This window comes from Papio anubis, chromosome 6 (assembly GCF_008728515.1).
Source record: "Papio anubis isolate 15944 chromosome 6, Panubis1.0, whole genome shotgun sequence".
Classification (NCBI taxonomy): Eukaryota; Metazoa; Chordata; class Mammalia; order Primates; family Cercopithecidae; genus Papio; species Papio anubis.
In genome coordinates, this window is record NC_044981.1 from 132,355,724 (window position 1) to 132,499,902 (window position 144,179).

General features: G+C 38.7%; 1 protein-coding gene across 2 annotated transcripts; it reads right to left on the reverse strand.

Moving 5' to 3' along the window:
- Positions 1-5,973: 5,973 nt before the first annotated feature.
- TMEM200A (transmembrane protein 200A) lies at positions 5,974-84,006 on the reverse strand. 2 transcript variants are annotated; one of them, XM_003898192.4, is made up of 2 exons: positions 83,404-84,006; positions 5,974-8,975 (listed from the first exon to the last, which is right to left on the reverse strand). In XM_003898192.4, the coding sequence occupies exon 2, from the start codon at positions 8,957-8,959 to the stop codon at positions 7,484-7,486; it is 1,476 nt and encodes a 491-aa protein (XP_003898241.1). In that variant the 5' UTR covers positions 8,960-8,975; positions 83,404-84,006; the 3' UTR covers positions 5,974-7,483. The 2 variants fall into 2 exon arrangements, with proteins under 2 accessions (XP_003898241.1, XP_003898242.1); XM_003898193.5 differs by lacking the exon at positions 83,404-84,006 and adding an exon at positions 28,319-30,160.
- Between the last annotated feature and the right edge of the window lie 60,173 nt (positions 84,007-144,179).

A 144,179-nucleotide genomic window follows, 5' to 3' on the forward strand; every position in this document is an offset into this window, starting at 1 on the left:
TGAAATTGAAATATTATGTATACCTGAGTAATTGTTTCATTGATAAAATGGAGATAGTTCCTTTATTTCAAATAGGGGTTGGGCCTTAAGGTTAAATTGCAAATATATGGGACAAAAAGATAATACAAAGTTAATGTGTCAAAAAGGCCTTTGGCCAGTTTTACAAGTATTGAATTCCTTTCGCATTTCAGAATTAGCTTTTATATTTTCTACAAATTTGAAAAGATATACCCATCCACTGAAATTACTTTCCTTATTCATTCTAGGTTCAAATGAACCAGAGTACTATTGTATTCATGCCTCCTCTAACTCCCTGCAATTGGTTTATAACACAGTCACCGCCTTCTATCACCGTAAAACATAAAATTTTATAACCAGTCACATATGTTTTCTGTTTCCTGACATAGAGTCTTTGGCAAACTGACCCCTAAGTATAGGACAATGAAACTGATTATTCCTTGTATTTTCCATAGTGAACTAAAAAGTAAATTAGTTCCACAAACATTCATTGGGAACCCAATATGTAGCAGCACTGTGTAAGCCCCTGATATGTTAAAATTAATTTCAGAATTTTCTGGACTTTTTGATATACAAATAATTCAGGGACATATCTGGATTGACAGTAATCTTTGACCAATGAGCCAACTCTTGATTGACTATGGCAATAGAAGTGGGTGACTGAAAACAGCACCTATAAAAGATATACTTAGTTCTACTTCCTCAGCCCATTGGCTTTTCACATTTTCTCTCTTTTCTTCCATTGTAAGCCCATGGCCGGTGTCACCATTACCTTGTAAAATGGTCAACACTCAATTTTACCTCTCTTTTAACCTATCAACCAGAGAACACAGCCATAAAATTGAGTTAACAAAAGTAAGTAAATAAATAAAAAGTTGAAAGAGAAGGGCCTGAATGAATCACAGATTAAATACTAAGTATTTAAATATTTGAGAGCAGGCCATATTTTTAGAACTAGACCCTTTCGGTGGAATTTCATAAACATCCAATAATTGTGTGTCAGAATTTCTTAGTATATATCATTGCCAGAAGAAACCTGGGTAAGAAAAGACTGGCTTAATATTAAATGTACTTTGTAAGTTGCTGAACACCTTGGTAACCAATATAAAACAGAATGTGGTATTCACATGCCAAAGAGAATATATTTCACTTACATTACTTCAGAAGAGAAATTTTCCTATCACTTAAAGTATAGTAAGCATGTTACAGAGTAAGGAATAATTATATCCTATATTCAGTTCGATCCAGATTCTAAATGTGCTTCATATTTTTTGCTCATATGTATTTTATTTGAACCTCTTCAGGTCTTGAAACAGTAATAGGCATTAATAACAAACTCATAAAATGCAAGAGTCTTTGAAAGATAATTCCTTAACTGTTCAACTAACTGGCTAGAAAGTTAATTTGACTTTTCAGGTTATTAACATTGTAAACGATAACACAAGGTAACACACTTGGAATTTGGAAATGCTTTAGGGAAAAATACATACCTAATGAACACAGAAAATATCTGAGTACAGAAAAAAGTGATTTTATTTTTTAAAATAATAATTTCTTAACAGCTTGGAGCTATTCATGACTCATTAGCTGATGACTTCAAATGAATGATTAATTCACTAACCCTTAGGGTGACTGACTCAAATGAGCTAGATAATAAGCACTGTTAATGCCTACTAAAATGTATTTTAAAATCAACTAAGAATATTTTCTCACTGCCTCAGTGATTAAAAATTATAAGCTTGGTTTTATTCCAAAATTTAGTGTAAATGGAATGGCTTTCCTATGCATGTGTTTTTAATAAGTAGGAAAACATATGGCATTCTCTCCTCCTCTCTTATCTCCCAAATACCACACTCCTTCCTTCCTTCCCCCTTGTCTTTTTGCCTTCCTTCTTGTACATGTGGTTTATTGAATATGGATGCAAACATCTTATTTTAGTTCCGTGTATCTTGCTGAAAGACAATATAATGATTTGGAAGGGCTTAATGGCATAATTTTCATAGCAGTGTTAGATAGTTAATACTTTAAAACGTGGAAAATCAAAGTTAAATACTAAAAGTTCCCATTCTAAGCTTGGTGCTGTCTGCAATATAGGTCCCAAGTATACCACCTTACCCCCAATCCAACAAGATGTGTTGGACATTTCAACACTATGCTTTCCTCCAGAAGTTATAGATGCTTCTCTCTTTACCAGCCGTGAGAAACCCAAAATCTAATCACCAGATTCTGCACATATGTGTTTTAAAAAACTTGATTTGATTCTAATTGATGCAAATACTAGGAATCAACAGTCCCGAATTCCGGTCTTGACTCTGCTAGCTTCGGTGTTGCCCTGGGTGTCGGCTCTCACGTCCTGTTTCTTCAAAATTCAAGGTGTTTATGTTTCTGTTAGCAAATTATTCCATCTTTTGTACTATAAATACTGTGGCCTTGTCTACATTACAAACAACTGAAATGTACATATATCTCTACACTTAATTTGTAGCATACACCTGCTCCTGGAGGACAGACTATATATTATTTGGTAATGAGAAAGAACTAAACAATTATTGTAAGTCTCAAACTTTTAAACTGTGAATTAATAAGGGAGAAGACCGAAATGAAAGTAATTTTTCTCTGTTATTTTTGTAATAAAGTAACCAACGAATCAACAAAGGATAAAGGATGGCAATAAGAAGGAAATAGCCCAAGCTGAAGATTCTGCCCAGTTTGCTGAAAACCACCTTGAATGTGAGAATAACAAGATACTGTGTGTAGAGGTTTCTTTCTTTCTTTCTTTCCTTTTTCTTTCTTTCTTTCTTTTTTTTTCTTTCTCTTTCTTTCTTTCTTTTCTTTCTTTCCTTCCTTCCTTCCTTCCTTCCTTCCTTCCTTCCTTCCTTCCTTCCTTCCTTCCTTCCTTCCTTCTTTCTTTCTTTCTTTCTCTTTCTTTCTTTCTTTTTTTTTTTGAGACAGAGTCTCACTCTGTCACCCAGGCTGGAGTGTAGCGACATGATCTTGGCTCACTGCAACCTCCACCCCCTGAGTTCAAGCAAGCATGTCCGGCTAGTTTTTGTATTTTTAGTGTAGACGGGGTTTCACTATGTTGGCCAGGCTGGTCTTGAACTCCTGTCCTCAAGTGATCCTCCCGCCTTGGGTCCCAAAGTGCTGGGATTACAGGTGTGAGCCACTGTGCCTGTCTGAGGTTTCTTATATCCTCTTTGTTACTTCCTTTGTCTTATCATACACTGACAGTAAGAGAGGAAATATAAACATAAATTAGTTTATGTAAAATGTACCTCAAGAAGAGGAATTGATCTGCTGATATATGAGGACAGATTTACTTCATTTTGTCACTTTAATGAGCCCTGTTCTTGGGCAGGTGTTATTTTAAAATTATTATCTGTTATGAACTGAAGTGTTCCCCCATCTCCAATTGCTATGTTGAACTAACCCCCAGTACTTAAGAATGTGACTGTATTCGGAGATAGGGCCTTTAATGAGGATATTAAGTTAAAATAAGGCTGTCATGATGGGCCCTAATGCAATCTTACTGGTATCCTAATACGAACAGGAAATTTGGATACACAGACACCAGAGATGCACAAAACCATGTGAGAACACATTGGCAAGCCAAGGAGAGGAGCCTCAAGAGAAATCAAACCAACCAGCACCTTATGCCTAGACTTGCAGTCTCCAGAACTACGAGAAATTTTATTGCTTAAGCCACCCAGTTTGTGATATTTTATTATACCAGCCATAGAAAACTAACCTGTTATCTTAAGACAGCATCCACTATTAAGTAAAAGGCACTTCAATGAAGTGGGCCTTTTTTCTCTTATGCCATCATCCTGGGAAAAACAGTATATACAGAGAAATCAATGAATTACTTCCATGTGAAAACACCTCACAAAGGACTTTAATCATCAAATGGGACATTAAAGACAAAGTCCTTCAATAATCCAACATCAAGGTTATACACATTAAAACCTTGATATAAGGTCTAAAACGGGATTACATATAGGATCAGGGAAGGGTGACAGAGTAATTTGCTGAAAGTAAGAGACAGGATAACCAAAGTACCACTTTCACAGTTCCTACTTAGAGAATAAGTGATTAAGATCTCTGAACAACCTGAACACCACAGTAGGTGGATCTATGTCAGTGGTAGGCCACCACTGTAATATTTAAAATGTTATAGGAAAATTATTGATAAACTGATGGGTCTTTTTCTTTTTTATGCTATATTTTACTTCTTTTAGTTATCTGTGGTGAATTTAAGAGCTAAATGTGGGGCTGGGCGCAGTGACTCATGCCTGCCTATAATCCCAGCACTTTGGGAGGCCAAGGCAGGTGGATCACCTGAGCTCAGGAGTTCGAGACCAGCCTGGTCAACACGGTGAAAGCACATCTCTACTAAAAATACAAAAAATTAGCTTGGCATGGTGGTGGGCTCCTGTAATCCCAGCTACGTGGGAGGCTGAGGCAGGAGAATTGTTTGAACCTGGGAAGAGGAGGTTGCAGTGAGCTCAGATTGCACCATTGTACTCCAGCCTGGGAGACAAGAGCAAAAATCTGTCTCAAAAATGAATGAATAAATAAATAAATGCTAAATTTGAACTGCTAAACAAGTAACTCAAAATTTGTCTTTAGTAAATTGTCTAAAGAGTAGTAAGAGCTACTATAGTAGCTCTTGATACAAACTGGTGCTAAATAACGTTTTTCTTTTTACTTATATTGCCATTGTTTCTTTGAAGATTATACAGATAGAAACATGTATTTTTAAGCCTGAAAGCTTCATAAACTGATAGATGCCGGGTCTTCTGGTTCCAACATCCATGCCTCCCACCGCTCTGCTCTTCTGCAAGTCCTACCCTCATCCTTTGAGAAGTAATCTGCTACAAAGAGACAGGGACAGGCAGTGGGTCTTCATCGGAGGGCATCAAGAACCCTGGACCTTTAGAGTTAGAAAGAACTTGATAGTTTCTTTTCTTACTCATCTCACTTCACAGGTGAGGAATTCAAAGCCTTGACATTAAGAAAGTAATTGATATTGAGGGGTTAAGTGATTGACTCAAGGCTACATAGCCAGGGTGGCAATGTCATTAAGGGCATATTGCACATTCTCACCTACTTTAGACTAAGAACCCTTACTCACCGCTCCACACCCCATGTTACAGGCTGAATTGTGTCCCCCTGAAATTCATATGCTGAAGTCCCAAACCCCTGCCCCTCAGAATAACCATATTTGGAGATTTAAAGAGGCAATTAAGGTGATTAAGATTAAACAAAGCATCTAGAGTACAGTTCTAATCTAATATGGCAGGTGTATTTTAAAAATAATTTTCAATATTCTTAAAAGCCTAAAGGAAATACACAAAATATGGTCTAACTAGAATTCCAGGTTTCATTGCTTTTAGGTAGAATTGTATCAATGTGGTGACACCAGCTATCTCATATGAATCTGAAACCTTAATTAGTAATCTATGTCTCTGATTAACTGAAAATGAGAAAAATATTTATAATTTATCAAAGTTGATTTGCTTGATAAGTAAAAAACTCAGGCTTTTTGATGAAGAGAAGATTGAGCAGGAACCACTACTTTAAGCCCCCAATTCCTTTATTTGGATCAACTAAGACCCATGCTGTTTAATCCTCTTCAAATTTCCAGAGCTCTTTCAGGGATGAACTGAACAAATTATATGGCTTCAGTCATCTGTCACATCAGGGGTGTTGAGAGCCACTGTTTTCAAATCTGAGTGCCGCTGACATTTGCTAGATGCTGTATTTGGTTATTTTCCTGAGAGTCAATGAAACTTTAAGTGAAAACAATCCCAAGATAACAAAACTTAAAAACAGTCTAATTATATACGTGGATAGACCTAGCTCTTTAACCGAATAGAAGCAAAATTTAAAAGCCGAGATACTCAGTACATGTACTAGGGTATCAAGTGTCCTCAGTAGTGTGAAAAATAGTACTTTAAGCAGAAATGTACATTTTATTTAAAAAGCAATAGCAAAGGTGTGAAGAACACAAACTTCTATTAATAACAGAAGTTTATTAAATGCTTTATAGTAAAATATTGAGCCCACTCTATTACAATACACAGGCTTAATGTTCTAACAAATAAAACTGCCTCAATTGAGGGACGTTTGTGATGCAAATGCAAGGTGGAATTTTGGGGAGCAACACAAACAAATGTATCCTCCTTCTGCTCTTCCACAACTGCAACACTGATGTTCAGAAATGTTTAGGTATTGGGAGAAACCTTTAGAATTTCCTGAGTATTTTATTAAACAATTCTTACAAGTATGTTACCTTAAAGGAAAACATGAAAATTTTCTGAGGAAAACATCCATTTTAATATTTATTATCTTCAGTAACTAAGAAACACAATCCTAAACAACATGTATTATACCATGAGAAAGTCTTTGGAGTTATCATAAGGCTTTCCAGCACAAGGTAAACTTCAAGGCCATTTATCAAGAACTAAATTTTTTTTGAACTACCAAGCTAGTGGCATGTGAAGGTAAAAAGAAATGTCAAGGTTAGCTGATTGTTTTCCAAATACCAGGATCTAAAGCATATTGGGGGGAAATAGAATGTGGAAGGTAACAGATGGCTAAAAAAAAGTACTGAGACTAGTTAGCATTAACTAGTATATAATGTATCTTCATTCATTAGTCAAATTGTCTTCATGTATATAATTATTTCAGGATAGCATTTCTACCAATTATATTGGTTCATTTATTTTATCAAGTCAGCTTGCAAATAAATTTTGATTCTGAATATCTAAAGTTATAGCTACTATATTGCATTTTGATGTTTATCCCTAAGTATATCTGGCACTGTCAGCCATGGCTCTTGAATATGTTGTTTCTTGATACAATATTACTAAAAACAGAAGTGATATTGAAAATAATATTACCTATCTAAAACTCAAGATTCACAATGAACTTAACCAATTAACATTATTGAGCTCACACTGAAACTAGATCTTCTTCATTTCAAATAATTTAACCAAATCCTACAAAGAACAATTATTCAGAAAATCACATCCTAAGGTTTGCACTCATAGTCTTCTATAATATGTATTGAGTATTGGGACTGAATTTGTACTCCTGGTCCACGCTTTGGTACCCTCTGTTTTCCATACTGGACACTTCATTTTATGAATAGGGCAATCAAAGAACTTAAAAGTAAAGAAAATAAGCTTTAATTTGGATGCAACTGTTTTGCATTCATATTAGTAAAAGAGATCATGCTTTCAAAGGAAGAGAAAAATAAAATCATATGTGATAACATAGAGTACTGCAGTCACAAGTAACCCAAACATACAACCATCTTCATTACAGAACTAAGCAGCCAATTCTAATACACTACAAACCATTTGATTAAAAAGGCTTATAGCCAGTGCTTTAAGAAGGAAACACCAGTGAAAATCATTTTAAAATATATACCCTTGTAAAATGATATATTCTTTTAACATTAAAACCTTGTTTCAGAAGTTCCCCGCTTTAGGTTGTTACTCAAAAACTCATCATGTTCAAAACTCAAATTATTGTGAGATCTTGAAATCATAAGAAGCTTCTCCTTATTGGTAAAGTCTTTTTTGATGGCAACTTGGGGCACAAGCAACCTATCCATCGGGTCCTCTTTGTTCTCTAGTTTCATATATCCCTTGCTGTTGTTCCGATCCAACCTAGGCCAACTTGGATGTTTCCGTTGTTCTGCCTGAACAGTCAGAGTGGAGGGACCCCGGTCTAAGTCTAAGGACTTTGAGTGTGATGAGAGCAAATGCAACGATGTATTGGACCCAAACTGTCTTCTGGCAGCCCCAGGAGACAAGAGCTGTCCAGTCCCAGGTCCGAGAGCCATGGATGACTTGTATTGACTCGACAAAGACTCCCCGATGGAATGATTCCTTGGTAGCACTGTGCTGACGGGCTGGAAGGATTCACTGGTGTCAGCCAAAGGAGCCACAAGGGAATCCATTGACAAATTCCTTGACCTGCTTTTGAGGTTGTCAGCATCTTCAGTGATGTTATCTATACTGGGTTCATCAATAACACAGTTATTAAGTTTGATCACAGGCAATGTAAAAGCACTGATGGACGATGACACAATTGACTTGGTTTCACATTTCTTAGAACCGCTGGTCTTATCATCAGTTGTCTTGGAAGAAGGTGGATAGAGGCCAAAGACAGACGCAGAGCTGTCAGAGAGCAAAGGGGGCATAAGATGCCCAGAACTCTTACTTTCATTTAGCATAAGTTCATCCTCCTCCACGGAGCTGTCCATTCGAAAACTGCTCCGAAAACCTGAAAAAGAGGCGATCGTATTTGCTGCCAATCTCGAGGCACAGGAGCTCCCATTCTGTTTTACTTCTGTTTCTCCCATCAAACCAGTGTACATGCCATTCATTTGCCTTTGCTCCTTGATTCTTAGCGTGTGAATGTCAATGACTGTGGAATAGATATCCCTCATGTGTATGATTTTGGTCTCTTTGTCACGGTTTTCATGAAGAATGGCATTAGCACAAATGAAAATGAAAATGCCAATCCCCATGGTGAATGGGCCAAGCATTTTCATCTTATCAGAATGCAAATGCTGCTCAAAGAAGCGAACCACCACACCGCCCTCATTCCGAATGACCTGAGTTTCATTTGTTGACAGTGTTGTTTCAGCATCAATAAAATGTTCTTTTTGGGGCCAATATCCAAGAACGGCCATGGCAATTCCTATAATGGAGATGAGCACTCCTAAAATAAGAAAAAAGCCAGATGGGGAATAAAGCCGGATTTTGCCACGAACAACCACAACATCTGCCCGGGGCCGGCGCCTGATGGGTTTCTTCTCTTGGGTAGCAGGAGACGGGCTGAGGTTGACATGCTGCTGTGATCTGGCAGAGTCTTGCCTTTTCAAGGCGGCCAGGCCAGTTATCACTCCACCAGTCGCTATCATAGCTTGGCCTTTTATTCTGAAGAAAAAAAAAAGGAAAAAGATGATCTAAATATGTTTCTGGGGTATGAGCATCAATTCAATTAAACAGCTGTTTACATAGAATTTTTGTTGCTGTTGCTGTTTCATGTGATTAAATGGGGCAGAATGTCTTTTTAGTTAACATAGTTTGGATACAAATTTTATTTATTGACTAATGTCAATTTCCAGAGATCTCCTTTTTGGCTAAGTAAACATTTCTATTATTGATGAAATGTGAGCTCAAAGAATATTTAAATAATTTTATCACTGATTAATATAAAATAGTCCCCTGGCCACAAGACTGGTGCTTACTCTTTCTCTCTCCTTCTCTCTCTGTCTCTCTCTCTCTCTCTCTCTCTCTCTCACAGACAGACACACACACACACACACACACGCAGAGAGAGTTATCTGTGCTACTTTAAATCATTGGACAAATCTAGCATACTTAATAAGTCAAAAGCAAACACTCCAGACTGACAAAGAGGATACATTCCAGCAAGTCACAGTTCTAAGACCTCTCTTGTGAAAGTCGTCAATGAATTCTTAGCTGCCACACGTAATTTCCCCCTCAGTTTTCATCTTCCTTACCTCTCTGCTTCCATGGATATTATTGCTCCTCCTTTCTCCACACTCTGTCTTCCCCAGTCTTTTATGATGTTAAGTTCTTTTACTTCTACTCTGACCTCACTATTTCAACAGACTCACCTAAAAGTAGAACTTCTCCCTAGACTCTTGTCCTTGGCCATCTTCTCTTCCATATTCTCCCTTTGCATTCATATCTGTTCCTACATCTTCACTATTTCCTTGATGCTAATGAGTCCCAAGTCTATATTCCAGGTCATAGCCTGAGTTTCAGTTTCATACTTTCCACTGCCCATTAGGGAACATGCACACATTCATGTACTGCTAGTAAAGCTGAACTTACTTTCTAGCACACACCAGCTGCACCACTTGACTTGTCTGACTTTTTTAGCAGGGTCAGTTCTCAGATTTGGCTCATTACAGTTATTTTTAACTCCTCCCTTTCTTCTTGCTCTCCAATCAGGTTCTAAATCCTAGAAATTTCCACTACATGATGTCCTTTAATTCCATCCCTCTGTTCTAATCCTACTCTTCCCAGCCTTGTGCAGATCTTATTAACTTTTATTAGACCATATAATAATGCCCTAACTGGTCTTCCAAACAATTTCTCTTCCTTTACAATCCAGATTAGTGCAGATCAATCATCTCTGAAGTTGTTTAAAGAGCAGAATAATGATAAAATATTCTCTACCAACTACCAAAGTTTAAGCTGAAATTCTAGATGCATTGACTTTAACTTTGTCTCTAACTCTTCTCTTTAATTTGCATAAAAATAAGACCTAACCAATGTTCTGTTTTTCTCATTCATATTCCATTTTGTACCATTTCTGAGATTTTGTTAACAATGTTTCAGCTGTCCAGAATCCACCCACTCCCCACTGCCCTGCCCTGTTCTTCACACACCCACATCTGGCTAGGCATCAAAGCTCATATTCCACTTTCTTTATAAAGCCTTCTCTAGCTGACCCACTGTACCCTATGCAAGCATTAACTCCTCAGAGCTTTTTATAATAGCAAGTTTTCTATGGCATTTATAATATTATATCACAGTTCTACTTCTTATGATCAAGCATCAAATTTAATTCATATTTTCATTAGCAGAAACATTCACTGTAGTACCTTGCACACAGTTAGTGTTCAAGAAATATTTGCTAAAATGTTGAAAATGAGAGATAAATTCTCTTCTTGTGGTCTGTTGGATGACCATATTACGTTGTAACTTTCCTAGTTAAAAATATGAACAAACAAGATTAATATCCAAACAAAAAGCAACATTTTCTGAGTTGGTAAAATATCTATTTTGATTTATAATAAATAGTTCTCAAGCTGCCATATCTAGCTGGTAGGAAACAAAAAGTTATTTTAAGTCCCACAAGGTCTTTGGCAAATTTCAGAGTTTCTTCAGGGCATCAAATCTCATCTTGCAGCATTGAGCTCTCCTTTTGAATTTCTATTTATGATTTCTGAATTGTGTTTAAATAACAGGATTGTGGTTGATATCTACAGTTTTAACAAGTCAGTGAGTAAATCCAGCCTTCAGTGAAATTATAACTAGGATTAGAATAGTTTTATGTTGGAAGAACAAACTAAATTGTAATCTGTTGCTCTAGTCTATGAAATTTATTAAAGTGTACATACTACAGATTAGAACCTTTCCCAAACCTTTGCTAAAATAAAGCTTAGTGTCAACCTATGTTTTCTTGAAGCAAAAACCATTTCAAATGTTTGAATTAAATGCTCAGATTAGATAGCAGCCATCTAGCCCAGTTATTTCCATATGGCAGGCTTAAGGATTTAGTCTGAAATCCTTCTGAGTATAATGGAAACACGGGCAAAGTCTTTCATTTAATTTAAAAGCAATAAAAGTGAATTACATTCCATACAGATTTCTAGTCCTCCCTGACTTTTTAAAACATTAGCACTACCATTTTCTGCTCAGGAGGCTGATAGAGGAAAGGAGGTAAGATGAGAAAAGATATTTTAAGAAAAATATATGAGGGCAGAAAGGTGAAAAAGAGAGATGGATGACTGGGCTTGCATGTGAGCATGTGAAGAAAGGTTAGACAGGAAGAAAAAGCAAGGGTAGCTTAAAAGTATGAAAATGTATAGAAACAAAAAGAGGCAAAAACTTCTAGAGTAGTTCAGAAATAAAGAATATAATGGGTGGGGGATCACATTTTCTTCAGCCATTCTACCCTCGTCAGGCCCAGACAGAGGCACCAAATCTACCAAGGATTAGCAAAATCACATTTGGTGCCAATGTCCTTTAATTCTGTTCAAAGCAATTCAGTACTACAGAAGGCTCTATTATCACTTGGGGACCCAATGTAGACCCCAAGAGGAAAGCAAAGGTGAGCAAATTCAATCACTGCTTCAAAGAGCTTGAAACCTAATGAAGGAGCTAACAGATTCACATAAAACAGAATGAGGTAACTCCTAGAATGAAAGTTTCCATTAGAGAAGGACCTTTCTTTAGGCTTCACACATGAGACAGCACATAGATCACAGTCAAAAGTCAGGTTAGCAGCATTTCAAGGAAGGTCAAGGGAAGGAAAGCAGGCCAGGGAATAGGAACTTGGCCAGCACACAACTCAGTACTACAGGAGGTCAGCTAGATAAGTGAGGCCAGAGCGAGAGGGAGAGCCAAGTCTTGGGAGTTGGCAAATGCTATTCCTAAATGTTTGCAATTTACACACATCTGCCATGGAGTTGGAGTAAGACATAAATACTGCTGTTGTTATTTTAGAAAAATTAATCTGAACTAGGAGATGAAAGCAGGAATGAGGGACCAACACCGGGAAATGGCATGCGGATGCTAAAGGCAGTTTCACAATAAGTAGCCTAGTGAAGCCTGGGTGCAGGGCTCACACCTGCAACTCCAGCGCTTTGGGAGGCTGAGGCTTTAGCATCACTTGTGGCCAGCAGTCCAAGACCAGCACTGGCAACACAGCAAGACCCCATCTCTACAAAACATTTTTTTAGCAAGTTAGCCAGGCATGGTGGCAGATGTCTGTAGTCTCAGCTACTCAGGAGGTTGAGGCAGGAGGATTAATTGAGCCCAGGAGCTGGAGGCTGCAGTGAGTTATGATCATACCACTGCACTTCAGCCTGGGTGATACAGCAAGAGCCTGTCTCTCTGGAAAAAAAAAAAAAAAAAAAAAAAAAAAAAAAGATAAAGAAAGAAAAATGAAGCCTAGTGAAACTAAAATCTAGAGTGAGTGAATCTACAGGCTCTGCATCTTCAAACTGTAATGCCAGTTGGTACAAAGTGGTCAGTATATGCAAAAACAGCCCAAATCTACCTTTTTTTTTGGTCAATGCTGCAAAGCTACATGCCCTCCATCCTACACTTTTATGACTGTTTTTTTTGTTTTGTATGTTTTTCTAAAGCATGGGAAGTGTAAGAATCCTGTTAACTAGTCTCCTCATTGTAACAAGCCATACTTTTCTAAGTTTTAATAATAATAGTAATAACAGCCCATACTGCTTGTGGTCAGGCACTATTCTAAGTGCTTTAGTACAAAAACATTTGTTCTCACAATAATTCTGGAGGTGAAATAATTCTAATATCTATTTTTCAGATTGCTGAGGCTAAGAGAGCTCAGATAACTTGCCTAGAGTCACACAGCTAGGAGTGACCCCAGAGCCTCCCAGTTGAGATGGGGAGGGGCCTCCAGGTTTGCTTTCATTTGAGGTTTTCTTTTTTCTTATCCTGATTCTTGTTTCTATAATAACACCAAATGCTAAAGAATCCTGCTCTGCCTTTATAACTAGGCCTGTGGACCAACCAACTCCCATTTTACGAATCTCAGTGATTGCCTGTGAAAAGTCATGGGGAGTATATAAGTTTGAAGGCCTCACCTTGGATGAGTATCTGGTCTCTTGCACCTGACCAGATCCCCTTCAGTGTATGAAGATGCAGACTCAAAGGAGACCACTCTCTACCTCCACATCCTCCTCTTTGCTCTCCACCATGCCTGACTGGGCAGGGCTGGGACTTATTCCCTCAAAGATTCAAGTGAAGGATTTTACTACACTGAATTTCATTTTGTTAACTTGGGAACAGAATTTCTGCTTATCAGTCTCTTTGGATCCTAATCCTGGCTTCCAAAATCATGTTGTCCCTCTCAGTTTGTGTTCATCTGCAAATATTATAAATCTGACTTCCAAAGCTTCACCCAAGTGTTTGGAAATTGAAGAAAGCATAGAGCAAAGAAAGCTCTATGATATTCCACTAAAGACCTCTTTCTAGGTAGACATTATTAATTTGTGTAGATATTCATGTAATTCCAATAAAAATGGACACCTGGCATTGAAGTAGACACTGGGCTCAAAATATGTTTCCTGGCCTGAGACTATATTGATCAGCAACCATCATTTTGATGATGTCATTTAGCTGGTTATAAATAAATCTAACTAGAACACCAGTCACATTTAATGTTTCCATATTCTTCAAAAAGAGATCATGATTTTGTCAAAGCCCAAGTTAAAAGACAAATATGGGCTGGGTGCGATGGCTCACATCTGTAATCCTAGCAACTTTAGAAAGCTGAGGTGGGTGAACTGCTTAAGGCCAGGAATTTGAGACCATCCTGGGCAACACAGCAAGACTTCCTCTCTTAATTAAAAAAAAAAAAAAAAAAGACAAATATGTATATACTCTGCAGACAACCAAAAATACAAAATTAGTTTGGGCTCTTTTTTTCCATTCCCAGTGCTCATAAACCAGCCACAATTTTGCTAAGCAATAGACATCAGATTACCAGCTTGAAATTCACAAAACACACCTTCTTTACTTTGCAACCAGGATACTGTTGGGCTATCTCCAGGCCTTTGGCATCTTAGATAAATCTGAGATTCATTGTGGGTCTTGGAAATCATCTGTAGGAAATCTTATTTTCCACCTTTCTCACTACAGAGAGATATACTCTTGCCCACACTCAAGCCCACTGTTTGCTTGCCTCTCTTGGGTTCACTTCCCTTTGAACCATTTGCCTTTGCAGACAAAAGCTCTTCTTGATGAGAAGATTTCTGCTTTGTGTGTCATGTGTAACACTACACCACATACCGTCCATTCTAATCTTCAGGCTTACCTCTCCTATTTTTGTTCTCATACTAATCTTAAAAGCCGTATTGCTGTTCTTTACCCTTTTTTACCAGCTTAAGCACATTCTGGTATTTGCTTTTATGGCACTAAGCCATACCAGTTTTTAGTATTCTCACACTCACAGAAGTTTATTCCTATATATTTAGGTCTTCTAACCACACTTGCACACTATTCTGACCACACTGTGAGCCTGTAACACATTAGACATGGTTCAGTTATATTTGAGATAATGATAATTACATAGACTTACAGAGCTGAGAGACTTTAGACATCTTTCAATCCAGACATTCCTTTTAGCCAACTAAAGGCCAGGAATGTTACTGAAGATCAAACACCAAATTAGCAGACAGAATAGAAATGGAATACAAGTTTTCAGACTCCCAGTCCAGTGTTCATTCTTGTTTATATATTCTCTTTTCTATTGTTTTTTCATGCTGTCCCAGTGCCTTGACAGAGTGCCTGGCATATACTAAATGCTCAGTAAGTATATGTTGACTGTGAACTGAGTTGATGAAGGCTTGAGTCCGGTTGAAATGTTCCAGGCACTGGGGACACAAAGTTAATAAAATCTCATTCCTGATTTCAAGGAGTATGGAGTCCAGTAGGAAAACAGTAGAAATAAACATTTAAAATAAAAATAATTGCTATGATGGAGCTACAGGAGCATTGGAGAATGCTTTTCCATACCATTTGAAGGAGTCGGAAGAGGCTTCCAAGAAGTGGTGGCAGTTAATGAAGGCTTGGCACATCAGTGAGGGTATGCCATGCAGATAGATTCTAATTCATCCTTGTTCCTGTTTCAAAAGGGTCCCTGCCCTCCAATTTTTCATCATCTTCCCAGTTGAAGTGTGACTATTATTTTAAATATATTTGATACCGTCTTATTTATATGTTTGAATTTTTATCTTTATCTGGAGGTTTAAAAATTCACCAGAATGTGAGGCTGTCTGCCCAAAGGAAGTAAAAATTAATCTATGCCTCGAGTACCAAACAAAAACATTATATAAAAACCCCATGTGGTATCCACAAATGTGACAGATGGAAATATTTTCTGTTCAAGCTAGAACAGTTTTAGGACTTTCTTCCCAGTTGAGACGTTTCAAACTTTTAGAATAGGATTTTTAATCTATATCTTTACAGAATTGAAAAAAGAAAATTCATATGGGTGACTACGGGTTCAATCATATAAAGTTTAAAAAATAAAAATAGAATACAAATCACTTTTGGCTGGGCGTGGTGGCTCACGCCTGTAATCCCAACACTTTGGGAGGCCAAGGCAGGTGGATCACCTGAGGTCAGGAGTTCAGGACCAGCCTGGCCAACATGGTGAAACCATCTCTACTAAAAATACAAAAAATTAGTTGGGCATGATGGCAGGCACTTGTAATCCCAGCTACTTGGGAGGCTGAGGCAGGAGAATCGCTTGAGCCTAAGAGGTGGAGGTTGCAGTGAGCTGAGATTGTGCCACTGCACTCCAGCCTGGGCAACAAGAGCGAAACTCCATCTCAAAAAAAAAAAAGTCATATTTTAGTGTGCAGCATAATAGTTTTTCACATGGACACTGGAATCAGAGAAACAGGGGCCCATGTCTTTGCTTCCTCATTTGGTGGCCATGCCAGTGGCTTTTCTTATCTCAGTTCCTCCATCAATAAAATGGCAAAGCCTTCTTTGATACAAAGTATATGGTGTACTTGAGGCAGAAGACCTAGGAGGCTTGAATCCCTACACAGCAGTTATTAATACTTAATAACCACACTTGAACAATGAATCAACCTCTTGGAGCCTCAGTTCCTTCATTTGTAAAATGGGTATAGTAACAGTACCTGTAGGATTGTTGTGAAGCAGAGGAGATAATAAATGCAAAGCACAGCTCAGTGTCTGGCAGTTAAGGTCTAAGTGAATGATATTAGTGATATCGGCTGGGTCTGACTACGAGGAATTTTAAAAGATAAATTATGTATATAATGCTTACTTTTGTGTTGATTATAAGAAGTTCTCAAACAATAGCTATTATTAACTCTTCATAGCTCACATTATTCTTTTACTGCTCTGCTAGGCAAATTAAAAATATACTAAGTTAAGTAATTAATGATGGCTTGCTGTCCATGGAGAGGTAGTTATGACTGCAAGTTTGTTCTGAGACTTAAGAGTCAAAAACTATCTGAATAGAATCTGTATATTTTAGTGGCAAAAGCATTAACAATTTGGTAGTTAAAAAGAACAGTTGAATTTATGTAAGAGAGACAGTTGGGAGACATAGAAAGAATAAAGCATGCCTTTCTTTTAAATTCATTCTATTTCTTCAGATTTGGAGACTTGTCTTGTGACAAACATAAAATCAATAAGAAAAACAAGGTAGGAAAACCTAAACCCATTCATCTGATGTTTTTAGTTATCTTCATGATGCAATTGGATCAAATGCATGAGTAATCTGATCAATTCTGCAAGCACTATTCTGTTTCCATTGGGACACCCAAGCATAAAACTAATTGAAAAATGAAGAGGAATATGGGGCCTGGGCATATGGGGAGTAGAGAAGATGCCATAAGGGTGATATAATGTGAAAATCTGCAAAATATAAATTCTGTGGCAAGTTCAAGCTATGATTTTTATGGACACATTCTGAAGATCTTTGCTGGTCTACCTTGGGGAGAATTGTTCCTCAATATTCAGTATAGTTCTACATTTGCATCAATGCTGGAACTAAAAGGAAATGCAAAATGCTTAGAAAATTTGCAAAATGATAGTCAAGTCATTAAATGTAAAATATTACTTTATGGTCAAGTACATCTTGAGCCTGCAGAAAATGCTAGGAATAGAGACGAGACTGCCCTTGGAAATCTATACCTGTTCTGTTAGTAATGCCTTCAAAACCTGCCAGCCTGATAAACTGTAAAATACGTGCCCACACCAATTATGAGCTGTGTAACAATGACATAGAACAACTGATCTCCAAAGACTAAAAGCCAGAAGCCCGTAGAATACAGAAGTCTCCAGGAGGCCAAGTAACAGATCCATAATGAGCTCAGAAAACACCCTGCTGAGACCCTGTGGGAGATGTTTTCTGCAGGAAAAGAAGAAATTAGAAGGCCATTTCCCTCAAAGTAGAAATATGCTTTCCGCCCCGCATCCCATCTCCTCAAATCTGGACAAGCTCTTACACAATCGCCGTCACACTCCCCATTCTCTGCATTTCCTGACAGGAAGGTGACTTGAAACTAGTGCAAAGAAACTATCACTAAAAATGTCATCAATTTACTAAGATGCAGGAAATTGCCGAGATATTCCTGGATGAACTGAAGCATTCAAAATCACAAATTGGACTTTTTATAGAGACCCCTCCACTTCAGGAAAACATATAGTAACTTCACTTACAGGATAGTGGCTATGTTTTTCGAGACACCATTAAATAGTGAGTCTCTAATAAGTATTAATATTACTTCCAGTGATTTTAAATACCTGTAAAATCCCACACACTGTTGGCTTTCCTACAGGACAAGGGGCAAAGCTGAAGAACAATAGCAATTTCGATTCTAGCTGCCCAACATACTATTAAATATCTTGTATAAATAAGCCTACACTTTGGCAAATAACACAGCTACGTCCATGCTGTTAAGGCTACTAAAGGTCTTACATTCTTAACTGCTCTAAATAAGGAGCCATCTCTCACCAAGATAAAATCACCATCTAAACGAAAAATGAGGTGTGCCATCTTTTAAACCACAGACTAATATACTGTACTTTAAATGTATTAAGAAGTTTTTCAATTGATGGTAGCTCAATTAATAGTAAAGCATTCTCAAAACTCTATACAAACATTAGAAAATTGTTCAAATGGGCCGGGCGCGGTGGCTCAAGCCTGCAATCCCAGCACTTTGGGAGGCCGAGATGGGCGGATCACGAGGTCAGGAGATCGAGACCATCCTGGCTAACACGGTGAAACCCCGTCTCTACTAAAAATACAAAAAACTAGCCGGGCGAGGTGGCGGGCGCCTGTAGTCCCAGCTACTTGGGAGGCTGAGGCTGGAGAATGGCGTAAACCTGGGAGGCGGAGCTTGCAGTGAGCTGAGATCGGCCACTGCACTCCAGCCTGGGCGACAGAGCGAGACTCCGTCTCAAAAAAAAAAAAAAAAGAAAAGAAAAGAAAATTGTTCAAATTACATCATTCTGCTGGAAAATTTTACTTTTTTTTTTTTTTTTTTCCCATAAGTAAAATCTAAGTTGCATCATACTTAAAGCAAGGTAGAAAGAGGTGTGAAGGGAGACTTCTTGGGGGATGGCAAGACCAAACTTCCCACCACTCACAAAAAGAATGATCTATTCCACTTGTAAATGCAAAATTCTTTTAGCATTTAGAGACATACAGGCGTTTTTCAGAGAAACCCCATGGTTGAAACCTTAATGGCAAATGTATTAGAAAAAAAAAAGGAAGGTGGTGGAGATGCCTGCAACTATTTCTGGACTATTTCTGTTTTCATCTTTTTCCCTCTCTTCTCCTACTTGTGCAGGTTATTGGCAGCAAGATGAATTGAAGAAAACATAGATTTTCAATTTTTAAAATGTATTTCTCAGTCTGTTTTTCTCTCATTTATTTCTCTTTGGAAACTACTTGCTATAGGCTGAATATGTCTCCCCCAAATTCCTATGTTGAAATCCTAGCCCCCAAGGTGGTATTAAGAGACGGAGCCTTTGGGAGGTGATTAGATCCTGAGGGCAGAGTCCATGAATGGGGTTGGTGTCCTTATAAGTGGAATCCCAGAGAGCTCACTTCCCCCTTCTACCATGTGAGGACACAGTAAGAAGATAGCATCTAAAAACCAGATAGTGGGTCCACACTAGATACTGAATCTGCTGGTATCTTGGACTTCCCAGCTTTCAGAAATGTGATAAATAGGTTTCTGTTGTTTATAAGCCATCCAGTCTATGGTATTTTTGTTACAGCAGCCAGAACAAAGTAGGACACTCCACATATTCATGCTAAAAACCCAGCAGTATAAAATGAAGAGGGAGTCACTTTAGCCTCTGGTTCTCCTTCCCCAGTGTAAGCATTGTGTTGGATTTCTTATAGCTATATCCAGAGAAGAATGTTTTCTCATTTGGTTTTCTAGAACTGATTTATACAAATTTTTTTACGTATTGAGGAAATCAGGTTTCTGGATGTAATATGCGTGGCAAGCATGTTTAATTTATATTTTTACTTTATTTGATTGTATCTTTTATTATACAGAAAATTTCAATTGTATATGGTTAATCCTATCAGTGTGCTCACGAATGGTTTCATGTCGTCATTGGAAAGACCTTCTGCAATCTAAGATTATATTTAAAACATTCTCCCGTGTTTCTTTCTGTAATTTTATGGGTTAATTCCTTGCATTTAAATTGTTTGATGCATCTGGGATTTCTTTTTGCGTAACAATCAGGCAGGAATCTAACTATTGTTTACATGTAAATAATCTCTCTTCCCTTGGTTTGAAATACTACCTACATTACATATCAATTTCATATATTTGTACTATATACTAAATCCAGTATGTATTTGGGTCAATATTAAGAGTTGCCATTCTGTGATTCTCCTGCCTCAGTCTCCTGAGTAGCTGGGATTACAGGCGCACGCCACCACGCCTGGCTAATTTTTGTATTTTTAGTAGAGATGGGGTTTCACCATGTTGGCCAGGCTGATTTCAAACTCCTGACTTCAGGTGATCTGCCCACCTCGGCAGATAGGCCCATCTGGCCTCATTATTTGTCTTTGTCAAAAGTTTCTAGTCTGTTCTTACATATTTTATGTTGCACATGAACTTTAGAATTTGATTTTTTAAAATCCAGTTAGTAATTTTTATGGAATCATGCTAAATCTATACATAAATACATGGAAAACTGGTGTTTTTACACTGCTTTAGCATTTTACCTAAAAATAAATTATATGCCATAGTTTTTTTGTTTTTTTGTTTTTTTTTTTTTTAACATAGACCTTTCTCATTTCTTGTTACTTTTTATTTCCTGGGTATTTTGTCATTGGGTTTCTATTGTATATTGGTAAACAATACAATTGGTATTGCATATTTCTTTTACTCCCATTTCTATCTTCAAGTAGTTGTTTGAATGTAGAAAGGCTACTGATTTTTGTGCATTGATTTTGTACTAAACCACATTACTAAACTTGCTAGCTGTTTAAGAAAAACAGTTTACAGTTCATTCTCTCAGGTGTTCTAGAAATACAATTATATCATCTTGATATAGTATTGTTTGCCTCCCTTTTCCTAATTTTAAAACCTACAATTGCTATTTTCTAACTATGTCACTTAGGGCCTCCAGAGCAAAGGTAAACACAACTGGGATGAAGTTGTACATCCTGGCCTCACTCCTGAATTTAATGGGTACAACTATTGTTTCACCACTGAAGTATCAATCAGTGCCTTCTTTATTAAGAGTTTTCACCTAGAATTCCAGGAGAGAATATTAATTGGTTCAGAGTTGCTGTCAGAGAGAAAGCTCTCTACCTAGAGAGGAAAACAGAGAAAGTGAAACAAAAGAGCAGAGAAAGGGCAAAGAGAAGAAAAAAGGAAAAGGTGGAGGATAAAGTATAGGAAGAGAAGGAGAAAGTTATATTGGGGGAGAAAATTATGGATTAATGACAACATTAAGTATTGGAAAGCATGGATAAGAATTCCTATATACCTTCTTAAATGTGCTTCTTAAAAACAATCTCTTCTTTGAAAAACCACATGTATCTAAGGACAGGAATTTTCTGCCTGGGATTTTTGAGATTGCTGAATTATCTACCAAATATATGAGCTGAAAGGGAAAAATTGAGAAGAATGATAAATTGCCTAAGATGTCAGGAATATAATAAAAATCAGAAAGAATGCTTAGCAGTAAAAATGAGTTCAAGGGAAGCCTAAGATAACAATAACAGGATAAAACCATGTTTGTAAAAACACCATACATACATACTACCACTTTCTACAAGGATAGTGTAATTTGGAATCCTGCCTCAGATATTTTTAGTTTCAAGTATCTCCTACACTTAATAATGGTTTGTTTCCTCTACAATGTCCTGTTAGAGATAGCAAGTCAAGAGAAAAGTGGGTAAAAAACTTTGATAGTTGATTCACAGAAGAAAAAACATAAATGTTTTGTTAACAAATGAAAAGAAGAATGAGCAAAGAAATGCAAACTAAGGTAATTCCCAAAGTAAAAATATTAACTGCACTTACTAATTGGCAAAACTGAAAAAAAAAAAGACAAAAAGATTGATTATGACCATTACCGGTGAGGTATAAGGGAAGAAGCTCTAATAAGCTGTCAATGAGAGGACAAAGTGGTACTTTTCTTGAGGGTAACATGAGAAAGACTTTCAAAAATTGAAATGTCCATTCCCTTTGCCACCCCCTGCCTGCTGACTGCCAATTTCCCTTCTATGAATTCTCCTTTCAAAAGATGTGCCTGAGAATACATGAAAAGTACGTATAAGGATATTCACTGCAGCATGATAGCAATGGCAACAACTTGGAATCAACTGAAATGCTCAGCAACAGAAAATTGGTTAAATCAATCATGCCAACTCTATATAATGGAATATTATACAGATATTTAAAAGGATTAATATACACTAATAATGAAAAATGTTCACATGATATTTCTGAGATTTTAGAACAGAAATAAAGAGTTAGATCCTGTTTACGGCAAACATACAGAATGTTGTTGGTGATATGTAATAGAATGCTCACTTATATGTAACTGTATTATTGACTGATGCAAGGAACATGCACTGCTTTTATCTCGTTTCCAATTTGGAACTCTAAGTACAGAGCGACAAAGGATGTTGAAGCCTGGAACATAAGAGGAAAAGGCAAACCAATCTGGTACATATTAGGGTAATTAGGTGCGCTTGCTAATTTAAAACAGGTGGAGTGTAGCCTTTGAGGCAAAAATTCAGGACTGGAGCAACAAGAAAATACCTTAACACACAAACCAGACTAAATGAGAAGTTCAGCAAAGAAAGACTTATTTATGACACATTATAATCTTGAAACACTGAAAACAATTCCACCCACTCGGACAACACCTGAATCTATTGGGTGTAAAGTAGCACAGAGGATGCATCTAGAATTGGTATCTGCCTTTATGAAGTTTGTACTCAAGAATCTGTTTAAGGCTAATGCTGTGCATTGTAAAGCAAATGAGAAGTAAGCCTTAATCAGCACTGATGAACTTTCTCTGCACCTGGCTCACCCCGATTTCTTGACAGCTTCCTCCTGGGCTCCCAAAGGGACATGGCTTGCTTTCTTTCCTTCCCCAAAGCTCAGTCCCCACTGTGATTATGTCTACCTACCTTCATGCCAACTCATCAGTGATCTTTGGTTGCTCTAACCTTACAACTTCGATTCACAGATGGAAATGGGTTCTTTCTGAGAATATCCTGTGACTTCAGAATGATTACTCTCATAAGGCATGCAGCCACAGAGGCTGGACTGAGACCTTCAGCCTTGTGATGAGACGGAAACTGAGCTGGGGTTCCAGAAAGGATTCTTCCCCCTTAACCTAATTTACATTCATCTCCTCATAAAGATGATGAAGCAAGACTGAATTTTATTTAATTTTCATGCCTTGAAATTAAATCTCCATTCCACTCCCTCCGTTTATCCTATTTCATCTTTTGTGTGCTGCACAGCCCTGCATCTACAGAGACCATGAGTCATCCCAGTGGGTGAGCGTCTGTTTCCTCAAGGCCTTAGGGCTGGAGCTGGGCGAGGTAGTGAGAGGCCACTGTCCCTTGCACTCAAGGGTTACCCCACTGGAGGCTTTTCCCTGTCTACTGTCAACCTACGGAAGGAATATTTACATTTGACTTTTATTCAAAGCATTACAATCCCTGGGGCTTATTTAAAATGAGTTTATGACAAGGGAGAGCAATCCCTTACATTCAAGTTCCTTCAACCGCAGTTTTCTTGATTTTTTTTCATCAAAATCAAATACTAACAGTGTTATGAGTTTTTGATATGTGTATGCTTTCTAAACAAATAATCAGCATTTGTTTATATTTCTTGATCCTCAATGGTATCAGATCCATAGACAAACATAACTTACTGTAACACACTATTTTTTGCTTTGCTGTGGTTTCATGCAAAACCATAGATTTATTTGCAGTCTTTTGGAGATTAATGGAAAGTTTGTTGGCTTACTCACATACTGGCTCACTTAATTCTCATAACAACCCTGAGAAGTAGTTATCAACATTCCCTTAACAGATGAGCTAAGGTCCAAGAGGATATGTAATTGGTATGTAAGTGGCTGTTTTAGCAGCTCTTCCAACTCAAGTTCTGACTATACAATTTTTGCAGCCACTATAGTACTTCTGAACTGGCTGTGTCTTCAAAATGACAATGCTGTAGAGAACTGAAGTAATTGCTCAGCTTTCTCAGGCTTCAATATCCTTTGCTTTAATATATTTATGGGGTGTCTGGATTATTTTTGTATTGCTTTTTGAGTGATGAGGAGGACTCTTCTTTCTTCCTAAATCTGAATAAGATAATGAAATCAAGTAATTAGGTAAATCAAATAGCATTCTTAATTCTTCCAGAACAATGTTGATAATTGGTTCAAATTTCTAGTTCAGTATAATTAGAAAGCAGACTCCAACTCATCTTTATTTAGCTCTGCTTATGTTGTTTTCAATCCAGACCACCAATTATAACTTCAAACTTCTATGCTCCCTTATCTAAGGGAACCATGACTTTTATCTTAAACTCTTGTGATGTTTAACATTGATTTCTGCAGAAATATTCAATACATACTTGCTGAGCACTGCCATGAGTCGTGACCTGAGTCTGTCACTGAATCAAACATCCTCTGTGCTCTTACTGGGCTGAGGGTCTAGAAGCAGGGAGACGAGCGAGTATTACTAGGCACAAGGATGGGGGTATTCATGGGGCACAGAGACAGGCCGGAAAAAGAACTCTGGGGATGGAGTAAGAGGGAGGGAGAGAGCAGGAGATGTTTCACAAAGAAGGTGACCCTCAAGCTGTTTTCGAAGAAAGGAGGAGGAAAAGCAGAGAGGCAGAGAGGAATTCCCAGCCGGGAAAATCAAGGGAAGGCAGCTACTAGCATAGCATGAATTGATTTGCATGCATTCAGACTGGTTGGGGTTTAGACTTAAGAAGCACAACCTTCTATCAGCAATTCCCAAGCAGAAGACAGAATTCATTGGTAATACCTCTAGGTTTTACTTGATGAAGACACCAGTCACCATCAGAGCTCCCCTACCCATCCCTGGTGATCCTGGGATAATAATTTCTTCCCATAATTTGAGGACTATCTACTGCTTAAAAGGTGATCTCAGGACTCATTCAAATTGGAATTAAATAATGTTAACTAAACTAAGGTCTATAGCCTTACTTAGATCAAAGTAAATATTAGTTAAATGGTGACTTTTTAATAATGATTAACTCCAGAAAAAAAGAAAACATCTTTTATCCTAAATCTTTCCCAAAAGAACTGCCAAGAAGTTTTAAATTAATCATCTGGACACTTTGGGGGAAAGTATGAAAAATGAGAAGAAAGAGTGAAAATTAGAAATGAGAAGAGAACTAGCATTTATTGAGCCCTGATTTTTGTTTTTAGCAACTCAATATATATTATTGTATTTAGTTTCAGAAAAATGCAGGAGGAAAAATTGCTCCATTTCATTGAGGCTCAGAAAAGATCTGTAATTTGTTCAATGTTACACAGCTAAGAAGCAGAAGAGAAAGTTTTCAAATTCAGATCCGTTCAGCTTAAAGAACACACAATTTCTCCTTCATCATACCACACATTAACAGAAAAAGGATGAGGAGAAGGAAGCATAATTGAAAATTTTTGGAGAAAACAGATGAGAAAGAAAGAAGACTTTATGAATTTAGGATGCAGTTAGAAAAAATATGCTAAATAAAAAATTTTAAAAATATGTTATTTAAAGAAATCAAATGTGTCTCTGAATTGCACAGCACAGTGTCCTGCCCTTGATAACTTGCAACTGTTGGTGAGGACCAAATGAGTTCAACTTCTAACCTTTATAGGAACTCACTTCCATAAAAATTATCAAAACTGTATGTGAGAGGTAATCAAATACTTCAAAACAGAAGCAAAAACAAACACATACCACACAATGCATAAATCAAGCTCAAACATTCCAAATAGCATGTAATGGTGGCAACATTTAATCTGTTTCGTTTCTTATGTATCTTATTATTTGGAGGCATAATTTCTGGTGTTTTTCCTCTTTATTGCTATAGATTGGACCATCTGTCTCCAAGGCTAAGAGAATACTAAAAAATGACTCCTATCACCCCAAACTGACTGATGTTTTTAAACCTAATCAGGTTTAAAATTTCATTTTCTTCCTAAAGTATCACATGGAAATATTAACAAAAGGTTTTTTGTTAGCAACATTTGTATATATATTTTTCTCCCTTTCTTGGGGGGTAATTTGGCAACATATACTTTTTTTCTTTCAATTATTTTAAAGCAATGATTTTCCAACTAATTAGGGTGTATTCAAATAAAAGAATTCTATGTAATCATTTAAAATGTAAGAAATCAGTTGATAGGAAGAAATGTTCAGTAAATGTGTTAAGTGAATATAAAGACAATGTGATAAGTGATCTCATTTACTTGAGACTTTTTCACATGTACACATGGCTGGAATAATAGACACCAAAATATACACAGCTGTCTATATTCAGCTGCTGATTCAGCAACACAAATGTCCCTGTAGTAACAAGAGGCTCATGGAGAACAGATATACATAGAGAAAATACCCAGACAAGCCATTTGAAAAAGATTTCACTCTATGGTCTAACTAAATATAATTTTAATTCTCCTCATCTATTAAGTATTACCCCAAATAGAAGGCCACTTAAAATACAGCCTTTCATTTCTTCAAAGTCATGTATATCTTTATTCTAAAAAGTCAAATTACTTTGTTGTTATGCCAAGTTCAATTTGAGAGCTACAACTATGAATTTCTAGCTTAGTCAACTAAATGATAAAATTCCATGTCAAAATTATAGATACATTAATCGTGGCTTCCACAAATACTTCTTTTTAATGATTTCAAAAAGGACAACTGGCTAATTAGCAAGACACCAGAAATATAATAAGAACACTTATATAAGTTTTCTAAATAGTTGGTTGAAGGGGTCCAAATGCCTTCAGTATTCTGACCATATGCAACTTGCATTAAATGCTGAGTGGGAAACCCTCTCTAAGGCCTTCTGGTTCAAAACAGTTCCCATGTTTTGGAATTTGCAGTCCATAACAATCAAAACAACATTCAGGAAGACACATAAAAGACACGAGTATTATGATATGCCAAGGAGAAATAATTAGGATCATTTCAACAGTTCAAAAGCAACATTAAAAACTACAATGAGGCTGTATGTGGTGGCTCACGCCTGTAATCCTAGCACTTTGGGAGGCCAAGGCAGGCAGATCACTTGAGGCAAGGAGTTCAAGACCAGCCTGGCCAACATGGCCAAACCCCTCTCTACTAAAAATACAAAAATTAGCTGGGTGTGGTGGCGTGCATTTGTAGTCCCAGCTGCTTGGGAGGCTGATACAGGAGAACCACTTGAACCCGGGAGCTGGAGGTTGCAGTGAGCCGATATCACACCACTACACTGCAGCTTGGGTGACAGAGCCACACTCCATCTCAAAATAAAATAAAATAAAATAAAAAACTATAATGAGATACCTCCTCACACCTTTCATGAAGGTTATCACCAAAAAGACAAAAGATACCAAGTGCTGGCAAGGATACAGAGAAAAGGGAACCCTTGTACACTGTTGGTAGGGATGTACATTAGTACAGCCATTATTGAAAAAGCATGAAGTTTCCTCAAACAATCAAAAATAGGACTACCGTATGATCCAGCAATCTCTCTTCTGCGTATTTATCCAAAGAAATAAAATCAGTATGTTGAAGAGATATCTGCAGTCCCATTTTCATTGCTGCATTATTCACAATAGTGAAGATAAATAGAATCAACCCAAATGTCCAGTGACACATGAATAAAGAAAATGTGATAAACATCTGTATATATACATACATACACACACCCACACAATAAAATATTACTCAGCTTTTAAAAAGAAAGAAAGCCTCCCATTTGTGACAACATTAGTCAATCTGGAAGACATTATGTTAAGTGAAATAAGCCAGATACAAAGAAAAACACAGTATGATCTCACTTATATGGAATCTAAAAACGTCAAGTTCATAGAAGCAGAGAGTAGAATGGTGGTGACCGGGGTGAAGGGAGGAATGGGAGATGGACAAAGGGTAGAAATTCTTAGTTATGTTAAGATGTGTAAGTTCTGGAGATGTAATGTACACCAAGGGACTATATACAGTTAAAAATACTGTGTAATATATTTAAAATTTGCTAAGAGTAGATCTTAAGTGTTCTTAACATGTACACATGCACACACACACACACACACAAAGGTAACTGTGAAGGAATGGATGTGTTAATTAGCTTGACTATAGTAATCAGTTTACTGCATATATATATATATATATATATATATATATATAAACATCATGCTATGCACCTTAAATACGTACGATTTCAATTTAAAAAACGAACAAAAAAACTAAGTAAAACCAGTACCTGAGAATAAACTAACATCCGTGAGTCTTGGGACGTAAGGATGTAAGAGAACAAGAAGAGTTCAGATGGAGTAATGCTGCCCAAAACACGATCCTCGGGCCAGCAACATTGGTATAACCTATGAGCTTGTCGGGAATGCAAATTCATGGTTCCACTTCTCGCCACTGAATCAGAAGCGCTGGACCAAGTGGGCCCAGCAAACTGGTTTCATAAGCCCTCCAGGTGATTCTGATGCCTGCTGAAGTTTGAGAGCCACTGAGCTGGAAGAGTTTCTGGCACAGATGCAGCCTCTACTCAGATGAAACAGAAGGGAGGCGACTTTCTAAAACAAGATTCTTTTTGGAGGGTGGAAGGAGGTGGGGAAAGGAATGCCGTTACTAGAGAAACATGACTTGAGGCAGCAGTCTCCAGCAGGTCCTGGAGGATCAGGGAGACTCCTTGGTGCTTGCCCAGTGGTCACAGCCTGGCCATGAAGGATGGAAGAAGAAATGAGTAGGAAGGGAAAGACAATAAGCATAGGATTTCAGGGGGCCCTGCACTGAGAAAATGTCCCCTTGTGCTCTCCCTATGCCTAGAATTCCTTTAAACAGGACAACGTTTTTTGTTGTTCACTCAGTCCGTTCTTCATTCACTGTTACTTGAAGACATTGCTGAGAACTAAGGACCCACGGCTAAAGAATGTCAGAATCTACTCCCAAGGAGCTCACAGGCCAGAATAATACATTTAAGACGAAAGTGCCAGCTGCAGTCACATATTCCCAGAGGTCCATTGTTTAACTGCAATTTCCCAACTCCATGAAAGGCATAGAGAGGTCACTTACTTTGGTCAGAAAAATGTGAGTGGGGAGATGTTCATCTCTTCATGGTAAAAAACTTTAAGAGCTAGTGTGTGACATGACATGATCCCTTCCCCTTGCCATGGTGACCAACAACCTTCCAGATAGCAATGGGGCAGTCAACTCAAGTTCTCATGTAAGGATGATGTGGAAGAGGGACTGGTCAAATCACAATGGACATGAGTAAGTGAGAAGTTCATCTTTGTTGTTTTAAATACTGATATTTAGGGGTTGTTTGTTACTGCACATAACCTATTCTGACTGATACAAGTAAGTATTAGTATTATTCCAATGTTACATATAAAGAAATACAAGAGAGATTAAAACAACTTACTAAAATACAGAGAGGTGGTGCTGTAGTCTGAATGTGTCCCCTCCACCAAAATTCCAATTCATATGTTGAAAGTTAATGACCAATGTGACAATGCTAAGAAGTGAGGCCTCTAGGAGGTGATTAGATCGTGAGGGCTCCACTTTCACAGAGAGGATTAATGCACTTATAAAAGAAGTTTCATACAGCCTTCATCCCTTTTGCCTTTCTACTTTCCACCATGTGTGGTACCACCTTTCACCATGTGTGGCACCATCTTGGAAGCAGAGAGCAGCTTTCACCAGACACTGAACCTGTTGGCCTTGATCTTGGAGTCTCCCAGCCTCTAAAGCTAGGAAAAATAAATTTCTGTTGTTCATAAATTACTCAATCTGTGGTATTTTGTTATAGGAGTAAGAACAGTCTAAGACAAGTGGTGTCACTGAGTAAATGTTTTCAGTTTAATTCCTGATGCTCTGGCATCAGGAGCCAAAGGAAATTCAATTACTTGATTCCACAAAGATTCCCTCTTGTAGTTCTAGTTCATACTTTGCCACATTGATATTTGTTTATATCACATGACTAATAATTGATCAGAAATTGCCCGCATCTAGACAAAAAATAATGAATGCTGGAGAGGATGCAGTGAAAAGGGAAGTCCTATACACTGTCAGTAAGAATGTAAATTAGTACATCCACTATGGGAAACAGTATGGACATTTCTCAAAAAAACAAAAATAGAAATACCATATGATCCAGCAATCCCAGTACTGGTTATTGATCCAAAGGAAAAGAAATTAGTATATCAAAAAGATGCCTGTACCCCCATGTTTATTGCATCACCATTCACAATAACAAAGATATGGAATCAACCTAAGTGACCATCAACAGATGAATGGATAAAGAAAACATGGTATATTCACACAATGGAATACTAGTTGGCCACAAAAAGTAGTAAAACCATGTCATCTGCAGCAACATGAATGGGACGGGAGGTCATTATGTTAAGTGAAATAAGTCTGGCATGGAAAGACAAATATTGCATGCTATCACTCATATGTGAGAGCTAAAAAAGTGGATCTCTTGGAGGTAGAGATGAGGATGGTGGATTCCAGAGGCTAGGAAGAGACTGCGGGGGAGTGGTGGTATGTAGAGGTGTTGGTTAATGAGTATAAACATACAGTTAGATAGAAGAAATAAGTTCTCATGTTCAATAGCAGAGTAGGGCAGCTATAGTTAACAACAACGTATTGTACATTTCAAAATAGCTAGAAGGCAGGACTTGATATGTTCCCAATACATACAAATGAGAAAAACTTGAGGTGATGGATACCCTAAATACTCTGAGTTGATCGTTACACATTCTATGCCTAACAAAATATCACATGTACCCCAGAAATATGTAAAATATTCTATATTAATTTTATAAAAAGAAACTGCCCTCATCTGAAGAGGTTAAGCTTATTGCCCACTGTGACTCAGTGTGTGACCAAAGTAAGGACCCAAACTCAGATCTTTCTGACTCTAAAGCCTGTGATTTTATCACAATGCTTCATTGCTGTCACGGCTAAATGTACTCTAAACCAAGTAAAAGTTCTCGTCTCAACTCCACCCTTAATAGTAATAACCTTGAGGTAATAATTTAAGCAATGGCTTCAGGTTTTTATTTGTAAAGTGGGAATATTTACCCTCCCTTCCTCACAGGTTGCTATGAGCTAGACTGAGTTTTAAAGGTTTGTAAATCATACATCAAAGAATTAGAAGTAGTAAATCATAAAATTTCAGCTCTGGGACAGTCTCTGGTTCATGAGTGGCTCTAGAAAAAAATAATTTCCTATTCATCTCTTTAGAAGAAAAGCTTTTTACTTTAATTATTCGTGATGGAAATAATAATACTTCATTCTAGGCTCCTCAAACAATATTAAACATAATTTTATTTTCTTTTGATGACTTAGAGTTGTTTTGGTATGTTTTGATTATGAGTATCAACCAGGACATGGTTTTGAGCAGTCCTCTGACAGCTGTGTGAAAAGCCAAAGTCTTTCCTTAAGAAGCTCATCTACATATGATCAAGAATGGAAAATGACTTTTTAAAAGCATAATCATGCCAAGAGGCGAATGTGGTTAGTGTGCTCATACTAGTGAAGGTCTGCAGGAGTCTGGAGGAGGAAGAGATGGCCACTAGGTCAATACCACCACTGATACTGGTGGGCTACTGCAATTGTCTTCTGTCCAAATCATGAGTGAGGATTTTAATTTGCTGTGGCCCTGGAAATGAGATAACAAAGTAAACAGGCTTATGGATGTGTGCAAATTAAGAGCAAGCAAAGTTGGAGTGAAGACTTTGAGTATATATATGCGTTGGAGTTTACGACAACTATTTGACTTGTTTGATTATGAATATCAACCTGGATATGGTTTTGTGCAATATCCGGACAACGAAAAGCCAAGGTCTTTCCTTAAGAAGCTTATCTACATATGATCAAGAATGAGAAATGGCTTTGGAGTTTTTAAAATTTTGTGTGTGTATGTCTACTTCCTGGTTTTGTTTCATCCTTAATAAGCAAAGGTCCATAGAGTGTAAAGTTATAATACTGAATAGCCTTTAAATGGTTAAAGAGTTGTTAGATATGTTGTAGCCTTTGAGTAGAGGAAAAATCTGTTCTAGATTTTGCATTCCATATAATACAAAGAATTTATAAAAAATCCTTTCCACTTGTTCAGGGCTTGCCAGTGTATTTAAATTTCTCCACCTAAAGATTCTTTCTATACACACTTATATGTTGCTAAATCAGCTTCGACCCGGGTAGATAAAGCTGTTGATATTTTCAAACTAACTTTTAAAAAGCACTACCCATTTGTGCTCAAATTTTCATCATTTTATTTTTTTCAGACTCAGATTGTCAGAATAATTCAACACCGAAAGTAAGTGTTTGAGTGACATTCAAATCAGTCTTTCATTCACTCACTCACTTGTTACATTTATTTTCATTCATCTAACAAATATTTAATTAGCATCTACTATGTGTCAATCACTCTGCCAGGGGCCCAGGGATAATATGATGCACAACTCAGACTTGATCCTCACCTTCTTAGATCTAAATCTTGAGTGGAAAGACAGAAATTAAACAAGCAATTATATATATGATATGTATTTAAAAAAGAAAATAAAGTATGGTATGGAAGTGAATATCAAGGTGGGCAATCTTAGTCTGTAAGGTTTTAGAAGGCAGTTTGAGGAAGTGACTTGAAACCGAGATAGTGCAGGGAAGGGAGGGAAGATTAGCATGTGCCAAGTCTCAAATACTGAAGTACCCAGTTTCAAAGAAATGAATGAAAAAACAATGCGGCTTGGGCAGAGAGGTGAGTGAAAAGATAGCAGGGCAAGATCATCTGAGATTTCATAGATCATATTAAGGAGTCTGAACTCTGTCTTAGGAGACACCATGATGATCTCTTCTAGCAGAGATAGAACAGGATCAGATTTGCATTTTTATAATATTCATGCTGCTGTATGGAAAGGGGCAAACAACAGATGTAGGAAGACCATTTAAGAAGCCCCTACAGTAACCCAGGAAAGAGATGACAGCAGCTTGAACCAGGGTGGCAGTCACTAGGGTGAACAGAGTAGACAGAACAGATAGCTATTTAGAAGACAGAATACAAAGACCTTGACACCGGGTGTGGGCAGTAAAGATGAGCAGCTATCAAGATGATGCCCAGTTGCTGGCTTGAGCAACTGGATGCAGGATGGCACCTTTTACTGGAATAAGAACAAATGAAAAGAAGCTGTTTGGGGACAGAGTTTAGTTTTGAACATGTTATTGGTTCTTACATTCCTAGAGACTTGCTGTTAATTGACTATATGTATAGATACACACACACACACGCATGCACGCACGCGCACACACACACACAGAGAGACAGAGAGAGAGAGAGAGAGAAAGCAATCCTATAATCAAAACTAAAAATTTAATCCACTAATAAGCATGAGGCTTAGTGACTATGAATCATAATAATGTTGTTTTTCTTAGTGAAATACAATCTCTGAATCTTCACACTAGAATCAAATGCTGGCTGATGAGTATAATTTGGGACTAATTTCTGTTCTCTTACAGCATCATTTATTTGATAACGAAGGAGAACTGTGGTAGCATTTAGTATAAAGTAATTGTTAAACTCAATATACTATTAAGAAAACAACAAGAAAAAGCCTGCCTCCAACTGCTTCCAAATTAAAAATCTTAATAAAAATCAATGTCATTATGACATTAAAATGATAAAAAGAAAAAAAAAGCCACAATATTTAGAAAATATTTGGTATATAAAACACTTTGAAACCCTGAAAGGAGAGAATTCAAAGTATCATTGTTACCAAATTATTACCAGTTTGATTTTCGAATGACTTGTTTCAACAGATAATGAATTTTCACTAATGATGCTTGCATACTGTGACACTTCCTTACATCCACATAGCATAATAATTCAGCTGCACATCGTATCACAGATTTTTCTTTTAGGTTTGGGTGCAACCTCAGACACCCTTCAATAACTGCTTAATGGCAGCAGGAAAAGGAGGGCTTCATGACACGTGGGTAGAGGAAAGGATATCTCGTGAGCATGGGAGGGGTGGACAGATTTCTCGTAATTTAGTAAACAATTAAAGTAGGGCTCAAAGAGACCCCTACATCCTTTCAAAATGTAAGGATCTGCCATGTTATGGAGACTTCAGCTCTTTTTCCATGGACTGGTAAATAGTTTTGTTTTCATTATATAGAGCTGATTTCTTCACCAAGGAATGGTGCAATTCATTAATAATGAAACTTGTTATTGGCAAGTCAGGCACACGAAAGTGAGGAGAACATATTAAAGGATGCATCCCTCCAGGTTTGAATTTTATCTTTTAGTCTCACAGGGTACACAGGGACCTTCTGTTCATTCTCCCAAATCCTCCAGTCCTAGTACCTTATTATGTCCTCAGTAGGAAAAGAAAAACCCTCTCTTTGAGGTCAAACCTTTCTTCTTTCCAGGCCCTAATGGTCCCTAACTCCCTGGTTGGCCTCTCTTCCGCAGAGTAACCCCTTTCCTTCTGCTTCCCTTGAGGATAATTCTGCAAGTCCTTCCATTCCATTGAATTGCATTCCACGTAGGGTGGTAGGGATGAGCTTTCAGTCCCAAGGGGTAGATTATCTACAAAACAAAAATAAAATATTTCATGCTGAACCAAATACTTGACTTCCTATGAATGAATATGCTAAGGAGCCTCTGACTCTTCCTTTCCTTTATATTTCATATCCAAAGGGGGGTTTGGAAGTTCAGTATGGTGCTGGCCCCATAAAAACGGTCTGTGCAGAGCAAAGAAAAACAGTCCTCAAACCATACATACATATTTGCTGGTTTACTTGTTTATGATGTGTCTCCTCCACTAGATTATACAGGGAACATTTTTGTTCACAAGTTCCTAGCATAGTGCCTGACACATAGTATGCTTCAAATGACATTTATTAAATGAAGGTGGAATCCAGAGAACTGGACTTGGCCAAATGATGTTACAGGCGTCATTGAACTATTCTGTGCTCATGAGGCTGTGAATTTCAAGAGAGACCATGCATACATTCTTGTACTGAATTATAGACATGTGACAAATTATTACAGTATTTACAAGCACTCTTAATGAAAATTCATCTTTACTAGAATGAGTCATTTGAAAATTAAACTAGTAATAATTTGGTGACAACACTTTAGGTTCCCTCTTCTTCCAGGGTTTCAAAGTGTTTCATGTACCTAATATTTTCTAGATATTGCAGGGTTTTTTCCATATATATATATATATTTGAGATGGAGTCTCTGTCACCCAGGTTGAAGTGCAGCAGCGTGATCTCAGCTTACTGCAACCTCTGCCTCCTGGGTTCAAGCGATTCTCCTGCCTCAGCCTCCCCAGTAGCTGGGATTACAGGCACCCAACACCATGCCCAGCTGATTTTTGTATTTTTAGTAGAAACGGGGTTTCACCATGTTGGCCAGGCTGGTCTCAAACTTCTGACCTCAAGTGATCCACCCACCTCAGCCTCCCAAAGTGCTGGGATTACGGGTGTGAGCCACTGTGGCTGGACTCTTTTTATATTTTCAATGTCATAATTCATTCATTTTTATTAAGACTTTTATTTTGAGAACAGTGAGAAGCAGGTTTTGTTGTTTTCTTAATAGTAAATTAAGTTTAACAATTGTTCCATATTAATTGCCAAAGAGTTCTCCTTCAAGTAAAAAATAAATAATACTCTAAGAGAACATAAATTAGTCCCCAAATCATATACATCAGTTAGTTTTTAATTCTAGTGTGAGGAGTTAAAACTCCTATTTGGAAGAGGGAAAATAATGATATTCTAAGCACATAATGTCCAAAAGCTCTAAAGCAGTAAAAAGTTTGATATGTTCTGGGAACAGAAAGAGGGCCAAAGTGGCGGAGGCAGAGATGGACAAGGGGCTGGTCGTGCAGCCTAGATAAAAAGCGTGTGATTTGTTAAGTGCTTTTAAGCTGGTTTGTGACACAATCTGATATGCAGATATCACTTTGACAGCTGTAAGGATAATTAATCCCAAAGCGGCAAGAATCGAAGCAAGAAGTAGACCGGGTGAGGGATGCTGGTGGCTTGGACTGGGGTTGTGATAGGAGGTGCTGAAAGGGACAGAAGACAGGACGCACCACATAGCAGGTGAAGGACAAGAATCAAGGGAATTTCCAGATCTCTGGCTGGGGGTATGGCTGTGCTGTTTATTGACATAGAGAAGACTGAGAGTAGGAAGAAGATTCGGCCTGAGGAGAGCAGTCAGTATTGGGAATCATGAGTTCAGGAGTGGGCATGCGAGTCTGAAATGCCTGTGAGACATCAAAATTCAGATGTCACATAGACACTGGCTACAGGTGCATGAAGCCTGGGGATGCCTACTTGACATCTGTTTTGATATCTCACAGGCATCTCAATGACAACGTTTTAACACAACACAATTGAGACAAAAGAGCATTCCGAAGTAGAGGGCTTCACAGGCAGTTCCAGGAGTAAGATCTGGGCTAGAATACATACTCGGGATTATCAGTATAGATTCTATGTGTCGAATGAGAGCAATCTTACACTTTTGTTCTGTTTAAAAAGACCACAGATAAGATGCAAGGTAAATGAGAAACTGCTGGTACTTGATTCTGAAGTTTCCATCATGAATTACTTTGGCCACAAAATCCTCTGAAGACAACTTACTCCTAAGTAATTTATTGTACATACATATTTTACAGAAGATATGTTATAAATATATGTTCATTTCTCACTGAATGCAGAATTAATCAGGCATCAAAGTTTTGCCTTATTAAAATATGTATCTTCACATTAAAAAATAAATTGATATGAGGACATTTAAGAAATAATTTCTCTTCAATTATGTGTTCCAGAATCTTGGTTTCAGAATATGACCACAGATATTTTGTGTTTGGCAAACCATTAGGTAACTTCTAAGTCAACCTTCCAAACTAGCATTGAGCCCCATGCTCCTTCATGAACAGTTCACCCCTAAAGCATTCGAAGGGGGTGAGCACAGCAGGAATCCACAGCAGAGCAGAGAATTCCTGGAGACCAAAAGTGGGGTGCCAGGGCTTGGCTAGCATGAGGAGGACAGTCACTCAAAGGGGTGGTAGCCCCAGTGGACTATTCAAGTCTGAGCTGGGTAAAGATGGGTATCTCCACAGGAAGGGGAGTGGTGGTGTCTAGGCACAGAGTTTCAGAGCCCAAGCTGAGAGAGGAGCACTTCATATGGGGCTGTGGGCCAGCACAAGGTGTTAGAATCTGAGAGAACTGAGATGGGACTCCCTGTGGGAGGGGAAAGGTGGATGAGGAATGGCAATGCAGAGCACAGCCATGCAGGGAATCAGCACCGACAGTGAGAGGCAGGAGTCCCTGTGGGGCAGAGTGAAGCAAGGGCTGCAGGGATGAGAGACTGTTTACACAGAGAGGGCCTATGAGTGGTGGCAATACCCGGATAGCAACAAGCACACCCATCATTTCAGACCTTGGTTTCTAAACACATTTTCCACTTTAAAAAAAAAAAAATCAGGCTTCTGGGAGAAGTAGCTAATTTCAGAGCTAGAGCAGGAAAAGGACAAGATGAGCTCACAATGATTAGTGCTAAAAAAAAAAAAAGAAAGAAAGGCAAGGAAACATTCAAAGAATGATAGGGTAGGTCAAAAGGCTTGAATGAGCTTCCACTGGTCAAATATGGGATAACTGAGCATCAAAATAAATAATGATAGTATCAGATTTTAACCTACTAAACCATGAGTCCATAATAGAAATAAATATATACATTGATAGTTTAATAAGGAACAAGATATTTACATACATTTGATGTATGTAAATAATATAAAAAATAGTAATTAAAAATGGAGAATAATATGCAATTTTACAGTGGCAGACATGCCTAATCGAGTGACCAAACTGAACATCATTATCATGGGACAAACTGAAATGCAGTAACCAACACAATGAGAAGACAGCACGACTTCTGTGATAATCCTGCCAAACCTGACTCTAACAGCAAGCAAGCACCAAACAAACCCACCTTACGAGACATTCTATGAAATAACTGGCCTTTCCAGTTTATAAAAGTCAAGCAAATGCCAAAGAAACATTCCAGATTGAAGCAGAATAAAGAGAAACGACCACTAAATTCAACACAAGATTTTGGATTGGATCCTTCTGCTATAAAAGGCATTATTGGGAAACTGGCAAAACTGAAGTGGGATCTGAGAATTCTGTGGTAGTAATATACCAGTGTTAGTGCTTTGAATTTGATGGTTATGTTGTAGTTAAGTAAAGAATGTCTTTGTAAGAAATGCACACTAAAGTGCCTGGAGGTGAGAGCAAGTTACTTTGAAGTGTTTTAGGAAAACAGTTTTTTGTACTATACTTGCAAAATTTCTGTAAGCATAACATTTTTAAAAAACTCTTTTAAAAATTGCATTTATTTGTCTTAGCACCCAATAAGCTAAGACACTTACCCCAACACAGTCAACTACTGGTTTAAAACTAATCTCAAGTGTCCTTTTTTTTATTTTTATTTTTATTTTTCTGAGACAGAGTTTCACTCCTCACCCAGGCTGGAGTGCAATGGCACAATCTCGGCTCACTGCAACCTCTGCCTCCTGGGTTCAAGCGATTTCCCTGCCTCAGCCTCCTGAGTAGCTGGGATTACAGCCATGCGCCACCATGCCTGGTTAATTTTTGTATTTTTAGTAGAGATGGGGTTTCACCATGTTGACCAGGCTGGTCTCAAACTCCTGACCTCAGGTGATCCACCTGCCTCAGCATCCCAAAGTGCTGGGATTATAGGCGTGAGCCACTGCACCTGGACTGATTTTCCAAAACTTCCACTAAAGGGATGCAGTCTCCCTATGATAGGCAAGTCTAGAGTCCACTGTGGCTTTCCTAGAGCTACAATAACACTGACAACTTATTCTTAATTAAACGAGAACATCATGCCCCTAAATCCAGTCTTATCAGAATTAAGAAATAAGTTCATTAACATTTCACTTGGGCTTTTGAAGTGGTAATTCTTGTCATGTTTTCTGATTATCACTTACCTTTGTTGAAACAAGGGATCTGCCACACTCAACAGGAGCAATGACTCATTTTTGTACATGGGTTCTAAATACTACAAAATTATACCATTGAAATCTTTTCGCCCAAAAGACTTCTAACACTACTAGACAATTTCAGAGAAATATGAGGTTTTTCTTTACATGGTTCTTTTTCCATTTAAGCAACTGCTATATATTCCCTTTAAATAAAAACAGTCTAGAAAATGCCCACAATTACCATGAGATCATCTGGATTTAGACATTTCATTTAAAAATGAAAAAGTTAATGTTAAAGGCTCTTATATCACTCCACAGACTTTGGGTTCATTTGAATTTCGTCAGCCCTTTTGTTGTTTCTTACTGAAGAGTTTCTAATGTGTAAGATGAGAGCAAAGCCAAAGTGATGAGGTTGGTCTTCAGTTCCTTCCTAAATCAGCCAGACCACACAGGAATTCCCACTCACGGAGAACTCACAAAGAAACTCTGATCACAGGAACACCCAAAAGTCTACCTAGGAGATAAGTTAAGGCTCAATTCCATAAGTTAACTCAAACACATTCACTTTAGTTTCAAAATATATGATATGCAATCTAGCATTTTATTTTAAAGAAACATAGTGTGCAATTTTGCTGTTAAGAGTCATATAAACTGTAATAAATACCATAGATCTTCTAAAAACTAACTTCTCAAACTTTTCTGATTTTTTTATTATTATTTATTATTTATTATTATTATTACTATTATTATTAAGATTGAGTTTTGCTCTGTCGCCCACGCTGGAGTGCAGTGGCGCGATCTCGGCTCACTGCAATCTCCGCCTCCCGGGTTCATGCCATTCTCCTGCTTCAGCCTCCGGAGTAGCTGGGACTACAGGCGCCCACCACCATACCCAGCTAATTTTTTTGTATTTTTAGTAGAGACGAGGTTTCACCATGTTAGCCAGGATGGTCTCGATCTCCTGACTTCATGATCTGCCTGCCTCGGCCTCCCAAAGTGCTGGGATTACAGGCGTGAGCCACCGAGCCTGGGCACTTTTCTTATATTTAAAGATTGCAACATACTTCAAGAACATGATTCATTGTTTTTACTTAAACAGTGATTTTTCATTTTAAAAAAACTGAGAAACAGAAAGGAAGTACCTTTCATACATAAGGCCATATTATTCCATAGAAAATAACTGTCTCAAAAATCATATCGAGATTCACTATAATTAATCCTGGCCTCCCAAATCCTAGGTCACTGGCTTTTAAGACACCGAATTATCCTCTTCTTTAATCTAACCACCTGCTAGTCATGAGATATCAAAATACTTTGTATTACAAGAATGACAGACAGGAAAAAAAAATCCTATCTATCTGAAGAATTACCTGTCCATCAAATCTTTGAATTGGAGCCAATTCTGTCACAGACAGAATGTGGGAAATAGGTCACTAAGTAGAATTAGGCAAAGGCTGGCACCTCCTCACTGGTCCCTGGAAGCCTGTCAGATCCCAGGTAGTTGCAGAGACAAACTTGTGCAGAGGAGCCTGGCATGGCCCAGAGGTCCAATCTGTCCTGAGATTATGTATTTAAGATTATTTCTGACTTCATTTATAAAAGTGTATTTCATATAAAGGAAGGCATGCTCATTCAAAGGGTAAAACATAAATAACCACTTAAAGATAAATAATACAATTTAAAAATAGACTTTGAGGTATCATGTGTCAGTTCATGTCCAACGGTAAGCAGGAGTCAAGTGAGAATTAGAAAAGATTATTGGGGAAAACACCTGTGACAGATAAAGAAAAGAGGGTGCAGGAAAAGGTAGAGAAAACCTTAGACCACCATGAAGCCTTGGAAGCCACGAAAGGAAGGAAAGAAAGCAGGAATGTGTAGGAGGAGACTCAGATGCATGTGGCTCTGAGAAAGTATCAAGCAAGGACTACCCATTAGAGGAGTGGCATGTGAGACAGAGCTGGCCTGGCACTCATATCCCACCATGCTCAGTCACTGTCTGGGAACATCCCAGGGTCGGGGAGGGGGTGGTGGTCCTGTGTGAATGCTGTGATGGATCAGATGTGGCAGCTGCAGGCTGTTGGCCAATTACTCCTATGGTAGTTCTCCCCTAAAGGGAGATCTGAGTGGCACCCTCCTCAGTGGTGTCAATGCAGAAACAACCAAACTAGAAAAACAGTATGCATATACTACACAGGTCTTTTCATATCATTCTACTACTTGAAAGCCTGTTAAACTTCTCTGTTACTCACATCATAATATCCAAACCCCTCCACAAAGCACATGGTCTTTCAGAATCTGGACCCAGCTTTTCTGGTCAACTCCATTTCCTACCTCTTCTCCATAAGCACCCTACTACCCACACTCAAGCCACATGTATTTCCTCATGCCCACCCCACATGTCTCATGTCCTTTTTGCTCCCTTGACTTTTCAAATGCTCCTTTCTTTGTTTGTCTGTATCTGATTCCCCAACCCTGTCTAAGATGCAACACCTGCCAAATCCATTCAGGCCTCTGGGGTCATCCAGAGATCATGGAAAGTAGATAAGGAACAGGTCAGGGTCAGAGGATGGAGGCTAGAAACAAAAGCTGTGTCTCAAATACTCAGAGGGTCTAGGAAGAGGTTTATCATAGACTTTCTCTGGCCTCAAGTGTAGTTGGAGGAAATATCCGGGAAAGTGCCTACCTGGGCAGAAAACCCAGAATGCTCCCCTCCTGATCCCTCTGGTAAATTCCTATCCATCCTTCAAGACCCTCATTGGGTTCTGAAGCCTCTACAGTCTGCTCTGCCCAATCCATCAGGGTTCATAACTCCTTCCTTTGGGCCATTATGGTATTATGCACTATGGGGCACTTTTAGTACTCTTCTGGGAATACTGTTTGCATATCTGCCTCCAGACTGCTCCAAACTCCTTGACCATGCTTTACCAACCTTTGCATGCCCCACATTTTGCAGGTGGAGCATAGTAAGTGCTCAAAATAGGTTTGATGAATGAATGGCATTTACTACAAATATAACCATAGAGATGATATGTAAATAATACATCAATATACTTGTTACATAAAAATAAAAAGGATAGCAGACATAAAATTCAGAGATCAGGTCTGAGATGCAGTCTCTTAAATCTATTTCTAAGGAGAATAAATTTCAAAGTTTGTGAGAGTCAGGCTCCCTTCCTATGACCCTTTATATAACTTTTCTGTTTCTAAAATGTTATTTGCAGTCTGATTTGCAATATAAATTATTTGTCTGCTTAGTTTTTTCCCCTCTACATTAGAGGCAACTTGGAGATTATTGGCTCTTGCTCATCTCTACGTGTCTTGCAGCACCTATCAGTGTTTTAAACATAGTAGGCATTTATGATATTGACCAAATCAAGTACCACCATGGACACATGTGTGTAAACGGACATGAGTAAATGATTATTGAGATAATTCCTCCAAAGAGTGCTAACTGAGGCAACAAAGGTTTTGGTTTTGAATTATCTAGATGGTTATTTAAATCATCTCCTTGCTGAAGTCTGTAAATGCAGACAAAATACACCTCATGACCATTAACAATCCTACTATAGCAAGCTCCTTGTGCAAATGAGAAGAAACTACTAACTCTGTTGTCATGCAAGTGTGATATTTCACAATCTTGATGCCCAAACCACATTCCAAAATGAACCAAATCTCTATATAAAAGAAAACATTAGGTCAGATTTCTTCCAATTAATTTTGCTTCTGTCACTGTATTTCAGATGGTACTTAAAATACATTGAAGCATTTTCAGATGCAGGGTCAAGCTTCTCTGCCTCCCCTCACCCCCTCACCCACATAGGCTTAATATAGCACCACAAGACTTCCAGAATGCAATTATAATTCCAGGGGCCTTTCACATTATGTAATGGAGGTTTCACTCTCCCCGTATAAAAATAAAAGGAAAACTATACTAAAATCAGGTACAATGTGCTCAAAACCAAGAAAACTAGATTAGAAACTCTTTAAGGTTTACGTTTAACATTTAGCAGAGAGGAAAAAATAGCCATGAGCTTTGTTCAGGAAACTAAAGGAGAAAGTTTAAAAAACATGGAGAGATCAGCCACCAAGAGATCAAACAAGGCCCAGATGGGAGGCTAAGACATAAAGACAGTGAGTATCAACTACTCCCACTAAGATTTCAGTCTTAAAGGAAAAGAGAAAGAGCATTAGTTAGAGATAGGTACACAATTAAGGAGAGAGGATTGGGCTTCTGTTTAAGACAGAAGAACTGCTTCTGACAAGGCTGACAAAGTCAAACCAGACTATTTCCAGGGTGTAAGACTGAGAAGTAAAGTTCCTTCATTTGGAAGTCGGGACATTATGTATTAGGTATAGAGACTACAGCAATGCACCTGGAAAATGTGAACTGGACAGGAGAAAACTACTGTCACATGTATTAACGTAACATAGATTTGTCTCACAAACACAATGGAGAGTGGAAGAGCTACTTTCAGAGGACTATATATATTTAGATTCCATTTATATTTAAAAATATGTGAGACTAAACAAGGTTTTTAAGGGATGCATACACATGACTAAACTATAAAGAAATGCAAGGGGGAATCAATGTAAAATTCAAGATATTGTTTAGGGGAATGTGGGAGGAGGGATCAGAGCACACAAGGGCTACAGATATATTTAAAAGGGTCTAGTCTTAAGCTGGATAGTGTTTTTCTAAGTATTATTCTTTAAGCTGCACATATATTTTATATTTCTCCTCTATGCATGTGGTATATTCTATATATTTTTTAAAATCAAATATAAATAAGACAGAAAAAAACTTGGCTGTATGATACGTAAATGGAAAGGAGCCAAGAGGAAAAGTTAGATATTGAAGATATGAAAAGACAAGGATCTGATGGAGACAAATCCTGGAGGAGAAATTATGTATGAGCTCCTTCCTGAGGAATGCATTAACTTTGGAGAAGAGGGTCATCTATTCCCAGAAGCCAGGGAATGACAGAGGGTGAAAATAAGCTTGTATTAGTCTGAAGTAGATAAAATTGCTGGTTTTGCAAGTCAAAACCTAGTCAAACATGGGCAGGGTCATATGTGTCCACTCAAGACATGAAGAAGCAACCTGCCAGTGAGGTGTTAAGCATGTGCAGTGTCTGTCATCTGGATTAGGAAGCAGCCCATCTACCGCAAGCTAGCAGTGGGTCAGGAAGCCTGGGGAAGGCGATGAGAGCCAGCATAGGGAGAGGACACTCCAGGTGTGCACAAGAGGGCTGCTGAGCAGTGCTGAAAGCACATAGGATCTGGAAACTATGACTGTGCAATGGCAATAGCCCACTAAATTGCACGATTTTCTCCAGGAGCACTGAGCAACCCAGTTCCCGGAGGAAAGTGAGTGTTCCCAGGAATATGAAAACGCATGATTCCTCATTCTCAGTTAGAATGATTGTCCTACCACGATGCAAAGTCAACTAATGGAAAGTGAACTATAAGAAGAGACCAAAACAAAACTGCTGTAGTAGTCGAATTTAAGTGATAAAAGCAATTCTTAAAAGTTTCTGAAAATGAATTTCCATTCATAATTGCCACAAAAAGAACAAAATACCTAGGAATACAGCTAACTAGGGAGGTGAAAGATCTCTACAAGGAGAACTACAAACCACTGCTCAAAGAAATGAGAGATGACACAAACAAATGAAAAACATTCCATGCTCATGAATAGAAAGAATCAATATCATTAAAATGGCCACACTGCCCAAAGCAATTTACAGATTCAATGGTGTTCCTATTAAACTACCACTGAGATTCTTCACAGAACTAGAAAAACATTTTAAAATTCATATGGAACCAAAAAGAACTCCAACATCCAAGGCAATCCTAAGCAAAAAGAACAAAGCTGGAGGCGTCATACTACCCTACCTGACTTCAAACTATACTATCGGGCTATAGTAACCAAAACAGCATGGTACTGGTACCAAAACAGACACATAGACCAATGGAACAGAATAGAAATCCCAGAAATAACCACACAACTATAACTATCAAATCTTTGACAAACCTGACAAAAACAATGGGGAAAGGATTCCCTATTCAATAAATGGTGCTGGGGTAACTGGCTAGTCACATGCAGAAGATTGAAAATGGACCCCTTCCTTACACCATATACAAAAATTAGCTCAAGATGGATTAAAGACTTAAATGTAAAACTCAAAACTATAAAAACCCTGGAAGACAACCTAGGAAATACAATTCAGGACATAGGTATGGGCAAAGATTCCATGACAAAGATGCCAAAAGCAATTGCAACAAAAGCAAAAATTGACAAATGGTATTTAATTTAACTAAAGAGCTTCTGCACAGCAAAAAAGAAACTATCATCAGAGTGAACAGGCAACCTACAGAATGGAAGACAATTTTTGCAAACTATGCATCTGACAAAGGTCTTATATCGAGCAAATATAAGGAACTTAAACAAATTTACAAGAGAAAAACAGCCCCATTAAAAAGTGTGCAAAGGACATAAACAGGACATTATTTTTCAAAATAAGACACTATTTTTCAAATACATTATTTTTCAAAATAAGACATACATGCAGCCAACAAGCATATGATCATCATCACTGATCATTAGAGAAATGCAAATCAGAGCCACAGTGAGATATCATCTCACACTAGTCAGAATGGCTATTATTAAAAAGTCAAAACATAACAGATGCTGGAGAGGTTCTCTGTGGAAGACAGTGTGGCAATTCTTCAGAGACATAAAGACAGAAATACCATTAGACCCAGCAATCCCATTACTGGTTAGATACACAAAGGAATATAAATCATTCTATTTTAAAGACACATGCACATGTATTATGTTCATTACAGCAGTATTCACAATAGCAGAGACATGGAATCAACCTAAATGCCTATCAATGATAGACTGAATAAAGAAAATGTGGTACATTTACACCATGGAATACTATGCAGTCATAAGAAAGAGTAAGATCACATCCTTTGCAGGGAAATGGGTGGAGCTGGAGGCCATTATCCTCAGCAAACTAACACAGGAGCATAAAACCAGATACTGCATGTTCTAACTTATAAGTGAGAGCTAAATGATGAGAACACATGGACACATAGAGAGGAACAACACACACTGGGGCCTACTTGAGGTTGAAGGGTGGGAGGAGGGACAGATTCAGGAAAAATAACTAATGGGTACTAGACTTAATACCTAGGTGATGAAATAATCTGTATAACAAACTCCCATGACACAAGTTTATCTACGTAATAAGCCTGCACTTGTACCCCTGAACTTAAAATAAAAGTTTTAAAAACGCTGTAAGTCATGTTGAAAAAAAAATAGCAAAATGAAAAAAAGTTCCTGAAATAAGAAGGATTTACTCAAAAACTATAGATGATCCCAGGCTTTTTCACTGTAAAACTACATGTTATGAGATATTAAAAATTTTTCATTCAAAATTGTATAATTTTGAGCATATAATTTGCCTCTTCTAATAATGTTCTGATTATATAAATAATCACCAATGTGAATCAGCAGGTTAAAAATACCTCAAAGTTTTAAAAAAAACTAATTCTGGATACCATTTATCAAAATAATAACAATAATTAAGAATAATTCATTATTACAGTATCTAAAATTTACTTGGTATGAAAGTGCTATCTTCTATGGTCATACATTCTGTCTAAACCCTGAAAAGAAAATCTGTGATCTACTGTCATCAAAATTAATTATAAAATGGCTTCTTATGAATATCTTGCTACATTTGTCAAAAGAGCTCAATTTAGTAATTAGTGATTATTAATGTAGTCAAATGACAGGTGTCCCTCAGAATGGAGGGGACCATCTTCTATCCAAATGCTTTTCCCTGTTAAAACAAGTGGCTTTACCTGGTGTTGCTGCACTTAGAGATATAAAGAAAGAAGCAGGACAGCCAGGGACGGAAACAGTATGAAATTATGCCACTGAGGATTTGGAGAATGGAGAGTGGTAACTGGAGGCAAGATGCAAAAAATTGCAGTTAAAAGTGACATGGAGTCATAAAGAAAAGAGATGGAGATGGCCTCTTGCATACATGTAGATAACATAAAGAGGCTACATTTTTACAATAACAAGAAGTTCTTTATGATATAATTTCTAATAGAGGATAGGGATATTTATAAATAAAATTTCGAATAGAGGTTAGGGATATTTCACTTCATCTAACATACGTACTTTAAACAAACTTTGTATATCAACTTTCTATAAAATTAGATAAGTTGAAAACCAAGGATTTATAGAAATTCCTTGAGTTTGTTATGAGTTGTTTAAACTGCACACGTTATATTCCTCTTTTGTGTCTGCAGTATATTCCATAGGTAGATAGCAAGAAAGAAAAGTCTTGGCTATGATATATGCTGAAGGATGGAAGCCAAAAGGAAAGGGAAATATCAAAGGTAGAGAAAGACAGGAATAGTTGATAGAGTCAAGTTCTGGAAGAGAAGGCAAATATAGAATCTTGAGATGGAGACCCCAAGTAATTCTCATAAGTACAATAAAAAGTTCCTTTGTGGGTCTTATCCGGTTAGTAATAAATCCCTAATAACATAATAATAGATAAATTGATTGTGTTTTTTTATTTAGATCTAGTGAGTGTCAACCTTTTTTTATTTTTTGCTCAACTGATTCCCATTTTCCATGAACAGTGTTGTAGTCTCTCCTGAGGACACAGTGTTTCAATTTTTATTTCTTGGAAATTGCTTGTTGTGTTTCACTTTAAAGTTTTCATCATCTCATCATTTTTATGTCTTTTTTGCATAATACTCTATTTGTTTATTATATGAACTATTCTTATCGCAAACTGTGATATTTTTCCCATAAAAGCAATCCATAAATTCATTCTTTTGAGTTTTGTAGTCATAGTAATAAAATCAAAAGCCTTAAGATTTTTTTTTAAGACAGACAGCTATGAAGATATAAAATTTTAAACTCCTGTAAGGCAAAGCCACCATAGTCTAATTTAGAGCACAAACAGCAAACAGAAAGAAACTGCATGACAGGCAAAGGTACACCGCCCCTACCATATAAACACTTCTTAGAAATCAATGGTTTAAGAAAAATGGAAAAACAGGACATAAACAGGCAATTTACAAAAGAGAAAAACTGAAAAAAGCTCATAAACACACACACACAAACATTAAAAAAGAAATCCTAAGTAAATAAGTGAGATATCATTGTTTTTACCTATCAAATTTACACATTTAAAACAACTGAAAAGACTTATTGATAGCCAAGTATGGAAAAAGTGTGAAGTGGAAGTACAATGGGTACAAACTTTCAGGAAAACAACCTTGCAATACTTAATTCTTAAAAATGCATATAACCATAGACCCAATAAAGGTATTAAATATACAAAATTATTTGACAGGTACACAAAAATATATGTACAAGGACACCTGGTTGCAGCACAGTTTAATACAGTGAAAAAGAAAAAAAAAAAGACAAAAAGGTAAAGAAAAAAGAAAGAGAGAAAGGAAGAGAGAGAAAAACACAGCAAGAAAAAGAAAGAAAAAAGAAAAAGAAAGAGAAAGAAAGAAAGAGAAAGAAAGAAAGAAGGAAGAAAGAAACAGAGGAGAGAGGGAGGAAGGGAGGGAGGGAGGAAGAAAGAAAGGAAGGGATCTAAAGGATCTGTAATAGGGATTAGTCTATTAATTCATGGTTCAGCTGAACAATGGAATACTATGAGGCTAATACAAATAATAATTTACTGCTGTGAAAAGATGCCTTCCACATAGGAAGTGAAAAGGCAAGATATTAAACAACATGACACCTGAATACAGTGAGGTGGCACTCTGGGGTAAGATGGACCTCCTTGCTAGAAATACACAGAATTGCTAAAAAAAACTATAAAAACAAAAAAGGTTAATGCATAGCTGAGCTCCGATGATGAACAGAGACATCCCCACTCCCCATTTATTTCCAGAAATGAAGAGGTACCCAAAGTCAGAATGAAAAATTTCAGCTGATGTCAAGGCATCTCAGGGAAATTTCAGACCTAGATGTAAGGTCCATCACTTAATGACTAAATTTTGTTTATTTATTTGTTTGTCTGCTTCTGTAACAACTGTGTGGGGTCAGGTGGTGTGATGAGAAGGCCACACAAGGCAGGGGGTTGCACTTGGAACCCTAGAATAGAGTCTGTGCCCCAGACAGTCAATTATGCCAAAAAGAGGCAAGAAAACTTCAGTCAATGGATCAGTGAAACGACGAGGAAGCTTATCTTTGCCTGAAGCTCCAAGTGTGTGGCTAGGCAGAACCCAAGTTAAACTCTCTATGAAGTACAAAAATCTTATGTCACAAAATTACAGGGAAGAAAACTAATCTTGGACTAATGAAATCCCTTAAAACCCAGCAGAAATAAACATGTCTATTGAAACAACCGTAATTCAGGGCTTACATATGAAAATAGTGCCAGTTAAAGATAAGCTCACAATTTAAAAAAAAAAAAAAATCATAGGAGCTAAATTGTCACTATGACAGAGTCAGGAGATTCCCCAAACAGTAGGACTCATAACCCCAAGAACTGGAGATAATTTTAAAAAATAGGAAAGTGACTAAAAGAGAGCTGTGGATGTGGTGAACAGGGAACACTTCTACACTGCTGGTGGGAATATAATCTAATATAGCCACCATGGAAAGCAGTGTGGAGATTCCTTCAAGAACTAAAAGTAGGACTACCATTTGATCCAGCAATCCCAGTACTGGGTATCTACCCAGGGGAAAAGAAGTCATTATTCGAAAAAGATACTTGCACATGCATGTTTATAGTAGCACAATTCACAATTGCAAAACTGTGGAGCCAGCCCAAATGCCCATCAATCAACGAGTGGATAAAGAAACTGTGATATATATCTGTGTGTGTGTGTGTGTGCACGCGCGTGGTGTGTGTGTATGTATATGTGTATACATATATATGTGTGTGTGTATGTATATATATATATGATGGAATACTACGCAGACATAAAAAGGAATGCATTAACAGCATTTGCAATGACCTGGAAACTATTATTCTAAGTGATGTAACTCAGGAATAGAAAACCAAACATTGTATGTTCTCACTGACATGTGGAAGCTAAGCTATGAAGATGCAAAGGCATAAGAATGATACAATGGACTTTGAGGACTTAGGGGGAAGAGTGGGAGGGGGGCAAGGGATAAAAGACTACGAATATGGTGCAGTGTATATTGCTTGGGGGGTGGGTGCACCAAAATCTCACAAATCACCACTAAAGAACTTATTTATGCAACCAATATCACCTGTACCCCAATAACTCATGGAAAAATAAAAAATAATAAATTAGAATATAAATAGGGAAAAAATAAAATAAAAAATAAAAACTAGAAAACATAAGTAGAAAATAGTATACTATGAAAAAAGAAAAGGTGTTTTTAAACAGAATTTGTCGAATGAAAAATATAATAATAATTAAAAGCTCAATGGCTGGATTAAGCTACAGATTAGTCACTGCTAGGGATAAAAGTGGTGTACAAAGATGCTTCTGAGGAACATTCCATGAATAAAGAATTAGAAAACATAGTAGCTAATATCAAAAGGTCCAAATTGGTCTATTAAGAGTTTCTACAGCAAACAATAGAAAGCATGGGAAAGAGGAAATTCAAAGACATAGTGGTTGAAAACTTCCACAGCTAATGGAAAACATGAATTAGCAGGTTGAAGAAATATACTAAGTTCTGAATAATTTTTTTAAATGCATACTTACAATGAAGTAAAACATTACACAAGAAAAAGAGAAAATCTTGAAACAACCAAAAAAAGGTTAAATACAAAGGAACAACAATGTGAGTGAGTTTAGACTTTCTATAAGAAATTGTAGAGTCAGAAGTTAAAGGGAGTGGGAACTTCAAGGCGTTGAAGAAAAGGAACCATTAACAATACCTGCACAACCAGCTAAACTATCACTGAAGTCAGAGAAAAAAATAAACATATTTTCAGACAAACTAAGATGGTGTTTACACTCATGGATCTTCAATGAAATAACTACTATGAAATAACTACTAACGGACATACTTTAGTAGAAGGAAATTGAACCACGAAAAAAATGAGATATGAGAGGCAATTGGGAACTAAGACAATGGTAACCACTAAATAAGAATTTACTATGAAAATATTATAATATCATTAGATGGTGACAGCTCTCAAAAGAAGACATACGTGAAGTCAACAAATACATACATGAAAAAATGCTCATCATCACTAATCATCAGAGAAATGCAAATCAAAACCACAATGAGATACCATCTCACACCAGTCAGAATGGCCATTACTAAAAAGTCATAAAACAACAGATGTTGGTGAGGTTGTGGATAAAAGGGAACACTTATACACTCCTGGTGGTAATGTGAATTAGTTCAGCCACTGTGGAAAGCAGTGTGGAGATTTCTCAAAGAACTTAAAACAGAACTACCATTCAATCCAGCAATCCCACTACTGAGTATATACCCAAAGGAAAAGAAATCATTGTATCAAAAAAAAGAACACATGCACTGGTATCTTCATTACAGCACTCTTCACAATAGCAAAGACAGAGAATCAACCTAGATGCCCATCAATGGTAGATTGGATAAAGAAAATGTGATACATATACACCATGGAATACTACACAGCCACACAAAAATTAAATAATGTCCTTTGCAATAACATGGATATAGCTGGAGGCCATTATCCTGAGAGAACTATGCAGGAATCAAAAACCAACCACATGTTCTCACTTCTAAGCAGGAGCTAAACACTGACTACACACGGACACAAATATGGGAACAACAGGCACTGGGGACTACTTGAGGGAGAAGGGTGGGAGGGAAACATGGGTTGGAAAACTATCTATCAGGTACTATGTCACTACCTGGGTGATAAGATCATTTGTACACCAAACCTTAGCAACACGGAATTTACCCATGCTACAAATCTACAAATGAACCTAAAATAAAAGTTGAGAGAGAAAAAAAGAAACATTTAAAAAGAAAAATAACTCATGTAAAAATCTAGGGATACCCACTAAAATAAAAATATTACAATATTTTTATATAATAATTATTATTAAATAATAATAATTATTGCAAAGGATGTGATTACTATAAAAATGTATACCTTCCAAAGCAACAGAAGGAAAAAAATGAAAACCTATGAAAAGATAATCAATGCAATAAATAAACATATAAAGAGCCTGGTGAAAAGACAGACAAAACAGGATGGTGGAAATAAATCCAAATGCCTCAGTAATCATACTAAAACCACATATATTAAATTTAACAGATAAAAGCCAGAAATTTTCAGATTGGATTTCAAAAAAAACCCCACAAATTTAAAACATAAATGACACAAAGTAAAAGAATGGAAAAGATAAATACTAGCCAAAAGAAAGCTTGTATAGCAATATTAACATACAAAATAGACTCCAAAGAGGGGGGAAAAACATTATTAAGGATGAAAAGGATTTTTACATCATGGCAAAAGGAACAATTTGCCAGTAAAATATGGTAATCTTAAATCTATATTTATCCAACAACATGAGTTTAAAATATAAAAAGCAAAAATAGACTGAGTTATAATAAAAACTAATCCTTGTTAATGGGGATACAAATTGGTACAATCACATTAAATTCCATATTTGCAATAATTAGTTAAGTTTAATCTATGATTCTACTTGAAACTATAAATCTTAGGAAAACTTACATGAGTAAGGAGACATGATTCCTCTGCAATATTGTTTGTAATAAGGAAAAACTAAAAACAAATTATTAATAGTTGCCATCAATAAGGGATGGATGATACAACCATGTAATCTACACAGCAGTTTAAATAATCAGCTACAAGTATTAATCTGATTAAATTCAAAAATATATTTAATGACAAAATGTGCAAAGAGCATGTGAACTAGGAAATCATTTATGTAAACTAAAAAATACATAAGACAATACTATAAATAATTGTAAGTACAAACATAGAAAGTAAAAGTATGAAGCAGAGGTGAAGGCTGCACAAGGTCCTACTGATTTTGAAGAGGGTGAAACATGCAATGCAGGGGGAAGCAGCCTCCTATAGTAGCTTCTATATCCTCATTTTATTTCTTAAAAAGTATTTTTACAGTATTTTTTAATGACAAAATGTTAAATTTCACTTGGATGATGGGTACATAGGTACCTTCTATCCTCTGTGTATTTTTGTATACCTGAAATATTTCACTATTAAATATAAAACCTTACCATATTAAAAAGTATGGGTGATTTCACTTTTTAAAAATACACTAAGTATAAATGTATGTGCATGTATATACAATGTGTGTGTATATATAATGTATATGGTTTTGATATTTTTAAAGGCTATGCTCAAAATATGGATAGATTATTGCCAATTTTTATTTACTTCTTTATATTTTTTCCTAATTATCTGATTTCTTAAAAAAGAAAAATATTATCCTCTTAAAACCAAGGTAACAACAAGCAGAACAAATCCCCTCCTTTCCTCTTGAGATATTTTATTCTTTACAACCTTTATCTCACCAACTGAAAATATTCTTAGTTTAAAAAAAAAAAAAAAACAGACTGGTCAGAATCCAAAATAAGTTCTGAGTCATTTTTTGAGGCTCCAATAAAAATATAAGCAAACAAAAATACATAAATAAAAAACTAGTGCAAATGGTTTTTAAATTTTTAAAAATCTCTATCATCACTAGCATTTTCAGAGCACCCCTTACATGCAAGCAACTGCTGGCCCCATGTTCATAAGCATTAGAAATACTGACATAATAGATAAAAAGTCTGAGAGTAGAGAAATTTGTGAAAGTTTTAGCTGATATTTTTAGGCAAAAAGAAAAATAAACCATATTGGCTTTGCATACAGTTTATAACTAAAGCATGTCTAAGAATGTTCTTTGAAAATGATTCCAACATCAAGTATCCCTTTTCACTATTTTCATATTTACTCCAGAGAGAAAGATGGAGCTCTTCAAATGTTAAGTTTTAGCCACCAAAGGCACTATGACAAACTGGATAGCCAAGCCCTCTTTAGAACTGCCATCACAAAATGATTGTCTTAAATGACCACAGCATTATTACCTCAGTATTAAACTGCCGTTAAGTGTAACACTTGCTTTAAATTCAACGACTTTGATCCACCTTGAATTACCTTCTTGGATACGTAATGCAATCCCGTCAAGAAAGTGTGTGGGATGAGCCTGTTCTGTCATCGTTAACAAACAAAACCTTCTCCATCTGACCAGTGATCTAAAAGCAATTGTTACGAACAGAAATTTCGTTCTTTAACAATTTATTTTTTTAATCACTTCCTAATATCATCTTTAATGAAAACTTTTTTTAAAAAATTACTTAACTGACTACTTAAGATTCTCAACCATACTTGAAACATTTTCAGGGCTACTTTACCTCAAATTAGTTGTTTAGAATAATCATTCCCTCTGAAGAGACCATTTTTGAGATCTGTTCTTTCTTAGTATGCCTTCACAAATCTGCTATTAATGTTTCAGAAAGTTTAATAGAACAGACTGTCCAGGGCAGGCGATTGGAGCTGCTTTTCCACAGCCTCCAAAATTACAGATTGATTTTGACACGGACTCTTCAACTAAGGGTTCCATCCCACTTAGGAAAGGGAAAAACTACTGAAATGACCTCTTTTCTAGGCAACTCAGTCTAGCTAGAGGATTTATAAGCAATCCAACCAGTACGGCTGGATAGCTTGTCAGAATCTTGTGTGCGTGTTTCTAAGGGAAAGGGGGAGTGGAATTTTTCCCATCCTATATGCAGGAAGGAGCTATGAAGATAGGCATTGAGTAGACCTAATACATATTTCCTGAGTGTCTACTACTTTCAAAACATTGCAATGCAGTGAAAATAACACAGGACAAAGAAAGAAGACTAGGATACTGATGGAGGCTCTATCAGGAGGCTCCTGATTGGTTAGCTGGGTGGACTTGAGCAAGCCATGTAATTGTTCCTGGCCTCAATTTCCAAAGAAATAGGCAATAGACCACACGAACTTTCATATCCTTACCTTCATACAAGTTTAGGATTCTGTGATTCACTGTTCACTAAAGGGCCTTAAGACTTTTGCAAGAAGGCAAGTAAACCATGCCCACTATCCTCTGTTTACCCTGTACCATACCTTCTATTCCAGAGAGATAGCTTCTAACATCTCATGCATGCCTACTGGAAGCTCCGGAATGTAAACGCAGTCTTCAATTCAGTGCTTTGTATGTACCTTTTGACATCTTAACAAATGCATAAGGGATGCCAAAAAATAAATTATCAAGGGTTTTGTCAGCCAGACATGAAGAGAAGAGGATAATCTTTGCCAAAAAATGTCCTCCCACATACACAGAAACTGGTTATTGGAAGTAAGAGGAATCCCCCACCTCCCCAGAGCAGACTGTGCAGAGGCGGGCGCCCCTGCCAATATTCGAGCCTCTGCCAAAAGCAGAAGCAGCGTGGGGACAGAAGAAAGCTCTGCCACCCCTGCCACTCTGAGTATTTACGGGGATGCATTCCAGCTTCCAACAGAAACCTGCTGGCAGAGGTAAATATTCCCTTCTGTGGGTGCGGAAGGGAATTTCAATATGACGGTTGTGAAACAGCAAAAATCACATCAAGCCTTGATAAAGGTTCTTTTTTGCATAGCAGTTCAGCATTTCTCTTTAAGCAGTCTCAGAATTACAGACTCTAGGCTGGGTTCAGGAGAAGGATGTTGACTCCCTCAAAACAGAACAATCAAGATCCAAATCTTCTGATGTTGGTATAAGGTTTTGAGAAATGGACAAATATTGACTTCAAACCCTAACAATGAAATCCTAAGTACAGTTTATTGAATCACTAAATACAACCAGGGATATGATTCATTGCTATTTCACCTCAACAGCAAAGCAGTGTAAAATAATGGGAACAGAAACTCATTCATTACTCCAATCAAAGAGGCATATGTGATATTCAATCTGTAGGATCAAGACAGGAAGAAAACTCCTTACTCAAAGGGTGGGATGAGATTTCAATAAACAAACCATGGTTAAAGATGTTTCAAATGTAGTTTTAAAGATGATTTGGAAAATGCAGCAACTGTTTCCTGAACCAAAGAGAATAACATGGTTGCTTTAAAGAAGTCATGGCATAAAATGGTTAGTGATGTTACTAAATGGTGTTTTGGTCATCTCTACAGTGCTGAAAAAACTGTACACCATTTCCCTGTTTTACATGATGGGCCTGGAAAATAATCTTGAAAAAAGAACTCTTGAGACTATTGTTTTTTGCAGCAAACTAATCTACAAATTATGCTTACATAGAAAATGACAAGACACTATCACCATTGATGGCTGAAGCAATGTGATCCCAACCCATTCAGACCCCTTGGACATGATCTTTGCTTAGGCTCACATGTGAAGCCGTATTGACACTGAAGTACTTAAGACTGATGTAACACATCTGCCCATTGCACACCCGCCTCTGATATTTTAACTGGTCATTTCTGGCCCATAATCAATGATGTGACAATATTTGTTGAAAAATTACTTCATTTCTATTGCCATAACACTAGGTATATATTTTTAAATAGCACTCTATTGTTAGAATTAATATTTTTTTATCTTCTGGTATTTCTACCTTACAAGATCAAATTCCTTAATATTAGGGACAATTAAAGAAGACAGCATGACTTAATACCCAGATCCCTTGGTCTTCCTCTCTGTACTATCTATTTCCGATGGACTTAGTCAGCTAAGACCTCGGACAAGATCCCAGCTTTTAGCTTCTCTTTGGGTATCTACTGATCTCTCTGTTCTATCCAACAGAGATGCCTGCATGGTTTCTTCATTCATAATTTGGCTGGTTAATTCCATCAATGAATTCTTAAACAATTTTGCTTCTATGATTTTGTAAGTCTATACTGTCTGATTCAATCTTATGGAATCCTAGCTATATTCAACTACAAATAGTTATTAAACACCTACTACATGTCAAGAAATGTGCTACTCACTGTAAAAACCAAAATAAATGAGGAACCAAAAATGAATGAGATGTCAAAAACTCACAATTTAGTGAGGGAAATAAATCAAGAAACACAAGTTATGCATGGTAAGTGCTAGAAAGTACAGGTGCACAAAGTGTTATTGTGTTAAGAAGACAGGCACAAAGTATAGCAGTGATCTCAGGGAAGGGTGGTTAGGTGTTGCTTCTAAGATGAAGAAATGCTTGAGCTGTATCTTAAAAATGAGTACATGTTAGCTCAACAAAGAGAAGAAAAACAGGAGGGAACAGCTAACACAAAGGCATAGAATCATGTTGGGATTTGAGTTACTAGGCGATGGGAGACACTAAAAAATGTATCTCTGTCCAGGCATCAAGAAAATGGACAGATAGGCTGACAGTGAAACTGGAGGTGGAAAGGCTTGTTAAGAGGCTACTGCTGTAATGATTTGGGCAAGAAAGGTTCAAGGCCTGCACTGAAGCCATTGCAGTGGAAATGAAATGGGTAAGAATGAACTGTGCATACTGCACTGAAATGGGAGGCAGGATAAAGAAAATGTAGAAACTTGTTGGGTAGGAACAGGGAAATAGTGAGGGCAAAAGTAAGAAATGGCTCTCAAGTATTTGGTTAAAGCTTATTTTGAGATAATAACATCTACTTTTATTAAACAGGCTATGCATTGTTTTCTAGGTGATTTATATGCATTATCTCATTAAGTAATTTACATGCATCACCTAATTTGATCTTCACAATAATACTGGAAGATCAGTATCGATTTGACAGATAAGGCAAATGAGATGGAGGGTAGGTAATCTGTACAAGGTCACTGGGTTATTAAATAGCAAAGCAAGATTCTCGCTCCAGAACCCCTACACCATTCCCTGGGATAAAGAATCTTGAAGGAAGTTTAAAAGAAGTGAAATAAGATGGTGAGTTTAGTTTTGTGCATACTGGGTTTCTGTTTCCGGAGCTTGTGAAATATACAAGAGGAGACTTCTAGTAATACTATGAGCTAACAGGTAGGTTCTAAGCTAGAGATAATATATTTGGGGATCTTCAGGTTATTTGTTGGAGCCTGGGTATGGGAATTGCTACAGAGTTTAAGAGAGAGGGAGAGAGAGAGAGAGAAATATGCCTTTAATTTCTGCCTGGTCCTTAAAGCCTAACATCTCAGGTATCCAATCCCAGATTACCCTTTTCTTTGAGTGAACACATTGTCTAATTATATCAATGATGGGGCATGGGCAAGGGAAATATCTGAGACAGTGGTGGCATTAATGGTTTCTGGAAAGAAATCTGAGGTTATGGTGAGTCCTTGCCCTTTTGGTCCAGAAGAAAATAAAAATCCACTGCATATAATGAACCAACATAGGTATTATAACTGATAACTAAGTATTTCTTAAACATTTTTGTCTTTCCACATTTATTGCACTTCTATGGGTGTCCAAGCTGTGGCGCCAGAGAAAGACATCACACTACCCTCTAGGGGCTGGCAGTCTGGTGAGAAGGGGCACAGGTAAACTGACATTTACATCACAAAGCAGTGACTGCTGTATGTATGTAGTGGTTCTCATTCTGAGGCATTTTTGTCCCCCAGAGGACACTAGGCAATGTCTGGAAACATTTTTTTGCTACAACTTGGGGTAGAGCACTACTAGCACATAGTAGGTAGAGGTTACAGATGGAGCTAAACACCCTACAATGCATAAAAGTTATTCAGTCCAAATTATCAATAGTGTAGAGGCTGAGAAACCCTATTGTGATAAAGGTGAGCTGACAGCAGAGCAGTGAACAAAAACCCAAAGGTGCCTGGGAGATTCAAAGCAGCCTCACCAACATGGAAGCTGACTTTAGAAGGAGCAATTTGCCAAGCTAATATTTCAATACCTGATTCTAGCAGACATCTCCTCCTTGCTTTGCAGTATTTGCTTTTCATAGTCTCACTCCATTACAGTATCAAGTAAGAAATACTATTATATGCAACACATTCCCCTCCATGCTATGGAGGAGAAATAGTCATGAAAAAGACAGGATTTGTACCTTTAAGGGTTTAAAGAATACTCAGGTTTGTCAAGCTTTTTAACATACTTTATCATTTAATCCTCAGCAGTCCTATCAAGTAGGCAGTACTAGTTTCACTCTGTAAAGTCAGAAAGAGCTGACTGAGATTAAATGACATACTGTAGCCCACATAGGGCTGCTCTGATACACAATGTGTGTTACATTCAGATGATACGGTAAAAAGCCGTGGTCATTTCACCAAAACACAACACATTTGAATTTGCTCTGCAGCTACGGTTACACAACTTCAGAATGCTTCTTGGTTAAAACTATAATAGATGGCACAGAGGTATAATGAGATCTTATTTCTCCAACATTCAAACCACTGAGATTAATTAAACAAAACTGTATGACTTATAATCATATTTATCAGATCCTGAGATTCAGTAAATGAAAAAACAGTTAAATTATATTCAAAAATAATTTGGAGGTTGTTGTGCATTTCATTTTTTATACTTTTTTTTGAAAATTGATAAGCATTTACAGAAATTCATGGTTAAACAGAACATCTCAGAAACCAAAACACATTTCTGGCCATTCTTGACAAGAACTTGTAAGCAAAATAACTTTTATTAGTAACTCTTAGGTATCAATGTGAGCAATTTTTACATGGCTAATTACTCTCATAAAGTAAAACATATTAACAAAGAACTGGATGGGGATCCTAGAACTTTAACAATGGAAGCCCATGTAATAAAATGAACCCAGGGAATCTCAAACTGAGTCCCTGAATTAGCACGACTGGCCTGGAAGTTTTACTGAGTACTTATGAAATTTCTGAGAAAATCTGAAGTTCTGTGGATCTCTCTGAACCCACAGATGCTGTTAAAATCTGGCCTGTGATATTATGTATCTAAAATTAATGATTTCTCAAAATTCTAACAAACTATATTATTGCTTCCTTCTATTCAAAATATTTTGGTAGAGGGTCCTAGGATACATATTAACTTTATCACTTTCAAGCTCATAACCTCTTTTTTCTCTCAAATTGTTCCTTACATAGGATATAGAGTTGTGAGTTGAGGGAAGAAGCAACACAGTGTCAAAACAGACTGCCCATTTGAAAATCTGTACTGGACCTTCTGGTCAGTGCACTACAGGAGAGAGTGCCCAGGGTTGGAAATCAAGAGAGCCCATAACTGCTTCTGCTTCCACTCATATCTTGTTGTGTGACTGGGTAAAAGCCGTGTCATTTCACCAAAAACATTTAGTATTTTTATCAATACTAAATCTTCATTTGCTCATCTGTAAAATCAGGGGACTATATTACAAGATCTTCTAGTATATCCAAATCTAACAATCTATAGTTTGAATCTAAAACTGTATTTTACAGTTCTACTTTGTTGAGAGTCAAAGACAATGTCTTTGACTTATCTAAAGATAATGGAGCTAGACTGTAGTGCTACTTTCATATTATATTTATTTTATATTTTCTATAAAATTCATTTTATCTAATGCTTAGTCAAGAAATCATTGTTCAAAACATGATTTAGGTTTTGTAAATAATTTCTCTTAAATGTACTAATTGGTGTTAAAATTACTGCCACTTGCTTATGTGCCAAATGTCATGAGTTAGGTGATTTTATAAACACACTTATCTGCAGTGGTTGATGCAATTCCCACAAACTGGGGGAATGATACTTTCTATAAGGATATTCTAATGTTTTATTTTTTCATTCTTGTCAAGTTTAGTATTTCCATTTGAGTAATGCACTAGACTTGCTGTAAAAATAAGCTATATATTTACAAATATAAAAATGAATAGCCATCATTTCTGACGAGATTGAGAAATATGATTATCTACTTATGCCACTCAGCAAAAGAACCAATCATCTTATTAGAAATCGAAAAAAATAAGGATATATAAATTTAGATTATGAAGCAGTGTGCATGAATGAAAACATGTACAAGCAAGAATCCACATTTAACATCCACACAAACAGAACTTATCTAAGCAATGAATTGTCACACCCTGAGTTTACACCTCATGTTCCTTATTGAGGACAGATATAACACCTCTCTTGATAATTCATTCCAGGGGGTTATCAATTTGGGAAACATCCACATAGCTAATATCCTAATGTTGTAGTTTATTTCCTTTTTAACTGGTTATTCACTGGTAGATATCTGAGTCCTACAGCACCTGAAAGCCACTGTTATAAGCCTTCTCTTCTCCAGAATAATCCTAGTTCCTTTCACATTTTCCGACTTCTTAAACAAACCTTATTGCTTGCCTAGAACTTCAACTCCTTCACTTCCTTCTTTTTGGTTAACTACTAAAACCGACACAGGAATCTCCAAGGGATCTCCACTAGTGCAGAGTATAATAAACTTACTAAGCTTTAAACTGTTATTCTCCCCTTTCCTAAGCAGCATTTGCCATGCTACCTTTGACTCCCATACAACTCATCATGAAAACTTCCACCTGGGAAAGGAAAATTATTTTGAAAATCAGAGACTAACCATAAATCAATTCTCTAAGACTTAGGAATACCTACCCTTACACTTCTATATTCTTTCCTACCTTCAAAAAGGCAAACAGGATTTTAAAAGCTTTTTAAGAGAAAAGACACCAGAAATTGGATAGGGCTCTAAACCACTCTAGTAAGAAATTTTAAACCTAAATATTCTCAAGTCTATTTGCCAAAGAGCCTCATGCATAACTGTTTTGGGGAAACATAATTAAGAGTATGGAAACTAAGTCACAATTTCAATCTAGAATTCCCTTAACATATTTGAGTTCTGTTGGCTTAAGCAAATGCAAACAAGACTTAAGAAGCCGTGTGGCCAAGTCCACATGATGGCATTCAAACAGAAAAGAAAAGGGTTGTTTACCCTTTTAAGAACTCTATCCAGGCTGGGCGTGGTGACTCATGCCTGTAATCCCAGTACTTTAGGGGGCTGAGGCAGGTGGATCACCTGAGGTCAGGAGTTCGAGACCAGCCTGGCCAACATGGTGAAACTCCATCTCAACTAAAAATACAAAAATTAGCCAGGCATGATGGAGGGTGCCTGTAATCCCAGCTACTTGGGAGGCTGAGGTGGGAGAATCATTTGAACCTAAGAGGCAGAGGTTGAGGTGAGCCGAGATCGTGCCATTGCACTCCAGCCTGGATGACAGAGCGAAAGTCTGCCTAAAAAAAACGAAAACAAACAAACAAAACAACAACAAAAAAAAACCGAAAGTAACTCTATCCAAATAAAAATATCCATTCTGCTACAAAGGAATTATGGGAGATTTTGCAGTAGCCTTTAATGCTGTTATATTATTTTTACTATAAACATAGGTAAAAAACATTCTTTCCATTTAGGCATCTCAGTGTCTTGCACTACCACCTTCATATAAGAAACACATATTGCCACCAAATGATAGAATTAGAAAGAATCTTAAAGGTCAAGTCCTCTTAGCATTGATAATTAAAGGCCCTCTTCTGCCCACTCACTTCAATAGCATTAAAGGATTATTGATGAATGAACCGTGTGACCGCCTCCACCACAACTGGAAGGTTTCAGGTTTAGAAATAGGTTCTCCATGAAAGAGTGCCTGGGAGTACTGCAGGAGTGCCTTATAAAAAGATCTGGCTTCTAAATGATGCTGGCGAAGAAAAAGGAATACACCTTTGAGCACAGTTTTAAAGTAACAGTATGTTAATGCAAGGCAAATTTGTTTTATTTGAAAATGCCCCAAGTTCTTATCTGTTGAGAAGACATTCTTACTATTTCTTGGGGGTTTTTTGGTTTGTTTGCTGGAATTTTTTGGTGAAAACAGAATCTCAATGCTAATCACCCAGAGTATCTTTTAAACATCCATGGTTTCCTTTCTGCACTAGAAGTTGATGTTTGAAAGGGGTAAGGATTGGAACAATTTTGCATCCATGTGGAAGGAAAAACCAGACATCTAAGATGAAGAGGGTAGAGCTTTCCTAATCTCTTCCCTAGATTCTCTCTAGTGGTCTAAAAAGATAATCAATTTCAATTCCCACGTGCCAGTCTTTGGCTGACAATAACATAGTTTGTTTTAGTGACTCTAAGAGTAGCTTATAAAAGGTGCATCTTTAGAGCAATCACAGTTTGCTCTGACAAGCAGAATTTTGGTCCACAGCAGTTTTCAGCTCTGTTCTAAGCAAACTCAGTGGCGACCCCTTTTAGCAAAGAAGACTTTGAAACACTCAAGTGCTGCACACAGAAGATACTTCCACGTATCCCAACCCTTCCTCTGAGCATGGGTGAATGAGATTGGTCCCTGTTCAAGCTACTGGATTTACTGTATTGGAGATCATTTATCTTAGAGGTATGGGGCTGGGATTACTTAGGGAATGAAAACCAAAAAGCTCTCTCAATACAATAGATTATTTTCTCCCGAAACTGAATGTTAGTTATTTTATAAACCAAGTTACACACCTAGACACATACACACAGTAAAATAAAGAATAGAGAAAAATCCTAGATAATTCAAGTTTAAGAGTCCCCTTACAAACACACAAAACAATTTTCTTCAGGATATCAACATTATTTCAGAAACATGGGATTTTCTTCTACAACTGAAGGATAATTTTCTCAACTGTTCATTTTGCATTTCAAGGCACCTTTTGCCAAAGGGCAAAAGGTGATCCCTAAAAATTCATCTGCAAATTATTTCTGTAGTTTATGTAAAATAATGTGAGATTACATAGCATCATGAAATGGTTAATGCTCAGACTCTTAGAGAAGGTTTTCAAAAAGAAAAACAGCATGAAAGATTACAGGTTACAAGGTTATAAACCTCCTTTTATTCCAAGCAGAACAAATATAATTTTGAAATTACAGAAGAGCAAAGAAAATTATTTTTTTCTGTAGACAATGAGCTTCTAATTAAGGGCCTTTTCTCTTGGGGATTTGTGTGGAGAGAAAAGAATGAGAGGAATGAGGAGCAGTCTTGCTAAAACAGCCTACTCTATAAAATGACCTATACAATTATTTTTACAGTGAGTGTTTCACCAGAGCAGAGACCTATCTCTATCTCAATTTAAAAGTGCTTATTGCAAGGAACTTTGAAGTGTCCAAATAAGACATCTGGTTTATTTAACCAAGCTAAAGAAAGAATTGCCTGACAAAGTCCCACCAATAAACTTTGTTAGCTCACTGGAAGAATAAACCCATTACAAAAATCATCATAAAAAGTCACCATCCAGGTTATCAGTCTCCCAGCTCCCTGACGTCATTCCCTGCTGTCGCTCACCTCCAGAGCCAGGTGTCCCAGGAAACCCTGGCTCTCTTCAGTCCTTTTCAGTGGCTCTGTGTGCTAAGAAATTAAGAATTTTTATTGTGTGAGCTCCATAACTGACAATGTCGCAAATTTAAATGCATGAAGCATAATGTCAACAAGCCAAATCCTCTTTCTACTTTTTTCTGTCTGACTACTTTCTTCCACATTTATATCCAAAAAAATATATTAGAAATGACTGAATGGTCATGTGTTTCTTTCTGCCACCGGATGAGATGCTATGATAGAGATAAATCCATTTGCAAAAAGATAATAAATAAATGTACTCCAAATGTAAATTTTTGTATATTAGAAGAAAAGCAAAAACAATTCCAAACTGTCTAACATCCTCAAACTTCTAAAGAAAATGAAAAAAAAATTCTTTCAGGAAATTTTATAGGAGCGTTATCTACCCATTGACCAGTTCACTGTAATGTGATTTGACCATCACTTCAAAGGTTAAGCTTGATAGAAAATACAAAATATCTAATGACACATATCGGAAACATGCTATGCCTTTCTGAATCAAGGAAACTTCAAAGGAAAGTTTGAAGTGTCACAAGAATTAACATTTCTTTTTTTATTAATTAAAAACAATAATTTTCTGGCCAGGCAAGATGGATCATGCCTATAATTCCACAACTTTGGGAGGCCAAGGTAGGAGGACCACTTGCAGTCAGGAGTTCAGGACCAGCCTTGGCAACACAGCAAGACCCCATCTCTACAAAACATTAAAAATTCACCGGGTGTGATGGCATACACTGTAGTCTCAGTTACTCGGGAGGCTGAGACAGGAGGATTACTTGAGCACAGGTGTTTGAGGGTACAGTGAGCTATGATCATGCCACTACTTTCTGGCCTGGGTGACAGAGTAAAAACCTTTAAATAAATAAATAAAACAAAAATAAAAATACAGGTAACAGAACATTATACAGCCTTTAGAAAGGCATGTTTACAAAAATTTCAGTTACATGATAAATGCTTATAATAAACTACCAAAAAGCATTCACAAACGGCAAGCTTATTTCTTATAAAAGACTAAAACAACTTACAATGTTGAGAAAGTACTTAATAAGTGATTTCTTCTTTTCTCTTTTTCTTTTCTTTTTTTTTTTTCCTTTGAGACAGAATCTCACTTTATCACCCAGGCTGGAGTGCAATGGTGGCATCTCAGCTTACTACAACCTCCATTTCCTGGGTTCAGGCGAATTCTCATGCCTTAGCCACCCAAGTAGCTGGGACCACAGGTGTGCGCCACCACACCTGGCTAATTTTTTTGTATTTTTAGTAAAGATGGGGTTTCACCATGTTGGCCAGGCTGGTCTCAAACTTCTGACCTCAAGGGATCCCCCCGTCTCAGCCTCCCAAAGTGCTGGGATTACACGTGTGAGCCACCACTCTCAGCCTCTTCTTTTCTCATATAATTTGAATAAATTATTCCCACAAAGTTCTTTGGGTCCCATGGCCTCCAAAGTTTTAATACTTGTCAGAATTATTCAAAAATTTTTAAAAGGGAAAAAATAATCTTTTGTACTCATAATGAAGACAGTATTCACCATGTCTTGATATTCATTTTTACCTCGATGCCAACCACCTGTGATTTGTTAAAACACTAAAAATTTAAAGGAAACTAAAAATACTTACTAGCTTTTTAAATCATAACAGCTCATAATTTATTGATCAGTATTTTCAGAGACCCAGAAAGCTATATCTGGATACACAGCTGAGTGAAGATGGCTATGGTAACCAGATTATTTGCCATCTCCAGGCATTCAAGTGTCCAAACTTCAATTTTATTAAGACAGCATCACGAATGTTTCAAAACATCAAAGTGAATAAGGCCAAGAATGGGAGCAGACTATCCCCTGTCATGAATACTCCCCATGTGGCTGCTGTGGAATGCCGGCATGCTGGAACTTGCTGCTCACCTCACAGTGTCTCATTCTCTTCAGGATGGCATTGCTGACTTCCCAGCAATCAGGAAGAGAAAAATTCCAAGCCTAGGGTGGCTCTTTTTCTGAGCTAGTTATTGCCCTTAGTTTGATATGACGTGTTCCTCAGTTGAGTGTCACTGTCTTGCCCGATGCCACAGACAACTAATGAATCCCATGCAGCTGCTGTCTTAATTCAATAGAATGTGACAAATTTAATAATGTCTGAGCAAATAGATACGGGCCATAAGGAGGAGTCACAAACACAGTGTAACATCATGCCTGGCCTCAAGGAACTCACACAGTTCCTTGGGTGAGATGGTTTGCTTCCTGATCTAGAGTCACTAGGAAAGCCCAAGCAGGTGCCTCGAGGAACCTGGTCACAGACAAATGACTTCACACGTAACACAAATGTTCCTGCTTCGTGCCACTACCTTGCCCCTTCCCCAAGAAGATGGAAGGATAAGTTCTTGAAGGCCAGAGGAAGGAGGATACTTTTAGTGGGGCTGCAGTCATTACCCTGAATCCATACATTAGTTCCCAAAAATCAAGCACTCGATTCTCCATCAACAGAGCTGAAATGGGCTCTAATTTTTGGTAACAATGCCAGTGGTAAAATCATGGAAAAAAAAATCATTCATGTTCCACGCTCCACTCAACTCTTTTTGTTGTCCTGAAGACATTAGGTCCACTTCTACTACTTACGGCCCTGGGTTTAGGATAGAGACAGAAGATAGATCAGTCACTATCACTTCATACAAGCTCATCTGATGGCATGAGCAAAGCACCCTGAAAGTGCTGGAAGGTGCAACCAACTCTCCTGAGACAGGCCGGAGAAGACTCCATGAAAGAGATGCGCTAATTCAAGGTGGGTCTAGAAGAATGAAAAATGCTTCCCCAGCAAGGACTTCCCATCCAGGCAGAGCTAACAGCTGTTTCGTGCAGAGCATGCATGCATGCAAGGCAAGTGCATCCAGGTGAGAGGGAATGGAGAAAGGCAAGTGTGAGCCAAAAGGGAAGGGAACAACACTGGGCAGTGTCCACTTTGTGCCACATACTGTGCCAGATCTTCACTTACATGACCTTTCATACTGCCCCCCCCACCAACCTCCTAAAATGGTCACGCTGCCCTGCACTAAACTGGGGCTCTGCAAGGTGAAGTAATTTGCCCAAGGTTTCATAGCTCTTAGGTAGTAATGCTCTAATCCTCCTGTGATTGTCAAATTATCCTTGGCAGTGGGATTCTTTCTTCCAAACAAAGTCTCAAGTGAATCATAAGTAGCCCAGATCATAAAAGGTTCACTATATATATCTTTAAAACTATCTTTGAAGGAGAGCCACTTCAGGAAGGCAGCCAGATGGCGGTGTGTTCTGGAGTGAACGGAAGAGGAAGCCACAGATCAGAGAAACTGCAGACATGTCGGCTAACCAGACTTTCAAATGTTAACCTTCAGTCAGCAATTTCTCAAATTCTACTAGATAAACTATGGACCTAAAGGGTAAAAACCAAAGAAACCTTTCTGGTTCCTAGACTTGAATTTTAAAATGACACTGTCTTTCCATAAACTTTTAATTTGCACATCTCAACAACAACTAAAAGGTAGCCTCCCATTGTCCAGGTAGAATATCATCCTGTCTGTACAGCATAGCACAAGGCAGCTTTGAGACCGCCCTCAATGTTCTGCGGTTGTCACAGAAACATGGTGGACGTTCTCTGATCGCTGAACTGGGAGGAAAATTATTAGAGTCTCCGGCACTGTAATCCAAGCCTGATACTTGTTCTTCTACAACTTCTCAACTGATGTATGTGTCCAAGGGGAAGTCAACTTCCACAAATATAAACGTCCTCTCTCATCAGGAAAACAGCGCCACTTCCCTCACGGGCCATCTTTAGAGATGGTTCACCAAAAGGCACAGATTTGAAAAAAACAAAACTATATTTTTTTGGTTAGGGGCAGGCAAGAGGATAGATCATCAAATACAGCCAGCAATATCTAGCACTGCTTCTTATGACACATTGCTGATAAAGGTCATCCATAATTGACAGACACTTATGCCAGGACAGATAGGACCACTGATAAGTTCCCCTTCTAAGCATTCAAATAAGAAGAGAAAGGCGCCAAAGGATTGATTGGAGGCTTCTTATTAAACAGGAGACCCTGAATGGCACTGCACTAACTCCCAGATGACTCAAAGTCTAGGAGAGTTTTCACCTTATACTTCTAAGTCATAACTTAAGAGAGCACTATGGGTATATTAAGCATTGTTAGGTGCTTTGATAACTTCATTTTAAAAATTACTTCTGAAACTTAATTTTTATTTTTTTAGAGACAGGGTCTCGCTCTGTTTCCCTGGCTGGAGTGCAATGGCATGGCCACAGCTTTCCGCAGCCTCGAATTCCTGGGTTCAAACATTCCTCCTGCCCCGGCCTCCCAAAGTGCTGGGATTACAGGCATGAGCCATCATACCCAGCCTTAATTTGTGAATAGTGTAAAAATTGTAAAAAAATGAAAAGACTATGTTGGTAGATTAGAGAAACATAAAATAAATGTAGTTAATCACCTTAGGACAATGCTCACACAAGGCTGATTTTGAATTTTTTCATATTCATTTCATGTACTACCAGTGACTCTCTACTACGTATTTCACTGTAGGGAAATAAGAACAAGGATGTGATGTTCCCTTAGGGTCCACCATCACATACAGAATGGGCCAAGATAAGCTCCCAAATGGGAAGGCTAAATGAAACCTCCAATAAAAGTTGTCTTTTCTCGTCAATTTTAATAAGCTAAAATGCATTCATAATAAAAGCCAGGGTAGCCCTCAGAGTCTTCTGATAGCTATTCAATCACTTCTTTTCTAAATTTTATGCTTTCCTTATAGTGTCCTGGCAAATAGCTTAAACTTTTATTTGTGGCTTTAAAAACATCTATAACAAAAATAATATATCACCTAGTAGTAAGCCTGCAGATGCTTAAAAAAAGTATAACGGCCTACTAAACTGGAAGGCAGCAATGGAGTTGACAGTAAGAATATATTAGTCATCAGCATGATCATGAAATTGACCTTCAGATGCACTATTCTATCATTATTTTATTGTGAAGGTGTGACTATGTCTATCCTGTTCTAACAGTACCAACAACTACGACATGAAATTCAAAAAAAAAAAAAAAAAAAGCTTTTCAGTAACTTGTAATCCCATTTCACTCAAAAATTTGAAGGTTATACTACATCGGAGTTGCACTTGTAGATTAAACTGAAGAAATTGAACCCAAATATTCAAAAGGGGCTTCAGAAAGGACCATGTGCGAACAAAGCTTTATTGCGAATATCATGTAGCTTTCATCAGCAGTAGCACACCCCAGCTTTTCTCCTACTACTAAGGCTGCTACTTTTCGGCATGCTCTCTATACACCCTGAAATGCAGAAATTCCCAAAGCTTGTTCCTAAGCCTCCTTCTTTTCTCAATCTCTACTCTTTCCATAGCTTTATTTATCAACTACATACTAACGATCTTTAAATTTAAGTCTCCATTCCATATTTCTCATCTGAGCACCAGCCCCATCTGTCTGTCTGAGCTCCTGCCCCATCTGTCCCATCTGTGCTCTTTCCCCTAAGATGTCTCACAGGCATCTCAAATTTAGTGTGCCCCGGCCGGGCGCGGTGGCTCAAGCCTGTAATCCCAGCACTTTGGGAGGCCGAGACGGGTGGATCACGAGGTCAGGAGATCGAGACCATCCTGGCTAACACGGTGAAACCCCGTCTCTACTAAAAAAATTTTAAAAAAACTAGCCGGGCGTGGTGGCGGCGCCTGTAGTCCCAGCTACTCGGGAGGCTGAGGCAGGAGAATGGCGTGAACCCGGGAGGCGGAGCTTGCAGTGAGCTGAGATCCGGCCACTGCACTCCAGCCTGGGCGACAGAGCGAGACTCCGTCTCAAAAAAAAAAAAAAAAAAAAAAAAAAATTTAGTGTGCCCCATACTGAACTCATGTCCTAACTAGTCACACCGACTGGTTCTGGCCAGTCTACGCAGAATGCGTAGTAAGGGTTGTTGTATCCTCTGCTTCACTGTTTGACATTGGAGGGTGGAAAAGTCCATCCATCCACAGATCGTGTTAACCCCACCATTTTTTGTAGGTGGGACCCATGGAGAGGCATGAAGCTCAATTGCGCATGCGCACATTTCTCCCTTCGTTAATATTTATGACTCTCCTATGGCTTATTGAATATGCTCATTTGGCCACCACATTCAGCATAAATTCCTGTTCCTTTTGTTCCTCCCTCTAAGTATCTGTTTCTGGCTTCTGGCTAGAAGCTATGCTTCCCAGCCTGTCAGAATGGCCACCCCACAGGCTGTAACCCTTTATGAGAAAGAAAGTCTCCCCCTTTTCTAAATTGTAATTTTTTCCAATTTAACACAGTGTTGTCTGAAAAATTCTCCACACAGCTCTCAATCAACAACAAAATTTTGTTCACACCTCCTGTGGTTTGAATGTGTCCCCCAAACTTCATGTGTTAAAAACTTAATCTCCAATTCAAAAGTGTTGGAGGTGGAACCTCTGAGAAGTGATTAGGCCACGAGTCCTCTGCCCTCATAGATGGATTGATGCCATTATGGAAGGAGTGGGTTAGTTATTATAGGAATGGTTTCTTCATTAAAAGAATGAGTTGAACCCCCATATGCTCTCGTCCTTCTGCCATGAGATAACGCAGCAAGAAGGCCTTCACCAGTTGCCAGCACACTGATATTGCCAGCACTCTACTAACCCAGCCTTCAGAACTTGATAAATACATTTCTTTTCTTTTCTTTTCTTGTTGAATTACCCTGTCTGTGATATTCATGTTACAGAAGCATGAAATAAACTAAGATGCCATCCAAAGTAAAATATCTCTCCCTAGGCTTGGGAATTCTCTGGGCTATTCTTACTCAAGATCTTTTTTTTATTTTTTATTTTTTATTTTTTTTTGAGACAGAGCCTCACTCTGTCATCCAGGCTGGAGTGCAGTGGCGCGATCTTGGCTCACTGCAACATCCGCCTCCCAGGTTCAAGTGATTCTCTGCCTCAGCCTCCTGAGTAGCTGGGATTACAGGCATAATCCACCATGCCTGGCTAATTTCTTGTATTTTTAGCAGAGATGGGGGTTCACCATGTTAGCCAGGATGGTTTCGATCTCCTGACCTCGTGATCTGCCCGCCTCGGCCTCCCAAAGTGCTGGGATTACAGGCGTGAGTCACCGTGCCTGACCAAGATCTTTATTAATATCACTTTCACATGACCACATGATTTCTAAGAACATTGAATTTGAGTTCAGGCCCCATCAGGCAGGCCTATAACTGACACAGACACCTGGGATTTTACTCACTGAATATTTCTTCTGAGACTAGTAATCAAAGTGAGGGGTAGGCCCAACAAAACCCCCACTGATGGGCCTGAACTCTAATTAAATATTCTTAGAAATCATGTGGTCACATGAAAGTTATATTGATAAAGGTTAGCTTCCTAGCAGATACTTCCCATACAACTCAGAGTAAAGTCCAAAGTTTCCTTGTGACCCCAACAGCCTCTGTGAGCCCCTGCTTTGTTCTAATCTATGCTAATGCTACTCACACAGTCCAAGCCAACTCCCACCCTCCACACTGACTCCTCATGGCCTTTGCACTTTCTATTCCTCCCGCAGCGCACTCCTTCATCAGATATTCTAATGATCTCTTCCCTCACATCATTCAGGTCTCTGCTCAAATGTCAGACCTTATCAGAGACGCCTTCCTTGGCCATGCTACTCTAACCCCATCCTAATGGTTTTTAGTCCCTGGGCTCTGCTTTATTTTTCTTCTTACTATTTGTCACAACAAATTATACATGTACTGTCTGTCTTCCCCAGCTGGAATATAAGGCTCATAAAGACAGGAACTCTGTTTTGTTTCCGATTACATTTCCAGTGCCTAAAATAGTACATCGTAAGTACTCAGAAAATATTTATTGAATGAATAAATAAAAGAATAGATGAGTGAGGCTCTACTGGAAATGAAAGCAGCAGGATTGAGGCCTCTTCCAATCCAAAACTGCAGGAGGACTTGGAGGAACAGCTTAGGTTACTGTACTCTGAAGCCAAAGGGTCAATATGTAGCCCCACGTGCAGGAGGATAAAGAAGGGAGGGCTGGGTTGATGGGGCTCTAGGTAGGAATAAGTCCCAGAGGCCTGCAGCCAGATAGGTCTCCTGCCAAATAAACAGATGAGATTGGGCAGTTGGGGCAGGAGAACAGGGAATCCCTAGGGTGATATCTCTAGAAACGAGAATTGCGGTGCAGGTGGCCTTGTTAGTTGGAGATGGATGGCATGTACTGCCTTTTTATCTGTGACTTCTTTTTTGTAATCTGTCTTTTCAAATCACTTAACCAAATACCAGACTAAAGGAATTCCTGAATTAATTCACAATCTCACTCCTCATTACTGCCACCCCACTGTAGACTCAGGGAGTACCACATAGCATCTTACTGCAAAACTCTTTCCCTTGTGCTAAGTACTTAGAGTATTACGCAATGGCTCTCTAGCCTGTGAGTTTCTTGAGAAAAGCTTGTTATGCTCTTAGCATAGAACACAATGGCCAGCACTTACTATGCACACAATGAATGTCAGATGACTTAATAAGTATATTTGGATAGATCTCCCAGAAGACACTGAGCTAAATATTCATTAACAAGCATCATTAGTTATATGTTATTATTGTCTTATATTCAATTATGCATGAAAAGTTCTGAATGGAGGTTAGTTTGAGAATTGGGAGACTCACAAAATAAATAAGGAATTTCCACAAGTCAAGTGAAGTGTGATAAGACCAAGTGATATTAATAAAATCTTTATATAAAATGTGGACTTTCCAGAGATTTCTACTTAACCAGGGAGAAAAAAAAAGTATGTGAGGAAGATGATTATATTTGTGTATTTTTTATTTTTCAATATTTCAATTTTAGTATTTTGAATACAATTTAAAATTACTGTTAATATTTAGAGTACAAAGAACATATTATCCTTTTTTTTTTTTCAAAGAAAAGGCTTAGTGTTTTCATAAAAACACTGTTTTGTGTGATTTTCCTGAGTGCAGTGGCTCACACCTGTAATCCCAGCACTTTGTGAGGCCAAGGACAGGTGGATTGCTTGAGGTCAGGAGGTCAAGACGAGCCTGGCCAACATGGTGAAATCTCATCTTTACTAAAAATACAAAAATTAGCCAGGCATGGTGATGTGTGCCTGTAGTTCCAGCTACCTGGGAGGCTACTTGTGGAGTCCCAGCACAAGAATCGCTTGAACCCAGGAGGTAGAGGTTGCAGTGAGTCAAAATCACATCACTGCACTCCAGCCTGGGCGACAGAGTGAGACCCTGTCTCAAAAAATAATTAATTAATTAATTGAATGTGATAATTATTTAATGTGATAATAATTAAATGTGAAAATTAATTAATTAATTAATGTGATTTTTCTATCCTAGGTTGATTTTTTTCTTACAAGTAAAATATTCCATATGGTTAATTCAGTAACATTTGTCAAATGCATATAATGTGCAAGTCAATATGCTAGGCTCAGTTAAAGAACACAAGTTCCAAATAACAAAAACTCTATGGTGGACTTACTAAGCTCTATATATTCTTTTGAAATTGCTATTTATATTTAGTTACATTTATATATTTATTAAATCTATTTACATGTTATATTTATATTAAAACCCCTTTGTAGGTAGACATACTGTATATGAAATGTCTTTAACCATATAGTGATACATGATATATCTTGACCATAACTACATATAGTCTCTAATGTGAGCGTTGTTTTTGCTCCCAATACCAATATCATCATTACAGTGAAGTAATACTTCACATTCTTCATCTCAACACTCATTTTTAATAAATGACCTCAAACATCATGCTCCAAAAGAGCAACCTTCTCATGGCTTTCCAGTGCACTGAGTATAAAACCTACTCCAATGCCCCCTCCCCAAATATGTGAGGCTGGCTCCTTATTCTCTCACAGGTTCTAGTTCAAATGCCTCAAATAAGGGAGGTCTTCCTTGACCAGCTGATCTAAATGAGCCCATGCACTCTCTATGACATCAGATTCTTTACTTTCCTTACAGCACTTTTGACTGCCAGAAATTGCCTTGCTCATTTATATGTTTCCTGTTTGTCTCCTCCATTTACAATGTAAGCTCCTCCATAACTTTTTGTTTTGGTCATTACTGGATCCCCAGCTGGCAGCACAAATATTTAATGAATCCTTTATTAATTAATAAACTTTCTCCTGAGCCAAGTTTACTTTTTAATGCATGTCATAAGAGCTTTTATGTGTCTTATAAGTAAACAAATGTATAAGGCATGAATTCCTACACAGTGTTCTGTGTTATTGTTGTGTAAGAAGCTCTGTCTCACATTTGACAAAATGAGTCACAAATATAATTTAACAGCACCTACTGAATGAATCTCCCTAAATTATCATTTGTTGAACAAATGAACAAAAATAGTTTTGTTCAAAATTATTGACTGAGATCTGTAAAGGAGAATAGAGTTATTACAATATAATAATATCCTTCAACTTTTAGAAGAAAACCAAAACTTTTTTTATTTTAGTTGTAAATTATTTTTGTAGGAATATAGTAGTTGTGGAAAAATTGAAACTGGCACTCAAAAACCACCTCAAATCGACTGCTACAGTAAGTTTAATAGTTCTCTTTACTCTCTATAAGTGTTTTTAGACAATAAAATACCCCGCAGAGGTATGTGTAAGATCCAAATTCCTCTTCTGGAATAAGTCAAAGTTCATTGCCATAAAACTAGGTACTGTGATGTGGTTGAATTTTGTTTGGAAAGGAGAGTAAAACCAGAAGTTTCAAAATTCAGGAACTTTGTTTCTGGGCAATCAGTGACTAACATTACGGAAGTTTTCTAGGGGAAAAATCTCAAGCATTTTCATGGCTGGGTGAGGTGGCTCATGCCTATAATCCCAGCACTTTGGGAGGTTGAGGCAGGTGGATTACCTGAGGTCAGGAGTTCGAGACGAGCCTGGCCAACATGGTGAAACTCCATCTCTACTAAAAATAACAACAACAACAAAAAAATTAGCCTGGCGTGGTGGTGTACCCCTGTAATCCCAGCTACTCGGGAGGCTGAGGGAGGAAAATCGCTTGAACCTGGGAGGTGGAGATTGCAGTATGCTGAGATCATGCCACTGCACTCCAGCCTGACTGGTGACAGAGCGACACTCGGTCTGAAAATAAATAAATAAATAAATAAATAAAATAAACAAACTCAGGCATTTCAGATTCCACCTCCCAGCAAAACTTGGTCTAAGGTCACCTGCTGAGGATATAGCCATGGACAAAACAGATACAGGCCTACTTTCACTTGGGTTACAGCCCCAGTGAAAAACGCAGTTAGAACACTCCATGACTACTAGGACCTAATATCCAAGGCTACAGAGGTGGGGCTGTCAGGGGTTTAGCTCTGCAAAAAGGGGCTCTCAACCTACATCAATCAACTTCTCTCATGGGCTGCCCCACAGTAGAGTCTGAAGAGTCCCCAAACAGGATGTGTATAACACTGGCTTTCAAAAAATCATTCACAAGCTACTTTTTTCTGTCATGGGCCCCTATCTGCATGTTCAGAAACACTTATAAGTAAATTTTAAACAGTGAAATGAATCACAATATCTCACACAGTCTACATTCTAAAAGGGAGATTTGGGTAACAAAGGAACAAAATCAGCAGTTAGCATAAACTATTCCTTTTTTCAAAATGGTACCCTTTTAAAATTTAAAAATAAAAACAACCACCTAGTGAGAGCATGTGGAGGGTAATTCCATGCACTGTCAGTCATAACTTCAGTTATTTGCAAATCAGTTTGGCATTAAGTATCAAGAGCCTGAAATTTTCATACCCTTTGACCCAGGAATTATCGTTCCATGAATCTTTTTTAAAGAAGTAATCTGATAAACATATATAAAATGGAATATAAATGCATTTATAACCCTTATGCACTAAAAAGAGAATCTGAAATTTGAAGAAAGAGTCATCAAAGTGCCATTTATAATACCAAATATTTGGAAATGGCCTAAAAGTCCAATTTTAAGGGACTAGTTAATAAATTATGATATGTCCACATAATTCAATATTATACTGACATTAATAAAGTTTGCCTAGAAGTTGGAAAATATTTAAGACATAAGATTAAGCAAACAGAGTAGGTTGTAATACGCTATTAAGCAATATGGAAAAAATCATTAAAAATAAGGAGAAAGAAAATGCCAGAATGTTACGAGTGCCTTTGGGTCACAGGATTACAGGCAAATTTTCTCCCTGACTTTTTACACTTAATGTATTTCCCAAGGTTTTTATTGGGAGTGTGTATCGCCTTCATGATTAGAAAATATAACATCTCTTCAGAAATGCTAACTCCATTTTATGACAAATACTTGCACATGTATGTTCACTAAGTCGATCTGACTGACTTTGCCAAGGGAAACAAAATTTGTGTCTCTCCTATGCCAACCTCAGCTTAGAGACAGTACTGAGATTCTCTGGATTCATCCTGTATTTAAGCCCAAAGATGTTGACTCTCAAAAGGAAAATATTTTTTTTTCTCCCCAGCAGTTGCTAATCTATCAGCACCTCTGTGATTAGCTCACTATTTACAAGAAAGAGCCTACTCTTATTCAGCATTGCTTTCGTGTCATGAGCCTCTAATATTCCTTCCATATCTCTACCAGCTTTATTTCAAAGCATCGTAATCATTTGTTTACATATTATTCTATTGAGTTGTTCTAAAAGTTATATACATAGTTGTTTTACCTCTCCGAATAGGCTACAAGGTTCTCATAAATACTTCTATTTTTATACACTTTCTCATTCCCCTTCCTCTTGTCGTACATATATGCACAGTTGATTGCACACATATCAGTCACACACCTAAGCAGATACAAATTTGACTTTGTATTTGTTGGGGAACGATATGATGTCACTCACATTCTACTAGTAACTCATTTTATTTAGAGCATCCTCAAGTACACAGCTTTATAACTACAGTGTGTTTCATGAACCTACTACATTCAGCATGTGCTAGCGAGTGTCCTCTCTCCCTCTCTATATGTATCTACTTCTTAATTTTTCATATTTCAGGGCAGAGTATCTGTATGTATAAAGGTAAATTCAGGCCATGGCAGCTGGCAGAGGTCCCTTCTCTTGAACTGAAATCAGTGACTTAAATTAAGCCTTCCAAACATCTGACTCGCTGACGTATCTACCCTGCATAATGATAGAGATCCTGTACTGAGGGGAAAAAAACCTACTAGATTATTAAGTTTTCTGCCAAAGCTGGATATAATCCTGCTGGACAATTCGCTTCAGACAGTCTGCTCTTATCTCACAGATGTCTAAAAGTTAGCTTACTGTCTTCCTTCACAACTATATGCCCCTGCTGATTTCCCTATTTCCATCTCTCAGACTTGATATTGACCTTGTCCTGCTAGCACCAGATGACTCCCTGAAGATCCAGGAAGAGGTCTGGATTCCAACAGATCTGGGTTCCATGCCAGCTCTTTCACTTTCCAGTCTGGCTCCAGGAGCCTAGGCCAGTCACTTAACCTTCTGAGTCTCCATTTCCTGGCTCAAGAAAAGTGGTGGTGGAGGGGAGGCATAATATTTACCCTTCTGGAACTTATAATGAAGATTTAGTGAGATTACGTATCTAAGGCACATGGCCTTACAAATGTTAGCTCCTTTCCCTGACAGTGCCTGACAACTAATAAAATCCTGTCTCCCTCTGAGGAGCTGCCCATTCCATATTCCTATCGACTTACACCAGGAAGGATATTTAAAGCCATGGCAGATGGTAGAGTTCCTGTTCTCAGGTCAACAATCAAACCCCAGTTGTTCTATTGATCTGCCCATCTGTTCGACTTCCTGATAATTCTCCCATTCCCTTTCCTTGCTATACCCCAAACCCTAAACCCAGAATCGATGCATGTGATATTCTTTCCTTTCCAAGAATGTCTTACCTTGACATTCTTGTCCAGGTAGGCTCTGAACATGAATGCCATGTGCTTTCACCCTAATAACTTCTGTTCTGTGCCTTCTATTTGACCTGGAATTCTGGTACTCTCATTTCCTATCAGAAGGGCCAACCTTTAGCTGGTCCTTCAGTGTGGCCTGATACAGTGATTTTGACCTTGAGGCTGAGAGGTAGTTTTGCATAGTGGTTAAAGCAAGGCTTTGATGTCCAACTGCCAGGATTTGATTTCCAGCTGTACTGTCCAATGGCCTCATAACCTTCAGTAAGTTATTTACCTCCCTGACTTTGAGTTTTCTCTCATTGGAGGGCTATTGTGAGATTTCTATACCATTAATATAATAACTTTAAAGTATGTAACGTGAACCTACCATACTAAGTAGATCCTCGGTAAATGTCAGTTCTATGCATGCCCCTAGCACTCATGGTGACTATAGGCCTCCTGTCTACACAATCCATTTGCTATTAACCTATCTACCATGCACAGCCATTTCACCTACTGGCCCAGGCTGACTTCCTAGTCTACATCCTCCTGGTCTATTTCATTGCATAAATGCTTCTGTCAACACAGATTCTCCTTCACCCTGCGATATAACCTCACAAGAACTTCATAATATTGCTCACAAATTCTTGCTGACAATACTCTAATTGGAAACCTATCATCTTATGCCTCCTAAATGATAATCCTAATCTGTGCCTGTCACTCCCCTCTGCCCATTTCCAACAACCCAATGAATTTGCATAAACAATAGTCCTGTGTTAATCACTTCAGCTCCCTGTTCAAATTTTCACTGGCTCTACAATGGCCAAAGTAGGGGGTCTCCAATCTCATCATCACTAGATGGGCAGGGCTTTTGGAAACAAAATCTCTGGGCTGGAAATAAGACACAGGTGTATTTGCTAGAAGTACATAGATATAAATAAATGGTGGCTTCCCATTCAATAGTATTCTGGAAACAATCCTCCTTTTAATAAAGTTTAAATATGAGGGCATTATTTCATAACTGGGCTATACCTTGCTTGGGAGAAAGGTCCCACTTTTGGGATATGCATAGTCTTGGCATCTGAGATGCTTCCATGTGCAAACTCCAGATCATTGTGCAGAGGGCTGTCCCAAAAAACGAAGGAATTATTCCCAATAATAGACACATTGTTTTTGATTGGCAGCATTATTTTTTGGGGAGAACCACACCTCTATGTAATCTTGACAGAACTGCCTATCATAGTGCCCAACCAGCCTTCTCCTCCTCATCCCAGCACCAGAACCACATATACACAGGGTTGGGCACACGATTTAGTCCAATGCAATCAGAGTAGCACTCTCTGCTAGACGCAGAGACCAATTCAATTACCACTGATCAGGGCCAATCAGAGACCTTCAAGGAGATTTATAAAAATGGGACCTGGAAGAGAAAGGACCTCTTTTTCTCATAGATGAAAAGCCCAGGAATGTGGGTTTAGAACTACCCACAGTCATCTTTCTCCATACTCAGAAAAAGAGTGCCTCAGACTATAGCTGACCCAGAGAGAAGCAAGGACTTTCTGGTCACATGAGCCAATAAGTCCTTTCTTGCTTTACCTAGTTAAATATTCACACATGCAAGCAAATGAATCCTGAGTAACTCCCTTCTACATGAACACAGAGTGGGGTAGTGAACAGAGTGGGGTGGTAAGCGGGGACTTGTCCCCCCTTGGTGTACTTCATGCTCAGGGCAGAGTGATTAGGACTCTATAGGAAGGAATGTACAGACGCTCATCTTACAGCTTGCTAGATTTCTATGCCTTCTGTGTAATTTCACCTCTGGTGACAAAGTTTCCAAAGCACAACTTGCAGAACACACCCGATCAGTTAGTGATACAGTGGCCCCAGAATCCTCGCCTTTATATGAAATACATAGATTTCCTTTTTCCAGCATCACTAAAAGCTCTTGGAAGAGTCCTATCAATTACTCTGTGGTAGTCAAACCCCCAGAATTCCTGCTGGGGAAGAGGGGACCTTAGGGGAGGAGCGGGCACAGAACAAGAGCAGTCAGATTAAACATCAATAATCAGAATTCAAGGCATTTCAGGAAGTCTTGAGCTTATAATTGGAGACTTCTGTGTTCCAGAATGTAACCTAAATTCTTACTCAGAAATTCAACTTCACTTAAAATCTGACCCTAACCTTACGTCTCTCCCCTGTGTACTCAGGGTTTCCAAAGTGAGCTTTAGCTTCTCCTATCTCTACAAATCCTGCAGAAAGGCAGTGGCGCATCCTGGTGCAGATGTGCTTTGCAGTAGTAGTCCCGGCTTCATCACCTTTCTGCTCTAATTACTTCTGAGGGTTGTCATGAAAATCAATCGCCATCATTTGTGAAAATTCATGGAAAACCACCCAGTACTAACTGAAAGTTGGTATTTTTATTATTTTATTATGTATTTTCAATTCACATAATCAATGTTAGGCCAGATGTCCCAGGCCAGACATCTTTTACTTCTCTTTGCCATTTCCCATTCAATACAACTAGCAAGACGCTCCAGCCTGGCTTCGTTTGACCAAAACCCTACAAACCACCCTCCTACACACACACACTGATTTCTGTCTCTCTTTAATTCTGCCAGAATTCGCCTTGCAGCATTTTTAAAAGAGAACATAAAGATCGCCAGTCCAAAGCCCTCATTCTGCAGATAAGGGCACCAAGAACCAAAAAGGCAGAGGAACTCACCCACGTACCCACAGCCACCTAATCAGTGATTCAGTCAAGATGACAACTCCCCATCCAGGTCCCTTTGCAACACACTATACTGCTTCCCAGTCTGCACTGGTCCCCTGCTGCTCTCAGACCACCTCAGCTGCCAAGTGATCTGTGGTATATTTATCAGTCCCCTCTCCATCAGCCTATAAGCCCATAGAAAAGGCCTGGAGGGGTAGCTAGGATGACACCACAACAAGCACTCACTGATGTTTTCTGAGGTTTTGAGCACATATCAGATCTCAGCAGACAAAACATAGTGTAAGTCCAGGAACAAGTGGATCTGCTTGATAAAACCGTAAATCAGATATACATTCCTTAAGAACATGAGGTCCATCTCATTGCGGGTTTAGTTTTCTGTCGCTACACAAGTTATTTTTCCTCTTTTAAATTCTACCCTCTATTTGATAAGTAATGTGTATGACTACAAGGGCTTATTTTTTATCCTCTACTAATTTTGCTTAAGAAATGTAAAAGGTGACATTTGCTTTTATCTTTGTTCTTATCTATCTTTCTAAGCTAAATATGAATTTCTTTCCTTTATGCTAAGAGTCATCATGAGAAGTAGAGTATTTAACCAATCAGTTCAGATCTGCTCCCTCTATATGTCAGTAGTTATCCTTTTCTGTCCAATGAGCTATTGTCAAAATTCTGAAGCTACACAAGTCCAAATATAGCAATCTAACTCTTGGAGTATTCAAAAGCTTCACAAAAAATTCCACTAAGTTAAAATAACAAGTACAGCCATCCCTCTTTACAATAATCTTTCCTGAAGAATCCCTTCTGATTATGCGTGTCTTTAGACACTATACACATTGACCTAGACCTGCCTCAAAGGCAACAGGTGAATCCTTTCTATGCTAACTGGCTGGAAATTACATACAGGGACTTCCCACACAACTCTACTGAAGGCTTTCCCAGCCTAGAGACAAAGCTAATTATAACCAGGGTTACAAATTATAGCTAAATTATCTCATAATTATGAGCTATCTAGTAGGACTTGATTAAAAATCATTCTCAGTGTGTATGTTTTACAGTTAAAAAATCACAACGTTAAATTGTCAAAGCATTTAACTACAGTTTCCAGTTAATGGAAGCATTATTTTCTGTTTAGAAGGACTTCTATTCTTCACTTGAGGTGTTTAAAAAGAATGAAACTACAACCACATGCTTCTGTGTAGGTAAACAGTGGGAAAATAAAGTAAGGTTTTAAAAGTTTCAAAATTAAGTCTACTTTTCACAAAATGATAATGTTTTCTAGTATCAGTAGCCAAATAACAAACTGAAGGTCTTTTTGTAAGTGTTTCCACGATTCAAGAAATGACAAAGTAAATAGCTTTCACAACCTCTGGTAATATTTATGCATACAGCCCTATAGAAAGTGTGCCTCTGAACTTGGTTTGATTGCAAAACCAAGAATTCAATATTCTTTCTCACAAACAAGAATAATTATCGATTCTTGAAATGTTTTCTATGCAGTTGTCCATAACTACTTCTGAAGGTATTCAGAAGAGACAAGGCAAGAGACACTTTAGTCCAACATATTTAGTTTTTAAATACACCAGACTAAGGTGGACGGGGGCTGATTACAATTAGTCAATTACATGTATATGCTGCCTTTCTCTCTGACATTACCAATGCCAGATACTGAACAATGAATTGTTACATAAAAACACACACACACAAACACACGCACACATTTCTCTAAATCAAACAGCAGTAAATACAGAGAGCTTGCGCCTACACAACATGAAGTGTTGGCTTGAACAATTTATAGCAAAAGAATGGTTAATGAAGCAAATCTTAGAAGCCTTCAGTCCTTTCTCTTACAGACAACACTACAGGGAGAGAGTAGTGCTGAATTTTGCAAATAATTGCTTTGCCTCTCCATTTTGCCCGTATAGATTCTGCCGCATCCAAATATTGCTTTAGGAAACCCTGACCATACTTTGCTCAATCACAAATTAACGCTGTGGACATTACAGAGAATGCTGACTCTCAGGAACCGAGACAAAGGAGGGTGTTGCTTGGAGAAACCCAGCCAGGCCCTCCAGTACTCCGGGTTCTTAGAGGCTGCCCCGCACAGCTTCTCTCGCGCTCCGGGCACTGGGGAGTCCCGACCCGGTGGCGGACTTGGTTTGTTTCCCAAACTTTAGGAGAGACAGCGTTTACCTAACTCTGGAGGCTGCAGCGGAGAGGAGGGCAGGGGGCTGAAGAAGTGCCCGGTTTCAGCTGCGGTGGCCGCCCACCCACCTCCCCACTTGCGGCAGCACCCTTTCCTTCCCCTCACCTGTCCTGAGCACCGGGCCCTGGGGGTCGGGTCGCCTCTCCCGGTTCGCAGTCCTGGTCTCACTCCAGGAGCTGTCGGGACGTCGGGCGCCTCTGGAGGCGGACGAAGAAGGCGGCGGGGTCGGGGGCGTCAGCGGGAATCTCGGCCGCCGTGGGCAGCCGCGGTCTCCCTCCCCATCCCAGGGCTCAGGCGGCCACCGCGGACGGATGAGTCAGGCGAGGGGGCGGGCGGCAAGGGGTGCAAGCGGGCGGAGGGTGGGGGCGCCCCTATGCCCGCGCTGGGGGGGCACCGGCGGCCTCCGGGCATGGGACGCGCTGCTGCCAGTGCTCACAGAGGGCCTCCGCCATCCGGACGCAGAGTGCAGGCGCGCCTGCCCTCGGAGGGCACCAGGCTCAGCGAGCCGGGCAGGGGAGAGGGAGTCGCCGCTCAGGCGGCGCCGCCACCGCGTCCAAGAAAGACAAAAGGGACCGGGGATGGGAAGGGAAAAGTTTTCTGCTAGGCTCCAGATGGATCCCAGCCCCAAACCTCACACCACAAAGCCCCGAAGAGGCGGGTTGGGGGCGGGGGCCGGGGCGGGCTTCCAGGGGCGTCGCTGTGCGCCTGCGACCCCGTACGGTGCCAATCTTGCCGCCGCCCCAAAACCTGTGGGAAACCCCAGTCCTGCCACCCCCTCCTGGAGGACGCAGACAGGATCCGCTCCTCCCTCCGCAGGAGCCCGGGCCGGCCGATCCGCGCCCCGGCCACAAAGTTGCACTTCGAGAGCCCGAATCACCCGCAGACAAAACCCATCTTTGGGAACAAAGTACCCGCTTCCAGGCGCTCTTCCCGGGCTGTAAGGCCGGCGTGCGGAAACGGACACACCCACCCGCGGGGCCGCCTCTCGCTACCGCGGGACTACGGGTTCCAGAGCCGCGGACCCGGCTCCCCCAGTTCTCTGGAGCGACTGGGGAGCTCCAGCCGACTCGGGGTGTTCCCGGAGCAGGCGCCGCAGGACCCTGGCTCCACGCCCCTCGAACGCTTTCTGCTCAGATGCAGCCCGGCGGGCCGGGGTCCCCCTGGCGGGCTGCGCGGGCGCTGCGCGAGCGAAGTCAAACCTGGCCGGAACAGACGCGGCCGAGGCCCGCTCCGTCCACGCGTCCCGCCGGCCCAGAAAGGGACTCCGGAGAACGGCTTGGGGGGCGAGAACCATGGGCGGGGGGAATGGAACACAGTGGGAACTGAAGCACGGAGGGCTTCGATGAGCAGTGCAGATGTTCAACTCCAAACATCAAAGCCAGAGGAGGTTCAGGTTACTCCTCCCTGACCCCAAACATCCAGTGAGTGGAGACTGTGTCCTGTTCATAGAGTGAAATGTGTCGTCTCTAATTCGGCAGAGACAGTGTTGACTGTATATATGCAGGCCAATTCCGTAAGTAAAGTTTCATGTAAAACTAATTACCGGATATTCCAACCACCCACCAGGCCTGTGTAGAGAAGGCCAGCCGCATGGGCAGGGGATGTGCTTTGCTTGTGTCCCCTGGATGTGTTTTAAGTGACAGAAGGCAAGTATGATATTCTGGTGCAGTGTATTTGTTTATTTCAGCGTGTGATCTGTTTATCTCATTTTCAGGAAAAGTTTGCTTCTGGGGGGTATAAAATGTGTGTTTGGGGGGTGGGGGAGATCCATGCAAATATTTCCACGTTAGAAAAATATCTTTAAAATCAGATATGGCAATGAGAAGAGACTGTAGAAAAGGATTTCCCGTGGTATTACCTTCTTGCCTTGACTAGAAGAATTTAGAGATAGGGCTCTTTTAGTGGAAATGTCACAATCAAAATGTTTTATAAAAAGAAAGAAAAGAAAACTAAAGGAGTTGTGGTGGGGGAAGGATGAGTCACCTTTATAAACCATCTGTAGTTTTATTTTTACCCCACCTGCATCTTGTATTCTAGCCCACAGTCACTTGCTCAGTTCGCTTAGGTTTTCTTAAATGCGTTTGTCAAGCACCATATCAAAGGAGTGTGCTTCCATTGGGCCTTCCTCCTAGTTGCCTCTACATTTTATAAAGAAATACACTGAAGCTACATTGTCTATAAAGCTCCTGAGAGGGAACACCCTCCTGGTTCCTCTCACTAGCTAAGGAGTGAGTAATAGGAATGGGCTCATAGCCCATAGATCATTTGAGATGACATCCTCTCTAAGACCCATGGTGAAACGTTTAAAATGGTCACCTAGCCATTTTAAGCACTGAGTGACTGAGCCGTCCTCAAAAAGAGACTGATGAGAACCATGAAAAAAGGAATAAGCACATTCTTAGGACCACAGATATTGATGCCTCCTCATTTATGAACTATGAACTCAGATTTTAGTGATTTACCAAAAAAGAAGAAAGATGGACTAAGTGAGATCACCAAAAGGGAATTATTTAGATTTGTTTTTAAAATAATTACTGTTAGTCTCACAAAAGACAGGTAAAATGGCCTGTAAATAGAGGATTATTTGCAATTCAGTACTCCGAGCAACTCTCAACATATTAGTTATAAATTTTCCCTGACATTGAGTGCTCAAGGGAATCTCAGGTAAATTATTTATCTTTACTAATGGTCAATATCTTTCCATGTGAAAGTGAATATACCATGCCGGTAATGGATTTTTAATTTAGCTGCACATCTGCTTTGGAAGTAATGGATAGAAGTCAACTATTTTCTACTTCTCGCCATCAAGTAGCACTGCACTTCACACATAATATTTTTTGCTGTGTCTATATGAGATGTGTAAATTTCCACTAGAACAAGCCAACCTTATAAGAGTGCATAGTAGAAAGAGAGTAATCCATCTGTCCTGTAATCCAAGCTCAACCACCTACTAACAGGGACTTTGTACCTCATTTCTCCCATCCCTTTAGTAGGAACAAAGTATCTGTTTCAAAGTGTTGTGAAAAGTGAATGAAATGATGTGTATAATATTCTTCTTACACATCACATAGATCCTCAGTACATATGTAATTGAACATATATACACTCACATCAAACTTGTTTTAATGCAGTTAACATCATAAAAAAAGACTCTTCCTCTGGAATCAAGAATTAACTTGAAAAAAATGTCAAAATATGAAGATCAACATTTTCACTCTTGGTATACTATTATGAAAGTCTAATGGATGGCAATTAATATATAATGAATTAATTTTGGAAACATATATTGAAATGAAAAAGAATGAGTATTCTCAAGAGGTCACGTAACAAGGCTAAGGGAAGGGCTATTAGAAAATTTGCGTGGGATTATACTCATTTTCTCTTGCCGTAAATGTAGCCTATAGCATTTTTAGACCTGAGAAGGGGTCCTTAAACAGAAAATAAAAATGTCTTCAATGGGAAAAAATAGAATTGCTTGCTAGATTTTTATCTGAATGGCTTTGTTCTTGATGTGAAATAGATTGATAGTCTTAAAACCCCTGTAGTATTTATGCTGGCAGTGATAGTCGCTTTTTCAAAGTAGAGGGTAAAGTCAATAAAGAAAATGAACTTTCTGACTTTATTCTTGAAATAAGGAAATAGGGGGAGGAATATAGGATAAAGAAAAAGATAGAGGAAATATATTTAACAATAAAATTTTAAGGTCATTTTTATTTCACTGTGATTTTGAAGAGCACTTTGTCATACTTTTATTTCTGCTTTCTCGTTATGTACAATTGACAAATAGGTCAGTGTATTTCACAGCAGAAAGATGTTGTTAATTTCTCTTCTGTTCATTAAATGTGCAAGTAACAGTGCTAACCCCTCTCAAATTGATGTTTTATAGTGTTGAGGCTGGTACGACTACTTAAATATTTATAAATTCTGTATTAGATACAGAATCATCTATATTAGATAATTAGATACCTCCTTGTTAGATAATAAACCTGATTAGATTCTTTTTGCCTGAGGGGCACTGGCAGCGTACCATTTAGAAATGTGAGATGAGCCACACTCTCTCCCTTCCAAAGCCCAGTTCTTTCCTCTGAGCAGATTTGTGCCTATTGAAGGGAATAATCTCCAAGTAGCTTACAGAAATTCAAAAATCACTTTTAAAGATTTTGACTGTGTTTGTTGCAAGAGTCTACCCACAGAAGATAATAGAGATTTGACTGAAATGAGAGAAGATGGTAGTGGTGGCCCACCTGTTCCACTGTCCATGGTACTGAACCAGTCATTCTTTCATTGGTGCTTGACTACTCAAAAGCATAGTCCGAGACTCAGCAATATTTGCATCATGGGGAAACTGTTAGAATAGCAAGATCTCAGGCGCTTGCCCAAACCTATTAAATAATACTCTGCAACTCAACAACATACTCAAGTGATCCGTCTGCATGTTAATATTTGAAAAGCACTGCACAAGGGTACGGTTCACATGTCCTCTGACTTCCCTGGTGCTCTGCTTATATCAGCCTTCACTTCACTGCCTTCCAGAAGTGTAGCCCAAATGCTGCCTTTTCAGCTGTATTTCATTTGGTGATGGCGGTATGGTGTTACACAGAGAGCATAGCCTTTGACTCGAACAGCTGGGTTAAAATATTAACTTTTACTGATTATTCTGGGTTTCATTGCCCTCATCCATAAAGTGCCAATAATTTTAATATGTCCATATAACACTGATTTAAGTGTTCACTGATTATAAAATTATAATTGTAAAACATTTAGCTCGGCATGTAGCAGATGTTCAACAAATCTCTCAGGCATCGTGTGAGTGATTCAGCCCAAGAAAGGGTGCCTCTCAGCATAACATTCTCAGGCATGGTGAAAATTTATTGTAAAATAATGTAATTCTCCAATTTCTGCTCAATCAAAACAGTACAATCTCATTAAATTAGTTGACAAAATAAAAATTTAAAATTCACTAAATCATCTTTCTGTTTGGGATTTCTCCATCCATAACCATGATCTAGAGTAAAGAAAAATAAAGTTTTTCTTGACAATTACATTAGATCTGCTTTTATTAAATTAGAACAAAACTACTTGGCATCTTGAATTCTAAAATGTTTATAAATATCTACATTTCTTAATCCTACAACCAACAGAAATCTGTACACATATACAGCTGAGTTTGTAAACAGTGATCATTTAGACCTGAATTAAGCCACAATGTTAGTAAAATAGAATGCAGTTTAAATCATGCTATTTAGGGGCTCGGGGAATACCCTTTCACACATTTCTTTTGGAACATGAGAAAATGTTGGCACATTCATTTTTCAAAAGGAACTTCAAACCTGATAATCTGTTCTATTACAATAGTCATTTAATGAGTTTTGGCACTAGGGATTATTGCTCATTGTGTCAATGCTGATCTAGAAACACCTGTTTATATAAGGAAATAAGCTGTAACGAACTTGAGCATGTTAGATCTTCTCCTAGACATTACATTTATTCTTTGTCATTAGATACCATTCTTTGCCACTCCTTCAATTTTTAGTTTATGAACACAAGTGGCCAGCTCAAGATCACATAACCACAGAATGATAGGGCCGTGACTGGAACCTGGATCTTCCTATTCCTAGTTCAGTGCTTATTTAACACTCATAAAACATGACTCATGTTAAAGTGCTTTATGGGTCCCAAGAGACTGAAGGACTTAGCATATCCCTGGAAGCTATGCATTTTCCAGCCTTACCACACCTTCACACCTAAGGAAACAGCCTTGTGATAAAATATGAATAGAGCTTCAGTTTTAGATTGTTCTTTTATTAATTCAGAAAGCATTCGCATAATGTATTGGGCATTATATTTAGTTAGGGCTGTACAGAAATGAGCAAATGAGAGCCCTTTTCTGCATATTTATTGTGGTATGTCATGTTTGGCACTTTTGTAAGCAAATAGCTGCAGTATGAAAAGTGCCTAACAGGTACAAAATGGTGATATAAAGTAAGGATCATAAGAAATCCTTTGTTCAAAGGAGATTTCAAAGACATAGGTATCCAAAATCTTGGCTCTGAAAGATGCAGAGACTTCAAAAGGTGGACAAGGATGTAACAGAATTCAAAGAGAGGGAAATGTATGTGCAATTTCCAGAAAAGAACACAGTATTGTACACTCAAACAAGTGTAGGCAGAATCACTATGGCTGGAGTGTGGGAAGACATAGGAGAAATAGGCAGAGGCCAGCTTACAGAGGGCTTTGCATTCCAGATTAAGGTTTTGTTCTGTGTTCTCAAACAAATCAGACCTACTCAAAAGTTGAAATTTAGATACATATAAAATCAGTGGATTGTAGTATTGCATATAGTGATTAAAATATCATATAAAATTATTATTCAGTACTTACTATGAAATAAGCACTATTCTAAGCATTTTATAACTATTAACTCTTCATAATAATCTTCTAGAGTAAGCACTAGTTTTTTCTCCATTTTACAGCTGAAATAACTGGAGTAAGGGAGATTAAGTAGTTTAGCCAAGTAAGTAAGTGAAGGAACTGGGTTCATGAGCCCATGCAGTCTGATGCTAAGGGCTGTGCTCTCAACAACTGTGATAGCTACCTCTTGGTGAAACTGGAAATCACCTCTGTGCCCATCAAGAGGAGACTACTTAAATTATAACATGTTTATACAATGGAATACCATGCAGCATTAGACAGAAAAGACCTATATCTAGGGTTATGGGTAGGTGTCAAGGAGACACTGTTAGTGAGAAAATAACTTGTAGAATCTTGTATAGTATGATCTCATCTTTATTAAAATGTATGTGTGTGTGTGTGTGTGTGTGTGTGTGTGTGTGTGTGTGTGTGTAAGACATGGCGGGATATACACAAAAATTTTAACAGAGGCTACCAATGGGGAATGAAATTGAAGAGTAAGGGTATTACTCTAATTTTCATTTTAGACAATTTTGTTCTTTCAAAGTTTTCTTAGTGAAATTGTATTGTTTTGATAATGAACAGTTTTAAAAAATAACAACAACAACCATCAAGCCCTTTTCCTCTTCTATCAACTGTGGACACAGCAGTCAGATGGAGCTTACTGATAAATGACAGATTTTGGAAGTTCATCTTCACATTTTCAGAACTTTCCTGACATGTACACACACAATAAATTTAAAAGCTGGATTTCACCTTAGAATTTATCAGCTAAGATGCAAGATTTTTGGAATCCTTACTGAGATCTCTAATCAGAATTGCAAGCTTCCTTAACTCCCAGTGTTTCTAAAAGCAAGTTTTAAGGAATCTTCTGGCAAGTGTGATCAATGTGCAACTTCTGTTTATTTGCTTCTTTTAGATATGTGAAAGAATAATTTACTTCAAAACACAGAAAAAGGCAAGGTAATGGTTCCTTGATTTTTAAATATCCTGCTAGGGAAAATGTTATCTACTTAGATTCTTCTGCCTCTATGGCAAAGAAAATGCAGCTTTTTGCCAAAGGATATTTGATTAGCAACCCACAGTTGATAAAAAGAACAGATAGAAAATAATAAATTTTTGCTATGAGAGAAATTAACTCTACTCACTAGTCTTATACCTAATTTAGTATTTCTTTTCCTACTGACAAGGTAAATCTTCATTTCTCAAGTGCTTGCCAAATCAGCTCTTTTGTCTTCCTGTTAATGTCCTCATTACTAACTTAAAATTTTGGCATGCGCCAACAAAAAACTTGACAACTATGCTTTCACAAAGTTTACCCAAACATACTCATGAGCAATGCTGTTTTACAGTGTTTAATAAAGTGTGTCCGGTACCAGCAGATTTTTCCTTCACAAGTTGATCAATTACCTACTAGAGATTTGAATTTTTTTTTAACATTGAGAGGGAAGATACACATTAGAATGTTGGAGCTCCAAGAGTTTAACTTGCCAAGGATCTAGCAGCAAACAAATGTTAAGGCTAACACAAGAACACAGGTCTCCTGTCTTCATACTCATTATTCCCTATGCAAAAATACTCTCTTATGGGAAATGGTTATAACAGGAGTACAGGTGGTTTGCGAGGGGCTACTGCAAGTCAGGAGTTACTGTGGTACAGCCTCCTGGATCAGCAATTTTGCTGGATGATTGAAGGAAGATTTTTTAACTGAAATTAAAAGACGCCATAGCAGATAATTTTTTAAATATCATATATTTTTAAAGATAAAATACAAAATATCAAGAAATTCTGCATTCCCATCTAATGATTTGACCTATATGCCCACTTCATAGTACAGTAGATACAAAGGTAAAAGTCCACTTTCCTCAGCAAAAGGGATATTTTGATGGAAGTGTTTGTGAACCACTTGCAAAATGGGAAGCTAAGCAACATTGAGTCACTCAGATTTGAAAGCATATGAAATATGAATTAACTGTGGCTTTCTGGTTGTCCTCTTAATTTCTTCCCTGTAGTTCCAACAGGTAAGTGACTTATTCATATAAAGGGGAACTTACTAGGTCCAGTAAAGAGTAAAAGATTAAGGATTGAGCTCAATTCAATGAACTCCACCCTCAGAGAAAAAAAGGAAAACTAACAAAGCTGTTGGGCACTCTGGTACCATCTACAGGAATGTCAGAAACCATCAACTTGTGATAACAACTATTTGTTCCTTTATTCAACACACTTTTCATGAGTTCCTACTACTATATTCCAGACCATAGTCTTCACCCTTAATGACTTAGATGCTGGAGGGGCAGATAATAATTACATATGTAATATAATGTTTGGAAGTGATACATGCTATGAAGAGAAATAAGGTAGGGTAAGAGGCTAGACAGTGATCCTGGGATGATAATGTGGTTTTATATAGAATATCAGAGAAGTTTTCTTTAGGATGTAATATTTGAGCAGATATCTGCATAAAATAAGGCAGGAGCTTTGCAGATATCTGCAGCAGGGCAGACCAGACTGAGGAAAAGGCAAATGCAGAAACTCTGAGCTAGAGTGTTCTGCGTATGTGTAGGGATCAGCCAGATGGCCCTTCCAGCTGAGAAGATGAGGAAAAGGGTGAATACTGATTGATGAGAGAAGATAAGGAGTCAGAGACCTGGTCATCCAGGGCCTCGTAGGACTCAGGTTTTGATTATAGGTTTGATGGGAAACCAAAGAAGACTTTAAAACAGTGAGTGACATGATCTTATTTATATGTTGTACAATCTGATTCACATCTTCACAATCCTGAGAATTCAGCAAGATTTTCAAACAATGATGACAATTGAAAAAAAAGAACGGGCAAAGTAGGCTGCACCTCTAAAGGCCTGCAGCAAGGAAAAATGGTACTGATGGGAAAGTGTCTCAGAATGGAAAAGACAGTGCGGATTTTAATTGATGTAAATCTTTTGTGGTTTCTCCAAATATTCACTAAATCATGCTGCTCTACACCTTGTGTGAGATGTTTCTCTAATAGCCGCTGGGCTGAAGTACCCCTGCTTCTACTTGTGGTGTTTCTGGGGCTGCCCCTCTTGTCTCTGACCCCTCTTACTGGTGCTTCTCCATTTTTCCTGTATCTGTCATGTCATCTTGCCTCACTAATGATAGATCCCTGGGGACTATCCCACTGAAGCACAATTTCCTTTTATTGCCTGGTGGGTTTAGCATTTTCTTTTTGAAAATGGAATTTCTTGATAGTAACAGCATCATGTGACCACAACCTTCCTCCGTTAGAGAAGATGTTATGTCTTTTCAGTCTTTGAAACCATGTGGATAAACAAAAAGAACTGGATTTAGGGAGAGTTGTACATGTCATTCAAGTTTAAAAACGGAGGTGACACCAATGTAAGTTGCATCCTTATCTTATTTTATTTTATTATTTTTGAGACAGAGTCTCACTCTGTCACCTAGGCTGGAGTGCAGTGGCACAATATCGGCTCACTGTAACCTCCGCCTCAGAGGTTCAGATGATTTTCCTGCCTCAGCCTCCTGAGTAGCTGATATTACAGGTGTATGCTACCACGCCCGGCTAATTTTTGTATTTTTAGTAGATACGGGGTTTCACCATGTTGGCTAGGCTGGTGTCGAACTCCCAACCTCAGGTGATCCACCCGCCTTGGCCTCCCAAAGTGCTGGGATTACAGGCATGAGCCACCGTGCCCAGCCAGTTGCATCCTTATTGTAAACAAATGTACCCTACAGGTGCCACTACAGATGGCACGTAGGATGCAAAGTTCTGAAGTTCACTTTATCTGGGAAACCTACACATCACTAATTGCTGAAGAGGTCAGAGTCTTTAAATATAGACTTTTTCTGCGTTTTTAATCAGTTGATTTCCCAAGGGAAGTGTGGCTCTGGAATGCCATATCGTTTTTTAAAATTTAGCACTGGTTTAAAAGGTTAGCAGGTCTCAAACAGAGAAACATCGTCTTGACCCCATAATCAAAAGGAGGCTCTGCTATCTCTTCAAATTTGAATTAGCACCGTCAGTTGTGCCAAGGAACATCTACTTTAATTTATTTTTGTTAACTTTTATTTTAGGTTTACAGGTACATGTGCAAGTTTGTTATATAGGTAAATTCGTGTCACAGAGGTTTGTTGTACAGATTATTTTGTCACCCATGTACTAAACCCGGTGCCCAATAGTTTTTTTTTTATCCTCTCCCTTCTCCCACCCTTCAACCTCACATAAGCCCCACTGTCTGTTGTTTCCCTCTTTGTGTCCATGTGTTCTCATCATTTAGCTCCCACTTATAAGTGAGAACATGTGATATTTGGTTTTCTGTTTCTACATTAGTTTGCTAAGGATGATGGCCTCCTGCCCCATCCATGTTCCTGCAAAGGATGTGATTGTATTCTTTTTTATGGCTGCATAGTATTCCATGGTGTATATGTACCACATTTTCTTTATCCAGTCTACCAGTGGTGAGCATTTAAGTTGATTCCATGTCTTTGCTATTGTGAATAGAACTGCAATGAACATATGCATACATGTGTCTTTATGATAGAACAATTTATATTACTTTGGGTATATACCCAGTAATGGGATTGCTGGGTCAAATGGCAGGTCTGTTTTTAGGTCTTTGAGGAATCACCACACTTCTTTCAACAATGGTTGAACTAACTTATACTCCCACCAACAGTGTATAAGCATTCCTTTTTCTCTACAACCTCACCAGCATCTGTTAGTTTTTTTGACTTCTTAATAATTGCCATTCTGACTGGTGTGAGATGGTATCTCATTGTAGTTTTGATCTGCATTTCTCTAATGATCAGTGATGTTGAGCTTGTTTTTGTTTGTTTGTTTGTTTGTTTTGGGGTTTTTTTGTTTGTTTCTTTTTTCTTTTCTTTTTTTTTTTGAGACGGAGTCTCGCTTTGTCTCCCAGGCTGGAGTGCAGTGGCGCGACCTGGGCTCACTGCAACCTCCGCCTCCCGGGTTCACGCCATTCTCCTGCCTCAGCCTCCTGAGTAGCTGGGAGTATAGGCGCCCGCCACCACGCCCGGCTAATTTTTTGTATTTTTAGTAGAGACGGGGTTTCACTGTGTTAACCAGGATGGTCTCAATCTCCTGACCTCATGATCTGTTCACCTCGACCTCCCAAAGTACTGGGATTACAGACGTGAGCCACTGCGCCCGGCCAGAGCTTATTTTCATATGCTTGTTGGCTGCATGTACGTCTTCCTTTGAAAAGTTTCTGTTCATGTCCTTTGCCCACTTTTTAATGGGGTTGTTTGGTTTTTTTTCTTGCAAAGTTGTTTATGTTCCTTATAGATGCTGGATATTAGATTTTTTTTCAGAGGCATAGTTTGCAAATATTTTCTACTCTTCTGTAGATTGTCTGTTTACTGTGTCGATAGTTTATTTTGCTGTGGAATACCATACTTTTAAGGAGAACTGATGTCTGAGAGATGGCTTACAGCCTGCAGACACAGTTGTGTTCCTTGATTTTGTATCCCTCTGTAAGTCTCGGATTTTTGGGAGAGTTAGTTTCATCTTTCCTTCTAGTCTCATTTGTCTTCTACTCTTCCCTTTGTCCCTTTGCTCCCTAAAATAATGTATTTGAGATGGCTGATGTACAAGTCAAAACTTATTGGATAACCAATTTTATTTTTGTAGTAAATTTGAGGGTTACAAAATCTGGATTAAAAAGAGGGCCGGAAATCCCAGCTGACATCCTAATTTGTTGCCAGAAGGTATTGCAAATCATGTTACTTGAGGTTGTACCTTCATTTCCTATATTAAGTGCAGTGATAGAAATTAGAATTTTATTTGGAAACCCATTTCAAAATATACAATACAAAAATTAATAACCGAAATAAATAAAACAAAAACACATGTGTTAGGTGCTTTTGTCCTGGAAGGCTCTTCTTCTCCCCTCTAGGTTTGACCAACTGCTTGTACACAAAAGAACTGATGGCCAAGTAGAGGCCAAAGTATCAGCTTTATTTATGGTAATGCAAACATATTAAATAGCTCAAAAAAGCAGATCTATCAAATAAAACCTGGATTAGAGATACTATTATGGACCAAATCATTCTACTCCCTCTCTTTCCATCACTGGATCTTCTGTCTGAAACACTTAAGCTGGAACAGAAAGAAAGACTAGATGCAGAACAGAGTACTGGCCTTTCTAACTGGTAGTGAGTATAGCATTTCAAAAGGAAATAGATGTGAACAAGAGGAACCTTTCACACAAGACCCCAAAATAAGTCAAGAAAGGAATAACAAGTATTTTGCTTTTTGCCAATAGAAACGTGAAGAAATGGAAAATAAATGTGTCAACTCCTTCCAATATTTTGGTTTTAAACAATTATTAATTAGATGAAACCAAAAATTTCTACAGTATATCATAAATGATCATTTTAGCTAAGGCTCATTAATATAAGAGCTCTGAGAATCTCAGAATGTAGATGTAGACACATCTGTTACAAGTAAAGCTCCCCAGAGCAGAATATGTTTCTTTGCTGTTCATAGTAACTGTGAGTTCTATTCACAATTAAGGTCTACTCTTCAAAATGTTTAATTTCTAACTCAGTGAGCATGAAGACCTCAGACACACTGGAAGGGCAAGTTCTAGGAAAGAGAAATTTTCATATTCTTCAATGATCTTCACTCTAAGTGCAGCTACACAAGGAGCTTGAGTGGTCCTATCCTTGACTTTGCATTAGCACTCAGATGTGTGGATCAGGTGAGTATCTGGGGTCCCTTTGATTGGAGGTAATTTGCAATCATAAATAGGAGAATTGGTGGTTACTAATGGCAGGGGTGATGTTTTATTTATAGTACGAAAAGTCGTAAGGTGAAGAGGTTCCAATTCAAAACTCCTTAAGTTGCGAGTCATGCTTGAGTTTTAAAATATGGTGAGAAAAACTGCTGAAATAATTTTAATGGGCTTCTACTCATAAAGCCTTAATATCTTGATTCATTAATATAGCTCCTTGACTCGAGTTGATCCCCCTTTCTTATGTAAAACTACCATATTAATTTTTAATCAAGTTTTTTTTTTCCTGAAAACTTCCATGGCTGCATATTGCAACAAGATAAAATGCAAAACATTCAGCTTGTCATAACAACCTAGGGTGCTTTTTACCCTTCTAGCCTTATCTAAAACCCCTCTCATGGAACTAACAGAACTGCCTTCCCTGGATGTCCTGACAGTTAATTTGGAAACAGGCACAATGACACATGACCCATGACAGATACTGAGACTTTTCTGGTTCCAATTATGAGAATCTGCTCTCTGTCTTTCGCTTCTTGAGCTCCCTACATTCATATGTGAAGTCAGGCAGTCTTCTTTTGTACCACTTGAGGACAGCTGACAAATTCTCTCCTTCCTGCTGTGTGATGGGGCTTAGAAGCTCAGTGTCTGTATTTACTCATTCAATAAACAGGTGCCAAGGGCCTGCCATGTGCCAGGTACTGAGGATTCAAAGGCATTCCAAACCCTGCTGCCTCTCAGGGGTGTTTCAGGAGACTTGGACACACTCCCTCTCCCCACGTCCCCCAAGCCAATCTCGTCCATAATTTTACCTAAGCCTTGTCATAGCCTGGAGGATTCATATTTCCCAAAACAAATACAATTTCATCTAGATTAACACAGCTTCTCTTGTTTTATCCAAAACACTCCTGGATGATGAACACCCTGACAGGCAGGAGGAGCTGAGCTGTCTACACAGCTGCCTGGCAGGAAACACCTCAGTGGATACCGGCTGCTTGTTTGTGCAGAAAAGAAGTTGTGAGTTTCTGAGGCTTGTCTTTTTCATTCCTAGGCTTCTTTTTCTAATATCCTTCCCCTTCAGGGGAACCACTTGTTCTCTACCTCCACCCCCACACAGGTATCTAGTACTTTCCTGTTTATGCAGGCTTCGGCCACCTCCACCCTCATGCTCAGATCCCCACAACAGAAAATTCAACTCAACTCCACACTAATTTATTAAAGACATATTAAGTATTGAGCCACTTACTCATTGCCCCACCTTAAGAGGTTTAGAATCAATGGATGAATTTGATGGAAATTTCATCACAGCCTAGTTTTAGGTCCATAAAGCATCCCTTTTTCCTCCATTTGTGTAGTATGATAGAAACAAGTTGTGCAGACATTTTGGTAGAGGAGATGGAGGGGATGGGTTGGGCACAGGGGGGCAGGTGTCCTGAAGCAGTAAAAGGAAAAAATTTTAGGCCAAAGTAAAATGAATGCAGTCTCTTTTTGTTGTTGTTCTTTCTGCTTCCTTTCCTTTCACTTCTACCCCCTTTCCTCCTTCTTTCTTTCTTTCTTTCTAGAAAATATGCATATATTGGGGTGAGTGGCATCTGCAGCAAAGGATTGCCTGTTAGAAGCCAGGTAACAGTGGGGTTCCATGGCTCACGCTAGTAATCCCAGCACTCAGCACTTTGAGAGGCCGAGATGGGTGGGTCACTTGAGGCCAGGAGTTCAAGACCAGCCTGGCCAACATGGCAAATCCCCATCTTTCTTAAAAACACAAAAATTAGCCGGGCCCGGTGGTGCGTGCCTGTAATCCCAGCTGCTCGGGAGGCTGAGGCAGGAGAATGAATTTAACCTGGGAGGCAGAGGTTGCAGTGAGCCGAGATTACATTGCTGCACTCCAGCCTGGGTGACAGAGCGAGACTCTGTCCCCCGCAAAAAAAGAAGCCAGGGAAAGTCAGAAACAAGTATCTCCAGAAGAATGTTTAAGCATAATATATTAAGAGAATACATTCAGATTAAAAAACAGATTCCAGGATTTTGCCCCTGGGCAAACATACAGATAGCTAGAGATATACATGTAGGAAGAACACTGGGAAGACAAATAACAAAATGTTAGCCACTGTTCTTACTAGTTGGGGTTAGAGGAGAATTTTCTTTTTTATGTATTACCAAATTTTCTGCAGTTAACATTTGTTACCCTATAATAAAATAAATAAATTGGTAATAAGACAAGGAAAACAAAAGCCAGAAAAGCTTTTGTCCCTGAAGGTTACTTGCTGCCTTGCGTGCCCAGTGGGCCACTCTCTTTTGGGGGTTATTGAGGTAAAAGAGGTGTCCATGACTCTTCCTTTTTTTTTTTTCGAGACAGAGCCTCACTCTGTCACCCAGGCTGGAGTACAATGATGCAACCTCGGCTCACTGTAACCTCCACCTCCCAGGTTCAGGCAATTCTCATGCCTCAGCCTCCTGAGTAGCTGGGATTACAAGCACCCACCACCACGCCTGGCTAATTTTTGTATTTTTCATACAGACAGGGTTTCACCATGTTGTCCAGGCTGGTCTCAAACTTCTGACCTCAAGTGATCCACTCAACTCAGCCTCTCAAAGTACTGGGATTACAGGCCTGAGCCACAGCTCCCAGCCCATGACTCACTGTCAATAATTTCTTCTAGCACTGATACCTTCTCTCCTGCCATTTTCATCCACTTCTAGGCTACCTCTTAGTATGCCCAGCCCCTAACTCACCCAGCCCATGCATACCCTTTGCCCTAGGACTGAGCTGTCCCCACAGCAAATCAGCTCTCATAGTCTGACTTCCACAAGAGGAATATGTGCACAATCTTTGAATCAGGAAAATAACAGAAAATTGAGCGTATAGGACACATATAACTTTCTTATAATACTGCAGAGATATGCCTTTTATTATTTAAATATTTCTTCACCCATGCATCAGTATGTTATCTTTGTACTGGCCATGAAGTGTGTGACAAAGTCCTATGTGACTAGAAAGCATCCTTTTCATTGTCTTGGTCATGACTTTTGATATAGGTAGCTCACTTATGATCCTGATTTGTGGAGACCTGGGGTTGGCTCAGGAGACGTCAAGGAGAATGTCTGAGCTTTCAGTGAAATGAAATCTTTTCTATAGTAAGTTAAAAAGATTATTTGAAAAAGATTCTGTGTTTATTGATAATGCAGACCTGAAATTGCCCTTCATACTAGATTTAATATAAAATTAGACAAAAAACTAAAAGTACACAGAAATCGATAATTCTAGAAGTGACTAAATTTCACTTTAAACTTCCAAGAAGTTGTCTACTTTCAGAAATTTCCTAAAATGACTTACTTAACTCATTTTAGAAAAGCCAAGTTTTGTTCCTTGTATAGTTGAATCAAGGCCCCACGATGGTCAAAATGTTCTAGGTTTACCATCTACTTTGCTTACTAAGTCGTGATCAGCAGCACTTCCTTTCCTTTTACACTCTGTAGATAAAGCCTTTGAGAATTTTATCAGATTTGAATAATATTTCTTATTGCCACCTTTCAGGAAAGCTACTTAGGTCAAGAACAGTTAAAATCAATTAAATACTGAGTTACATATAAAATTTACCACACAATGAAGTGTTGGGTTAAACAATTTTCTTTTTAATTTTTTATTTTAATAATAGAGTCTCACTGTTTTAGTTATAATTAAAGAAAAAGAGGTGTTTATTGCTGGTATTATGAAAGCCTGTCTAGCTGATAAGGTATTTTATGTTTTTTAAAGAAGAGAAATTCCTTTAAAAATAAGAATACACTGTGGTTTACAGAGTCTCTAAAGTGAGTTTTAAAGAGATTAACTTTAATTAATTATAAATGTGATTGCAAGATATTAAAATTAATAACCCAATTCTTAGCTAAAATTAATTGAAAATGATGCTTAATGCACAGGTTGCTTAGCAATTACATTTTTATGTTTTCACATTAATTTTCCAAAAAGCTCCTGCTCAGTTTATGCATGATAGCCAAAAACAGCTCATTATGATTCCAAAACAATTTTTTCTGGGGTTTGTAAGCAACATCTTGTTAAAACAAAAACAAGGCTTTAAATCTCTAGTTCTTCACCGTTCTATTTTATTTGATACATATTCATTAGACAGAGGGTCTTTTAAGACTCTGGTAAAAGCTATGGCCCCTTATTCCAGAAAAACGCAGATGCAATCATACTCACAATTTTGTCCTATGCTTATAGAGGGTTTCCTGACAACCTGATATCATTCCGTGGACCATCCAACTAACCATAAACCCCAAGTTAAGAACTACTGTCCCAAAACAAGGCAAATAATTACGGTAAGGTCAGGAGACATGTCAATGTTTTTGCTTTGCAGGAACTCTTTATTTTCTTATCAAGTGAAATCCATTGGTGGCATAAAAAGAATATTTTATGGATGTTTTAAATTTATGGAGCTAAATTTACAAAGGTGTTTAGATGTGGAAAACACATGATGATACATTTTAATATTTTTGGTAGTTAGCAGGATCACGGAAATGGAGAAGACATAGTGAAATGTCCTCCTTTAGCCATTTATTTCATAAAAGGCCTCAAAAGATCATGTTTCCATGTGTTTAACAATCTGCTACAATAACAACAAACCTCCCACTCACAAGTGCTGCCACCAGCCCTGCTCTTATTATACCAATTCCAGGAAGTCATCCATATCCTTACATACTGACAGATGAAAGCCACTTCTCATCGTCAAAGTTCTCACTGCAAACACACCCCTCCATGTGCCATGAACTTTACTGACTCAGAATATTTTCAATCACCTTTATATAATTTAAATATTATTGAGGATTTAAGCTGGAGTGGGCTTCAACTAAGTAGAGTAAGCTTCATTTAATTTTGAGGCAAGTTAAGTATGATTCTATCCTACTTCTTTCTCAACAAATCAGCTCAGCAGTTTCTTAAGTGAGAGAAAACAACAACAAAAGAACTAAACTAAAACCTGAATTAAAACCAAGAACTAGGCATTCCTATGCATCTTTATTCTAAAAGTCATTAAAGTTTAACCATTTTGCATTGGACGTGGGGTAGTCACCAGTCAGGTGAAAGATTCTGATGCGATGTCATGTGTTAAAGCAAAAGAATAATAGACCACATTGGTTATTATCACTAATTTATTTCCTTCCTTCCTTCCTTCCTTCCTTCCTTCCCATCCCTCCCTCCTTCCTTCCTCCCTCCCTCCTTCCCTCCCTCCTTCTGTCTTTCTTTCACAGCAAACTCAAACAATACACAAACAATAGCACTGAGAGTTTGTGGATCCCACATCAATAAGGCTTAATTATTATTATCTTTTTTTATTATTATACTTTAAGTTCTAGGGTACATGTGCACAACGTGCAGGTTTGTTACATATGTATACTTGTGCCATGTTGGTGTGCTGCACCCATCAACTCGTCAGCACCCATCAACTCGTCATTTCCATCAGGTATAATTCCCAGTGCAATCCCTCCCCCCTCCCCCATGATAGGCCCTGGTGTGTGATGTTCCCCTTCCTGAGTCCAAGTGATTGCATTGTTCAGTTCCCACCTATGAGTGAGAACATGCGGTGTTTGGTTTTCTGTTCTTGCAATAGTTTGCTGAGAATGATGGTTTCCAGCTGCATCCATGTCCCTACAAAGGACACAAACTCATCCTTTTTTATGGCTGCATAGTATTCCATGGTGTATATGTGCCACATTTTCTTAATCCAGTCTGTCACTGATGGACATTTGGGTTGATTCCAAGTCTCTGCTATTGTGAATACTGCTGCAATAAACATACGTGTGCATGTGTCTTTATAGCAGCATGATTTATAATTGTTTGGGTATATACCCAGTAATGGGATGACTGGGTCATATGGTACTTCTAGTTCTAGATCCCTGAGGAATCGCCATACTGTTTTCAATAATGGTTGAACTAGTTTACACTCCCACCAACAGTGTAAAAGTGTTCCTATTTCTCCACATCCTCTCCAGCACCTGTTGTTTCCTGACTTTTTAATGATTGCCATTCTAACTGGTGTGAGATGGTATCTCATTGTGGTTTTGATTTGCATTTCTCTGATGGCCAGTGATGATGAGCATTTTTTCATGTGTCTGTTGGCTGTATGAATGTCTTCTTTTGAGAACTGTCTGTTCGTATCCTTCGCCCACTTTTTGATGGGGTTGTTTGTTTTTTTCTTGTAAATTTGTTTGAGTTCTTTGTAGGTTCTGGATATTAGCCCTTTGACAGATGAGTAGATTGCAAACATTTTCTCCCATTCTGTAGGTTGCCTGTTCACTCTGATGGTAGTTTCTTTTGCTGTGCAGAAGCTCTTTAGTTTAATGAGATCCCATTTGTCAATTTTGGCTTTTGTTGCCATTGCTTTTGGTGTTTTAGACATGAAGTCCTTGCCCATGCCTATGTCCTGAATGGTATTACCTAGGTTTTCTTCTAGGGTTTTTATGGTATTAGGTCTAACATTTAAGTCTCTAATCCATCTTGAATTAATTTTCGTATAAGGAGTAAGGAAAGGATCCAGTTTCAGCTTTCTACTTATGGCTAGCCAATTTTCCCAGCACCATTTATTAAATAGGGAATCCTTTCCCCATTTCTTGTTTTTCTCAGGTTTGTCAAAGATCAGATGGCTCTAGATGTGTGGTATTATTTCTGAGGACTCTGTTCTGTTCCATTGGTCTATATCTCTGTTTTGGTACCAGTACCATGCTGTTTTGGTTACTGTAGCCTTGTAGTATAGTTTGAAGTCAGGTAGCGTGATGCCTCCAGCTTTGTTCTTTTGGCTTAGGATTGTCTTGGTGATGCGGCTCTTTTTTGGTTCCATATGAACTTTAAAGCAGTTTTTTCCAATTCTCTGAAGAAACTCATTGGTAGCTTGATGGGGATGGCATTGAATCTATAAATTACCTTGGGCAGTATGGCCATTTTCACGATATTGATTCTTCCTATCCATGAGCATGGTATGTTCTTCCATTTGTTTGTGTCCTCTTTTATTTCAGTGAGCAGTGGTTTGTAGTTCTCCTTGAAGAGGTCCTTTACATCCCTTGTAAGTTGGATTCCTAGGTATTTCATTCTCTTTGAAGCAATTGTGAATGGAAGTTCATTCATGATTTGGCTCTCTGTTTGTCTGTTAGTGGTGTATAAGAATGCTTGTGATTTTTGCACATTAATTTTGTATCCTGAGACTTTGCTGAAGTTTCTTATCAGCTTAAGGAGATTTTGGGCTGAGACAATGGGGTTTTCTAAATATACAATCATGTCATCTGCAAACAGGGACAATTTGACTTCTTCTTTTCCTAACTGAATACCCTTGATTTCTTTCTCTTGCCTGATTGCCCTAGCGAGAACTTCCAACACTATGTTGAATAGGAGTGGTGAGAGAGGGCATCCCTGTCTTGTACCAGGTTTCAAAGGGAATTTTTCCAGTTTTTGCCCATTCAGTATGATATTGGCTATGAGTTTGTCATTAATAGCTCTTATTATTTTGAGATACGTTCCATCAATACCAAATTTATTGAGCGTTTTTAGCATGAAGGGCTGTTGAATTTTGTCAAAGGCCTTTTCTGCATCTATTGAGATAATCATGTGGTTTTTGTCTTTGGTTCTGTTTATATGCTGGATTACTTTTATTGATTTCCGAATGTTGAACCAGCCTTGCATCCCAGGAATGAAGCCCATTTGATCATGGTGGATAAGCTTTTTGATGTGCTGCTGGATCCGGTTTGCCAGTATTTTATTGAGGATTTTTGCATCCATGTTCAGCAGGGATATTGGTCTAAAATTCTCTTTTTTTGTTGTGTCTCTGCCAGGCTTTGGTATCAGGATAATGTTGGCCTCATAAAATGAGTTAAGGAGGATTCCCTCTTTTTCTATTGATTGGAATAGTTTCAGAAGGAATGGTACCAGCTCTTCCTTGTACCTCTGGTAGAATTCAGCTGTGAATCCATCTGGTCCTGGACTTTTTTTCGTTGGTAGGCTATTAATTATTGCCTCAATTTCAGAGCCTGCTATTGGTCTATTCAGGAATTCAGCTTCTTCCTGGTTTAGTCTTGGGAGAGTGTAAGTGTCCAGGAAATTATCCATTTCTTCTAGATTTTCTAGTTTATTTGCACAGAGGTGTTTATAGTATTCTCTGATGGTAGTTTGTATTTCTGTGGGGCCGGTGGTGATATCCCCTTTATCATTTTTTATTGCGTCTATTTGATTCTTCTCTCTTATCTTCTTTATTAGTCTTGCTAGCGGTCTATCAATTTTGTTGATCTTTTCAAAAAATCAACTCCTGGATTCACTGATTTTTTGGAGGGTTTTTTGTGTCTCTATCTCCTTCAGTTCTGCTCTGATCTTAGTTATTTCTTGCCTTCTGCTAGCTTTTGAATGTGTTTGCTCTTGCTTCTCTAGTTCTTTTAATTGTGATGTTAGAGTGTCAATTTTAGATCTCTCCAGCTATCTCTTGTGGGCATTTAGTGCTATAAATTTCCCTCTACACACTGCTTTAAATGTGTCCCAGAGATTCTGGTATGTTGTATCTTTGTTCTCATTGGTTTCAAAGAACATCTTTATTTCTGCCTTCATTTCGTTATGTACCCAGTAGTCATTCAGGAGCAGGTTATTCAGTTTCCATGTACTTGAGTGGTTTTGATTGAGTTTCTTAGTCCTGAGTTAGTTTGATTGCACTGTGGTCTGAGAGACAGTTTGTTACGATTTCTGTTCTTGTACATTTGCTGAGGAGTGCTTTACTTCCAATTATGTGATCAAGTTTTGAATAAGTGTGATGTGGTGCTGAGTAGAATGTATATTCTGTTGATTTGGGGTGGAGAGTTCTGTAGATGTCTATTAGGTCTGCTTGCTGCAGAGATGAGTTCAATTTCCTGGATATCCTTGTTAACTTTCTGTCTCGTTGATCTGTCTAATGTTGACAGTGGGGTGTTGAAGTCTCCCATTATTATTGTATGGGAGTCTAAGTCTCTTTGTAAGTCTCTAAGGACTTGCTTTATGAATCTGGGTGCTCCTGTATTGGGTGCATATATATTTAGGATAGTTAGCTCTTCCTGTTGAATTGATCCCTTTACCATTATGTAATGGCCTTCTTTGTCTCTTTCGATCTTTGATGGTTTAAAGTCTGTTTTATCAGAGACTAGGATTGCAACCCCTGCTTTTTTTTGTTCTCCATTTGCTTGATAGATCTTCCTCCATCCCTTTATTTTGAGTCTATGTATGTCTCTGCATGTGAGATGGGTCTCCTGAATACAGCAGACTGATGGGTCTTGACTCTTTATCCAGTTTGCCAGTCTGTGTCTTTTAATTGGACCACTTAGTCCATTTACATTTAAGGCTAATATTGTTATGTGTGAACTTGATCCTGCCATTATGATATTAACTGGTTATTTTGCTCATTAGTTGATGCAGTTTCTTCCTAGCCTCGATGGTCTTTACATTTTGGCATGTTTTTGCAATGGCTGGTACTGGTTGTTCCTTTCCATGTTTAGTGCTTCCTTCAGGGTCTCTTGTAAGACAGGCCTGGTGGTGACAAAATCTCTAAGCATTTGCTTATCTGTAAAGGATTTTATTTCTCCTTCACTTATGAAACTTAGTTTGGCTGGATATGAAAAAATTCTGGGTTGAAAATTCTTTTCTTTAAGAATGTTGAATATTGGCCCCCACTCTCTTCTGGCTTGTAGAGTTTCTGCCGAGAGATCTGCTGTTAGTCTGATGGGCTTCCCTTTGTGGGTAACCCGACCTTTCTTTCTGGCTGCCCTTAAGATTTTTTCCTTCATTTCAACTTTGGTGAATCTGGCAATTATGTGTCTTGGAGTTGCTCTTCTCGAGGAGTATCTTTGTGGCATTCTCTGTATTTCCTGAATTTGAATGTTGGCCTGCCCTACTAGGTTGGGGAAGTTCTCCTGGATGATATCCTGAAGAGTGTTTTCCAACTTGGTTCCATTTCCCCCCTCACTTTCAGGCACACCAATCAGACGTAGATTTGGTCTTTTTACAAAATCCTATACTTCTTGCAGGCTTTGTTCATTTCTTTTTCCTCTTTTTTCTTTAGTTTTCTCTTCTCACTTCATTTCATTCATTTGATCCTCAATCGCTGATACTTTTTCTTCCAGTTGATCGAGTCGGTTACTGAAGCTTGTGCATTTGTCACGTATTTCTCGTGTCATGGTTTTCATCTCTGTCAATTCGTTTATGGCCTTCTTGCATTAATTATTCTAGTTATCAATTCTTCCACTCTTTTTTCAAGGTTTTTAGTTTCTTTGCGCTGGGTACGTAATTCCTCCTTTAGCTCTGAGAAGTTTGATGGACTGGAGCCTTCTTCTCTCATCTCATCAAAGTCATTCTCCGTCCAGCTTCGATCCGTTGCTGGCGATGAGCTGCGTTCCTTTGCAGGGGGCGATGCACTCTTATTTTTTGAATTTCCAGCTTTTCTGCCCTGCTTTTTCCCCATCTTTGTGGTTTTATGTGCCTCTGATCTTTGATGATGGTGATGTACTGATGGGGTTTTGGTGTGGGTGTCCTTCCTGTTTGTTAGTTTTCCTTCTAACAGTCAGGACCCTCAGCTGTAGGTCTGTTGGAGATTGCTTGAAGTCCACTCCAGACCCTGTTTGCCTGGGTATCAGCAGCAGAGGCTGCAGAAGATAGAATATTGCTGAACAGCGAGTGTACCTGTCTGATTCTTGCTTTGGAAGCTTCCTCTCAGGGGTGTACTCCACCGTGTGAGGTGTGGGGTGTCGGTCTGCATGTAGTGGGGGATGTCTCCCAGTTAGGCTACTCAGGGGTCAGGGACCCACTTGAGCAGGCAGTCTGTCCGTTCTCAGATCTCAACCTCTGCGTTGGGAGATCCACTGCTCTCTTCAAAGCTGTCAGACAGAGTCGTTTGCGTCTGCAGAGGTTTCAGCTGCTTTGTTGTTGTTGTTGTTGTTGTTGTTTAGCTGTGCCCTGTCCCCAGAGGTGGAGTCTACAGAGACAGGCAGGACTCCTTGAGCTGCTGTGAGCTCCACCCAGTTCGAGCTTCCCAGCCGCTTTATCTACTTAAGCCTCAGCAATGGTGGGCACCCCTCCCCCAGCCTCGCTGCTGCCTTGCCGCCAGATGGCAGACTGCTGTGCTAGCAATGAGGGAGGCTCCGTGGGCGTGGGACCCTCCCGGCCAGGTGTGGGATATAATCTCCTGGTGTGCCCGTTTGCTAAGATCCTTGGTAGAGCGCAGTATTTGGGTGGGAGTTACCCGATTTTCCAGGTGTTGTGTGTCTCAGTTCCCCTGGCTAGGAAAAGGGATTCCCTTCCCCCTTGCGCTTCCCAGGTAAGGCGATGCCTCGCCCTGCTTCAGCACTGGCTGGTCGGGCTGCAGCAGCTGACCAGCACCGATTGTCCCACACTCCCTAGTGAGATGAACCCAGTACCTCAGTTGAAAATGCAGAAATCACCTGTCTTCTGTGTCGCTCGCACTGGGAGTTGGAGACTGGAGCCGCTCCTATTCAGCCATCTTGCTCCGCCCCCCAATAAGGCTTAATAATTAAAGGTACCTAAAACTTTATGTGTTCTAAATGTACTGAAAACCTTTTAATATTTCTGGCATCATTTTTTGCATCCAGACAAATTTCACTCAAGGATGAGATACCCTAACTGAGGCCTGACTGCATCACAGAAATCAAACATCTTCAAACAAATAAACAAAAAAGTTTAGGAAAAGACTGAAGCACAAAACCTTCATATTCATCATAAAGGATACCAGATGACTGGTTACAATAGCAGGAAATCTCACACTAAGGTGTTTGTGAAGAAAGTCTCAAAATGATATAAACATAAATATGATCAGAATATCCAATTGGATCAGACCTAGTATTTTCTTTCTTTTAGAGTTTCCAAGGAATTTTTCTAGAATTAAAAGATGAAATTGTGAGAATCTATTTTCATTTTACTTTAACCCTTCTAATTTTTACTTAATTGATTAGTATTTGTGCTAATAAGAATAATGGCTCCTCAAAGATGTCCATACCCTAATCCCCCAGAAACTGTGAATATGTTATGTTGTATAGCAATGGGGAATTACAATTATAGATAGAATTAGGTTTGCTAATCAGCTGACATTAAGAAGGGGAGATTATCCTAGATTATCCAAGTGTTCCCAGTGGAATCCTCAGGATCCTTATAAGCAAAATAGGCAGGGAGGCAAGAGAGTCAAAATCAGAGAGAAATTTGAAGATGCTATACTAGTGGCTTTGAAGACTGAGGAGGCCACAGGCCAAAGAATTCAGAAAAAGGCAAGGAAACAGATTCTCCCCTAGAGTCTCAGGAAGGAACTAGCCCTGTGGATACCTTGATTTTAGCCCAGTAAGATTCATTGTGGACTTTTGGTTACAGAATTATGAAACAAATTTGCATTGCTTAAACCACTGATTAACTGGTAATTTGTTAAAGCAGCAATAGAAAGCTAATACAATATTATTGAACACATATTGTATAACCATCTGTGCATTATAGATCAAATGTAAGTCATGGTCCCTAACCTCAGTAAGATTAGTGGAGATTATATCCTCTGCATATGATTGAGTGAGCCCTCTAAGGGAACCTATCGCAATATTAAGAGTCCCATAACTTTTGAGGGATTACATTAGAAGGATATAGATGATTACATAAATGGAGAGAAATAGACTTGGAAATGAATGGAGAATATTCAAATTGGAAAGGCTATCATCTTTCATTGAATCAGGACTTGTATCCTGATATCCACACTACTACTGATGTTATTTTTTCTACATCCAACCACCGGCTGTAGAAGGTAAGAGTGTGAATTAATTCTTGAGAGTCCTATTTTCTGAAAGAGGAGTTTAGAAAGGAGAAAGAGCATGGAATAAAGAGGAAAAAAGCATAAATGTGGATTTAGTCCATTCTCACACCGATGTAAAAAACTGCCCTAGACTGGATAACTTATAAAGAAAAGAGGCTTAATTGACTCACAGTTCTGCATGGCTGGGGAGGTCTCAGGAAACTTACAATTATGGCAGAACGGGAAGCAGGCACATCTTATATGGCGGCAGAAGAGACAAGAGTATGTGAAGGAAGAACTGTCACTTATAAAACCATCAGGTCTCATGAGAACTCACTCACTATCACAAGAACAGCATGGGGGAAACCACCCCCATGATCCAATCACCTCCTTCCAGGTCCCTCCCTTGACATGTAGGATTTATGGGAATTACAATTTAAGATGAGATTCAGGTGGGGACACAGAGCCAGATCATATCATTCTGCCCCTGGCCCCTCCCAAATCTCACATCCTTTTTACATTTCAAAACCAATCATGCCTTCCCAACAGTCCCTTCAAAGTCTTAACTCATTCTACCATTAACCCAAAAGTCCAAATCCAAAGTCTCATCTGAGACAAGGTAAGTCCCTTCCACCTAGGAGCCTATAAAATCAAAAGCAAATTAGTTACTTCCAACATATAATATGGGTACAGGCATTGGATAAATGCTCCCATTCTAAATGGGAGAAATTGGCCAAAATAAAGGGGCTGGAGGCCCCATGCAAGTATGAAATCCAGCCAGTCATTAAATCTTAAAGCTCTAAAATAATCTTCCTTGACTCCGTGTCTTACATCCGAGGCACACTGATGCAAAAGGTGAGCTCCCACAGCCTTAGGCAGCTGTGCCTCTGTGGCTTTATAGGATTCAGCCCCTGAGGCTGCTGTCATGGGCTGGCATTGAGTGTCTGTGGCTTGTCCAGGCACATGATGCAAGCTGTTGGTAGATCTTCCACTCTGGGGTCTGGATGATGGTGGCTCTCTTCTCACAGCTCCACTAGGCAGTGCCCTAGTGGGGACTTTGTGTGGGGGCTACAACCCCACATTTCCCTTTCACACTGCCCTAGCAGAGTTTCCCCATGAGGGCTCTGTCCCTTGCAGCAGACTTCTGCCTGTACATCCAGACATTTCCATAAATCTTCTGAAATTTAGGCAGAGGTTCCCAAATCTCATTTCTTGACTTATGTGCATCCAAAGGCCAAACACCACTTGGAAGCTGCCAAGTCTTAGGGCTTGCACCCTCTGAAGCAATGGCCCAAGCTGTATCTTGGCCCGTTTTAGCCCCAGCTGGAGCTGGAGCAGCTGGAACACAGGGCACCAAGTCCCCAGGCTACAAAAAGCAGCAGGGGCCCTGGGCCCAGCCCATGAAACCATTTTTCACTCCTAGACATCCAGACCTGCGATGGGAGGGACTGCTGTGAAGGTCTCTGACATACTCTGGTGATTAACATTTGATATCTTGTTACTTATGCAAATTTCTGCAGTGGACTTGAATTTCTTCCCAGAAAATGAGGTTTTCTTTTCTACCACATGGTCAAGCTGTAAATTTTCCAAACTTTCATGCTCTACTTCCCTCTTAAACATAAGTTCCAATTTCATATCATCTCTTTCAAGTTCAAAGTTCCACAGATCTCTAGGGCAGGGGCAAAATGCCATCAGTCTCTTGCTAAATCACAACAAGAGTAACCTTTGCTCCAGTTCCCAGTAAGTTCCTCATCTCTACCTGAGACCACCTCAGCCTGGACTTCATTGTCCACATTGCTATCAGCATTTTGGTCAAAACCATTTAACAAGTCTCTAAGAATTTCCAAACTTTCCCACGTATTCCTGTCTTCTTCTGGGCCCTCCAAACTGTTCCTACTTCTACCTATTACCCAGTTACAAAGTTGCTTCCACAGTTTTGGGTATCTTTATATCCAAAGGCAGGGGATACCACTCCCAGTATCAATTTACTGTAGTAGTCCATTCTCACACTGCTATAAAGAACTGCCTGAGACTAGCTAATTTATAAAGAAAAGAGGTTTATTAACTCATTTTATGGCACGTCTTGTTGACTCACGGTTCTGCATGACTGAGGAGGCCTCAGGAAACTTATAATCATGGTGGAAGGGGAAGCAGGCACGTCTTAAGTGGTGGCAGAAGAGAGAAGAGTGTGTGCAGGAGGGACTGTCAAACACTTATAAAATCATCAGATCTCATGAGAACTCACTCACTATCACAAGAACAGCATGGGGAAACCACCCTCATGATCCAGTCACCTCCCACCAGATCCCTCCCTCAACACATGGGGATTACAGGGATTATAATTTGAGATGAGATTTGGGTGGGGACACAGAGCCAGACCATATTAAGGCGCCCAGCTGTACTCAGTGCAAATGGTACTGCTGGTGGTGGTGGAAATCAACGTTGCCCAATTTGCATTTGTGTCAGGCTGGTCTTACAATCTTAGCTGGTGGCGTTAAGCATCTGATGATCTAGTTAAGGCTTGATTATATCTTATATTGAGGGCTTTATAGCTGAGGCATACATCTGCATGAGTATAAACATTGATTCATGTGTAGAAACTGATCTTCTACAAAGACCACCGCAAGATTGTCTAGCAAGGTGCAAATTCCACACCTCAAATGGAAGGGCTGAAAAAGAGTGAATTACACCTTCATATTTTGACATAAGTACAAAGAAGTGCTACCCTAACCCTCAAAGGAAAGCAATTACCTTTCCCTCCTAGCATAGGGACCAAAAAAATCACCAACCAGCATTCTGTCAGGCATTTAGCCACAATATATAAGCAGGAAGCACAATGATGGCAGGCACTCTGCCATTACTCATGTGAACAGGTGATTGTTTAGGTGTCACTCTTATGGGAAACACAAATATGAGAATGGAACAAAATATGGAACGAAAATAAATATGGAACCAGTTATCCAAAATGTTACTTCCACTCACCTAGGATATTCTCCACAACTGTAGTAAATGCTCTTCCCCTTTTTTAGAATAAAACTTTCCCAGAGATAGTCCCATGCACTTCGCTGGGGCTCTTCAAGGTAGTATTACCTAGTGTTTAGATGCACACATATCAGAATTCAAATTCTGGCTCTGCCACTGTGTGACCCTAGCAATCTGAACTTCATTTTCCTTATCTGTAAAGCAGGGATACTAGAAAATATCTCATAAGTGTTTTTTTGGTAATTAAAGAGATAATTTATGTAACATGCTTAATATATTGTATTACTAAATGTTAGCTTTTATTTTAATAGCTGAAGCGTAGTCATCTACTAACACAGTATGTGTTTGATAATGTTGGCTTACAAAACCCCAGCTTTGATCATGTTGATTGAGTGGATAAATGAATAATAATTGTGTGTCTGACTTGTTTATATCTATAGCATGTAATGAGTACATTGTCCTTCACTTAGTAGGACACAGGTGGCCCTCTATCAGGAAGATTCATTAATGGAATTGTCTCCTGAGTGGCAATTCAGTTGGGCTAAGCCATCACATTCCTTGATGTGTTTGGCTACAAGTCATATATATTGGAGAGTTAGTGTTAGTTTGGATCAGGGCTTTACTACTCAGTCTTGGCACATTGTTTTCTGGCTTTGGAATGAACCTACTCATATAGGGAAAGAACCCACAACCTTGGCCTTATCTCCATTCACCCTGGAGCATGAAAAATCTGCTAATTGACTGCCTGCTGACCACTTGGCTCATCTTTGGGAAAAGGAAAGCCAATTTTGAGAAAAATAGTGGCTGGGAGCCTGATCCCTTGCTACTGTCAGGTCTTGGCCCCATACCCTGCAGCTCAGAGACAAAGGTGATTGATATTGCCAAGTGTTTTGCAAATATTATAAATCTTTTAAATGAAAAGAGTTGATTGATAAATGACATGTTGTCCTTTTCACACTAAGCATGCATGCTGGCTGTCTGCTGGTAACAGATTTGTCTACTGTAAACATAACCTGGTTGTTCACATCTCCCTGCCTTTCTCAGATAACCACACTGATGGTGCAGCATAGAAAGAACCATACCAGAAGTTGGGAAACATGGGCTGTCATTCTGGATCTGCCACACACTGTATATATAGTTTTGAGTAAGGGGGAAGAAACCAGCATTGTTGAATGTCTTCCAAATACAAGTCTCTGGGTAAGATACTGGATATGCATGTAACCTCTTTAAATCTTCCCAACAACCTTGGAAGGCAAGTGTAGTGATCCCCGTTTTATATATGAAGAAGGTGAATCTCAGAGAGACTATATAACTTGCCCAAGATTACTGACCTTAATAAGTAGCAGAATCAAGACGTTAACTTAGTTCTGCTCATTCTAAAGCCGTTACTATTTCTACCATACCAAGTTGCCTCTGAAACTCAGTTGCCTCATCTGTAAAATGAAAGAGGTGAACTATTTGGGCATCTACCTTTTTTCAGTAAAGGACTGCATTAGAGCAAAACCCAGTGCCTTGAGGACCAGGGTCTTTTCTTTTTCTTTTTTTTCCTTCAAAGTTTTTTCTTTAATAATATGTCCATGGCTTATGTAGAAGTGTTGTAAGATCTTCCACTGAGATAGTAATTTGTTTAAATGTGTTTCCCTCCTCCTCTCTCTTCCCACCCCCAATTTCAAGCAATGAGTGGGGTTGTGCTTCTTTGCCTCAGAGGATATTTGTGGCAGGATGGACAGCAGAAGTCACTTGAAATCAGAGAATTTTCTTAGTGTTTTTTTTTTTAACCTAAGCACCTTGATGTTATTATGATAAGTGTGCCAGGGGATGAGGAAAGAGAAAGTGGTGTCTTTGAGGTCAACAGAGGCAGGAAAGATTTCTCCAGAGAAGAAAAAGAATGATGTTTTCTGTGCAGGAACCTGAGCATAGCTTCTTGGCAGAGCCTCAGAAAAGCGGCAGCTCCACGGAGGAGTCTGGCTGTCCTCTGAGTCCAGAGAAACTGGGTCCCAAGCCCAGAGTTTGCAGACTTAGAAAAGATTCCTGGGCCTCCATGTGGCATGGAAGGAGAGAGCACACAGGCTTGAAGCGTGACTACAGATGACTGTGATGAGCTAGAGATGACACTCTCTTTCTCCATCTGTCAGCACCAAGAACATTTCCTTGATTTTTATGCAGCCTTAATGACTAAAACTAAATTTCTCCCCTGTTGGACAGTATAAGAACTTGTATCAGATTTTATATTGATTTAAAATAATAAACGAATGTGATATTTCCTTCCACCAGAGTTTGCAGCCTGAATCACACCTGTTCTGCAATATTGGATATGACTCAAACTTGAGTCAGGTGCATATGGAAGCTTTATTGAAGCCTGTCTTCCTTCTGTTGATAATCTCTCATAAGGTCCCTTTTTCAAGGTTTAATTTTAAAGGAATTAAATATGAGCTACTCAAAATTCTATATTAAATTAGACTCAGCTTCCAGTAGAATTGCTAATTGATTCAAGTCTATTTAACAATATAATTGCTAGTAGTCAGTCATGAAGCAATCATTCAGAAAAGGGTTATGATGTGCTGAACCACTAGTTCATACTTAAGTTACAATATACATCTTGGAATCTTAGTTACTTCTGAGGAGAAGGTAGAGCAATGAGATCAGGGAGGAGCACAAAGGGACATGGGTGGTTGTGGGTCAAGTTCAAAAGTCTAAATCTAAATCTTGAATGGGTGGTGGGAGTATCAGTCTTTGCTTTATTATATATAATTCATAACTTACACATACACAACGAATACTCTTTTGCATGTCTCAAATATTATAGTAAAATATGTTTTCATGCTGAAAACTTCTAGCAAGAAAGACCTAGGTCACAATCCTAATACATATCCCCAGAAGATTTGCTTTTCTACTCTGCCCGAAGACTGATTTACATCTTCTCGTCACCCCTCGAACTTGTCACCCCCTTAACACACACATACACACACGCACACACATACACGCACGCGCACACACACACTCAACTGTGGCCCCATCTTGAACTTTATTGAGGAAATAAGCACAATGATTATGTTCTAATCATTAAATCTACCAAGTGGCTTGCATCTGACCTTTACTTTCTTCCTTCTCTTCTGCTACAATAGAAAAATTATAGCAGTCCCTCCACACATCTGAATCCTATCTTCTCCAGTACACAAAGATGTTTCTCCCGTACCAGCTTGCGGGTGCTATAGTATCTCTCCTTCAATAAACAACCACAAACAGCCTCTTGGGACCTAGGGTCACCTCAGCTAATTCTTTTTCCTGCACAGCAAAATTCTTTACAAAAATCTGAACATCCTTAAAGCCTACATTTTCTCATTTCTTAGTTTTCTCCTCAGCCTACTTGGCTGCATATCTACACTCAAACCACTGATGTTGCGAGCACAAAAGTTCCCCATATTGTCAAATCCAGCCGTCACTTTTCTGCTTGCTACTTTCATGAGCTGTCAGCATGTTATTTAATATAGTTGAGTGCTCCTTCTAAAACACTCCACTTCTGTGGTTTTCCACCCACCTCATCTGCTACCTTCTTCACTCACACTTCTGACACCTTCTCTGGCAAATCCTATTGGACTGACCAGGACACTTTCTCTGACCTTACCTCTAACCTGTCCCTTTTGCTCCAAATTCATGTATACTGATGCTTTCTTGACATCTCCATCTGAATATGTAATTTACCTCTCAAACTTTACATGTCTAAAACAGAACTCCTGCTTTCCCTCTAATCTTATCCAATCTTTTCCTTCTCAATGAGTAGCACCACTTTCTACAGCCTTAATCACTCGAAAAGAAAATCTAGGAACCACACTCCATTCATCGCATAACTTCCCCTTTCATGTTCAAATTCTCAAGCCCTGGCAACTCTACTCAAAAGAATGCTACAAGCTTATCACCTCTGCTCTATTTCTATCACTACCATCCTAATTCAACCATCATTGTATTTTGTTTTAGCTACTGCCATAGCCTCCTAACTAGTCCATTGCTTCCACTTTTACATTTTCACAAACTACCCTCAAAATGACAGTCAGAGATACTTTTAAGCAGAAATCAGAGCACATCTGCCTGGCATGATTAACCCCTAATCATTGCAGAGCCTATTTCACCTTGATGTCCAGGTATTGTGTGAAATGTTATCTCTTAAGAGAATACATACTTCACCATGCTATGTAAAGTCATAAACACACAGAAGCACATAAACATACATATATATATTTATTTTTTTACCATTTTTAAAACTAGTTAGCATACAATGCTGGTACATAGTAAAAGTTTATAAACTTTGTTTTTTGTTTTTTCTTTTGAGATGGAGTCTCGCTCTGTCACCCAGGCTGGAGTGCTATATCTGTTCACTGCAACCTCTGCCTCCCAGGTTCAAGCGACTCTGCTGCATCAGCCTCCTGAGTAGCTGGGATTACAGGCACACACTACCACGCCTGGCTAATTTTTGTATTTTTTTTTTTTAGTAGAGACGAGGTTCCACCATGTTGGTCAGGCTTGTCTCGAACTCCTGACCTTGTGATCTGCCTGCCTCGGCCTCCCAAAGTGCTGGGATTACGGGCATGAGCCACTGCATCTGGTCAAACTTTATGTATTTATTTTTTATCCAGTCACTAATATATATGACTTTCCTCATCAACTCTAATATTTTTAAAAAATAAGTTCTCTTGAATTTTCTATTAAACAATTGTATTTTCTGGATATAATGTTAATGTTGTCTTCTCCTTTATACTTGTTTTATGTCTTATTTGCCTTGTATTATTGGATTGGACAGAATATCCAAAGCAATGTTGAATGTCAATGATCATAGTAAACAGCAGCCTTATTGTTCTGACTCTAATAGAAGTAGCTCCAATATAACATTAGCTGTGGTGACTTCTTTGTTTGGGAGCTCCATGCAAATTCTACTTTTTCTGCTCATATATTCAATACTCTAATATCCTTGATTTAGTTATAAATTCCTCTAATATTCAGTCATGGCTTAAGTTAATTTCTATTCCCTGTTGTACCAGCTTATATTCTAAGAAATATCCTATCCCTTAAAATGACTTCTGCAGATAACTAAACTCATCTGTATTCTTTTCATTTTCGTAGTATCAGTGTCAGCAAATAATCTGATTTTCATATTCTTAAGCGAGATAAATGAGTGCAGAGGAATATTTATGGTACCAAGTGACCTGGAGACTTTATAAATGGCAGAGATTATAATGTTGGCATTTCCAAAGAGTTTATTTTCCTAATTCTTCCAAGCTGGGTCAAGGGAGCAGGCAGCACCCAAACAGCCAATCCTCACTCAGCTCATCAGAAGAAAAACCCAAGCCACCTCCAATCTACCCTTTCCACCAGTGATTTTTGGTACCCCCACTTGTTGCTGCAAATTCCTGGCTTCTCAATTCTTCTAACTCAGGAGTATCAGTTACATAATTCTTCTTTAACTACACTTCCTCAGTAAGATATTAAAATGTTCCTCAAACTCAATGGTCACATAATTTAATTTCCTCCCTTTCCCTATTCTGAACTAACCATCTCCAGCAGCCATATACAGTTATATTTCTAAGTAAACCAGCTTCCAAAAACATAGCTACATGAATGAATCTCACTGTATGCGTTGAGGTCTTGATATTGGTAACTTTAGATTATTCATTTAGATTAAAACTTTGATAGCAATATAAACTCATATAGGCTATTTTAAGAAAGTCTATATCACAAAATGTAGCCATTTTAACTGCATCCCGGGTCTTCTACATCAACACCCCAACATGTCTTTGCATTTAATAGGATGCCCTCCATTACCTAAAAGTCCCCTTTGTTATCCACCTCAAATTTAGAAAATATCCTCTCATCTTCTGGGCCTGCCGACCTTTCAGGCAGCAATCCTTACTTCATCATACACGAAATGTACTGTACTGCAATTATTCATCTTTCCTGCACTTATCAGAGTCACAGAACCATTTTCTTTCTGTCTTTTTTTCTTTTTCTTTCTTTCTTTTTTTTTTTTTTTTTTTTTGTATCTTTAAGTGCTGGGATACATGTGCTGAATATGCAGGTTTGGTACATAGGTATACATGTGCCATGGTGGTTTGCTGCTCTTATCACCCCATCATCTAGGTTTTAAGCCCTGCATGCATTAGGTATTTGTCCTAATGCTATCCTTCCCCTTTCCCCCCACCCCCCGACAGGCCACTGTGTGTGATGTTCCCCTCCCTGTGTCCATGTGTTCTCATTGTTCAACTCCCACTTATAAGTTGAGAACATGCAGTGTTTGGTTTTCTGTTCCTGTGTTAGTTTGCTGAGGATGATGATTTCCAGCTTCAGCCATGTCCCTGCAAAGGACAGGAACTCATTCTTTTTATGGCTACACAGTATTCCATGACATATATGTGCCACATTTGCTTTTTCCAGTCTATCATTGATGGGCATTTGGGTTGGTTCCAAGTCTTGCTATTGTGAATAGTGCTGCAATAAGCATATGTGTGCATGTGTCTTTATAATAGAATGATGTATAATCCTTTGGGTGTATACCCAGTAATGGGATTGCTGGGTCAAATGGTATTTCTGGTTCCAGATACTTGAGGAATTACCACACTGTCTTCCACAATGGTTGTTATAAATCACACTCCCACCAACAGTGTAAAAGCAGTGAACAATTTTCATTTGGCTTTTCAAAAATTTCATTCTACCGCCATCCAGGACCTCATTTTGGGTGCTTTTTATCTGAAAATGGATTGTAAAGATGTCAGGCAGATGTCATTAGTCCCCAAAATCAATGTGGTTTTGCTAATAGAGGCAGGTCTAATTAGCAATACTAAACTTTACCAGGCTTTTTTCTTTTTTTTTTTTTTTTTTTTTTTTTGAGATTCGTTGATTCTATTTATCTCTATATTTAGCTACTATAAAAAAGGCAGTGGCAATGATGGTACCCACCATACCAAAGATAATTGGAAAAATACGGTCTGCTAAATTCAAACAGAAAGTAGAAGCAGATTAACAATGACCAAGGCATATACATGTAATATAAATAAGTAGGCAGATAATAGTTAGATAGGCGATAGACTAGATAGATAGATAGATAGATAGATAGATAGATAGATAGATAGATAGATATTGGTCTACACCTAGATCCCCTCCCTCTCCTACTTGTGGCCATCTAAAGATAATTTCTTATATTCTCTTTTCCCTCTGACACTCTCAACCTTGTCTTGGTAAATCTGCCATTTTTCCTTTATATTCATAAACCTTACACTTACTTCCTTTCCACTTAGATTTCTCTACATTACATCTATCTACTTTGGATCCCAAATGACTTTCTATATTTTATCCAGAAGATTTCTTAAAGTTGAGAATAGGTGGATAGAGAGTTCTAGCAAACTGGGTCTACATTTGGATGACTAGAACAAATGGAAGGCTTTTCTAAGGTTGAGAAATTGTTATTGGCTAAACAGCCTTGGTCTTGAGGCATAATTGATCCTAGTATCAGCATGGTGGGCTGAGGGTGGTAAGCAGACAGTGTGCAGAGTAGAGGCTGAGAGGACCAAGCTTGCTTTTGGGTTGACGTCATGTGTAGTCATATGATGATGAAGCCTCAAAGTCTAAGATAACTTGGATTCAGTTTCCTCGTAGGCTAATGTGAATATACAGAAGGCCTACTCTTTTAGGTGGAGTTATGGGATTGGTATTGCCTAGGCATTGATGGCACATAAGTGGTAGCATCTTAACCCTAAAAGAGGTGGGGGAAAAGTGAATTTCAAATTGAAACGGGACCCTAGCCAGTGCCTCTAGGTAGTAGACAGAGTTTAGCCCACTAGGAAGTGAGGGTTGGCAAGTACTGGGCTGTTGTTTGGCCAAAACCAGCCATTAGCGTCCAGGGCACATAGCTCCAGGCCCAGCAGGTCCTGTAATATGAGTCAGAATTGGGGCATGAGTCCCATCACACAACAGGCTTACCAGGAGCAACTGTAGAAAGGGTATCAGCCAATTATCCCATGGGTCCACTTCCAGGATCTCACATGAGACCTGCAACAACAATCAGCAGGTGAATTTCAAACCTCAGCTTCAATGGAAAACTCAGAAAGTAGATAGAAGACAGGCAGCTACAGATAGGGGTAGAATGAAACATATCTAGAGAGTTAGAGCCTTCTGGGCTGGTCCATAATTTTTTTTTTTTTTTTTTTTTTTGAGACAGAGTCTCGCTCTGTCGCCCAGGCTGGAGTGCAGCGGCAGGATCTCAGCTCACTGCAAGCTCCGCCTCCCGGGTTTACGCCATTCTCCTGCCTAAGCCTCCCGAGAAGCTGGGACTACAGGCGCCCACCACCGCGCCCGGCTAATTTTTTGTATTTTTTAGTGGAGACGGGGTTTCACCGTGTTAGCCAGGATGGTCTCGATCTCCTGACCTCGTGATCCGCCCGTCTCGGCCTCTCAAAGTGCTGGGATTACAGGCTTGAGCCACCGCGCCCGGCCTGGTCCATATTTTAATATTTTAACCTCATTTATGGAGATAAACAATGCCTGCCTCATTAATTCTCCTGGTTGGTTTGACAAATACTTTTTAATTAATTTTTCATTCACTTCTTCCTTATTTTCTTTGTTGATCTCTTCACATATATGTTTCGTCAGTCATAATATGGGTATTATAGTCACTTCTACCTTATAAATTCTTCTGAGTATTAAAATGACAAAATGTTAAAAAGTGTCTTACATTTAGCATAATGCTGGATGCATACTTCTCAATATGGTGATTATTATAAATATTAATATCAATATCTGTTCCACACAGATTGTAAATACCAGCTGTCAACTTAGTAAGTCTGTACCAGGCTTCATGCCAAGTTGACCATTCACTCAGTTTTAATTTTGATACCTTTTTGATGCATAGGTCTAATGGCTATTTTTATTAGATTAATTTTATTTAAAGAGTTGTCTGGTTTATCATCCATTACTTTAGAATTTGCTAGTTATTAAACATAGAATTTCATGTTTTTCAATCCTAAATCTCTAATATTTAAGAGATTTACTGATATTCTAGAGAAAAGTTAACATCTTTTTAAAAGCTATAAATTTGATATTTAATAATAAATTCAATTTAGTTTAGTTTTAGAATCTGGAGAATGGTAATATGTGTTTACTGGCAGCTTTCTTTAGAATGAACTTCTTTAGCCTCTGATTTTTTTTTTAAGTTCAAATTTTGACTGATGTGTTTCATGGAAAAAAATGCACATGCCAATGCTTATTTTTCATAGTAAAATTCATTGATTTATAGTTGTCCATTTATATAAACTTCCATGTTCTGGGGTTTCAAATTCATTTAAGGAAACAAGAATATAGTCTAGGAAAGGAAGGTAAAGTATTTCATAATTTATGAGGTACATACTGGGAAGAAACATACCAAGCTAAAACAAATGTTTTCCTACGAAAAGAAAAAGTATCAGGTGAATTATAACAGAATTGTTTGTTTATAAATCCAATTATTAAAAACCTGAAATAAATTACAATTTAAAATATAACTACCTTACAGTTAAAAATAGTATTCACTGCAGTATCTTGTCTATATCCACCAGGGTAGTGCCTGTGGTTGGATGATTGGTGCAGTTTACAATTGGAATGGTGGAGTAGACGTTCACATTATCCTCTATGGGACTAGTACCCATGCCCAGAATAGTGCAGTGCACAATGTGTACAGCTGTACTCAGTGGCCCTAGATATGGCAGATACACTCATAATTAGTGGTGATCCTAAATCCCTGTGGCATCCAAATTGTTCATTCCACAAAAAGAAAAAACAAGTACAAATATTTATGGAGTGCCTTCTGTGCACCATTAAAATTACTACAATGCCTAAGAAAGAATTCCTACCCAAAAGGAGTACAGAGGGAAAGCCGGACAGATGAACAGTAAAATAGAATGTGATACAAGAATTCAGTCAGGGAAATGCACAAGGTACAATAGGACAAAAGAAAGGGGGCATATAATACAACCTGGGACTTCAGAGAAGAGTTACTAAAAAATACGTCACATGGGCTCAGCAATGAAGATGAACAGAAGTTTGAAAAAAAAAAAAAAAAAAGACCAGGCATTTCTAGAGATGGAAACATCCTAGGTAAAGTCATAGGGGCAGGAGATATCAGGGTATATGGCAGGTGACATAACCAGCTCAATACTATTTAAGCATAGAACATAAGGGCAAGAGTAAAGAAACATGAGACCAGAATTAAGGCAGGTGGGTGAGATACAAGTAGAGTCAGAAAATCCAAATTATGAGCTACTGCAATAGTCCAGATAAGAGTCCAGAATGCTGAAGCTAGGATCAAGATGGCAAGAATGAAAAGAAGGGGATAGATTGGATAAATATTCATCATTCATTCATTCCTCTGACATTTGTTGGGTTTTAAGGACTAAGCTCAATATGCCTCTGAGTATATCAACCAAGTCCCTGACCACATGACAGATGCATCACGTAAGGGAGACGCATGGGAGGCAACTTGAGGATTAAGTGTCTGACAGAATTGGCAAATAAGCAAGTGAAAGCCAGGCAGGTCAACTTCTAGGTTTTTGATGGGCAGCTGCTAGATGTGGCCCATTCTCTAAAATCGGTATTACTGTGGAAGGAGAGGATGATGATGAAATCAGGAATGGGTACACATAACTCGAAACACTCCAACCATGACATTCAAAGAGTAATTTCAGCATTTAATTGTGCCAAAAATATAAAAAAATACATAAATCATACACACTGTGATGTTTAATTTTAGGTGTCAACTTGACTGGCTTAAGGGATATCCAGGTAGCTAGTAAAGTATTATTTCTGGGTGTGTCTGTGAGGATGTTTCCAGAAGAGATGAGCATTTGAGCATTCTATTAAATAATCTTATTTTCTGTGAGGATATTTCCAGAAGAGATGAGCATTTGAATTAGTAGACTGAGTCAAGAAGGTGGCCCTTACCAACGTGGGCGGGCATCATCCAATCTGTCCAGAGCCTGAACAATAAGGCAGAGGGCAGGTGAATTCTCTCTCTTTAGGAGCTGGGACACCCATCATCTCTTGCCCTTGGACATCAGACCTCCAGGTTCTCCAGCCTTCAGACTCTGGAGTTTGCCGCAGGAGCAGCCCACGAGGTTCACAGGTCATTTGTCCTCACACAGCTTCCTTAGTTCTCCATCTTGCAGACAACATATATTGGGACTTGTTGGCCTCCATAATCATACGAGTCAATTCCCATAATAAATCGCTTCTTACATATCTCTCTATATATAGGTTCTTTTTCTCTGGAGAACCCTATCATACTACGTATACATAAATGCATAAAACTACAATGAGATTTCTGCTAAAGGAAAAATCTGCTCGACAGAGTTCTTGTTTATGAATGGATGCAGTTCTCCAGAACTGAATTGTACGTGCAGTATTTCATTTAAGTCTCCACTGATGTTTATGGCAATAAAAAGATGTTTAATTTAAAATGACAAACTTATAATTTAAAGCAATAAAAAAATACATAAGGACTCCTGGCTCCTTGGCAAGATTGGACTGCAGCCTCACAGTGTGAGGCACCAGGAAAGAATTTGTTCTTGTGTGTAGGCTGGACCCAGACCAGTAGGCGATTGCATCTGGGCAAGATCTGTGAATGAATTGACATTTTTCTATTCCAAAAAAAAAAAAAATGTTCTCCAAAAAGTAATTTTTGTTATTTCACTTTCAGCTGTTTTCAAGGATAATATTCAGATTTTTTGAATTCAGGAATTCACTTGAGGTATTTAACAGATCATTCGGCTTCTTTCCAGTCTAATTTTCCTGATAAGCAGCATTTAACCTACTTTCTTTAAGAAAAGAGAAATAACTTCAAGGGGAAAGAAAGTACAGAGTAAGCTGATACAAACAGTCCAGAAAGTTCTTCACAATTTGAAAAGTATCTAAGAATGAAACTTTATATTTTGATGGTAAAAAAGCTAGTTCCAAAAATAATTATGCCTTAATATTACACAAATTCATACAACCATATGAAAAATATAGACTATCAAGAATATTCTTCACAAACATTTCTTAACAGCAAAATCAACCACAGTTAACATACTCATCATATGTATGGCTTTTGCCAAATTGGAGCAGCAATCTGTTTAAAAGGAGAAAAAAAGCACTGAATATAAGTCCTTGTTTCTAATCTGAAAATAAGAGAGTTGACCTAATGATCTCGAAGGTAACTGCTAATTTAAAATGCCTACTATTCTAGATCAGTATTTTGAGATTAATCTTTCTAAACTAAACTTTCTAAACTTTGTAAATTATTAACAGTAATTTGCTCTATGCAAAACGTTAAGACATTTTGAAGATTTATTTATACTTAAAATGTTCTATTTTTAATCATACAAGATTGATATGTTATAAAAAGTTCCAGGATGTTAAATGCCAGAGTGTATTTATTCATTCATCCCTTGTGCATCCCATGCACACCATCATACTGAGCCATTTATTTATTCATTCATTGGTTTAAATATTTATTGAGCATATGCTGCATATCCAGCACTTAAAAGGCACTAATGAAAGGGAACGAGAAGGCACATTTTCTGCCCTTTTCCCTTAGAACCTGGTTGGACGGGAAATTCTTGTTTTGTTTTTGTTTTTGTTTTAGACAAAGTCTCCCTCTGTGACCAAGGCTGGAGTATAGTGTCGTGATCTCAGCTCACTGCCACCTCCGCTTCCTGGGTTCAAACGATTCTCCTGCTTCAGCCTCCTGAGTAACTGGGATTACAGGCACATGCCACCATGCGCAGGTAAGTTTTGTATTTTTAGTACAGATGGGGTTTCACCATGTTGGCCAGGCTGGTCTTGAACTCCCGGCCTCAAGTGATCCGCCTGCCTTGGCCTCCCAAAGTGCTAGGATTACAGGTGTGAGCCACCATGCCCAGCCTGGATAGGAAATTCTTGAATGGTGCTTACCATGTACAGCAATAGTCTAAGCACTCATCATACAAAAAAAAAAAAAAAAGGAAATTTTACCATGCAAAATATTAGTGTGTCCATAATTTCAGGGAAATACAAGTGAAAGAGTGAATTAAGATAATTGAATGATGTGACTTGTCAGGGATTTGCTGTCAAGAGCATCTCACAGGGAAGTGGGTAGTGTGGATGGTTAAAAAGGAAGTGGGGATCTGGGAACTGAAAACCCCAACATAGAGGCTTCAGGGAGGCTGGCTTTTGCAAGGTCTGGGAAAGAGGTATCCATTGTCCTGTTCTCTCACTTGTCTCTATTTTATATCTGTCTAACATTCACCTATTAGAAGAATCACTTAAAAACATTATTATATTTATTATGAACAGCAGACATTATTTGTTTTGACTTTTTATAAAATGCACTGTGGTAACTGCCTATAAAACAGTTTTTATTTTATATGTCAATGGCCTTTGCATGATAGTCCTTGTCAGACTTTCCAGCTATTATTCCATGAACATTTTCTATTGTCAACTTTTAAATGTTAGGGGGAAAAAAAAACAAAAACAAAAAAACAAAAACAACTGGTAGCTTGAGATACAAGCCTAGTTATTCCATTTTCTGCTAACCAGCAAGTCACTCCCATACTGCCATCTAGTGGACCATGGCAGCAGCTTCCACAATTGACAGAAATTGTTAATTCAAGTAAATTCAAATTTAGGATTCTTCAAAATTTCTGCTTTTGCATTAGTTGCTTGGAATACTCAAATCATCTTAACATAAAAATAATATCACGAGTGGTTGTTAGGTTTCCAGCTTGCTCATAAAACCATTGATCCCACAATGTACTTTGTTTTGTTTTGTTTTTTTGAGACAGTCTCACTCACTCTGTCACCCGGACTGGGGTGCAGTGGTGCGATCTTGGCTCACTGCAACTTCACCTCCCGAGTTCAAGTGATTCTCCTGTCTCAGCCTCCGAATAGCTGGAATTACAGGCATGTGTCACCACACCCGGCTACCACAATGTACTTTGAATGAACACTTTCCATGTATGCTGACCCATCTGTAGTCACAGCTCCATGGAGACGTCTCTTGTCATCTCACATGTACCTTCTGCTCTTACTCGTCCTACAATCTATGAGAAAATGCCTGATTCCCAGCCTTCCACTCCAGCCTTGATGCCTCGACCTGTACTCTGGCTTGGGCAGAAAAAGAACTTCCTTAGGGTCCATCTCTCTCTCTCTCAGCCTGCTGCTGCTTCCTGAAGCTGTGGCTCAACCAATAGCCAGATTCTGCCTCTGTCCCTGTCCCAATTCTGGACCAGCCTCCACCCCACCCTTGCCTGGCCCCTTTGGATGCCTCGCTCCAGCCTTGCCTCGCTGATGGCTCAGTTAAACCCTCACTAATGAGTTCCCATAGTGATTTTCACCCTGTGGCTGGATCAGGCCCTCACAGCTCCTCTTGACCAGAGAGGTAGTTTTCTTCTCTGCTTATTCCTCCTTTCCAAATATTTTTAAATGTATGATTAATTAGTACTGTGGTTGCCTGATCCTAGGGGAAAAGGGACATGGTAGCTTAAGGAATTTCTCATTCTTCTGGTTTTCTGTGATGGCCTCTGTCCTCGATTTGAGGTCTGAATATATGTAGAATATGTCTAGCTAAAAGGAGCCTGCCTTATAGTCTAGACTTTTTTTTTCAAATTTTATATAAAGGTAATGGTTATATATGTAGTTTGGCCAGGCAGTGTTTCAGACCCTAGATATAAGATGCTGTTCTCATGGAACTGACATTCTATTGGGGAAAAGAGAGACAACAAGTTAGCACATATATCACATATAATAATACTTTAGATGATGAAAAATGTCTTGAATAAGAAAAAACAAGGTAAGAGGACAATGAGTACTGGGAATTGTATGTGTCAGTGGGGATGTTTTACACAGTTTTTTAGGGAACACCTCTGGATTAGTTGTTTATGGCTGCATAAAAAATTATCCAGAGGTTTAGCTGCTTAAAATAACAAACATTTATTACGTTGCCATTTCCATGGGTCAGCAATCCAGGTGCAGATGAACTGGGTGTCTGTGAATCAAAGAGGTCTCTCACAAGTCAGCCATCAGGGTTGGGGATGCAGTCATCTCAAAGCTTAACTGGGAGAGGATCTGCCTCCAAGCTCACTCATAGGGCCAGTGACAAGCCCCAGGTGCTCACTGGCTCTTGATCAGAGACATCAGTTCCTTGCCTTATAGGTCTCTCCGTAAGGCAATTGACAAGAGTTCCAAGAAAGATAGAATGAGAAAGACTGGGAGAGAGCATGAAAGATGGAAGCCAGATTCTTTTTGTAACCTCATCGTGGAGGTGGCATCCTATCACTTTATTGCATTCTATTTGCTACAAGTGAGTCACTAGGTCCAGCCCACACTCACCTAGTAAATACAAGGAGGCAGAGATCATTGAGAGTCATGTTAGACAAAGTGATATTGGATGAGAGGCCAGAATGAAGTAAGGAGCGAACTCTCTGGGGAAACAGTACCCATGTCAAGGGATCAGCAAATACGTAAACCTTGAGACAGGCACATTCTTGATGTGTTCAAAGAACATCAAGATTTGCTTGTCTGGAACCCAGGAAGCAAAGGAGAGAAGCACAGAAGATGAAGTCAGATATACCTGGAAGGTAGACACGGATCTGCTGTGTATCACTATAGATCACTGTGTAATTTTAAGAATTTTATATAAATGGAATTATACAGTTATATAAATAATCAGCATAGTTATTTTGAGATTTATCCATGTTCTCGAGTATATCAATAATCCATTCCTCTTTATGTCATTGATTGTAACACTGTTAATCTATTCACCTGTTGATGGACATTTAGGTTGTTTCCAGTTTGGGGCCATTACAAACAAAGTTGCTATAAACATTCATGTGCAAATCTTTGTGTAGACATACTTTTATTTATCTGGGATAGTTACATGAGCACGCAATACCTGAGTCATGCAGCAGCTATATGTATCTTTTTTTTGAGACGGAGTCTGGCTCTGTCACCCGGGCTGGAGTGCAGTGGCCAGATCTCAGCTCACTGCAAGCTCCGCCTCCCGGGTTCACGCCATTCTCCTGCCTCAGCCTCCAGAGTAGCTGGGACTACAGGCGCCCGCCGCCTCGCCCGGCTAGTTTTTTGTATTTTTTTAGTAGAGACGGGGTTTCACCGTGTTCGCCAGGATGGTCTCGATCTCCTGACCTCGTGATCCGCCCGTCTCGGCCTCCCAAAGTGCTGGGATTACAGGCTTGAGCCACCGCGCCCGGCGGTATGTATCTTTTTAAAAATTGCCCAGCTGTTTTCCAAAGTGGCAGGACCATTTTACATTCCCACTATTCAACACGTAAAAGTTCCAGTTGCTCCACATTCTCCCCCATTTCATTAGTCTTTTTAAATTTTAGTCATTCTAATAGATGCATAGTGACATTCTTTTATGGCTTTAGTTTTCCTTTCCTCAATGATTAGTGCTATTTAACATTTTTTTATCTACCTACTTGCTATTCGTTTATCTTCTTTGTTGAAGTTTCTGTTCAGATTTCCCCATTCTTTCTTTGAAGAGGGAAGAGTTGTTTGAGTTTTGAGACTTCTCTGTATATTCTGGATCTGAGTCTTTTATTGGATATGTGTTTGATATTTATTTCCCATTTTTTCCATTTGTTCTTTATTGCCTTTTTCCTTTTACTACCTTCTTTTGGGTTGATTGAATAGTTCGTATTATTCCATTTTTATATTCTCCACAATTTTTAATGTTTTGGGGGACGCGTGTGTGTGTGTGTTTACTTTTTTCTCTTTGCATTTCATTTTGGAAACTTTTGATTGATCTGCTTCAAGTTTACTGATTCTTTTCTTAGCCATGTCAGGTCTACAATTATTTCTAATTTTCCCCTTCTGGGTATTTTTTGTTTATTTGTTTTGCTATTGCTTTCATGTGTTTTACTTCTACATGTTAAACTTACATGTTAAAACCCCACAATATTTGGTTGTTAATTCTGCCTCAAGCCATTGATTTTATTTTAAAGATATTTAACAAGAAAAAAGTCTCTATATTTTTCTACTTGCCATTTCTAATTCTCTTCATTATTTTTATAGGACCAAATTTCCATCTAGCATCATCTGCCTTCTGCTTGAAAGACTTCTTTCAACATCTTTTGTAGGGCAGGGTATGCTGGTGATTAATTCCTTTAACTAACATATGCCTTCATTTTTGCAAGATGTTTTCCCTGGATAAAAAATTACAGGCCAAAAGTTTTGTTTTTGTTTTTTCGGTATTTCCTGATGTTGCTCCACTGTTGTCTAGTTTGCATTGTTTTCATCAAGAACTCTGCTCTCCTCCTTGTCTTTGTTCCTTTGTATCTAATGTGTCTTTCACTTCTGGCTTTTAAATTTTTCTTTTTTTCACTGGTTTTAAGCAATTTCATTATAACGTGTCTTTGCATACTTTTCTTCATGTTTCCTATGCTTGGGGTTCTTTAAGATTCTTAGACCTGAGTATTTATAATTTTCATCAAATTTGGAAATGTTTTAATTAATTATTTCTTCAAATGTTTTTCTGTCCCTCTCTGTCTTCTCCTGTGGGGGTTCCATATTCTCCTGTATTAGTTTGCTTGAAGTTGCCTCACAACCCACTGATGCTTTATTGATTTGTTCAGGATTTTTTCCCTCTTGGATAGTTTCATTTGGGATAATTTCTATTACCATGTCTTCAAGTTCACTAATCTTTTTTTCTGCAATGCCTAATCTGTCTTTGATCCAGTCTGTCTTTTTATCTCACACATTATAATTTTAACCTTGAGAAATTAGATTTTTGTAACTTCATATCTATAACTAACAGTTCAGTCTTTTCTGTAGCTCCATAAATATATAGAATATTTATGTTTTGTTTTAACAATAGAACAACCTTATCAGTAAGCTTAATGTCTTCAATAACTAATTATCCAAGTAATTTCTGGGCTAATTTCAGTTAATTATTTTTTAATAATTAAAACAGGCCCACTGTTTGTGGGCCCTGTTTTCCTGTGTCTTTCCATGCCTGTTAATATTTTATTAGATGGGCTGGGCATGGTGGCTCACGCCTATAATCCCAGCACTTTGGGAGGACAAGGCAGCCAGATCACTTGAGGTCAGGGGTTCGAGAACAGCCTAGCCAACATGGTGAAACTCCATCGCTACTAAAAATACAAAAATTAGCTGTGTGTGGTGGCTTGTGCCTGTAATCCCAGCTACTCAGGAGGCTGAGGCACAAGAATCGCTTGAACTCAGGAGGCAGAGGTTGCAGTGAGCCGAGATCTCGCCACTGGACTCCAGCCTGGGCGACAGAGTGAGAATCTGTCTCAAAAAAACCACATTTTTTTATTAGATGTCAAACATTGTAAAATTTACCTTCTTGGGTGCTGCATATGTATTTTATTTCTATAAATATTCTTGAGCTTTGTTATGGGAGATAGTTCATTGGAAAGCATATGATCATTTTGAGTCTTGCTTTTTTAAGCTTTGTTAGGCAGAAACAGAGCAGTGATAGTCCAGGCCCGACTTCTGCTGTACTAGTGAGGCAAAATTCTTCTGAGTACTCTACTCAAATGCCCACTGAATTATGAGGCTTTCCATTCTGGCTGGTGGGAAGAAGTTCCAGTTGTGGCTGCATGTGAGCTCCAAGAATTTCCCCTCTAATCCTTTGTATTCTTGCCCCTAGCCTTGGGTGGTTTCCTAACATGCATGTGTTGATTAGTACTCAGTTGAATACTTAAGAAAGACTCCCTACAGATCTGCATAGTTTTCTATCTACGTAGTTCTCTCTTTTCTGGCATTCTACTCTGTGGCCTCTAGCCACCTTGGCCTTCCCAGACAATCAACATTGTCTCCTTGCTCTGAGAATCTGCTATAGGCCTGCAGCCTGAATACTCTCTCCAGGCAGTAAGCTGGGACAAGTGTAGGGCTTACCTTGTTTATTTCCCATCTCTCCAGCATCACTGTCCTTTGTTGCCTGCATACAATGTCTTGAGAACTGCTGTTTTGTGTATTTTTTTTTCCAGTTTTCCAGTTGCTTCCAGTGGGGAATAAATCCTGTCCCTGTCATTCCATCTTGGTCAAGAGCAGAAATTAAAAGTGCATTTTTAGAACAGCCATTCTATATATTCTGCCTTTTTTCTATCCACAAAAACAACTCATCCTTTAAGTCCAAATATAATATCAACTTCTTTGTATAAGACTTTCCTGACATTCCCAGTATTTCCTAATGAACCCTATTACAGCATTTATCACAATGTATTTTAATTATTTGGTTATATGTATATCTCCTCTGTTAGGAGAGATATACATAGTATCATATATTGTAATAAAATACATGTACTTATATTCCCAGTGTCTAGAACAATAAATAACACATAGTAGGTCTTCAACAAATATTTTATGAATGTTCTGTGAGCTCTTTCTGATTCTTCTTTGGAAGGTGCTCATGAACTGGCCATTAGTTCATCTAAATCTGAAATGTCAGCCTTCCCATCAGGATTTTAGGAAAGCGTTGGGCTCCATCACTACCTTCTTTCTCCCACTCCCTTATCATCTAGTTGCTGACAGGTGTTCAGGAAAATAATAGCTAATAGTAACGGTAAGAACAATAAGGCAAATAGCTGGTGGTGGCTACTAAGTACATCCAGATTGTATCTCAGGATTTCTCATTGGTCCATCTGCATTAAATTCTGAAAATCCACAGACCAGGAGTCAGAAGGCCTGATGTACAGTCTGCTCAGTCATCTCCTGGCTGTGCAAACCAGAGCTGTTAACCAATGTCTTAAAGCCATTTTGTGGTTAACAAAATGGAAATGATAATAATACAAGTTTACAATCCTTTGTCTGCAATTTCAAAATCCTAAAAGCTATGAAAATCAAATGCTTTGTCATAGTTCATTCAGCATCAAAATCTGAACTATATGAAATGAACTCATGTGAAGCTCTTTAAAACTTTTATTTGATCCCATTATGATTACTCAGACTTTCCTGGGTATAGTGTATATATAATGTATGCTAAGGCCACCAACATATCTTTCTAAAAATTGAAAAATTCTAAATTCCAAAATCTGACCCCAATGTACTCACCTTAATAGAGCACACACTTGGACTAAGCATTTCCTAAAATGGACTGTGGGTCTTTCCCTATCTCATGGGGTAGTTGTGACGTGTAAGGATAACATGAATTAAAGCTGTTATTACAGTACCTGAATGCAGTAAGCCCTCATGATTTTAAGTTACTATTTTTTAATTATAAATTTTTTTAGCCCAAAATACGTTTTCTCAGTTCTTCTGGCAAAGCACAAATAGCACACTCTTCTAGCAATGTGCTCAAGTTTTCTATTTCCTTTCTCTTCTTTTTTCTTTTTCTCACATTTTCTTATCCTTCTTTCCTTCCACTCTTCCTAATATTCCATTCTTTTTTTTTGGGCGGGGGGGGGGGACAGCCTTGCTCTGTTGCCCAGGCTTGAGTGCAGCGCCAGGATCTCAGTTCACTGCAACCTCCGCCTTCCAGGCTCCAGCGATTCTCTTGCCTCAGCCTCGCGAGTAGCTGCGATTACAGGTACCTGCCATCACGCCCGGCTAATTTTTGTATTTTTAGTAAAGATGGGATTTTGCCAGGTTGGCCAGGCCGGCTAGGCTGGTCCCGAACTCCTGACCTCAGGTGATCCACACACCTCGGCCTCCCAAAGTGCTGGGATTACAGGCATGAGCCACCACGCCCGGCCCCTAATATCCCATTCTTTTAATCTCTGAGAGTGTGATGAAAGACATGAACCTTCTTTCCAGAAAATCACTCCTTAGCACACATATACACACTTTCACATGCCCTTTTATGGAAGTCACAAATTCCCCCAAGTCCATCAGGGTATCCTACTTTGGGGAGCTCATCGTTCTAGAATTAATATCGTATGTATAAGAAAAATACCATTCACATGATGTCCTACTGCTTACCAATAATTTAAATTATTTAAAAAATCATTTTATATTTAAAATACTATGCAAAAATGTTTAAATGTTTGGAAAAAATGAAAATATTTCCAAAACAAATAAAAGAAATAACATGTAAGCTACTATCCTGAATAACTTACGCAGGTGAATGAACCAAACAACCTCTTATAGATATTATCAGTTTTATTTTTCTATGATTCTATTCTTGTCAATAATTTAAATTCGTGTAGTACGTATAGCTTATAAAGTGCTTTTATATATATTAACTCCATAAATCCTCATAGACTTCTTGAGAGTTGGGAAAGAGACACATATTATCTTCATTTTACAGATTTAAAAATCAGACAGGCCAAATGACTTTATGTAAGGTCACATAACTCAATCTCCAAATGTCTAATCCAGTGATTATGCCACCACATTCACCGGTTCCTATGAAAATTATTCCCACATATAACTCTTCCATTGCAAGTTTTCATTGACACTCTAAACCATATTTGCATTTGACTTCTTTTATATATATGTATCTCTGAAATATATATATTTACATGATATTTTTCTGACATAAGATGGTGGCTGTAACTGCTTCCCTCCCATATTTTCTATTGACTTTCATCTAAGCACATAGGTTACACAACATGCTAGTATAAACCAACAAATATTGCTCTGAAAATCAAGGACAAGAACACCATATTTTTCTCAATGCTCATTAGCTTAAAAGCACAAGCACAATATAGTATATAGTTTGAGGAGGGAACTTGTAGTTTGTCCATTTATTAATGAGAGGCGACAATGTGCTAGCAGCCCTCACTCTCGGCGCCTCCTCGGCCTCCGCGTCCACTCTGGCGGTGCTTGAGGAGCCCTTCAGCTCGCCACGCACCGTGGAAGCCCCTCTCTGGGCGGGCTGAGGCCGGAGCCTCCTCCCTCTGCTGGCAGGTAGGTGTGGAGGGAGAGGCGTGGGCGGGAACGGGAGGGGGCGCTCGCGGGCCAGTGCGAGTTCTGGCGGGCGCGGGCGCAGGCTCCGCTGGCCCCGCACACGGAGCTGCCGGCTGGCGCTCCCGGCCCAGAGCAGTAAGGGGCTTAGCAACCGGGCCAGCAGCTGCGGGAGTTGCGCTGGGTCCCCCAGCGGTGCCGGCCCACCGGCGCCTCACTCAAATTCTTGCAGGGCCTTAGCTGCCTCCCCGCGGGAGGGACCTGCAGCCAGCCATGTCTGAGTTTCTCCCGCTGCCGTGAGCTACCGCTTGGCCTGAGCCTCCCCGACGGGCGGGGCCCCTTGCTCCGTGCGCCCCGTCCCATCTTGACAGCCCAAGGGCTGAGGAGTGCAAGCGCGGCTTGGGACTGGCGGGCAGCCCCGCCTGCAGCCCCGGTGCCGTGCGGGATCCACTCGGTGAAGCCAGCTGGGGACTTGGAGAACTTTTGTATCTAGCGGCAGGATTGTATGTGCACCAATCAGTACTCTGTGTCTAGCTCCGGGTTTGTGAATACACCAATTGATACTCTGTATCTAGCTAACCTAGTGGAGACTTGGAGGACTAGCACTCTGTGACTCTGTGTCTAACTCAAGGATTGTAAATGCACCAGTCAGCACTCTGTGTCTAGCTCAGGGTTTGTAAATACACCAATCAGTACTCTGTGTCTAGCTCAAGGTTTGTGAATACACCAACTGGTACTCTGTATCTAGCTAACTCTGTATCTAGCTAGCACTCTGTGATCTGTGTCTAGCGCAAGGATTGTAAATGCACCAATCAGCACTCTGTCAAAACGGACCAATCAGCTCTCTGTAAAATGGACCAATCAGCAGGATGTGAGTGGGGCCAGATAAGGGAATAAAAGCAGGCTGCCCCAGCCAGCCAGCAGCAATCCGGTTGGGTCACCTTCCACACAGTGGAAGCATTGTTCTTTCACTTTTTGCAATAAATCTTGTTGCCGTTCACTCTTTGGGGCTATGGTGCCTTTACGAGCTGTAACACTCACCACGAAGGTCTGCAGCTTCACTCCTGAAGCCAACAAGACCACGAACCCACCGGGAAAAACGAACAACTCCAGACGCCTTGCCTTTAAGAGCTGTAACACTCACCACGAAGGTCTGCAGCTTCACTCCTGACAGCGAGACCACGAACCCACCAGAAGGAAGAAGCTCCAGACACATCTGAACGTCTGAAGGAACAAACTCCGGATGCACCATCTTGAAGAACGGTAACACTCACCGCAAGGGTCCACGGCTTAATTCTTAAAGTCAGTGAGACCAAGAATCCACCAATTCCGGACACATTAAGATGCAAATAAGTCATAATACAATGGTAATATTAATTCATATTTAGTGAGTATGTGATAGCCAATAATTTTTAAAGTACTGGTATTCAGCAAGCACTGCTTATTCCTAGAAGCAGCTAGAGAGCATTTATCAAAATTGCATATAGCTATACCTGTAGAAAATTCAAAAGAAGTCCCATGCCAGGTCAAAGTTTTGTTTATATGACACTTAATTTATCTATTATGTTTTTCACAATTCCCCTATTGAGGGAATTTTACTCCTGAGAGATCCAATGACTTTCCCAGAGCCAGATACTTATCTGTGAAGAATTTCCACCTATTATTTTGTTAATTATTGAAATTAAATTCAATATGCTTTTTGGTTACTTTTTATAGCTAAATCCCACCTGATCTCTTAAAGTCGTAAGTTGAGCTCTCTCATCAGTAAGAGGAATTATACATGAGCAAGTGTGACGAATACCTAAATAACACTTTCAGATTGCATCTAAGAGTAAATTAAAGAGAAAGTCTAACTGTAAGGAAGTATGCCTTTTCTTTTGTGGGTAAAATGGCAACCTGTAATCTTTATGTTTTTGCGTAATGACTCGTAACCCAACATAGGTGTCTCTTTGAAATTTATAATGGGTTTTCATAAATACTATCTTGCTTAAAGATGTCTATTTTGGAGGTACCTTTATTTCAGAGCCTCTTAAGGGCTATATTGTTAGTTTCAAATGTTGCTTTTATTGAACAGATGATAAAAATATAACAGGGCTTTAGGCAGAACAAAAAGAAACGTGAAAAGAGTGTTTTTTGTACCTTCAAATTTCCATTTTTTTCTTTAACCAAAACCATTAATAACACCTCTCCAATGTACATATTTTACATCCTTTCCACCTTCCCTCTTATCCAAACCTAGTTTCAGATAAGCAGATGGAAATTCTGGCTACACATAGCAGATTAAACACACATGTTTACTATTGCTCGTCTGTAACACACCAAAATGAAAATAAATGCTTAAAAGCCATAAATCTACAAGAACAAAGAGAGTGGGAGAGCAGGTAACAGCAGATGAGAGATGTCAACAAAACCTTAGACTCAGGAAAGCAGATGGATAAATAGCAATTGATTTGGCAAACCAGAGAAAACAGAACTGTGAACTTGCAGGGAAGGAAGCTGCTTAGCTCTGGTGAATCTTGGAAATACTTAAATCTTGGGATAGTAGGTACCTCTGATAGCAGGACTTCAGGGCAAAGCTGCAAACTGGAGGAGAGACTGAAAGTTTATGTGAAGCTCAGTTACACCCCAAATCCCCTCCCCAGGAACCTGGCCCTCTTCTACCTCTATTGAACAGATTTACCTGTGGAGAGATTTACAGCTGAAAATGGACACTGGGGTGGCATTGGTGAAAGGCAACACAGAAAGTGAGGGAATTTAATAGATTCTGCCAACTGAATAGTGAGTCTCAAGCCCCTTTTCCCTTTGTCTTCCAGATTGCTTACAGCTGCACTTTTATTTTCCAGGCAGGAGAGAGAATTCCTAAAGGAGTCAGTGGTTATCAATGTAGGGCAATTTCGTTCACTAGAAGGACATGTGGCAATGTCTCAAAACATGTTTGTTTCACGCACCTGGTGTGTGGATAGGGGGTGTTGGGGGTAGCCATCTAGTGGATAGACGCCAGGGATGCTGCTAAACATCCTACAAATACGCAGGCCAGCACCACACAACAAATTACCCAGCACGAAATGTCAATAGTGTCAACGTTAAGAAATCCTGCACCATGACAGTGCTTTTCAAAGTGTACTCCCCAAGCCCACAGCATGCTCAGCAGCCAGGAACTTCTTAGAAATGCAAGCCTACCCAGACTTACCCAATCACAAACTGTGGCGGTGAGTCTCGACCTTCTGTGTTTTAACGGGCTCTCTGAGAGATTCTAACTCAGTTAGAGTTTGAACCACTACTGAACCACTACTCTTAGGAAGCCATTAGGAAGCCACAACCCAAAAGAAAAGCCCCACAGATGCTGAGAGCTGGTGATCCTCAGGGTGAGTGTGTAACTGCCTGGCGTTCCCATCACGTGCTATGCACCGTGAGACTGCCATCAACTTGTTAATAAATGACTCTTAGAATAACCAGCCAGATAAATCACCAAATTATTGAGAACAAGTATCTAACGTGAAAGTCAGGGACCCAAACAAACAAAAGATATGTATGTGTGTCTGCATGTATACTCACACATAAGGCCTATAATTACTATCTTCAACAAAATAAGGTAGGTTTCAACAAAACAAGGCACATGCCATTTTAGGCTGGATGATTTTAAAAGAAAAAAAGTTTACAAAGCAAAAATTATCATTAAAAGAATAAAGGAAAAGAAGAAAAGTCAGGGCCACAGAACCAACATAGGGAATTGCAAATCACAGCCCAAACTAAAACGAGAGTAACTTGATGCCAAGTTCCAGACTGAATGGGGTAAAATTACTTCACTGCCTCCTACTCAAAGACTGGATTGGCCCTGGACCCATAGATTGTTAAAATAAGAAAAGACTCCACCTCTGGCTGAGGAGGACTATAAGGATAAGGGACAGGAAGGGCCTGAGGAGGAAAGAGCACCGTGTAACAGTATGGTGAGCAAGCATGATTCATTAATCGATGCATTATTTCCTTTTGTTTTCCATTGTTGTTTTAAAATTTCTTCAGTGGAAAATGCCTTCTGCTTTTTGATAAAGACCTTTGCAGTTTCCTGACTTCTCACTCTTAAGTAATAGAGTTCAACCATCACTTAAGGTCACAAAATGAAGTCTCAACTTACACATGAAACGTGTCCAGTCCAATATATCAATCAACACTTCCATGTTTATTTAGGGTAAGAGGTCTCCTTCTCCTGTTTTAGCTACAAGCCACAGAAGCAAGAACTTGTTTAATAGGAAGAGGCATTTGTTAGCTGTGTCTTCCCTCTTTCTCATACTTCTTCTCTCCTCTTTTCTTTGCTATCTGTGGTTTCAGCCCCTCAGGCCTGGCAAGTGGGAGCAAGGGGAGAGGCAAAGGGATGCTTTCTGCGCTGGTTTCAGGCAGGCTCCTTCTCTTGCTGATACTTCTTTGGGCTCATCAGAGGCCCCCCACCTCCTGATGGGGAATGAAATCTATTCCTGTAGTTGTCACTCAGTAGTCCTTGGATCCTGGTTCTCTAGGATCTAGGTCTCCAACCAGAGACCCTGTGTGGAAGCTCCTCTAGGACAGGACTTGAAACTGCTCCAGTCCATCTCAGTTGGCTCTTTTTTCCCCCTTTCCTCAACATGACTGTCATCGGGTCCCAGAAGACTCTTATATCCTTTGCCCTGGTAATTGTGGACAGAGGAGACCATCTCAGCGCAGCCACCTCCACTCTGCTGCACAGACCTCTTAAACTTGTTCAACCACTGAGTCTAAAAGAAAGCAGTAGTCTGGCAGATGTCTTCACAAATTCTTTTCAACACTTCAGGTATTCCCTTTGCTCTTAGTCTCAGACAAATTTTTTTAAATGTAGGGTCCTCGTGCCTGTAAAATTTCCCCCTCACTTTCTTAGGAAACTTCAGAATACTGCTCTATGGGCACACAGTACCATGAGAATGGCTGCAACAGCGACCAGGGAGCCGTGGGCTGGTGGAACCCCTCCTTGCCTCTGCCTTCAGGAAGGCAATAACTTCTCCAGGCCCCTATGTCCTCGTCTCTCATAAAATGCCTCTTTCATAAAATGTCAGTATTTTCTACATAAACTTTCAGTCCTAATATGTTTTGATTCTGACCATACACTATTTTGGTAGCTGGATGGATAAAATCTTATATTCACAATAGAAAAGGCTCAATTATAATAAAAGAGTCAAGATCCTTTTTAAATGTAGCTCTTCCCCTCTGTAGGTGCACAATTTAGGGGAGGAGGTGAGGTGGTGCACAGTATGTGTGGTTCTTTGTCAGGGCCCTGGCTCAGCTTCACTCTCTATTCAGCCCTCCCCAGCGCTGGAGTCATATATCCAAGGTACACCTCGCCAGTGCCCTCGCACTGGGCTGGCACTGACACACTCTCCCCATTTAATCCCCCGAAAAAGAATATTAGCTGTGATTTCAGTTTTAATCATTGAAAAATCGAAACCTACTAAAGCCAACATACTGCTGTCATTTTGAGGGTCTCACACTGGAGGATCCATTTATGATCTGCAGTAGAAAAAATTAGTGGCTGTGTTAATAAATATACATTTACAATCAGTCTTTGGCTCGTTATTTTTGCAATATAATTCAGATCCTTAAGCCTCTGAGACACACAGTCTACAGTTGTAGGGCATAGAAATTCACAGGTGTTAAATTATCTGCAGAGAGCAGAAGTACATTATGTATTGCTTGGAAAAATTATAGCACTAAAATAGAATATAAAAACCATAACATTCAAGGAAATTGTGTTCCCTAGCTCAGAACCAAAACTATCTATGTACAATGTGTTGAATTTTGTTATAATGTGGTATGTTGTGCCTTGCTTTTTTTAAACAAAAAGAATTTAAATATTTTTATTAACCAAAAAGTATTTTTAGAAGACAGAGATAATTAACCTTAGAAAGCCAATTATTCCTTTGGTTAATTATAAAATAAAATATAGAAAGCATTTCTATCAATAAAAATTCTCCTTATGAGGGTTCTAAAACTCACCATATATGAAATGAAATCGTCTCAAAAGGCAATGCAGTATAGGATTACTAAGATTACATTCGCATTACAGATATTACAATATTCATAAAGATGTGGAAGCAATTACGGTGATGATATTTTGCATTCTTTGAAACAATTGAACGGATTCTGTTTCAAATGGATAGGCATACAAGAAAATTCTGGGAGAATATTACTCTCTAAGGCAAGAATAGAGAAACCATGAGTGTACATGATTCTTCTTTTATTTTTCTATGCATCTGCAGCCCATTTGGGGTTTGGGTTTGGAATGCAATGTTATGCTCAGACAGAAACAGGTATTATCGTAATTGAGTAACAGAATTACCTGCAATTTTGTAAATTGTGGAAAGGTTTTTTTCTCTCTTTCCCTCTCTCTCTCTCTCTTCATATGATATTCGTAAGCGATTGCTTTCTGAGCTGAAAGGAGAAAACTGGGAAGGCTGAAGTATACAATTAAAAAGGTGTTAGGTAGGGAGCTTTTACCTCCCAATGGCACAGGAGACTAGCAGGAGACAATCAAGGACATCAGTTAACAAATGCAATGGCAGTGAAAATGGATTCTAACTATCCACTCAGCAAAATAATTGGTGTCCCAAGTCCCTCAAGTTTACTTCTTTCCTCTGGCAAGGTGCCAGAAAATTCTTCTTTCTGGGTTACTGTTAGGCTTTCTGCTGTTTTCAATTCTACTGCTTGGTGGCTAGATGTGCTATGGCTTAAGCACTTCAAGAGGAACACACCTGTATTTCCTGGTCTGATTTGTTTACTCTGTAGTTGCTGATATCAATGATTTTAAAAGCACTAGCACTGACTTTGTGGACTTAAAAGCAATGACAATAATAGTGGATTCAAGAACAGTAGCTACAATTTACTGAGCATTTTTTATGTGCCATGGTATTAAATATAATACCATCTGATCTGCTTTCCACAAAAGCCCTGTGAAGTGAGGGTTATCATTATACCCATTTTACAGATAAGGAAAGTGAAACTTGCTGAAAGTCATACAAGCTAGAGCTGGGTTATAAACACAGAATTTGGAATCTAACACTTATGCTCTTATGCTTCATATTCTAGTTTCCCCACATTGTAAATAGTAGTATTTTCTGACTGTTTATACTATGCAAGGGATGATATTAAGTACTCTACATGCATCTTTTCATTTATGACTACAATGCTTGAAATACTCTGTCTCTAGCCCAACGAACTTGGAGAAGGCTCTCTTCTCACTAGGGTCGAAATTACATAATAAGACTGCTGAAAGTTGTAGCCAAACCTTATTATCAGAGATCAACTATGAGTGTTGATTTTACCATTCACTAACTTGGTGAAGTTATTTAAATTATCTGATTCTTTATCATTAAAATAAGGATAATAATTATACCTGTTTCATGAGTCTTAAAGAGAATTATGAATTATTTCATTAAAGAACACCATGCACTCATTCTCAGTAAATTAATATCAGCTATTCTGATATTAATGTTGATATTTTACATATGAAAGGTAGACTTATAACTCTCACTCCCAAGTAGCTTGGGCCATTTTTATGTGGAGGTAGATCAAAATGGCAATTGTGAATCAGTATCTAAGAAGTGCTTCAGCATCCTGATTTACTTCTATATTGGGGTCAATTCATTTCTCACTGAAAAAATTTTCCCCTTGATTTGAGGCAGACTTTATCCTTCCCTTGTTCCAGAGTCCTAATCTAGTTATCTAGAAACTACTTACCAGCCCAAAAATTCATTTCATCCATCTTTTACAAGGTCCAATGTGTTACCATCAAAATTGGGTATTATGCTATTTCCAGGATGGCCCAACCTTCTAGGTTGGTCTACAGATGAGTTTGTTCCCCAGGGATATTTCCTACACACACACAAAACAATAGAATAGAATTCTATGAACTTGCCAAATTGAGGAGGTTGAGATAGAATGAGGACCTCGACTCTTTCCAGAATTTATAGGCATCTAAAAACCTTCCAAGATTATTATAACTTCCTGGAGAGAGAAGCTGTCCCTCATACCCCAGGAATTTCTTAGTCATGCACACCAGGCTCTGATTTAGTCAAGACTAACAGAACTAAACCAAACAAACCAAAACAAATAAAGTAAAAGCTAAACAAAACCTTGTTTGATCAGTTTTGATCAGAGAGGCCAAATGTGCATCAGAATGTGAGAGAAATCTTCCAGTATTATATGGTATCTACATTTAACCAATGATGGGTGTTCTTTAAAAACTTAAGTTTAAAATATTTGATGGGAGGCCCTCAGACTATCTATGAGATGAAACTCTTCTGACTCATGGTTGGCCACATACATCTATGTCAAAAGATATTATGAAAGCACAGGTCTTCACTGGCAATGCAGGAACTGATTTTTTACAATCTTTGGTTCTAAAACAACTGTGTCAACTTCTATAGATGCTAAACCCTCTCAGACCAGCATCTATCTACTTATACAAAAACATTGATTATTATGATTAACTTAAATAAAGTGTAGGCCTACTATTTTGTAACCAAAGCTTTTAAAAGCTTATTCTAACTTGTGGACATAACCGTTGGCAACCAATTGACCTAAATTAATTCTGTAGTAAAATTCTATAAAAATGAACTGAGGATCATAGTTATTTGATTTTCAAAAGTAAATTCTCTATTTTCCCCATGATTTTGAAACAGTCCACCTAAATATTAAGCCCAATTTTCCGTTATTAAATTATAAACCTAAGTTTCTTAAATCAATACTCTAATTCCTCTCTTAAAGAGTATTTGAATAATACTGCTAATAGGTCTTTGAAGAATTCTTATTTTCACAGTTAATTACAAAGAAAAAAAGAAAAAGAACGCTTAACTCCCAATCTATCTCTCCCAATAGTCACAAAAGATTAGCTACATAGTTTTCAGAGACCTGTGGAAAATAAAGATGTGGGACCTCTCCTTCAAAAATTAAAAACTCCACGATCAACAGCAGAGCATTATAGGGCAAGGGACGGCCCTATGGACCTGCACAGATCTCATGCCCTTGAGATCCTTGCTCACAACTGCATTCACCCCACGTATAATCCCTCACATTTAGGGAATGTTTCCTTTTTCACTCCATGTGTAAGTTTAGATATGTGTATAAAGTTTGATCTTTGTGAATTCACAAATATTACAGAATGCTTTAGATACATGAAAGTGTGTCCACAAGCACAAAAATAATACAGGAAAAATGTATTAAAATGATTCAAAAAGGCTAGGAAACAGAGAATGAGAGAATAAGAACAATAGCTAGATCATCCACGTCCTTTGTCACATTTTAGAAATAGAACCTCAGTAGTGAATTAATAGTGAAAACTTTAATCAGTAGTTTAAAATATCATTATACAAAGAAAACATCAGGACCAGATGGTTTATCAGTTGGTTCTAGCAAATATTAATTAATAGTTTCATGTTCTCAAACTCTTCCAAAGAATAGAAAAAGAAAGAACATTCTCTGTCTCATTCTGTAAGGTAAGCATAAATCTTGACACTTGTGATGTCTAATGTTTTCTCTCTACTCCATACTTGCTCTCTATACACTTATCTTTGGGGCTGGAAGTCTGCAAACTATATTTCATAATCTCCTTGCCGTCTGGCTTCCTGTTTGTTTCTGCTAATGTGAGGCACCGACAAGAGACTGGACAGTTAGCAGAATAGAAGCAATTTGTTTCTAACTTCTGTCAGTTCAATCAGCCATGGTAAATTTAGCTGTGGTAGTGGCAGCCACCTGTGAGAGTAGGTGCTTAGTAGAAGAGTAACTGCTTAGTCAACTTCCTTCCAGCTACAGCAGCCTCAGAATCGTAGCAAACATATGCATTAGGTAACATCATTTTTCTTTTGCTTCTCTAACCCTCATTTACCTTCATCGAGTAGTTACTTTCCTTTTTTGTTCCTCTAACTCTTCTAACAACTTTGTAATAAATTTAATTCCCTGTTTTTAAATTCATCTTCTTGCAATGTCTAGAATGGTCCTATATTTTTCTCCTTAGACAGTGATTGATTTAGTGCTGAAATCATCCAAGAATAGTTAATAGAGTAAATACTTTTTTTTAAGTAAAAATGGCCTGCTATGGTCTGAATGTTTG

Excerpts from the sequence above, each read along its gene's own strand:
- TMEM200A (XM_003898192.4), bottom strand. The coding sequence starts at position 8,959 with ATGATAGCGACTGGTGGAGTGATAACTGGCCTGGCCGCCTTGAAAAGG.